General features: G+C 44.8%; 3 protein-coding genes and 1 pseudogene across 14 annotated transcripts; 3 read left to right on the forward strand and 1 right to left on the reverse strand.

Moving 5' to 3' along the window:
• Positions 1-23,199: 23,199 nt before the first annotated feature.
• On the forward strand, positions 23,200-38,294 carry TMEM183A (transmembrane protein 183A). 11 transcript variants are annotated; one of them, XR_012330534.1, is made up of 8 exons: positions 23,200-23,398; positions 23,593-23,682; positions 24,498-24,665; positions 29,473-29,632; positions 30,515-30,695; positions 33,128-33,188; positions 34,452-34,621; positions 34,794-34,929. XR_012330534.1 is itself a non-coding variant. In XM_019918407.3 (8 exons), the coding sequence occupies exons 1-8, from the start codon at positions 23,290-23,292 to the stop codon at positions 36,390-36,392; spliced, it is 1,032 nt and encodes a 343-aa protein (XP_019773966.1). In that variant the 5' UTR covers positions 23,200-23,289. The 11 variants fall into 11 exon arrangements, 10 of the variants coding, with proteins under 10 accessions (XP_019773966.1, XP_019773967.1, XP_073658013.1 ...); XM_019918407.3 differs by lacking the exon at positions 34,452-34,621 and adding an exon at positions 36,298-36,392 and having other exon boundaries at positions 33,108-33,188; positions 34,802-34,949; XM_019918408.3 differs by lacking the exon at positions 34,452-34,621 and adding an exon at positions 36,298-36,392 and having other exon boundaries at positions 29,476-29,632; positions 33,108-33,188; positions 34,802-34,949.
• A 12,697-nt stretch (positions 38,295-50,991) lies between these two features.
• PPFIA4 (PTPRF interacting protein alpha 4) lies at positions 50,992-88,059 on the forward strand. Of its 2 annotated transcripts, none has more exons than XM_073801919.1 (27): positions 50,992-51,747; positions 53,791-53,892; positions 54,286-54,450; positions 54,765-54,839; positions 55,071-55,160; positions 55,736-55,927; positions 56,227-56,373; positions 56,643-56,777; positions 58,657-58,740; positions 59,037-59,168; positions 60,273-60,364; positions 62,463-62,571; positions 64,128-64,336; positions 65,871-66,111; positions 66,574-66,609; positions 66,827-66,960; positions 67,258-67,424; positions 69,289-69,382; positions 69,870-69,951; positions 70,484-70,684; positions 71,388-71,450; positions 73,803-73,978; positions 77,454-77,551; positions 78,303-78,478; positions 80,973-81,041; positions 84,542-84,719; positions 84,957-88,059. In XM_073801919.1, exons 1-27 carry the CDS (start codon positions 51,514-51,516, stop codon positions 85,013-85,015), a joined length of 3,540 nt encoding a protein of 1,179 aa, XP_073658020.1. In that variant the 5' UTR covers positions 50,992-51,513; the 3' UTR covers positions 85,016-88,059. The 2 variants fall into 2 exon arrangements, with proteins under 2 accessions (XP_073658020.1, XP_019774307.2); XM_019918748.3 differs by lacking the exon at positions 84,957-88,059 and adding an exon at positions 59,522-59,584 and having other exon boundaries at positions 84,542-84,904.
• A 4,560-nt stretch (positions 88,060-92,619) lies between these two features.
• MYOG (myogenin) lies at positions 92,620-95,295 on the reverse strand. The gene is made up of 3 exons (XM_004328418.2): positions 94,795-95,295; positions 93,938-94,019; positions 92,620-93,324 (listed from the first exon to the last, which is right to left on the reverse strand). Exons 1-3 carry the CDS (start codon positions 95,263-95,265, stop codon positions 93,203-93,205), a joined length of 675 nt encoding a protein of 224 aa, XP_004328466.1. The 5' UTR covers positions 95,266-95,295; the 3' UTR covers positions 92,620-93,202.
• A 41,118-nt stretch (positions 95,296-136,413) lies between these two features.
• Positions 136,414-137,342, forward strand: LOC101327143 (annexin A2-like; annotated as a pseudogene).
• The last annotated feature ends 5,658 nt before the right edge of the window (positions 137,343-143,000 follow it).

Genomic DNA, 143,000 nt, shown 5'->3' on the forward strand with positions numbered 1-143,000 from the left:
ATACATAATGGACAAGTCATCAGATGACCATATTTCATGCTATCTAACACGCGTTTCTTCCCCCTTTTCTACACTGGGTATTCATTCTCCCACTTCAGGAAATCGAGTGACGCTAAGAATAACTTGCCCTGGAAGGATGGTCCGTGGGGGCGAACCGAGACCCAAGTCGGTGCCCGCCCTCTCCTTCCCCGATTCACACACACGCACCCAAGAGAGAAGACAGCGAGCTTCTCTGCAATCCCCTGGTTCAGAGTTTTCAGAAGTTTTATTCCGTTTTCTGACATTACCCACTCCTCCCTGCATGAAGCATGTTCAGCGAAGTCATTTGTCCTGCAACTTTACAGGTGTTAAGAGCCCGCAGCAGTGAGATACCCATTTCCTCCCGGAGAATGAGGACTCCCCCTGAGGGAGGTTAATGCTCAGGACAGGAGCATCCCTGGAGCTGGTGACAGCCAAGGGGCTGTGACTCAGGACTGTCCCAGGCAGGCCATCAACTCTCTGGGAGAGCCTCAAGGATGTACTTAGCCTCCGTTTACAGGAGGTGAGGAGGGCAGAGTGCTGCAGACGGGGAGCGGGGCGCCACTCCCAGACTAGACCCTAGCCGGCACCCTGCAAGAGACAGAAAACCTCTCCCCTCAGGTCCCATCAGCCCTGCTCTCCCCTTCTGTGCACCCTCTCCAAATGCCGTTTTCTGCTTTGCCCCCTCCCATTCAATCTGTTCTAGGTACAGCGGTCACGGTGATCCTGGTAAGTCCCAAGTCACATCGTGTCACTCGGAGCTCAAAACCCTTCAGAGGCTCCCATCTGGATTCGAATAAAAGCAGTCTTCTCCCTCTCTCCCCTCCCCATCCCTATCTCTCTCTGTCTCTGTCTGTCTCTCTGTCTCTCTCTGTCTCTCTCTCTCACACACACACACACAACACACACCACACACACACACACACCGTCCCTCCCCTTCCCTCAAGCCCTTCCAGACACACTGGCACGCTGTCCCTGGCTGTTCCTAGCAGCTCCCTCCCCATAGCCTCTTGCACTTACTATTCTCTCTGCCTAGAATGTTCTTTCTCTCCGTATCTACAGGGGCTGCTCCCTCGGATCTGTCCACATGTACCCTTCTAATTAGGGTAGCCCTCTTTCCCTTTGATGCTTTATTGTTCCCGTAACCTGCATCATCTGGTAACACGCTAAAAACTTCCATGCTTTTATCTGGGGGTCCTTCCCTACCCCACCTCTCACTCCCAGATTGCAAGGATCTTTGTATAATTTTTTCACAGCTGTCTATCTCGAGGACAAAGTACAGTGCCCAGCTCCAGCAAGCACTCAGATATTCATTGAAGAAATTAGGAAATGGACCAGTCTACTTAGCTTCAGAAGCTCTTTCATGGAAGTTCCCATCCCCTCTGTAACAGTTCTCAGCTAGTTGACTGAAGACTAGCACCCTGACAATGAGGCAGCACTAAACCGTGAACGACAAAAATATTTACTGTCTCTCCGAGGGGCACTTGTGTTTGGTGTTTTTTTTTTTTAAATAATTTTTAAAATTAATTTTTAAATTTATTTATTTATTTATTTATTTATTTTTGGCTGCGTTGGGTCTTCGTTGCTGCGCGCGGGCTATCTCTAGTTGCGGCGAGCGGGGGCTACTCCTAGTTGCGGTGCGCGGGCTTCTCACTGTGGTGGCTTCTCTTGTTCCGGAGCACGGGCTCTAGGTGCATGCACTTCAGTAGTTGTGGCACACGGGCTTCAGTAGCTGTGGCTCGCAGGCTCTAGAGCACAGGCTCAGTAGTTGTGGTGCACGGGCTTAGTTGCTCCGCGGCATGTGGGAACTTCCCGGACCAGGGCTCGAACCCGTGTCCCCTGCATTGGCAGGCGGATTCTTAACCACTGTGCCACCAGGGAAGTCCATGTTTGATGTTTAATTGTAGTGAAATGCACATAAAATTGTATCATCATATCACTTATGAGTGTAGAGTTTAGAAACGTTCAGGAGATTCACGTTGGGCGGCAGCCAATCTCCAGAACTCTTTTCTTCTGGAAAAACTGGAACTCTCTGCCCTCCAGCAACCCCTACCCCCAGACCCTGGCGCCCACCATTCGACTTTCTGTGTGTATGAACTTGACCACTCTAGGTGCATCATACAAGTGGAATTGACAGCATTTGTCTTTCTGTGACTGGCAGGTTAGCATCATGTCCTCAAGATTCATCCATGTTGTAGCCTGTATCAGAACTTCCTCTTTAAGGCTGAATAATATTCTGTTGTGTATACACCCCGTTTTGCTTATCTATTCATCTGTCAGTGGGCAGTTGGGTTGCTTCCACAGTTTAGTTATTGTGAACAATGCTGCTATGAACATAGGTATACAAAGTATCTTGGAAAACCTGCTTTCAGTTACGTTGGGTATATACCCAGAAGTGGAACTGGACCATATGGTAATCCTACTTTTAATTTTGAGGAGCCACCATGATATTTTGCACAATGGCTGTACCGTTTTACATTCTCACCAGTAGTGCACAGGGTTCCAATATCCTACATCCTCATCAGCCCTTGTTATTTTTTGTTTTCATAGTAGCCACCCTAATGTGTGTAAGGTGGTGTCTCACTGTAGTCTTGACTTGTAGTTTCCTAATGATCAGTGATGCTGAGCATCTTTTGAGGTGTTTATGGGCCATTTATGTATCTTCTTAGCAGAAATGTCTAATCAAGTCCTTTGCCCATTTTTTAACCAGGTTGTTTGCTTTGTGGTTGAGTTTTAGGAGTTCTGTGTACACTCTAGATATTAATCCCTTATCAGATATATGATTTCCAAACATCTCCTCTCATTCTGTGATTGCCCTTTTCCTCTGTTGATAGTGTCTTTATGCACAGATTTTCATGAAGTCCAATTTCTCTATTTCAAAAATTTTCATGAAGTCCAATTTCTCTGTTTTCCTTTCGTTGCCTGTGCCTTCGGTGTCATATTCAAGAAATCATTGCCAAAATCTAATGCCATTAAACTTTGGGACACTTGTGCTTTTTCAAAGGAACTTTTAATGACAAGTTCCCCAGTTTGGGGAGTTCAGAACCCTGAAACCTAACTATAAGGTTCCCAATGCAGAAAGTACTTAAGAACCAGAGTGCTTAATCAACATTTTTGTTGGCAAGCGAGGTTCCAAGGAGCGTGTGGAAGCACACCAGAAGTAACATGGAGGACTTTTAGGAAAGCCCTCTGCCACCTTTGTTTCCTCCCTCTTTCTCCATATATCCCTCCCATTTTTCCTTCCTTCCTTCCTTTCAGATAACATGTCTGGGGCAGGATATGGTGAAGAAAATACTTTTACCTCACTCCCCTATAACAACACTGACCGCCCCATGAGCCTTGGAGAAACAATTTGCCTAATTTGGAGAGAAAAACTCCATTCAAACCCTGCTGGGATTCAAGTTCAAATCTGTGTGACCACAAAACCCACATTCATGGACCCACTTGCCTCTATTGCTTTTTTAAGCTATAGGAATGCTGGATGAGGAATGTTGTCTGTTATTAACTAGAAAAACATGATCCTCCTTTGAGCCTTCATGCCGTTACCTATAAGATGAAAATGGACAAGCACAGCACGTTTCCAGTGTTACTTTTGAAATTTTCAGTGCGATCTTACATGAAAATAACATGAAGACACACAAGCAAACCTGCCTGATTCCCCCTTATGCCTTGACTTCTTGGCCTGTAGAGAGGTCTCCAAGACCCTCCTTGGAAGATCCAGGTTTCCACCCAGCACTGAGCTAGATGACCACGGGCTCCCTTCCAGCCCAGTGAGTCTTTGCATGACTGTTTTGGGTTTCTTTTTCCTAGACCCCATTTCTTAGAAGTTTAAAAGGAGAGCCAATCACAGACCTCCATTTCACCCGAGAGCTGGCATGCCATGAGGTCACCAATATTTGTTTTATGTACTGCTAAGAGATTAAGTGGCAGTATAATTTCAGAGAAAAGTTAGGTTCCCTGGAAATCAGGAACCCCAGCATCCTGCCCTTAAACACTCGAATGACCTTGAGCAATGAAAGGTCTCCAGACCTTCATTTTCATCTTCAAATGAGAAGACAAATTGGACTACATCACTGTTTCCTAAAGTGTGGTGTGTACACCGCTGTGGAAAGTAAGCAATAGGTAGAAAAAAGTTAGGTGCTTTTATCTTATGTATATATCTATATATACTTAAATAGCCTCTCAGCTCTACAGTATCTTAGCTATTATTGCTACAGCAAGGCTGAAGTCGGTGACACACACACAAGCAACACCCAATGCTAGTATACGTGGTGAAGGTATCGCACCTTCAGGAATTGTCCTTTCCACCCAAACTGTCCAGAAATATTGACACCGATGAAATGGATCGCTAGTGTGGATCCTCATATACCAAATTCCCATGAGCTTTGCTGAGAAGACCTCAGCAGTGCATCAAAGCATCCCTTTGATGCAATGTGAATAAGGTTTTAAAAAGTTATTAATGTGGTTAGTGACTGACTGCAGTTTGGGCAATCCCACGCTTGATTTCTTCGTTTCTTCCACGTCTAGCTGTCTTTGACGTGTGACGTGCTTAGAAGAAAGTCAGTGTGCTCTCTTCAGGTCAGTCTTAATCTATAACCTGTGTTATACATGTGCCTCATTAAGGACAAACTTTCTAGTTCCAGATGGGGAATTTGGAGCAGGCTCTTTTTTCTCTAAATGAATGGGGCTCTACTCCAAGAACACAGACTTCACATATATGGGTATAAACACATACATACACCAAAGTCAAGTCACTTCCTATCCCTCTATTCACTGTTTAGGCCCTGAAGGTATTGTTTACAGCCCGACACTTGGCCTGCAGGGAAGAATCTCATCCACCTGAGATCTTAGGAACAGTGCCTCCAATCCCCTCCTCTCTTTCTGTTAAATTTCTGCAAAGGCAGGAAGTACCAGAGTGATGCAGAGGTTGGCTGGAAGGTTGAGAAGAGGCCCCAAAGATGTAAGGCTTAGGATGACCCTGAAGAACAGATGGGGTTTGGGCAGTCGGCATGGAAACTAGAGAAAATTCCAACTGGGCAAGGAAGGAGTGGGCACTATAAACGGGGGACAGGGAAAAGACTGGAACACAGGGTTTGGACTGGGAAGCAAAGAGGATGCTATAAGGCAGGTTCAAGGGGTGGGTTAGAGAGAGCATGATGGCCCGCTAAATCTTTTAAGCTCCACTCTGTGCCACTCACGTGCTACAAAAGGATTTATTTCAGTGTGAGGTGAGATGTGCTACTTTAAGAATTTAACGGAACCAAAATGACCTGGGGACCAGGATGCTAGTCTACTGTTATAGGTACTGTTCTCCTGGGGCAAAAAACCAACATAAAATGGTGCATTAGTCTGCTTGGGCTGCCATAGTAAAATACTAGAGACTGGAGGCTTAAACAACAGAAATTTACTTTCTCGCGGTTCTGGAATTCTGCAGTCTAAAATCAAGGTGCCAGCAGAGTTGCTTTCTTCTGAGGCCTCTCTTCCTGGCTTGCAGACAGCTGCCTTCTCACTGAGTCCTCACATAGTCTTACCTGTGTGTGTGCACGGACAGAGAGAGGCCGCTGATGTCTCTATCTTCTTATAAGGACACTAGTCCAATCTGATTAGGGCCTCACCATTATGACCTTATTTAACCTTAATTACCTCCTTAAAGACCCTATTTCCTAATACAGTCACATTAGAGGTGAGGGCTTTAACACAGGAATTGGCGGGGGCGGGGGGATACAGTTCAGTTCCCAATAAAAGGTGTGAACTTGGACCAAAGCACGTGATCACAATGGAAGTGCAAGGACAGGACAAGAGGGACTTTGGAAGGATGAAGAGAAGATATTTGTGAAGGGTAGACAGGACTCAAAGACAGCACTAATGTTACCAACCCAAGCACATGGGGGCTGGAGACGCCTTCCGGAAGAGCCCGTCGCATGGCTTTATATGCCATTACCCTCCTCCCCATCACTCTCTCCTGCAGGGTGACTCATGCATTTTCCAATGTAAGAGCAGCCTGTCTTGTATCAAACGAGAATCGTTAGGACCAAGTATAAAGAGTTTTTAGGATGGTACAATAGACTATAACTAAGGAAAATGGGATGGTATTAAATGAAGGGGATTTAGACCTCAGCAAAAAAAAAAAAAAAAAAAGACCATAATATTGAGCTCTGTTAGACAGGATAATATTCAGTTTCCCAAAGGAAGAGCTGACACATTCATTCAGCGATCCAAAGCCAGTTTCAAAATTGCACTCAAGTGCGTTCGGCAAACCACTGTCAGAAGCTGTGAAGTCTCTTCCCTTTTTCATCTACCTCCCAAGGTACCTGAGATCCAATGTCACCGTCCAGACCATCGTAACGTCCCATCTGACTAGCAGTCGTGCTACCTCTTAATCATTTACATCAAATGTTTGTGCCATCAGAAACCTGAAGATCGTTCACAAGCTGGCTTTGATTGCACTCCCCAGAAGCAGACCCTGAGACGAGGATTCATGCACATGTTCCCAGGGAGACTGGCAAACGGAGGGGGGAAGCAGAACAGAGACGAGATGAAGCCACGCAAAGACACACACCCAGCAGGTCCTGCAGAGGGTAGTTTCACCACTCTGAAGTGCAAATGGTGCCTCAGAGCTGAGGCCAAGGAGCTGGGCTTTCCTACCCCCTCATCTACCCATCACTGGCTAAGGGCTACACCAGAGTGATTTCCAGGCACCACAGTCAACCTTCAGGCACTTCAGTTTCTCCAGGTGTTCGGACAAACTCCAGTAGCCCAAGTGCAGTTTTCCCAAAAAGAGTCCCAGGTACCTACTGTGGCAGTGAAAGCACATCAAAGCCAGTGGGAACATAAAAACTGTAAAAAGGAATTCAAGGGAATCTGGCCAAACACACACCCCCTAATTGCACAATTCTACTAAAATATAGGCAAAGGAAAAAGTCATGGATGGGCACAAAGATTTAACTGGGTATGTTTGTTGCAGTGCTGTTTTAAATGGATGTGTCAACTAGGATGCTTTTGGTTTCAAGTAACAGGAACCTCAGCTCAAACTGGGCTCAGTAAAACAGGGAGTCTGCCTGTTCACCCACTGAAAGTTTCAGTAGTAGTTCGAGTTTCCACCATGGTTCTACCTGGGCTTCTCTGCCAGTTCTCCCAGCTCTGCCTTCCTCCATGTGCAGACTTTGTTCTTAACTTGGCTTCCACGTGACTTTTTTTTTTTTAAGGGCTGCAGCTGTTAGAGGAGAGGAATTTTTTCCCCTTTTCCTAGCCACAGAACACATAGAACATAGTACTGAGCTTCATTCCAGCGGAATTAACTGCAGTTCCGTGCTTGCTCCCGAACCAGTCCCTGTGGCAAAAGGGCATGGGGCCACCTTGGGTTAGTTTACACCAAGCAGGGCTGATTTGGGGTGGGGAGGGAGAAGGGAAATCCTACCCTGACCACGCAGCTGACATGCAGCAGACAAGGGGAAGTTCTAAATAGCCACTAGAGCCAGGCAAACTGAAGATAACCTAAAATATCCGTAAACTGGACACTGGTTTTACCATTTATCTTCATTCGGTGGAATACCACACATCCATTTAAAACACATAACAAAACAAAAAGATGTTGAAAATATATATAGAAAGAGTAGAGTATAAAACTCTTGGAAAGACATACACCCATTCATTAACAGCCATTATCTCTATGTGGTGGCATTCTGTTTGGTTTTAAGATTTTCATGTTGAAGTTTTACTTACCCATATTCATATTTTCCAAAATTTTATAATAAAATATTTTTCTTTGTAACAAGAAAAATATCCATTCCACTACCTTCATGCTTTTTAAGGGGCTGCATTTTTCTTATCTGCTTTTCCCATTAAACTTCCAAAGTAGTGTAGCATTTATTCTTTTTTTAATAAAAGAAATAGGTCCAACAAAATTACGTGACATGCCCAAGTTCTCACAGCAAGTTATTATAGGAGTTGATGTTAAAAATCAAGGAATCTCGGTTTCTATGGCAATTCTGTTCCAGTTCTCCATGTTCAGTGATTCCTTTCCCTGAGCTGATAAGGATATTCACACTCTTGACACCTTTACTCCAAACGAAATCAGCGCTGACAAAGGGACTTCTCCACTCGGCACCAAAAAGGTTCAACATTTCCAAGAAATGCCAGTTCCTTTCGTGTCACCCCAAAAGCAGTCTAGTGGACCCAGCCCTGATGAACAGGATTATTAGTGACACACAGTGAATGAGATTCTCCAGCCAGCCCCCATTAGTGGCGCATGGCTAACTGCTGACTGCTGGGGCCAGTCCTGTTGGAATGGGAAACCTGACTCTACATCCATGGCTTATTTTGTACTTTGTTAACTGTCAGTGCTGGTGTGACAGAGGATTGATCCAACCATCGGGGCACAGGGACTTCTCCCACTTCACAGGCCCAAAGGTGCACTGGGCTGTCTTTCCAACCTCTCCATGAATAGCAGTGCCAAGCCCTCCCTTGGGAAAATAACGCCAAGGGAAAGATCAAAATACCAGATCCATGTCCTTAGTGAACGACACCACGTGGGATTTAGATAAATAATCGTCACACCCACACCCTCATTACCAGCACCAAATCTCTCAGAACCACTACAAATCATCTCATTTTACGCTTCATGTATTTTTTTTTTTTTTTTTTTTTTTTTTTTTTGCGGTACGTGGGCCTCTCACTGTTGTGGCCTCTGCCGTTGCGGAGCACAGGCCCCGGACGCGCAGGCTCAGCGGCCATGGCTCACGGGCCCAGCCGCTCTGCGGCATGTGGGATCTTCCTAGACCGGGGCACGAACCAGCGTCCCCTGCATCGGCAGGTGGACTGTCAATCACTGCGCCACCCGGGAAGCCCCTTCATGTATTTTCTATGAAATATCAGCCTTATTCTAAATTTGGGCCATTATTTTAGACTACCCAGGCCATCCGGAACCCTCAATTCTGAGGACAAATGAAAAACATAAGGTCTCTTTAAGCCCTAATGTAAAACTTCAAACTTCTGTGGCTCCAACATCAGCCAACTTTCCGGAGGACATTTGCCTGGTATACGGCTGCACTGTGTACTGTGACATTTTCTTTATCTATGGCAACATCGAGTGCGGGGCTCATCCCCTTCTGGGCACATGGGAAGATTACATCTTTGCTTCTTTTAACTTTGGGTCCCATGACTAGTTCTGGCCAATTGGTTCTAAGGGGCAGTGATATGTGTCATTTCTGGGCCAAAGCACTTGACAGACAGTGAGACCCTCCACTCGCCTCCACCTACATCATCGATCACAGAAGTATGTGTTGAGATGGAGGGGCCACGAGGTTGAAGCGGCCTTTACCATTGAGCCAACCCTTGGAAGAGTCTCCCAGACCCACAGCCAACATCAGGTGAATGAAAAATAAACGTGTGTGTTTTAAAGATACTTAAATCCTATGTTGATTGTTACAATAACACAACTAGACTACCTTGGCTAATACTCATGCTTACTATGGGGTCAGTCACAGTGCTGGGCACTTCACATGCATTATCTCACTTACTGTTCAAAAGTAAGATTGATTCTATTAGGATTCCACTTCACTGATGGAGAAACAGAAAGGTTAAGTAACTTATCCAAGATCACACAGCAACAAAGTGATGCAACTGGATTAGACTCCTAAACGTACATTCATAACCACCACATTGCTAAAGAAGCCAAAGGTGAGCTCATAATAATGAGCTGAGTCAGAAGAAGGAGAGAAGCAGGGAGCAAGAGAGCCTTAAGGGCTAGGATTGAGAAAAATTTGAGGATTAGGGGAAAAGCAGGCACCTTAGAGAAAGGCCTAAGGCATCAACTCCCAAAATAATGTTTGGCAATTTAACTACATCAGAATTATTACAGGTTAAAAACTACAAATATATAAATAAACTAACAGTTAACTAAATTACATTTGTGTAAATGGAACATGTCATAATTAAGATGAGTATAGAAAAGTTTCACCTTTTTTTTTTTTTTGCGATACGCGGGCCTCTCACTGTTGTGGCCTCTCCCGTTGTGGAGCACAGGCTCCGGACGCACAGGCTTAGCTGGCCATGGCTCAAGGGCCCAGCTGCTCCGCAGCATGTGGGATCTTCCCGGACTGGGGCACGAACCCACGTCCCCTCCATCGGCAGGCGGACTCTCAACCACTGCGCCACCAGGGAAGCCTAAGTTTCACCTATTTTAAATGCTGAAAACAATTGCCTGTTTTCCTATCAGGTGGAACACTGAGCCATTTTTCCTTACAAAATACTTTACTTCCAATGACTACTCAGATGCCAGTCTTCATATAAACCCAACAAAAATTTTAGGAGAATAAATTCTATTGACCATTCATTTGTTTAGAATATAACCAGACTTGGCATTCCATTGGACAGTAAATCAAAGAACCCAAAGCAATAACATTGAACCAGAGTCATTGTGGCGTGCCTTAGATGCAGACACATATATTGCCACTTTTTAACAATTTTCAAGATGTGATTATAGACATCTCCAGACGTTAGAAAAAAAAATGTAAATTCAAAATTTCAAGCAATAAGCATGAAAGATGATTCTTCAGTAAATTAAAATTCATTTTCTAACAATGTTGGAAAACATCTACATATATATACATATTTATGCATATAACATTTTATTATGCTTTAAGGAAAGCAAATTGGAAGAATCAATATAAATGTATCATGTCTTAATATTCCCAAAGTTTAACTCCACCTAAATACTGACAATGAAAATATCAATTTTAATTTAACCCGTAACTATAGATTTACTTTAGAATCTATGGAACTGTTTTAATTTCTTAACTTGTCTGAATCCACTTGCCCTCCACTCCTGCATTTAGTTCCTGTTTCAATTTCCATCCTTTTCTGCCCTGTAGTCTTCATGTTTTTTCAGTTAGACTGGACTAAATATCAGCAGAGGACAGAGTCACCCCCCACATCTCAACTAGAAGAGAGGAGATACCATTTACATTCTTTATTGAGATGTGCCTATAAACTCATAAAAAATATCCAAGGAATAAACAAAAACTGAAAGTAGGTTGTCACCCGATGAGACCTTCTCCTAAGATCGTGTCCACTGAGCACAAGGACTCTAAAATGCTTCCAACCTTCACGTTTCACATATTGTTGCCTTTTTAAAGCAATTTCAAGCCCCCCCAAAAGATGTTTTAGAATGGGAGGAAATACAGGAGATACAGGAAAGAACAACTAACTACCCATCTCCCCGCTGTCCCACCTCTCCCCCGCACACAATTGCCACTCCAGTTTGACTTCTCAGGGATTCCCAGCACAGCACGCCAGCACTTATTCTCACCCTTTGGTAAATGCCCTTCCCAGATTCTTTTTCCTACCAGAACCTGCATATCCATCCTTCAGAGCCCAGTTCAAGTGCCACTTCCACCATGAAGCCCCCATGAAAGTTCAACCCACTGCAATCTTTTCTAAATTTCTATTGTTCCAATCTTCTTTTATCACACACTCAGGATGGGGTTGTTTTGGTCAACATTTCCATGTGATTAGTCTTCTTCCCCCACCTAGACAGTAGCCTTCACACATTTTTATTTTCCAGGGTATCTAGCATGACATTGATCATTAGCAGAGGCTGAGTTTCAATGTGTTGTTTAGATAACTAAACAACATTATTATGTATAATAATGAAATATTGAAAATGGGATGACAAAAAGTCAGACTTAAGGATTACAATCCAGTTTCCTCAATATAAGTAAACATCAGTCTTAATGTGGCAAACCCAACCCCAATGACCTAATTCATCATTTAAGAACCCATAAATAATTACTTTTTAAATACCCTTTGCTTCTAGGAGGGAACAAAAGGTTACAGCCTTGAGCTTTGACACTAACCCCACTAACACATTCTGTAGAACAATGTGACCTGAGAAAGGCAGCTCAAAAATCATGCCGCAACTGAATTTCATTATGGCGAGACTAGATGGAAGGCAAGGGCTTCACAGTTGTAGTAATATTGATTTTGGGGAAAACTTGGTTTCAGTAGTACTAGCTTTTGTCCATTAAGCAGCAACCACTGCTGAGCACGTCAGACAAAACTTCTGAGAACAAAACTTCCGCGCCCGCCGCCCCCGCTCCCCAGCAGGGCGCCCCCGCCCCCGCCCTGCTTGATTTTAAACCCGCAGCAGACGGAACTCGACTTAAAATAACTATTTTGACAGTTCAGATGTAAATATGTGAGCGATGCGTGGGGCTGTTTTTCCTTCACACCTCCCCTCACCCCTCGCTCCCTACAGCAGCCCCAACTCTGTTGAGGCGGAAATGATGGGAGAGCGCCGCCTGCAGGATGCTCCCCAAAACGTGGCCAGGGAAGTGACTCGTCCTAGACCTCTCAGCCCCGGGGGGGACGGGGAGAATCAGAAGTTAGAGGAACCCTTGCTGACTTTCACCACACCACACTACTGTGCTAGAGTCAGTACGATATGTGAGATATGCAAAATCCCCTGCCACTTTTAATTCTTTCAACTAACCCCTTCACTTAACTCACTGAACTCCTGCTTTGTGCCAGGCACTAAGTAAGCATTTTAGCACATGCTGTCTTATTTGATCCTCAAAAAACATGGGGCGAGCATTATTATCTGTATTTTGCATATGGCAAACAGAGGTTTGGGGAGATTGAGTTCTCTAGGCTGCCATAGCTAGCGAAGAGAATTGAGATCAGAACCCATGTCCTGTGCTCTTCCCCACCATAGCCAGTTGAGAGGAAGGAAGGTGGAGGCAGAGATCCACCCATTCTATAAGGAGGGAAACCAGAGTTTAGACAGTCGAAGTCACACGTCTTTCTGGCCACTAACAAGCATCTTAGCTGGGGCAGATCCAGGACAGAAACACAGCATCTTTAGGACAGCCAGCCCATGCCTCTCTCCCCAGTCTGGACCCAGGCTGTGTGCTGGGACATGATGGGACATCCTTTGGAAAGAGGGTAGGAGAAAATGTACTTGGAGAAAGAAAAGAGGAGGAAGGGAAAAGGAGGGAGGAGGTCTAGAGAGTGAAGGAGCTTAAGTAGGCATAGACTGCATAGCCTGGCCAGGCAGAGCTGTGGCGTAGGGGAAGTTCATTGTCAGAGCTCCCAGCTACCCCTTTCTTTGCCCCCTTTTCCCCACCAGGTGCCCTCTCCCCCCACCAACCCATGCCGCCCTGGGGCCAGATGCCCACTGATACTCCCATGCTTTTCTCCCATCCTAATGAAACCTGCTCCGGGAGGGAATCCAATGTATTCTTTGATGCTGTGGGGCAAATGCCTGATAACTGCCCAGTGTTCACCATCCTCCTGGATGACAAGCCCCAGGGAATCAAATCCTGAAGTAAAAGAAAGGAAGCACTACTGAAATGTCAGACTCCTGGAGAGAAAAGGAATTTGGGAGCAATAGGGCCCACCTGTGACAGGAGAGGCTATGTATAGCACCTGTTTGCAAGGTGACTGCTGGGTTTGCATGTGCATACAGCTATGGGCAAATGTCGTAGAGGTTAGCAAGGTAGAGAGAGGGGTCCTGGGATCTGTGCTTTGAACATGCCTTCTGCTTCATCCTTCAAGTCTCAGCTCAAATTCCACTTCACTGTGAAACCTTCCCTGATCCCTCCCCACTCTCCAAACACTTTGCTTGTACTCTACACCTTGCATGTCACATCCTTCAAGCCTTTACATGTTGCTTTTTATTAAATCGTGAGTTCCTCAAGGGGCAGGAATGTCTGATTTCCCTGTGTTTCTCCTACAGCTCTTCCCAGAGGGCTTTGCACAGTCAGGACTCAATATTGATGGGACGGATTGAATTGACAGGCGTGCACAGCACACATTTCCCCACACAAGGGGTAAGGACTGGGATACTGACAGCAGAAGGGCCAGGGGCAGGCACCCCAGCTGACTCCTGGAGACTGAAAGGTGTGGGGCACTTATTTGTCCCAGACCATCAGCGACCACTATTGAGTGCTTATGTACTAGCACTGTGGTGGCTGCTCCGGGAGAAGGGGCAGCCCCTCCCAGGAGCAGCCAATCCACCCTCTAAACTACGGAGCAGCATGTGACACTTCAGCCTCATCCTGCCCCGGCTACTCCATGCCTTACAGGATGCTGGCTCTGGGGTTAAACCTGATGGCTCTAGCTCTCTGGCCCCCTCAGAGCCTCTTGCTTCAGTGATAATTTGGATTTGCTGGCCCTCCAGTCAAAGTGGAGTTATGATATAATAATTCTTTTAAAAGATAGTTTTTAGGGGTAAGACAGGAATAAAGACACAGACCTACTGGAGAACGGACTTGAGGATATGGGGAGGGGGAAGGGAGAGCTGTGACAGGGCGAGAGAGAGTCATGGACATGTACACACTAACAAACGTAAGGTAGATAGCTAGTGGGAAGCAGCTGCATGGCACAGGGATATCAGCTCGGTGCTTTGTGACCACCTGGAGGGGTGGGATAGGGAGGGTGGGAGGGAGGGAGATGCAAGAGGGAAGAGATATGGGAACATATGTATATGTATAACTGATTCACTTTGTTATAAGGCAGAAACTAACACACCATTGTAAAGCAATTATACCCCAATAAAGATGTTAAAAAAAAAAAGATGCTCAACAACGCTAATCATCAGGGAAATGATGCAAATCAAAACCACAATGAGATATCAACTCACACCTGTTAGAATGGCTATCACCAAAAAGAACACAAATAACACATGTTGGCAAGGATGTGGAGAAAAAGGAACCCTCGAACACTGGGTTCCACTGTTGGTGGGAATGTAAATTTGTGCAGCCACTGTGGAAAACAGTATGGCAGTTTCTCAAAAAACTAAAAATAGAACTACCACATGATCCAGCAATTCAACTCCTGAGTATATATCGAAGAAAAAAAAAATGAAAACACAAATTCAAAAAGATATATGCACACCAATGTTCATAGCAGCATCATTTGTGATAGCCAAAATACGGAAGCAACCTAAATGTCCATCAATAGATGAATGGATAAGAAGATGTGGTATGTGTGTATGTATACACACACACACACACACACACACAATGGAATATTACTCAGCCATAAAAAGAAATGAAATTTTGCCATTTGTAGCTACATGGATGGACTTAGAGGATATTATGCTAAGAGAAGTAAGTCAGACACAGAAAGACAAATACTGTATGATATCACTTATATGTGGAATCTAAAAAATACAAGAAACTAACGAATATAAGGAAAAAGAAGCAGACTCACAGATATAGAGAACAAACTAGTGGTTACCAGTGGGGAGAGAGAAGGGGGAGGGACAATATAAGGGTAGAGGATTAAGCAGTACAAACTATTAGATATAAAATAAATTACAAGGATATATTGTACAATGCAGGGAATATAGCCAATATTTTATAAGTATAAACGGAGTATAACCTTTAAAAATTGTGAATCATGGGCTTCCTGGATGGCGCAGTGGTTAAGAATCTGCCTGCCAATGCAGGCGACACATGCCATGGAGCAACTAAGCCTGTGCGCCACAACTACTGAGCCTGCACTCTAGAGCCTACGCACCACAACTACTGAAGCCTGCATGCCTAGAGCGCGTGCTCTGCAACAACAGAAGCAACCGCAATGAGAAGCCCGTGCACCACAGTGAAGAGTAGCCTCCGCTGGCTGCAACTACAGAAAGCCCCTACGCAGAAACGAAGACCCAACACAGCCAAAAATACATAAATTTATTTTTTAAAAATTGTGAATCACTATATTGTACACCTGTAGACTTATATAATATTATACATCAATTATACTTTAATAAATATATGTATATATGATCTGATTAAAAAAAGAAGAGGGCTTTCCTGGTGGCGCAGTGGTTGAGAGTCCGCCTGCCGATGCAGGGGACGTGGGTTTGTGCCCCGGTCCGGGAGGATCCCACATGCCGTGGAGTGGCTAGGACCGTGAGCCATGGCCGCTGGGCCTGCGCGTCCGGAGCCTGTGCTCTGCGATGGGAGAGGCCACAACAGTGAGATGCCCGCGTACGGCAAAAAAAAGAAGAAGAAGAAGAAGAAATGATAGGTATTGCAAATTAAATAAAAAGAAATAATTTCATTAAATAAAGAAATAAAAACGGCTCCTTGGACTTGAATCAAGATGGCAGATGCAGAACTCATCTGCACCTGTGAACACATCAACAATGTATCTATATGTGGAACAACTCTCACTGAAAACTAACTGGAGACTAGCAGGACTCCTGCACAACCAAGGCTTTAAGAAAGATCACACAGAATTGGGTAGCAAGGGAAGAAAAGCAATCAGGTCAGGATCCGTGCCCCTGGGAGAGGACTCAGAGTAAAAGAGAGACTACACAGGTGGAGACCCTCCCTAAAGAGTGAGTGTTTTGAGCCACACACTGGGTGCCCCAACACTCAAATCCAACAAAAGGATGATGAGCCCCTTGGCTGACTGGAGGACCAGTGAGACTAACAGGAGGGCTGTGGGAAGCCTGGACTCTGCTGCAGAGGAGTACATAAACACTTGCTTGCTTCCAAAGCAGGGCAGAGAGGGCAGACTGAAACTGCTTGAGTGACTGGTGTCTTGTGACCACCCTGGTACCTGCCCCAGCCTGAGCTGATTGAACCCTCCCGCACCACTTACCTGGCGTTGCAGCTCCACACTGGAGCAAGGGCTGCCATGACTAAGGAAAAGGCTTGGCTGTGAGATGCCGAAGTAGTTCAAACCATAAGCAGCATCTGAGCAGGGAGGGGGCAGCCATTACAGATGATTGCAAAAGGCAGCCTATCAGAGGCAGTCTGGATTTCTGATAGCAGCCAGACAGCAACACACCATGCTTGACCCTCACCAGATACCCACACCAACCCCTCATGCTCCAGTACTGCTCTCCTCTGGGGCGAGGGTTTCAGTGCTGGGAGGGGGAAGAGCACGCACTTAAAGGGAACTGACTCAGCTTGGAACTGACCCTCAGGGATTCTGCTCCAGTAGCTTGGGACCTGACCCCACCCCCAGTAGGGCAGTGACAGCCACTAAGCAGAGAGGAAGTCCCGCCTCACAGCCAACTCTGGCTCTAGCCCTTCTATTTTCAGCCCCACTTCTTACCAAGGTGATAGCTGCCAGCACATCCTGAGGAAAGACAGGACTTGTGTTCATGTCAAATACAACTCTCCCACCAAAGCCACTGGACACACACAGACTATAGGGAAGCTCCTACATAAGGACACTCCTTCAAGACTGCTATAGGAAACTGTTTCACCTAATTTCATAGAGACAGAGAAATATAAGCAAAATGAGAAGACAGAGGAATTTGACTCATTTGAAGAGCCAGAGAAAAACCCTGGAAAAAACCAATGGACAGAAATAACCAATTTACCAGATAAACAATTCAAAGCATTAGTGATAAGAATGCTAATGGAATTGGGAAAAAGAATAGATGGACATAGTGAGAATTTTACTTAGGAACTATAAAATATAAAAAAAAAACCAGTCAGAACAGATGAATACTATAACTGAAATGAAAACACATTAGAAGAAATGAACAGCAGTCTTGGTAATACAAAATAATGTGCAAGTGATCTAGAAGATAGAATAATGGAAATCACCCAATTAGAACAGCAAAAAGAAAAAACATTCTCCAGGATACAGCACATGCTAGGCCACAGAATAAGTCCCAGCAAGTTTAAGAAGATAAAAATTATATCAAGTATTTTTTCCAACCACAATGGTATGAAAATAGAAATCAATTACAGGAAGAAAAATGGGAAAAGAACAAACATGTGGAGATTAAACAACATGCTACTAAAAAACCAATGGGTCAATGAAGAAATCAAAAGGGAAATCAGAAAATACCTCAAGACAAATGAAAATGGAAACAACTTTCCAAAATCTATGGAATGCAGCAAAAGCAGTTTTAAGAAGGAAGTTTACAAAAATATGGGCCTATCACAAGAAATAAGAAAAATTTCAAATAAACAACCTCAACTTCCATATAAAGGAATTAGATAAAGAAAAACAAACAAAGCCCAAAGTCAGCAGGAGGGAGGTAACAATAAATATCAGCAGATAAAACAGCAGATAAAAGAGACTAAAAAACCCAGAAAATATCAAAGAAACCAAGAGCTGGATCATTGAAAAGCCAAACGAAATTAATAAACCTTAGCCAGGCTCACCAAGAAGGAAAGAGAGAGGACCTAAACAAACAAGATGAGAAATAACAACCAATACCACACAGATACAAAACATCATGAGAATACTATGAACAGTTATATGCCAACAAATTGGACAATCTAGAAAAAAATGGACAAATTTCTAGAAACATACAACCTTTCAAGACTGAATCAGGAAGAAATAGACAATCTGACGAGACTAATCACTAGGAGTAAAATTGAATCAGTAAAAACAAACAAACAAAAACAAAACAAAACAACAAAACCTAGCAAACAAAAGTCCAGGATCCAACAGCTTTACAGATAAACTCTACCAAACATATAAAGAAGAACTAATACCTATAATTTTTAGACTATTCCAAAAATGAAGAAGATAGAACACTTCCAAATTCATTCTATAAGGCCACCATTACCCTGATACCAAAACTAGATAAAGACACTACAAAATAAAAGAAAATTACAGGCCAATATCTCTGATGCAAAAAAATCTCTACAATTATCAGCAAATCAAACTCAATAATCTATAAAAAGTGTCATGCACCAACGATCAAGTGGTATTTATTCCAGGGAACCAGGAATGATTCAATAATCGCAGGCTTCCCTGGTGGCGCAGTGGTTAAGAATCTGCCTGCTAATGCAGGGGACATGGGTTCGAGCCCTGGTCCGGGGAGATCCCACATGCTGCGGAGCAACTAAGCCCGTGTGCCACAACTACTGAGACTGTGCTCTAGAGCCTGAGAGGCACAACTACTGAGCCCACGTGCCACAACTACTGAAGCCCATGTGCCTAGAGCCTGTGTTCCACAACAAGAGAAGCCACCGGAGTGGCCCGTGCACTGCAACGAAGAGTAGCCCCTGCTCGCTGCAACTAGAAAAAGCCCGCGCACAGAAACCAAGACCCAACACAGCCAAAATAAGTAAATAAAATAAATTTTAAAAACATAAAATGATTCAATAATCACAAATCAATGTGATTTACCATATTAACAAAATGAAGGATAAAAGTCACATGATCATCTCAACAGGTACAGAAAAAGCATTTGACGAAATTTAACATCCATTCATTGTAAAAACTCTCATCGAAGTTGGTATACAGGGAACATATCTCAACATAATAAAAGCTATTTATGACAAACCCACAGCTAACATCATACTCAATGGTGAAAAGCCAAAAGCTTTCCCTCTAAAATCAGGAATAAGAAAAGGATGCCCACTCCTGCCACTTCTACTTAACATAGTATTGGAAGTCCTAGCCATGGCAATCAGACAAGAAAAAGAAATAAAAGGCATCCAGATTGGAAAGGAATTCTTAAAACTGTCACTATCTGCAGATGAAATGATACCATATATAGAAAACCCTAAAGTCTCTACCAAAAATGCACTAGAACTAACAAACAAATTCAGTAAAGTTGCAGGATACAAGATTAATAGACAGAAATCTGTTGCGTTTCTGTATACTAATAATTTCTCAGAAAGAGAAATTAAGAAAATAATTCCATTCACAATCACATCAGAAAGAATAAATACCTTGGAATAAACTTAACCAAGGAATGAAATACCTATACTCTGAAAACTGTAAATTATTGATGAAGGAATTTGAAAATTATAGAAAGAAATGGAAAGATATCCTGTGTTCTTGGATTGGAAGAAATAATGTTGTTAAAATGTCCATACAACCCAAAGCAATCTAGAGATTTAATGCAATCCCTATCAAAATACCCATGACATTTTTCACAGAACTAGAACAAATAATCCTAAAATTTATATGGAACCACAAAAGATACCGAATTGCCAAAGCAATCTTGAAGAAAACAAGAACAAAGCTGGGGGTATCACACTCCCTGACTCAGTTCATACTACAAAGCTACAGTAATAAAAACAGCACAGTACTGGCACAAAAACAGACACATATATCAGTGGAATAGAAAAGAGATTCCAGAAATAACCCCACACACTTATGGTCAATCAATCTACAACAAAGGAGGCAGGAATATACAATGGAAAAAAGACAGTCTCCTCAGTAAATAGTGCTGAAGAAACTGGACAGCTACATGTAAAACAATGAGATTAGAACATTTCCTCACACCATATACAAAAATAAACTCAAAATGGATTAAAGACCTAAATGTAAGACTAGAAACCATAAAACTCGTACAAGAGGACATAGGCAGAACACCCTTTGACATAAATTGTAGCAATATTTTTTGGATCTGTCTCCTAAGGCAAAAGAAATAAAAGCAAAATAAACAAATGGGACCTAATTAAACTTAAAAGCTTTTGCACACCGTAGGAAATTGTTGACTAAACAAAAAGACAACCTACTGAATGGGAGAAAATATATTCAAATGATATGATTGATAAAAGATTAATATCCAAAAAATATAAACAGCTCATACAACTCAATATCAAAAAAGCAAAGAACCCAATGAAAAAATGAGCAGAAGACTGGAACAGACATTTTTCCAAAGAAGATATACAGATGACCAACAGGCACATGAAAAAATGCTCAACAGTGCTAATTATCAGAGAAATATCAATCAAAACCATGAGATATCACCTCACACCTGTCAAAATGGCTATCATCAAAAAGACCATAAATAACAAATGCTGGCAAGGATGTGGGGAAAAGGGAACGCTAGTACGCTAGTGGTGGGATTTTAAATTGGTGCAGCCACTCTGGAAAACAGTAGGGAGGTTTCTCAGAAACCTAAAAATCAAACTACCATATAATCCAGCAATTCCACTGCTGGATATCTGAAGAAAACGAAAACACTAATTTGAAAAGATACATGCACGCTAATTATCACAGCAGCATTATTTACAATAGCCAAGATATGGAAGCTACCCAAATGTCCATCAAAAGATGTATGGATAAAGAAGATGTGTACACACACATACACACAATGGAATAGTGCTTGACCATAAAAAAAAAAGAAATTCTGCCATTTGCGGTAATGTGGATGGACCTAGAGATTATGCCTAGTGAAATAAGTCAGATAAAGACTAATACTGTATGTTATCACTTATATATGGAATCTAAAAAATAAAACGAATGTAATAACAAAACAGAAACAGACTCACAGATACAGAGAACAAACTAGTGGCTACCAATGGGGAGAGGGAAGAAGGAGGGGCAAGATAGGGGTATGAGATTAAGAGACACAAACTACTATGTATAAAATAAGCAAGCAACAAGGATATATTGTACAGTACAGGGAAATATAGCCATTACTTTGTAAATGGAGTATAATATATAAAGATATTGAATTACTATGTTGTACATCTGAAACTAATATAATATTGTAAATCAACTATACTTCAATAAAAAGATAACTAAAACATTGACAAGAATAAACAATAAGTTTGTGTAAAAAAAAATTAAGAGACATAAAAGAGGATGTTATTAAATGGAGATGCATACCAAGTTCCTGAGCGGAAAGACTCAAGAGTATATAGATGTCAATTCATTCCCAAATCAAGTCTATAAGCTGAAGGAAATTTAAAAAAAATTTTTCAATAAAATTCTTTCTGGAACTTGAAAAAACATAACAGCTCTTTTAGTAACTTTTACAACTTGTCTCTCTAGAAAGAATGTGTATCTTTGAGTTTGGAATTTAGCAGTGTCATTAATTAAAAATTGCTGCTTTTTAGTAAAAGGTGAAATAAAAGATTTACATGTGTTCGGTTCCATTAATGTGGCCAAAGGACTTAAGAGGAGCTTTGCTTTAGATCTTCATATTCTTGAAATTTGAAAGATAAACAGTTTTGGGGTTAGCACTTCTTTCATTCCAATGAATTAAAATAGTAATTATATGGTTGAAAATGAATGTTTCAGTTAAAACCTTTAAGTCTCCAATAGTGACGGCATAAAAATAGGCTTTATTTCTTTTGCACATTTGATTTCCTCCAGAGTCTCAATGTCTCGGTGTTTTCAACAGGGTATCACATTAGCAGAAATATACTTGCATGTGGGCGTTATGAACTTTTTATTAATGTTGTGAAATGAGAAGGCTTGGTGCTTTACCAGCTGTGTTTTGACTACAAACATCAATCATGGAAAAATTATTTGAAACAATTTTCTTTTAGTTCAGTCTATTAGACCCTTGTTCATGTTATAACTTTAGATAAATTTGAATAGTTCACGACTACAACCAATTACTCAGTTTCAATTACAATTCCTAATTGATTCAACCCTATTAGCACCATCTCTAGCGATAGTCTGTTACACGATGTTAGTAAAAGGCCAGTGGTTTGCGCCTAATGAATGTCTATGTATTGAGTAATTAAAAACAGAAGTCTGCTTCTAAATATGTTAGGGTGGCACTGTCTGGTGGGTCCAACAGTTTGGATTCCTGGTCCCTAAGTACCATGCTTCTCAAGCCAGGGATTAGCACATTTTGGGAGCTGCAAAGAACTTAGAAGGACAAAGAACCTAACTTAGGACACACAATAACTTATTCGTACTGGTGATACTAGACCAGGATCCTGCTCCCTCACAGTTCTGTAACCTTCGCTCGGTTTTTTCTCAATACAAAGGAAAGACACCATTCTTTCCTCATTGATCCTTCTAGTATTAAGTTTGGAGTATGGTGGTAAATTAATAAACTTTTAAGAACCCCTCCCCCAACTTTGAGAATTCAGAAATTTACAGCTTTTGTATAAGAAATTAGAGTTAAGACTCTTTTAGACCCATGTTGGACTATGTCTACGTGGCCTGAGAGATGGAGCACGAAGATGACAATAGATGTGCTTTTGGGATACTGAAGAGAACCTGGAGTGTGGACAGAGGCAGTAGCAGAAAAATCGGGGAGACCATAATGTAAACTCAGCTCTAATCAACGGGGTTGTGGGTTTCGGGTCTGAGACACCAAATCACCTTACAAGACGTATGATAAAAAACCCACACTGCCCAGAACGGGCAGCTACCCTTAGGGAACCAGATGCAGGTTGATCCTTAGGCGCTGGGTGATGACGTACTGCCTTAGACCAGGTGGTGATTGGTTTCTGAAGAGGGGGGTTGGCCGCCAGTGCGACGCGGAGCCCTGTCCTAAGCCTCGCGAGAGCTGCGGTCCTGGAGCGGGATGGCCGCGGAGCCGGGCAGAGCTGGCCTTTGGCTCCTGCTTCCCGCTCTCTGGCCTGAAACATGGCCCGGGGTCCTGGCCCGCTAACCCGGCCTCGCCCCGGCACAGTCGCCATGCCCAAGAGAGGAAAGCGACTCAAGTTCCGGGCCCAAGACGCCTGCTCTGGGCGAGGTGGGCGAGGGCGGGGGCGTTGAAAGGCTTGGGGCTGGAAGCAGGGAGGGGGCTGGACAGCACCGAGGCGAGTGCTCGCCTGCCTGCGACGGGAGGGCGGCTGGACTGGGTACTTGGAGTGAGCAGGAAATCTTGGTGGGGAGGAAGCTGAGGAGAGAAGGCCTCCTCCTTTGAGGTTTGGTGCTGTGTTTCAGTGACTGTGGCGGATTATGCCAACTCGGATCCGGCCGTCGTGAGGTCTGGAAGGGTCAAGAAAGCCGTCGCCAATGCTGTTCAGCAGGAAGGTAGGCTTCCGACGAGTCTTTTCAGACTCAGTGAAGAGAGAACTAGGTGCTTTATTTTCCTGGGATTCTGCCTCAGTGTTTTTCTTGCAATCCTTTAGGCATCTTCCTGTAAACATGTTTGCTCTCCTCGATGGTTACTCATATATTCAGGGGAGGGGAAGCATTAGTCAAGAGCAGTAGCAGTTTCTGTAGCAGAAATATTTTATTTCTGTCTTCCCATAAAAAAACAAACAAAAAAAAACCTTTGTGTACTTTTCTTTGGTTTCCACAGCTTTCTTCCTGGTTATTAATCTTATTCCTGTTGTTCACATATATTCTCCACTTAGCTCTGCTGTTTGCTTCTTTGTGTAATAACCTTGAAGTATTCTTTTCCTTTTCTCATGCTTCTCTTACTTTCAAGCTTCTTACTCAGGGGTCCGTGAAGCTTGTGTTTTCATGATATGTACTGTCTCCAGCCCAGGAATAAGGTTAAATTGGGTTTAATTCCTCTCAAACACTGCTCCTCAGAATTTATGCAAATGAAAATAGCATTCACCTTTTGCTTTTACCCTGAAGGGTTTATAGTGGAGAATAATTCACTCCCTTTTTCTTCAGGTCTTAAGCAGTTTCTGCAACTTTGGAGTCAGTTTGCTCATTACTTTCCAATTTTTTGTGTTTAAAATGCTATTTTTTTTTTTTTTAAGATTCTCAGCTTCCTTTAGCAGACTCTCACACAGCTTTTGCTTTTTTTTTCTTTTTTCTTTTCCTTATGGATGCTGATATCCTGCCTAAGCCATGGTACTCTGCCATCTCATTCTCTTCTTATTTTCTTCTAGTAAAATCTCTTTGTGGCTTGGAAGCCTCCCAGGTTCCTGCAGTAGAAGCTTTCTCTGGGGCTGGTGAGCCCTGTGACATCATTGACAGCAGTGATGAGATTGATGCCCAGGAGGAAAGCATCCATGAGAGAACTGCCTCCAGAAAAAAGAAAAGCAAGAGGCACAAAGGTACAGGGCTCGCTCTCTTTTGGATTATTAGTCCTATGTGTGGTGATAACTTGAAGCTGTCACTTTGTCAGTAGCACAAGAGGTGATACCAGTGGAGAACCAGAGTTTGGATCTTTCTAGTGGGACAGGACTTCAATATACCAGGGCTTTCTACTTATATCTAAAGTTGAGAGGAAAGGAGATTGGTAACAGTAGTAGCCATTCATTGAGAACATATCATTATCAGGTAAAATCCATGTAGCAACAGGAAAACAAAAAGCCTTTGCATTTCTGGATTTCTGAATGTGTAAGGAAGCAGAGTTGTGACAAAAATGTTCTCTCTCCCAAATATGTGGATTGTATATAACCAATTTCACTTCAGCGAAAGTTAGATTATTATCGTGGACTTTTAAGTGCTCTGCAATTGTTAATGCCTGCTTTGTGTCTAGTAGGTACTGTAGGAAATAGAGAAATGTGTGATGTTTATGTATTAGTGGCAATAAAACTTACACAAATGAAACAAAGAAAGGTAAACTAATGGTATACAATGTGCCAATGCATCATTCACTGGTTTGCTCCAGACTTAAGGAATCAGACTCTTGGGGTAGAGCCCAGAATTCTTAAAGCTAAAGTGGTTCTGATGATCAGCTAGAGTTAGGAGGAAACTAATGTAATAAATGATATGTGTATTTTTGGTCTCAGATCTCTGAGAACTTTCACCTATACTTGAGAATCAGATGACAGACTTTTGCATATGTTAAAATATATTGAAATAATCAATAAATTAATGAGCTGACTTTGCTTTGAAGTTATACCAATTATTGTCAGTGATACCACTCTTTTCCGGAACCAAGAATGTTAATAGACATTCCTCACACTTCTTTGTTCCTTAATTTCTTGCTTTAAATCCCTGCTCATCATCATCATTGTATTAGATATTTCTCTTGATTTTCCTTTTTGGTGTTGAGCACATTCCACAGAAGAGCTTACAGACTTTAAAAACATCTTTATTGAGATAAAATTCATCTCTTTAAAGTGTACAATGCAGTAGTTTTAGTATGTTCTCAGAGTTTTTTTTTTTTTAACATCTTTATTGGAGTATAATTGCTTTACAATGGTGTGTTAGTTTCTGCTTTATAACAAAGTGAATCAGTTATACATATGTTCCCATATCTCTTCCCTCTTGCGTCTCCCTCCCTCCCACCCTCCCTATCCCACCCCTCTAGGTGGTCACAAAGCACCCGAGCTGATCTCCCTGTGCTATGCGGCTGCTTCCCACTAGCTATCTGTTTTACGTTTGCTAGTGTATATATGTCCATGCCACTCTCTCACTTTGTCACAGCTTACCCTTCCCCCTCCCCACATCCTCAAGTCCATTCTCTAGTAGGTCTGTGTCTTTATTCCCGTCTTACCCCTAGGTTCTTCATGACATCTTTTTTCCCCTTAGATTCCATATATGTTAGCATACAGTATTTGTCTTTCTCTTTCTGACTTACTTCACTCTGAATGACAGACTCTAGGTCCATCCACCTCACTACAAATAACTCAGTTTCGTTACTTTTTATGGCTGAGTAATATTCCATTGTATATATGTGCCACATCATCTTTATCCATTCATCCAATGATGGACACTTAGGTTGCTTCCATCTCCTGGCTATTGTAAATAGAGCTGCAATGAACATTTTGGTACATGACTCTTTTTGAATTATGGTTTTCTCAGGGTATATGCCCAGTAGTGGGATTGCTGGGTCATATGGTAGTTCTATTTGTAGTTTTTTAAGGAATCTCCATACTGTTCTCCATAGTGGCTGTACCAATTCACATTCCCACCAGCAGTGCAAGAGAGTTGTGTAGCCATCAACATGATCTAAGTTTAGAACATTTCTATCAACTCAAATCTATTAGTATCATTCCTCATTCCCTCCCAACACTCTCTCCCACCCATCCCTTCTCCCAGGCAACCACCAATCTACTTTCTGTCCTTATAGATTTGCCTATTCCGGACATTTCATATAAACAAAATCATATAATATGTGGTCTTTTGCATCTGGCTTCTTTGACTTAACATAATGCTTTCAAGGTTCATCCATATTGTAGCATATATCAGTACTTTATTCCTTTTTATTGCTTTTTCTTTGACTGTCATAAATAATGCTACTATGAACACTCATGGACAAGTTTTTGTGTGAACATATATTTTCATTTTTGTCAGGTAGGAGTGAAATTGCTGGATCACATGGTAACTATGTTTAACTTTTTGCGGAACTGCCAAGTTTTTTATGAAGTTTCCATTTTATATTCCCACCAGCAGTGAATGAGAGTTACAGTTTCTCCACATCCTCCTCAACACTTGTTATTGTCTAACTTTTTAAACTATAGGCATTCTAGTTGATGTGAAGTGGTATCTCATGGTTTTGATTTGCATGCTAATGATGTTGAGCATCTTTTATGTGCTTATTGGCCTTTCGTGTATCTTCTTTGGAGAAATGTCTATTCAAATTCTTCACTCATTTTTACATTAGGTTATCTTTATATTACTGAGTTGTAAGAATTCTTATGTATTCAGGAGACCAGTCACTTATCAGATACATGATTTGTGGTTTACAAACTCTTAGCTATAATTCATCTTTTACTTCCTTGCTGCACTTTACCCCCATTAGGGTCCTTCATTCTCATCAAACTGGTCTTTTTTTTCCCCCTCTTTTTTCATTTAGCTTTTTAAAAATGAAACATATACAAAAGAAGAGAGAATAGTGTAATGAATCCAATGTGGCTATTACATAGCTTCAGTTATCAACTCATGGTCACTTTTGTTTCAGCCACTACCCCCTCACCCCCACCTCAACACACACACACCATACACACTTGATTATTTTGAAACAATTTCCAGATATTCCATTTTTATGTCTGTAAATATTCTGGTAGTTATCACCAAAAGATAAATGCTCTTAAAAAAATTATCACATCTAAAAAAGTTAGTAATTTCCTTTTTTTTTAAAAACTACTTTATTATTATTTTTTAAATTTATTTATTTATTTTTGGCTGTGTTGGGTCTTCGTTGCTGCGCGTGGGCTTTCTCTAGTTGCAGCAAGTGGGGGCTATACTTCATTGAGGTGCGCAGGCTTCTCACTGTGGTGGCTTCTCTTGTTGAGGAGCATGGGCTCTAGGCGTGCCAGCTTCAGTAGTTGTGGCACGCGGGTTCGGTAGCTGTGGCTTGTAGGCTGTAGAGCACAGGCTCAGTAGTTGTGGCACACGTGCTTAGTTGCTCTGCGGCATGTGGGATCTTCCCGGACCAGGGCTCAAACCCGTGTGGCCTGTATTGGCAGGTGGATTCTTAACCACTGTGCCACCAAGGAAGCCCAACAATAATTTCTTAATATCATCAAAATCTTGTTAGACTTGTCTCTTTATTGCCCTCACATGTGTTTTGTTTTTTTAAATATCCAGGCTTCATGTTAACTGTTTATTTCACTTGGAATACTTTTCCCCTTAACCTATGAATATCAAATTTTTTGTCCTTCATAACTTATCTCCATGAAGCTTTCCTTTACTGATTCCATTTCCTACGTTTTGAAATTTCTTAATAATTGTGTGTAAAACATTGGCAATTTTTATAATTACTGAGTTTTGTCCCTAAAAACAGAAAAATTTTAATAGTACTCTGCTTTGTGAAAGTCCTCATGGGTCTCAGTGGAGGAAATTCTGATAGTTGTTTGCCTTCTCTTTTAGAGAGAGATTTAATGTGGGAGAAGGGGGCCCCAAATGTGGTAGGCTGAGCCTTAAATGGTTACTGGAGATATCAAGAAGCATAAGAACCAAAAAAGATGATGTTGTTTTAGAAGCATTGGTCTCTGTTATGAAGAACCTAATGCAAGAACCTGATTGAGTCATAGGGCTGCAGGAAGCAGCTAGAAAAGCAGAGGCAGCTTCAGGGAGATAGTTGTAGGGGCTTTTTGCTCAGGAAACAGAAAGAAAAAAGCTGTGTTTTGGATAGCTATATAACTAAGTCTCAATTAAAGATTATGGTTAGCCCAGATTCTGGTATCTCTGTGGAGTGTGAATTTTTATTTGAACCTGACATGTATAGTGGACCTCAGGGTCAAGAGAATTAACCCTAATGAGGTCTGAAGGAGGAAGAGGTGGGGATACATCATCACAGGGTATCCTTGAACACTGGATGCTTGTGGCCAGAATTGTAGATCAAGCTGACAATGAAACAAGAAGAAACCAGAAGACACATATCTAAGGCAATTACTGAGTAATGAAAATACACTGTAACTTACTTGTTTTTTTTAATTTAGTTTGTACTTTGAGGTTTCCTCATACCATCTTAAAATCAGTTTTATTTTTTAAGTGACTGAATTGAAGAAAATGTTTGGTGGATGGGGACTGCAAGGGAAATCAAGGGCAGAATTTATAGTGAAAAGCTGGACTTTGGAGAAAACTGGGTTCTGTTTACCTTGAATATGTGCAACGTTCTGTTTTCTTATAGTAAAATGGACACAATAATATTTTCCTTATTTCCACTGAAAAATTATTATAGTTGAATGATATAATGTATGCAAAGGTACTTTGAAAACTTCAAAATAGTATGTAAATAGTGGTTAAATAAAGGCCTTAAGAACAAGACCTATTCACTTGGGCAACAGGAAACAAAAGTTTTCAGCAGCTAGAATAAGCAGGAAATGATGAGTTTGAGAGGCTTCCTTGGACCTATTTAAACCATTTTCTTAACTGTGCAAGCCCTGGGAGAATTGAAATGATTGGGGATCTTTATATGTGCATATGATAGAAGATCAAAAGTTATAGTTCTTTTTTCTGTTTCAGAAGATCTGGATGGGGCTGGAGGAGAAGAGTATCCCATGGATATTTGGCTCTTACTGGCCTCCTATATCCGTCCTGAGGACATTGTGAATTTTTCCCTGATTTGTAAGAATGCCTGGACTGTCACTTGCACTGCTGCCTTTTGGACCAGGTTGTACCGAAGGTGCGACCACAGAGAGCTCACTGTGTTATCTGTGTAGCTTATTTCTTGTTGTTTTTGATTTGGAGCTACTCTCTGGATGGTGACCTCTTTTCACTTTCTCTACTGCATGCCTGGGCATGAACCTAGCTTTGAATTCCTTGAGCTCCTCTTTAATTTAAAATTGATATTATTAATTCATCTGGTAATTGTCTTCCCTATGGTTACCCACTTTTCTTCAGCGGTTTATCTTAGCTAGAATTTTCAAAAGTTATAGATGCCCATCTGTTTATCTTTGCAACTGGATTTGTTGTTTCTTAGATTTGCTAGTCATCTTGAAGTATCATATAGTCTTTGTAGTTATGCTGCTCTGTGTATAGTTGTAGTGGTGAAGAGGGAGTGAATGATGTGATTAGTAAGAGGGCTGACTTTTGATGCAGGGTTAGAAGTGTAGTGAAGATTGTAAATCGTCAGTAAGAATGTGGTGGAAGGGGATGGTGAGGTATCAGGGAGTAGAGAACTTTCTGAGACATGTGACAAGAGAACTTGGTGGATCTTCCCCAGTGCAGGTTCTTTTTGAGCAGCTGAAGTATATTGTACTGGTATAAAGTCAGAGACTTGCCCCTTTTTTAAAGTGAAATAGTGAGGATTTAAAATTTTTAAATGAATAGAGGAGTGCAGGATTACAAGGTATATTGGGTTTTGCATAGAAGAGACGCAAAAGTAGCTAAGAAGTGAAGGAGATAGCGATTTGTGTGTGTGTATGTGAGAGCACTAGGGACAAACTAACTACTGGCCAGTGGAATAGTATAGTAAAATTTGTACTGAGCCCAGGAGTCCTAGGAGACTGGCCTAGAGCAGAAGAGAGAGGTCACTTATTGGTAGGAGTAATGTGTCATGTTTTAGGCACTACACGCTGGATGCCTCTCTGCCTTTGCGCCTGCGACCAGAGTCAATGGAGAAGCTGCGCTGTCTCCGGGCATGTGTGATCCGATCTCTGTACCATATGTATGAGCCATTTGCTGCTCGAATCTCCAAGAATCCAGCCATTCCAGAAAGCACTCCTAGCACATTAAAGAATTCCAAAGTAAGTGACAATTAGTGTTGGGGTTTAACAAATGGACTCTTGTATAATGGGCCTGTTATCATGGCTTGTTTCCAGCTTCCTTGATGGGGTGGTCTAGGGCCATAAGTACCAGGCTGCTAAGGGGCTAATGTAAACTTTCAGGGCTTATGGGTATCTCTTCTCCAAGACATTCCTGCTGTGCTGGGTTGGCTCATGTTATCTTTACCTTAAAGCTTTCTTGTGCTTTTAGCATATTCCTTATTCTCTTTATTTTAATTTATTTTCATGCCTTATACACTGGGCCACTTTAGATGGTTTAGATGGTTTGATGGTTTGGGCTAGGAAGAACACAACTCAAATGGTAGATGTAAACTATAATTCTTAAAAGGTGCTTTAAATCATGATACAAAGATATAAAACGACTTACTAATTTTCTTTTTCTAATGTGACCTTGACATCTGGATTTCCACTTTCTTGTTAACCTTAAAAGATTCTGGTGTGGACTTCTTCAGCATTTGCAAAGTGCCCACTATTGCCAGGCTCAGGGGTGGGTTGTTTCAGAGACTATAAGGTACTTCCACTCATAGACTTTAGCCCTGTAAAATTCTTACTGTGTTCTAGGCCATTCCTTATATCTTGGAATTTCCCCAGTAGTTTATATTTGTACATTGTATTCAAGGTTCTGGCATACTTCTGATTTGTAAGTAGGTCTATAAGCCTTTGGTCCATTCTCTCCTTTTTTCTGCCATAATGAAATATCTAGTGAACACATCTTTGCCAAGCTAGACTAGTATAGCATATATGATTATTTAGGCAAGTTGATGTCTCGGCCTTTTTCTCATTTAACTAATACTATTGTCTAAATTTTGTATCTTTTGCGTTTGTTAATAATTTTTATTACTCTGTTCCTACCCAAAGTCTGGTGTTCTATAGCACTTCCTATTCTCTTCTGTTTTGTTTTTATGCTTTGGATGTTACATAATGATTCTTTTCCCCTAGTTCAGCTCTAGTGTGATAACATTCTACCTGATACATATTGATTAAAAGGGTACTGTTGATTCAAGATCATCATGGTTCCCCCCAGGGTTGCAAACTGAGGTGGTCAGGGCCATTGGCTGAGCCAATTTAATGTCACACTAGCTGATGGATTTAGGGCAGGATTAGAATGCTGGGTGAGTAGAATTTCATTCCTTCTCCTTGTAATATGAATGGACAGTGTATCATTTCACATTTATAGTTTTTCTCCCCCAAAAAACATTTGATCTTGTCAGGTGAGGTGGGGATCATCCCAAAGCTAACCATGCTAGGGGTGAATCAATTGTTGGGAGCAGAGCAGCATTGGGCAAACTCCTCATGCTTGACACATCCTCGCGGCTCCAGTGCACAATGCAAGTGCTACTGCCTAAATCTAAAATACCCATGTCTTCATATTCTTATAATTGTATATTAAGTTTTTTAAGTGGACTAAAAAAGTGACTTTTAAGTGGCTAAAAGTCAAGGTGGTGATAACTAAGGTCTTAATCCAGACAGGAAGGCTAGGCCACCTGTCTGCTGCTTTTGTACCTGTTGTTAGAGATCTTCTGAAGAGGATGTGGGACCTGCAGTGGCAGGTGTCCCATGCATGGCCTTGCTAGTATAACCACATCGCATGGCATTCAGGAAGTTGCCAGCATGCCTAAGGGAAGTTGTCCCATGTTCCTGGACTCCACCTTTTCGTATTTGATTCTCCCTCTCTCTCTTTTCAGTAGCATAGCTTGTGTGGGACACTGGAGCCGTTGTGTTGGCAGCAGAAGTGTTTGCCCCTTAAAGCCAAGCCCATTATTTTTGATGGAACAGCAGGACCTACAGGGCATGTCTGAAGGGCAGGACAGCTGGCACGGCGGACGACCCACCCCTTATCCCCTGGGAGGTACTTAACTTCTTGTGTTAACCCTAGCTGTAGCCTGACTTTCCTTGAGGGGCTTACTCTAGACTGAATTCAGCTCACCTCTGTAGTTTCCATACCGGCTGTCTGCTCCCAGAAGGTCCTGAGTGGTTTGCTCCTATTACGTACAGGGCTGGCTGTCTCTGCCTGCCTTATGGCTTTGTTATCATCTTGTCTGGTGGCTACTGGCTGCCCTTATATTTTAATATAGAGGAGTGGCCTGCTGAATCAGATAATGCCCCAGTCTCTAGAGACCATGTTTCTGTCTTTAAAGATGAGAACAATAGGGGTTGACCTCAATAGCATCTGAGGTTGACTTATATTGGTACCTCTTCTCTTTACTGAATAGCCTTGGGATTGTCTCTTTTCATGTTGCACCAGTGTCAAATTGTAGTGGTGGTGCGGGGGAGGTGGGGGTTTCTATCCGTGCCAAAGTAAAAATCTCAGCATTGGGACCGTGGCTGGCTTTAGAGCTAGCAAATAGAAAGGTTATTTTTATTTTCTTACAGTGCTTACTTTTCTGGTGCAGAAAGATTGTTGGGAACAGACAGGAGCCAATGTGGGAATTCAACTTCAAGTTCAAAAAGCAGGTGTGTGCTTTTATCATCTCTTTGCTTTTCAGGTAATATATTACTCTAATTTTACTAGACATAAAATTGCCTCATTAAAATCAGATAATACACATTAAAACATATAATGTCATAAAAATAAAAGAAAACTGTTTTCTATGAAAGAGGCACAAAGATTTAATAGCTTAATGCAAAGAGTAAACCTTGAGTGGATCCTGGATTAATGAACAAAGAGCAATAAAAGACATTTTTGGTACAATTAAAGAAATTTGAGTATGCCCTGGATATTAGATTATATGAAATTATTGTTAATTTTCTTAGGTGTGATAATGTTACTGAGGTTATATATGTATCTTTATTCATGTTGAATAAGGGTGGAATGCCAGTGTTACTTTCAAATGGCTTTGCCTCCCCTACCCCAAGAGTTCATGTGTTTTTTTCTTAATATGTGAATATATATAAAATGAGAGGTGAGGGAGAGAGAAAACAAACGTGGCAAAATATCCAGTGGTAAAGGGTATACAGGAGTTTATTGCATGGTTTTGTTAACTTTTCTATATATTTGAAGACTTTAAAAGTGGGGAAAGGGAAAAACTTGTTATAACAATGTACTGAGGTTATTTGACTAAGAATTTTTTTGTTTTTCAAAGCAAATGTATTTGTAAACAACAATACTTCATATGGTTTTATATCTGAGGCAGTTTGGGCAAGCCATGGGGAGAGGGACTGCCAAGAGTCTATTTATAAGAAGAGTAGATACTATTGCACCTTTATCTCTGCCTTTTTCTTGGACTGTACCTGAGATCTTGGCTACAGTGAGGATCTGTTCTGCATGTCTTTACTTCTTGTCCTCAGCAGCCTCATTTCCTCCATCTGTCTCCCATACTTAGTATCTCACTGAGGTGACACATTACAAATAGAATTACAGTTATCCCTCACTTGATGACAAGTGTGTTCCAGATAAGTTTGTATTTAAAGTAAATCATATTTTTACATTGATTTTTCAAAAACACGGTTCTAGGGATGAATTTTGGCTCTGATCATTTGCTTTTAATAAGATGTCCACAATCTATGATATCCATTAGATGTTGGTAGAAAGTCCACCATAGCACCTTTTTGGGAGGGAACTGAGGGGCAATCTTTACAGTGTATACAAGCTAAGACCAGAGCTGCTGCAGGAAAGTGAATGCTAAGATTTCCTCTAGCTCTGAGAGTTGTGACTCTTGTTTTATGATGCCTGGAATTAGATGACCACTTCTGCTTCCATCCCTTTTTGTGCAGCAGATGTTCTTTGGAGTCTGACAAGTCACAAGGAATTTGTGATCTCTCAAACATTGGAGGGCCTCTGATAGAGCTATAAGTTTCCATGTCTTGCCAGATGGTAGGAAACACCATCTAAATGAAGCACCCACTATCACATTTCTCATCCAAATGTGTTTCCATGTCTTTCAAAGGTCAGATTTTCCTTGATCTGTATAGAAACTGATAATGTATATTAAAGAGAGAAGAGATAACAGAAAAATGGATCTCAGCAGCTTTAGTTAAGCCATACCATTTTCATTGGTGGAGTCTTAGAGCCATAAACATTTCCTCTAACCCATTAGAGTAATTCTTAATTCTCTTCAGTCCCCTAGATTAAAGAGCAAGTGTATGGGAGGATTGCAGCCTCCCATTCAGTACGAAGATGTTCATACCAACCCAGACCAGGACTGCTGCCTACTGCAGGTCACCACCCTCAATTTCATCTTTATTCCAATTGTCATGGGAATGATATTTACCCTGGTAAGTGGAGACAGGATGTCATCCTCAGCTCTTTCATAGACTCACTATACTTAGGGTTTGAAAGAAATTTGTAAATTTAACCATTGAGGAAGAAATCTTTCAAGAATAATTTTAAACAAAATCTGAAAGCAGACTTGTATACTAGGAATAGACATATTTGTGAAGTTAATTATGTCTGAGAATATTTTACTTCTGTTTCCTTCTCTATAGTGAACAGAATGTTTTTGCATCTCCTGTGTAGTGTTCATTAATGTTTGAGAAACATTATCCTGTTAAGGTTAACGATGAAGCTTATACATGAACACTGTATGTCAGGACCTGAGGCATGCATGTGGTATCATATATGGAATATTAAAATGTAGGGTTACCAGCTCTGTCTTTTGTGTGATGCTCTGACTATTCAAGGTTTAGCTAAGAATTAGATTTTAGCTAAGAATTAGATTAGTAAACAACAAATATGCTTCTGGTGTATTTTCCATGTTTTTAACATTTTTAACTGGATTGGCAACTGGAGAGTTCATGTAATTTATCTTCTCTGTATTTTAAGCTTATGTTCAGAGATGTTTCCCCCTCCACATTGAAAATAGCTTTATTCTTTTTTTAATGGTAAAATAAATAATTCATACTTCATGTGAAGAATTTAAATAATACATAAACACATTGAGAACAGTGAAGGTGACTTAGACTTCCACTATCCTATAACTGCAGTTAACTTTTGGGGAACTGTTCTTTAATGTATCTGTTAATATATATTCAATACATGTATACACCCACTCTCTTAAATAATTTTGTATAATTGAGATTATGTCATATATCTGTTTTTATTGTAGGCATCTCTCATTAAGCCACATTAATGACTTATTTATATACTTATTATACTCCATATACTTCCTACTCTTAGAATTCTATACAGATTTACGTATACATAAACATTTAGAGATTTTGTGGTTTATTTTCCAAAACAGTGTGATCAGATCAGTTTCATGCATCTTGCTTAATTTGCTCAATAATATCTCATCAGAATCCCTTCAAGTCATCTCTTATAGCTCTAATCCAATTTTTTTAAATTGTCATTAAGGTAGTCTATGTGCATGTGTCCTAATTTGTTCAGCCATTGGAGAGGCTTTCTTTAGCACAGTTTAAATATATGAAGCTAAGAAAAACTTATAAAAATCACCCTTAATTTTTAATATCTTTGCAAAAAAAGATAGTATAGTGCTGTTGGTATAACTTAGAGATTATTTTGTGGCCTAGTTCATGTCAGTTTTCTAGATTGTCTCATTTTAGAGTGAGTCATAGGAAAACAAGGTTGTTTAATTTGAGTACTGAATTTATTTTTCCCTCCCAGTTTACTATCAATGTGAGCACGGACATGCGGCATCACCGAGTGAGACTGGTGTTCCAAGATTCTCCTGTCCATGGAGGTCGGAAACTGCGCAGTGAACAGGGTGTGCAAGTCATCCTGGACCCAGTGCACAGCATTCGACTTTTTGACTGGTGGCATCCTCAGTATCCATTCTCCCTGAGAGCATAGATACTGCTTCCCATCACTGAGGGCAGCCCTGAGTTAGGCCAGTCCATTTGTAATCAGATTCCATTTTGGAAGGGGCAGCTGATTGTATATCTGGTCAGTAAGGCACATGCTCTTCAGGTTTCTGGGGCTCCTTCTAGGGGAAGGAGAAGGATTGAATCAGGAGTAAAAACATTATGATTTATAAACATATTTTAATGTAAAATTTTGCATTTGAAAGGTGAAACCTGGCCCTATTTTCTGTGTTAAACCCCATTTGGTGCTACTGAGTTTGTTCTTTATTCTTTTATCCCAGCCAGAGTGGATGATCTCGCTTTAGGGGAAAATTAAACTCTTAAATCTCCAAACAAGGAAATTTCAGCATTCCCTTATGGATCAGAGTAACCTTAGAGGCTTAAAATTGTTGCTACTGTTGCTTCCAATTTAGCTGCCCCTCAAATTCAAGTGAATATTTCCTCTTCTCCCTTTACCCCTCTCTAGAAATAAAGCAGGTGACAGGGTTTTCATAAACTTATGAGATTGACTTGTGTATCTTTCTTTAAAAATATTTGTCGCATAAATATTTTTTTGCCAGTTTTGGATTTTAGGTATTTTTTTTTTGCATGAAGCTGATAGTAATGATAATGATTTTGTGCTACACTAGGAACTTTTCGTATCTCTAGTTCTCACAATCCTGCAAGGTAGGTGATACTATTCCCATTCTCTGGCTGAAAAAGCTGAATCAGTGACTTAAACAAGGCCATACTATCCAATAAGTGGCAGAGCCAGAATTCTGACCCAGGTCCTTTTGCTGTGCCACAATTAAAAAGGTCAGTCTCAGTATTCTTGTGGTAGATGGTGGCACAGGGGAGTAGGCAGAGTGTACATAGATAGAAAGAGTAAAAGGGTGAGTAAAAAGTTGATTGTGGTATACCTTATCCCTAATCAGCCTAAAAGTTATATAAGATTGATGAAAGAATCTTTTAAATATGTGTTTCCAAGTAAAATGTAAAACAAATCAAGACAGTTATTGCAGGAAGTATAGTGATATTTTCATTGAATTGTTAGAAGGGCATTTATTATGAAGGTTCATTAAAAAATTGCATTCTCATATTAAAACCAGACTCCTGCACTATAAGAATTTAGTGACTCCTTTGCTCTGCTCTGCCCTGTGCTGCCTATGAGAGCTTGGCCTTTTATCCCTGCAGAAATGCTCATGTCCTCTTGGTGAGAGGACTTGGTATAGCTTGTGTACTCTGAGAAGAGGATCATGTTTTTGTTTTGTTTCTGCTAACAAGATAAGTTTGCTGCTTGTCTCCTCCCACCTGCCCCCCACCCAAATTAGCTAGGGAGCTGGATATTAGCTACAGGTGGCATTACGACCATATTCTTTAAACATGAAAATCTCATGGGGGTAGTTATTATCATGAGCTTGACTGCTAAATTAGTGTGTTGTTTTTTCCTTACCATTCCCTACCCCCTGCTATTTAAAGAATATTCTTAGGAAGCCCCTGCTTAATACAGCTGCTAACAGCTAACCTTACCCTGCACTGAGGGTGGTACTAAAGCTGTTCACACAGAAAGTGAGCCTGGGTCAGTGAAAACCAGAATTTGGGCAGTTAAATGATAAAAACAAAAAACCCCTGAACAATATGCACCATCTCTACATTCAGAAGTTGCCTCTTTGAGGCAAGAGGAGAGAAGCACACAGTCCCTAGTTCCCTGAATTAAAGATGCCATGGAGCAGAAGGGAGTTGTCCTGGTGGATTTTGTGTCCCCCATTTAGGAGTTAACTTTTAGAAGGGGAGTGAAATAAATTTGGCTTAATAATTGTGTTCTGACTGATCTTCCTAGTTTTTGTATGAAACTCCATGGTATGATGATATTGCCTCAGCTGTTCTCTTAGTATAATATTGACAAACACTTGGTAAAGTATGTTATCAAAGGTTGTCATGGCTTCAGCCTTCCCTCTGCACTGACTGAGTTGCCTTTTCTAGGATGATTCCTGATTCATTAGTGAAAGGATATGAAGTGTCTCAGGGATTTCCTTTTGATGAGAACCTGAAACTACCTGGAGAAGAGTTGGAACTTTCTGAACTGCTTTTGTAAAAACTGCTTTGTACTTGTCACTTCCTTAAATATGTACCTTGATTTTGCTCTAAGGGTCAGACAAACAAAATACTTAGCTTCATTTCTTACCCCTCAAATAAATCGGAATTACTCAGATTTTCCTGCCTTCTACCAAAGATACAAGGAAACTAAGCCAAAAGGTGGATATATTGCGGGAAAGAAAAATATTAATTAATTAATGGTTATATGTGCCACTGATCTCAACTACAGCATTTGTTGCTGATATAGAACATGTGTGTGTATAAGTCTGTACACATGGCATGTATATAAAAATCTCTCACACTTGGAGCAGTGTGTACTGGGTATTGTAAAGGATTGAGTAGGCACTGTGATGATACTTCACAAACCAGATGGGAAAGATGCATTAATAGCCACCGGTGACAGGGTAAGGAGCAATTCAAGAAAATGTACAGATTTAACCAAAATTTGTCAGGAATTTTGGCATTGAGACTGTCTTCATACTATGTATATATAATAGACAAACATTTCATTTTATAGTAAGTGTTAGCACAGCCAAATACCTGAATTCAGGCAAGCGACACAATTCACTGAAGTGCACCCTAGGGAAATGTATCTGGATTAGGTTTCTCCACTTAAAAAATGGGTACAACCAGAGTAAAAGTAGTAGATGGGCGCAAGAGAAAGGTGACGAACCATTGGCAAACAATCACAAGGCCAGTACTGAGGCCAATTTAGAGAGCAGGTGGTTAGAGACAAAGGTAAGTTCAAAGGGATATGTGCTGCACCTCACTGGGAAGGAGGCAGGACTCCGCTGGGCTCTGAAACTTTACTGGCGTTGGGTAAAAACCTCAGCTCTCCGCCACCTTGTAAGGGACTCTCCAGGCAGCACCAAGATGGCGCGCAGCATCAAAGAGGCTCCTGTGTCACGTGTGAGGGAGCGCCGGGGCGGAGACGTGGCCTCGAGGGAGTCGGTCAGGCCCCGCCCTTGAGGTGGGGCCAGGGACTGTCAGCAGAAGGAGGGGGTAGGACCTTGAGGAGGGGCGCCACGGCGCTGGTGGAGGCTGCAGCTACGTTCGCGCCTGCTCGGCTCCCTAGGACGCGTCGGGCTCCCGGGGTCCGGGGTGGCTTCTTGCTCGGATACGAGCTGCCCGGCCTTCAGTGATTGCAGGCAGGTGAGCGTCCAGAGCCCGGGTTGGGGAAGGATGCCTCTTTTTCCCACTTTCAGCTCCCCTCACAGTTTGGGGAGGGCGTCTCAGTGTAGCGGTTCTGGGGAAACAGCACCTTTTTACTCAAATGTGTCGTCTCCTTTAGACTTCGCTACTGCTTCTTCTGCCGCCCCTCACCAGCCTTTGTAGTGCCCTGTGCCCTTGGAGGTGAGAATGGGGGGACGATGCCCGATCTGCGGGGAGGGCATGGAGTTCGCCTTCAGCTCCATCAGCTTGGGGCGGGGGGGCTGAGTTGGCAACTCTCCCGGTGGAAACTGGATGGACTGCGCCCCCATTTCCCCTCCAGGAGAGTCAGAGAAGAAGAGCCTGGGCCATCTCCGCTCCTTTGGCACAAGAGGTACTGAGGTCTTCGCTCTTCCCGGGGGTCTTATTCCTTCCCACGTTGCTCATATCACCCGTTCTTAATATTGCTAGCTCTCCATTCCTCGAACTGCCAGTCTCAGGCTGTGCCAGAGATGCCCCCATCTCTGCAGTGCCAGGGCGGTGGGGTGGAAGGAGCGGCCAATCCGAGGTCTGGTGAAGGTGGGGTTGAGTGTGGGCGCAACCATAAAAGAGTGCTGGAATACAGATTCCTGAGCTGGGAGGGTGGGAGTGGGGAACTGACTTTCGACCACGCAGTAGGGATGTTTTCCCCGTACAGTTTGGTGGTGGGTGGGAAGAGAGAGGTCCGGTTGAAAGACTTGGAAACGAGGTGTGGCTGGGTTTTTTGTTTTGAGGAGGAGGGATTGAGGACAAGGTGCCACCAGGTGCTAAAGTCACCTTTGAGGAGAGGTATGCTGGTAGAGGGGTGGGGGAATTGGGGCTGCTGTCCTATGTGGTGAGCAAGTGGTTAAGGAGGAGACTCTGCTTAGCATGGAGATCCCCTCCTGGCGGGAGCTTAAGGGGCTCCTCCAGTAGCCACGTTTCAGGTTCTTCCCCCAGTCTTCCCCGTTGGAACTGGTACCTAGTACTTTGTTTGACATCCAACAAATGTTAATTGGGCACCTACTATAATGCCAGACACCATCCTAGGTGCTAAGTCTTCTGAAGGCAATTTAGGGCTATGGAGCACCTGAAAGGTACACACAGTAGACACTGTTAACAGCTCTGCACACCGCCAGCCCCCGCTCCCCGCCCTCCACCAGCCCCAATTTTGTTACATTGCTATTGGATAAGAAAAAGCCAGAGCCCTGTCCACATCCTTTCAAATAACTGTCTGAACTGGATTCCAACCTATCCGCCCCCTACCACTATTAATTAGCAGGGAGTCCCAAGGAAAACTACCTTAGCAAAAGGAACAGTTTGAATGATTTCCTTTGGCTGTTTTCTAGGACTTTGTCCTGAGGTGTGAGGAGGCTGCCTGGGATAAAAGGTATCTCAAGATAAAAATGAAGCAATGAATGGCACAATGGTTATCGGGGGCCAAGAATGCACTAGACACCCAGCACAATGGGAGACACCATCTCTGGAAGATAGAAGAGTAGGGGTGGGGGGATGTGAAAGGGAAATCTCGTGCAGTGGTATCTGGGCATGTGCAGCTGAGCACGTCATGATGCCGGAACTGTGGCATGTATAAGGAAGGTCTGGCAGCTGGGTGCTAAGGAGAGATTGGAGGGGCAGGGCAGGGCAGGCAGACAGGCTGCTGGGTCTCCTTTCTAGGAGATTGCTGAAATCTTAGAGCTGAAAGAGCTGTCAGGGATTGCTTGTGGATCCTTTCAGAGAGAGCCTCTGAGGATAGCAGGGTGAGAGCTAGGGAGAGGAGCAGGGCCAGGGAGGTGGGGGCCAATGGGACTTTAGGATATGGGGGAGATAGCTGAGGTCTTTCTATGCCAGGGATACTCTACTCTGGGGCTTTAGGCCCTTGGATGGGTTGACATAGAAACAACGTGTGGTTTCTGAGTGGTATGGAGTTGTGTGTGGTGTGTGTGTACTGGAGAGGAGGAGTTGGTATGGAGCATGGAGGACTGAGTGAAAGCTGCCTCAGAGTCTAAGTCCCAGGTAGGGAATTGGGAGAAATGGAGGGGAGGGAGTGGGGTCAGAGGGAGGGGTGAGTGTGTACTGCAGCCACATGAAGTCACCATACATCCCCCCCCTGGCCTGCTTGCTCACTGAGCTATAATTAGCTCTGGAGGGCGTGTGGTGCTGGCTCACAGGAGTGTGGCACTTGGGATGGCCAGCAGAGTAAAGAGTACTCAGAGGTGCTGGTGCTGGGCGAACTCTGAGAGGGGGTGTTTCTAGGGGACCTTTTCTGAATTGGGAGTGGCCTGTTAGGACCTGAGAATGTCATGGGGAAATAGCAGTGGGGGAAGGAGCTCTAAGCCAGGATGGTATGAAACTCCAGGGCTGGCAGAGCCTGAGGACTCCCCTCTTATCTCTTGGCCGCTGGCTCACCAGTCACGCAAGAAGCATGATTGCTGCCCAGCTCATTGCTCTGCTTTCGGAGAGCATTGGGAGCTGCAGCCCCCCGCCTCCCTCGAGTGTCTTCTGTTCCCCCAGGTGAAGTCAGTTCTAATCCAGAGCCACTTCTTGCCTGTCAGTCAGGGGCTGAGAGGCCTTGGCTGGGGTTGCTTCATCCTCAAAGAGCTGGAGGAGAAACTATCACCAGTTAATTCAGTTGGTCATACTCCAAGTGGTGCTCAGTGCTGACCCCCAGGCTGTGCCAGAGACTGAATCTTTGATCACATGCTACTCCGTATTGCTCCCAAATGATTACTTGTATATCTTAAGTTCTTTCAGGTAGACTGTGAACTTGTTAAGGGTAAAGACTGTATCTTACTTGCCTTTTGTATCCATAACAATTCCTAGCTAAGTAAGTAATCTACTACAGCATAGGAAGTCTACTGACAGTAATCATTGGATTGAATTAAAGAGATCTGTCTTCAGATCCTCTGGGTTCAATGAAACCTCCTTGCAACTACAAATATTTAACCAGGAGCAGAGGATCCTCTGGGGACCCAATACAGTGGTATTACATCAGTGGGGGAATTAGATTCTATAGGCAGTGAAGTGAAAATTCCTAAATCTCCCATAAAGCCATGGTATGTGGTTTAGGTTTATAACTCTGAATAATAATACTAATGTACAGATATAGTATATATTATATAGTAATTATAAAAATACATAATGTATACAATGATTTAAAAGAGTATTTAAGTACAAGTATAATTTTGTAGTTAAGTGTCAGATGAAATAGCTGGTTTGCATTTAGAGGCCTTTATTGCTCACTTTGCCCAGTCAGTGGAATTTTATTTATTCTCATAAATTAAATGCATGTCTGATGTGACTTCATGGCCACTGTCTTCAGATAGATAACTGTCATTTTAAAGGAGAGATAGGTTTCCATTTAATTTAAGAAAAACTTCCTTAGGACAATGAGGGATTCCTCATTTAGCTGTGAGCTCCTTATTCCTGAAGGATAATCAAGTAAAGACTGAACTGTCAGGGATGTTGTGGAAGGAGCTCCCTCCCAGGGTGGGAGGTTGGCCTGCATGACTTCAGAAAACCTTTCAAGCCGGAATCTGCAGTTCCAAGTATGGGCAGGGGTGGGGGTCGGCACTGGATGATAGAGGTTCTTGACAGCTACTACAAAAGAGGATTTTCCTGTGTTTGGCTTAGAGCAGGGGTCCCCAACCCCCAGGCCGCAGACAGGTACCAGGCCAAGGCCTGTTAGGAACTAGGCAGCACAGCAGGAGGTGAGTGGCGGGCCAGCGAGCGAATCTTCATCTGCCGCTTCCCATCGCTCCCCATCTCTCACATTACCACCTGAACAATGCCCCCGCCAACTCCGTCCGTGGAAAAATTGTCTTCTACGAAACCAGTCCCTGGTGCCAAAAAGGTTGTGGACCGCTGGCTTAGAGGATAGCTGCTGAGAGGAGGGCCTGGGAAGTGCAGCCAGGTCAGGAGCTTGACGTTGACTGTTCCATGAAGAGTGAGCATTCTGGGAGACTTAGGGGGTGACCACTGCCATCTCTAATGCACACGGAGCCCTGGGCTCGGGAGATTGGGCAGTAGAGCTCTGATGGATGGTGGTAAGTAGAAGGGTGGGCTCGGCCCAGTTCCTTGACCTCAGCTCACACTAGGCCAGTTGTGGAGTACCCCAAAATTTTGGCCCTTGTTTGGGACAGAGCACATGGAACAAGTGGAATTTTCATTCCTTCATTATTATCCTCATCCTTCCCTCCTTTCCCTCTCATACATTCCCACAGAAATTCAAGACCACATATACACTTACACTCTTTCATGACCAGTGATACGCTTTCATGATCATGCACACACACAAAGCTCTCACGGCACCCATGAGCTCTTATGAACATACATGATTTCATGACTCCCAGATGCATTCTTATGACTGCACACACACATGCATTCTCACGACCACAGTCGTATACCATCATGAGCCCTGTCATACACTTATGACCACACACATCCACACACAATCTCACCGTTATACATACTCATGCTCTCTCATGCACATGCGCTCAGGACCCCATTCTCATGACCATACTGTTACACACACACACACACACACACACACACACACACACACACACATGCTTCTCTTTCATGATTACACATTTATGCCACAAATTCTCATGACTATGCACTTACACACTCTGTTGTGTGAATATACATGCCTTCCCCCACGTTCTCTCTGTGTCATAACCACATATAGCCCCCATACTTTTGTGATCACATACACATACACACTTTTTGTGGTGCCTATATGTCTCTGGGTAGTTCTGTGTACTCTAGACCTTTCACACCCCAGCACCTGGCAGCACTCCCTTCTGGTGTTCCTGATTACCCCTGAGCAGTTCTGTTTTCTGCTATGTGACAGCTCTCTAATCTGATGGGCTGACCTACAAACACAGAAACCTCTGAGCAGTTTTTTGTGAACACCAGAGGACCCAGATTTGTCCCACACAGACCTCTAGTTTGAAAGATTTTTATCCTCCAAATAAATGACATTTATTACTTTGTTTCTTCTTTTGCAAACATTATTTGAGGACATCTATAAGTGTTAATCAATGGCTCTGATTAGCAGAAGATGGTTAGGGTTACTGTACTTAATGATGTAAGTTCAGCGAAAGCCAGGTCCTGCCTATCTTAGCTTTTGTAAATAAATTATCTCTACTAGACATTTAGAATGTGGGCCCCCAGTGTCACCTGTGTAGCCTTCCCAGGTTTTTTTCTCTGTTGCATTGATGTGCTGCCTCTCTGAGAGAACATGTATCTATTTTAGCAGAGGTCTCTGTAGACAATACTTACCAGGGATCTTCTAACCTCTTTTAGGCCTGGAACCCTTTTATACAAATGAAACCTTAATCACATGTCCAGTAAAATTGACAGACTTGGAGTTGATGAGATTAAAGAAAGGAAAGAGAGTTCAGAGCCCTTTGTGTCTGTCTCACCTCTTTCCCCTTTTTTCGTCCCGGGCTGCCCCAAAGGTACTCTATCATAAAGCCCAGTTTGCAAATCCCTGGCTTAATTTAAAGATGTAGTTGTGATGGCTGTAATTTTGAAGCGGAACTATTTTGGAGGTGCACAGAGACTTGCAGTCCTCCTTTCCCCACTAGCCTTTGACATTAGTCCTCCTGGGGTGGTGAGAATGAGAGTAACCATACGGCTAGGCATGCCCGGGGCAGCTGCAGTTTATATCTGTGCCCTGGTGTGGTTGTTAACAGTGCTTCCATTCACTATCCTGGTTTGGACAGAAAGTTGTTTGCTTACTCAAATGATAGGCCATGTCTTAGCAAGAGGTGGTTCATAACTAACTCCTGGGGAGCAGCTGGAGGGATGGGCTTCACAGATACGGGCCCAGAGGAACCTGTCAGATAGAGAGGCCTCTTCCTGAATCAACAGAATGCACCGATGTTCGGAAGTTGAGTATCTGGGCTGGCAGTCAGTGCTAACCTGTGCTTGGGTAGCATTTTATACTTTTCAGAACAGTTTCATGTCTCTTAACTCCTTTGACCCTCATGACACCCTGTAAGATCACTGTATCGTGTTGTGTGTTACAACCTTCATTTTCCAGATTTAGGAACCTGATGCCCAGAGAAAGTCTAACTGCTGGCCTTTTAGGGGCCCAGGGAACTGGATGATTTAGAAGTGATTTGTGGCCAGCAGTGAGAAACTGTCAATAAAGCTTTTCCAAGAGTGTTTTTCTCTTGGAAGGCTTCCTGTAGCTAATATAGATTTTTAGTTTTCTTATTGTAATTGGAGTGGGCCCAGCCTTGAGGTGCTTCAGGAGCCTGGGGTGCTAAGAGTTAACACTTACTGAATGTTTGCTGGACATGGATGTCAACACTTTGCATATGTTAACTCTAGTAATCCTCACATCAGCTATGTGAGGTGAATATTATTGTCATCTCCATTTCACAGATGAAGAACGGAGGCTCAGAGAGATTAGGTGTCTTTCCAGAGTCACATGTCAGTGGAGGAGCCAGCCCATCAACCTGCTCCAGAGTCTTCCTTTCGAGGCAGGAGTGGCCTCCATCTTGCTGTAAAGAAGCTTTAATTTTTCAGAGGGGAAGACAAATGAACCTATTCCCAGGCCTTGAGTCAGTTTTTTCTATTTTAGAGTTCCCCTTCTTTAAAGTTGGTCAGAGATGCACTTCGCAGAATGACTCTGTCACATGTATCCATTCAGCTCCTTGTATGTCAGGACCGTGGTAAGTGTTGGAGCATCCAAAGATAATTAGGTTATGGTTCTTACCTTAGAGTCTTCAGATGAGTCTATGTTGCACAAACAGAGGGAAAGGCTGTGCTGGGTCAGTGGAACAGCCAATCTTATGTATGGGGGGGAATCAGAAAAGGCTCCTTGGAGAAAGTGGTATTTAAGATGAGCTTAGAAGGGTGATCAGGAGTTCCTTAGACTAACATGGAAAGGAAGACTGAGGCAGGCCAGGTGAGGTGCTAGAAGCTCATGAGCAATAGGTGGGCTCTGAGAGCATGACAGTGGGCAGAGCTAGGGAGTAGCAGGGGAGAGAGGGCTTGACTGGGCTTTGGAGAAGAGGATGAGTGAGGGCAAATCTTCTTGGGATGTTGAGCTGGATAGGGAGAGGAACAAGGGAGGAGGAGAAGCTTCTCGATTAGAGGAAAAGAGAGGTGGGGAGTGAGACTTCATGCTACTGGGAGGATGGTATCTGAAAACGCCACAGGGTGAGTGGGGCTGAGGGCTCAGAAGAATGTGTTTCTGTAGCTCCTGTGGGAATGTGGTATGGTATGGGGAACTCAGGCAGTCTCCTTACAACTCAGTATGGAGCCAGCTAGGCGGTAGAGGGAGAGAATTGGGTAGGTGGTAGATGAGGCTTTGGAGACAGGTCACTTCCAGTGGGGAAGTGACTGCCTCATGACCATGATGCCTGCTACACAGAGGCCTTCGCTCAAGCTAGAGGAGGATCAGTGGAGGAGGCCCGAGGTGAGCTATCCCTAGGCTGCCATCTCCCTGGATGAAGGCGACAAGGGCCAGGGCCCAAGTGCCTTGGCCTCTTGGAAGAAACACGATGCCAGAAGGAGTCATGTCCACTCCCTCTTCCTCCATTCCCTACCCCTCTTTGGAGTCAGACAGACTGGACTTGAATCCTAGCTCTTCCTCTTACTAGCTGTAATAGACTTGATTACATGACTTAAGTCCCAATTCTCACATCTGTGAAATGAGAAGAAGAATTGTGTCTTCCTTGCAAGGACTTGTGAGGATTAAAGTAAGTTAATATATGTCCACTGACAACACAGTGTCTGGCACATGGTAAATATTGAATAAATCATAGTTGCTATTATAATTGTTATTATTTTCCTAGATGACCACTTCCCTCCCCATTTCCTCAGGTCTTCACCCTTTTGGGTGGGTATCTGACCTTCCTCTCTTACCTCTTTACCTTGAAGCGCCCTCTTTGTGTGGCTCATGGCCCACTTAGACTTGAGCACAGCTCCTGGAAGCTTTGCCCTGGCCCTTTGGCTTCTATGGGAGCTGGTAGCTTTGCCTTTGCTGAGCTGTCTCACCATGGTGGGGCCTGCCATCTGGCAGGGCAGTGGGGAGCCAGCCTGTCTGTGTGTGCATGTGGCCAGCTAGAGCATCAGACCCAAGTGCCCATCCCTCCTGTTTGTTAGGAAAAGATGGGGGTGATTTGGGGGGAGCCAAAGAGGCCTCAGAGTCTGCTTCTTCTGTGTTTAAAAGCCCAGAGGCCTGGCTTTCATCTGACCCCTCCCTCCTCACACACACATCAGCTCAGTCTGGAGCCCTTCTCTGTTGTGTCACAGCCTGCCCACACTCCTCACTTGGCAAAACCCCTCACATATGTTTGCTTTGGGGGCTGGTAGCTTTCGTCTCTGAATCAGGACTTGTGAGTGTTACTTAGAAATTATGCAGGAGTTGAGGAGGCTTGTGTTAGGCTGAGATGATAATTGCGCTATTTAAAGATGGCCATGGAACCAGGAAAAGCCAGGCGTCCTGATGTGGCTGTCTTCAAGCTCCCTTCTGCTCACCATGCTTGTGCAGTTTGTGGGGACAGGGAGAGGAAGTCCTGGACAGTCATCTCAGGGGCATCTGTCTGGCATACATCTCTGGGCTCATCTTCAACCTGCTCTACATGATGCCAGTTCACTAGGGTAAGTGGAGTCGCTACCTGGCTCTCGGTTTGGAAGGAGGCTGGGAAAGGGCTGATGGCACTGAAGCCAGCTTCTCAGTTACCAGAATGACTAGGAGGATTTGAGGAGGCCAAGTCAGTCCAAATGGCCAGCACATCACTGTGGGCAGCCTGAGGTCCTATGTTTCCTTCCTGAGAACTTCCCAACCCCTTTCCCATAAGGAGTCATTAAAAACCCACCCACAGGGCTTCCCTGGTGGCGCAGTGGTTGAGAGTCCGCCTGCCGATGCAGGGGACATGGGTTCTTGCCCCGGTCCGGGAAGATCCCACATGCTGTGGAGCAGCTGGGCCCGTGAGCCATGGCCGCTGAGCCTGAGCGTCCAGAGCCTGTGCTCTGCAACGGGAGAGGCCACAACAGTGAGAGGCAAAACCCACCCACAGGCCCGCCTTTGCCCACTACTAAGGTAATTCATACTCCCCTACAATTGTGGGGTGCTTCTCCAAACTCTTTATCCATGATCTCATCCCTCTGAGGTGGACTAAATAAGGGCTGTGGGTTCTTACAGTAGAGGCCTTAGTAGGTCATGACAAGCCCAAGATCACTCAGCTGGTCTGGCAGAACTGCAGCTCAGGTCTCCAGAGTCCCCGCTCTGGGCTCCTTCCTCTATATTACACTGCAGGCTGCCTGGAGATCTGTTGGACTGAGTCCCTGAGCTCCTGAGCACACTATACTCTTCTCCAAAAGACAGCCTCTGCCATAGGGGGCCCCTTCCCCAGACTGGCCTTCTTTTCTGCTTCTCATTTCTTCTTGGGATGGGGGTAGGGGAGTGGGAAGGGATGAGGGCCTGGCTGTTGATGAGCTTGGAGAGGTATGGGGGGCCAGTGTGGCCTTTAAACCTCACAGATTGAAGCTTTAGGGTGAAGTGGGTTGGAGAATCAGAGGACTTGCTGTTATTAGCATTAGTGAGATGGCACCTCTGGCAAGACTGGGGTAGCAGCCCCTCCTACCTGCTCCCAGCTGCTCTGTGGGGCAGCGATATTGGTGTAAGGTAGGGTGCAGACCAAGGTGCTACTTTTCACCTCTTGGAACCCTGCCCTTTATGGTGGCTGTCCGGCTTGGGGAATGGATCCCTGGATCAGAGTGTGTATCCAGTTTTTGTGTCTGGGAACATGTGTATGTCCTAAGTCTCCAAGTTCCTGTGTCTCCCTGTGTGCCTGTGTGGGCACGCCCACATGCTGCCTGAACTACTGGGCCCTCTGGGAATGGCTGTGGGTATGAGCTTGGGAGTTCTCAAGCTGGCACTCTAACTTTTCTCTTATCCATGCCCAAGTTCCTCCCCAGCCTCACCTTGGCTATCCCCCGTTTCTGGGGGAGGGGATAAGGGGATGACAGGGGGGTTCAGGTAGAAGAGACACGGCCCGTTTTTGGTTCCCCTGCTAGGTTCAATCCTGCCACAGGCCAGAGGTTCCCTGTGTCTGACTTTTCACCTCATACTGGGTCCAAATGCCGCCTGTCCTCTCCCTGACCCTCCCAGTCTGCCTATTCCCCAGTCTGCTACCTGAGGGGTGAACAGGAAGCTGACTCTGTGTCTCCCAAATGGGGATGGGGTAGGGAAGGAAGGAAAGCAGCATTTACGGGGCTTCTCTGAGTGCCCATTACTGTGCTGGGTGTCTCACATCCCATCTCTCATAAAACAGGAGCTCTGAAGACAGCTCCCTCTGAAAACTGATTAAGGTGGTGGCCTTCCAGCAGTGAGCAGGGAGGTTGGAAGCTGATGGCAGGCAGAAATCCCTAGCTGCATGCTGCCTTCCTCGGTTCACCTTCCTTTGCTCTGACCACTGCGCTTCCCTGTGCCAGGCTCAAGGCGTTACTGCCAGGCTGTCAACATGCTAACCACCCTAGCTGGTGACTTTCTGACAGTGCCAGTATTGGGAAGTTACATGGAGGGAGAAGATTCCCAGACACGAGCAGGGGCCCCACATGGAAGCCCTGCCCTAGGAGAGTAACATCTCCCCCACCTACCAACATGAATCCTTTACACCATTCTGTCTCTGCTCCAACCCAGAGGTGGTAGGCCATGAGTTTAGAATGGAAGCCTGCTGTCTGCCAGGTTTCAGGAGTAGGGGATGACTTGAGCCAGAGCCTCCTCCCTGAATGATGGGCATGGAGCAGGTCAGGGCTGTCTGCCTGCCCCAGTGTCCAGCCTGTGCCTTTTCAAGGAGCCATGTTGTGCCAGTGGTCAGGGTAGGAGGTACTCTGTCCCTGTTTCCTATGAGCCCAGTAGTCCATCCTGTATGGGACTCACACCCACTAAGAGCCCTTTAACCTGTTCTGTGCTTGCCTTGGCCTGAATGTGGGGGAGAAACCTATGGGGTGGGGCAGGGACCCTATTTCCTCTCCTCCCACTCTCACAGCCCCAGGTCTCGGGAGGACTCTGGGCAGCCTTCCGGCTGCTCCCTTGCCGCTTACTGAATTATTTCTATATTTGGCCAGCAAGCCACGTGGGAGGGGGAACCACTCCACTGCGGCTGCACTTCTGACAGCTGTGGGTGGGGGAAGCTGGTGACAGAGGCTACAGCAGTGGGCATGTGCATTTCTTGGGAGAACTAAGGAAGGCACCATCTGAGTGAGTAAGCCCGGAGAAGGGGCATGCGCCAACTCTTCACCCTCTTTCCCCACGTTCTGGTCCACGTTCCTGCCTCCTCTCCCCTCACCCACCTCCTGGATGCCCTTCTCTGCTCAGCTGTTTCTCACAGCAGTCTCTTCTCCAACAGATCACTGCCCTCTGGAAACGATGGTTGTTGCTGGACCCAGCTGGGACTCTGCCAGGCTCCAGTGCTCAGTCTAAGGAAAGGGCCCTCTTCCAGCCCTGCTCTCCCTGCCTGTCATGGCCACACTCAGCTGCTGCCTGCTTGCCTGGGGACATAGGGCACCCAGCCCCAGCGCTGAGAGGTTAAACCAGGCCCTCTCACTCCATTTCACAGGGGCACTCTGGGCACCAGTCCCCTTTCAGACCGAGAGCAACTGATGCCATGGGAGAAGCCCCTGCCCATCTGTTCACTCACCTGGTACTGCCTGCTCTGAGACCCCTACACGGGTCGCCCTGGAGGTGCCAACCCTGTGAAACCCTCCCCTGTGCCCTGACACTGAGAAGGCCCTGCCCACCCCCACCATGTGTGAAGTGATGCCCACAATCAACGAGGGGGACCCCCTGGGGTCTCCCCATGGAACGGATGCTGACGCCAACTTTGAGCAGCTGATGGTGAACATGCTGGATGAGCGGGAGAAGTTGCTAGAGTCCCTTCGGGAGAATCAGGAGACTTTGGCGGCGACACAGAGCCGGCTCCAGGATGCCCTGCATGAGCGAGACCAGCTCCAGTGCCACCTTAACTCTGCCCTTCCCCAGGTAAGGCCCGATAGTCTTGCATCTCCCTCATCCCCTTCCCCTCACCCAGCCTTTCAGAGCCCTCAGCTTCTGGGCCCTCAGCTCTCTTCGTCTATTAGCATCTCAACAAATGGAATTCACAGAGCATTTACTCTCCTTCGCCTTGCTTCATAATACTTTTCCCTGTTACTCCCAAGCTCCTCAGGCTGAAATTGGCTCCACCTGGAGAAAAGGATGGACTTTGATGCAGGAAGAAAACCCAGCCTTAGTTGCCAACTGCAGTGAACCCATGCAGCCAGAAGGTGGCAGGCTATACTGGAAAGACACCTCCACCATGGAGGCTCCTCACCAGGGTCCTATTCTTGGAAGTGGTGGGTGGCGAACCACAGAGAATGGAGATGGGAGAAGCCTTAGAGGTTATCTAGTCCACCTCTCATTGCACAGATGAAAAAAACAAGAGGCATCACATGGAATATTATAGGCAGAGCTGTGATACCCCTCTTATTCTCCTCAATCAACATGACTACTAGCAATAATGGTCACCATTTATTGTGTTTTCTGTGTGCTAAGCACTTTGACTGGAATTTCCTTCACTAAATTCCACAGTGCTGAAGTTAGTGCTATTATCACCATCATCTCTATTTTACAAATGATGAAGCTGAAACTTGAGGAGATTGGTTAACTGCTCATGGCCACCCTGCCTGTGGGGGTGCTGCAAGGGTTAGGGAGGCAGCCCTGAGGGGCCACACAGCTCAGGACTCAGCTCCAGGCCCTCTCCCCACGTGTGGGGAGAAGAACCAGAGTGGCTGAGTTTCCTACCCAGGGTCCAGAAGCGTTCGGGGGGCAGAGTCTTGTGATGCTCTGTAGATAGGAATATGGAGCCCTGGTGAGGAGTTGGGGTGGGAGATGGGCCCATCCTATCCCACTGTGTTTGGAGCCCTGAACAAGCCCCCCCAGGATGAAGGAGCCAGTCCCTGCCCCCAGGGAGCTCGAACACTAGAAAGGAGATAGACAAGAGCCCAAATGATAGGAAGAAAATGTGGAGGAAGAGAAGAGGGGCCCCCAAAGGATTGTTAAAACAGTGTCAACACCTAAAATAGCTTCCAGATAATTGATCCTCAGAGCAACACTTGAGGGAGGATTGTCTTTCGGATTAGAGGTTCAAAGGGGTTAGGTATCTTGTCCAAGGTCACCAACGGGCAGACCTGAGATTTGATCTCAACCCCTCACTGGGAGCTTCATGAGGGCAGGGATTATGTCTTTTCTGTTACTGTGTTTCCAGTGACCAGCACAGGAGCTGGTACATGGTAGGTGCTCAGAGTGCCTGTGTTCGTAACAGTTTTCAGAGGAGGGAGAAAGCCTTCCACTGGGAAGTCTGGAAAGGTCCCAAGGAGGTGTGTCCTTTGAGATGGACTTTGAAAGATCAGGTGTTGACAGAAGATTGGGCTTTCAGGGGTCGGGGGAGCCCACTGAGCAAAGGTGTGGAATTAAGAAGTTTACTAGTGACTGTAAACAGCGGTTACCCAGGTTGACCAGGTCTTAGGGTGTATGGAAAGGAACTGTGCGAGAGAAGCTGGAAACCAGGATAATAAGTTTGTATTTAACGGTGTAAACAACACTGTGCTTTGGGAGATTACCCTGGCAGCAGTGTGTCAGAGGGGTTAGAGTTGGGGAGGGACGTTACTAATGCCAAACCAGAAGTGAAACTCCCCTCCATCCACTTCTAAAGGGAAATGTCACTGGATTGTTGGAGAAACAGAAGTACAAAATGGGAGGGAGGACATAATCAGGTTATATTGGTGGCTGGAGGGGGAAGGGGCGCAGAGCAGACCTGGTGGCTTTCTCACTCTTCTATGCAACTGTATTCCATTGCACCCTACCACACCCTTGGAATGCTTCCCCTCTGGAGAAGCACATGCTAGTAGTATGGATGGATAGGGATATTTCTGGGGACAGTTGGTGGAAGTAAGGGACAAGTGAGAGGATCCCACCACTGACTCGGGCGTGCAGGATACTGCTTAGGTGGTGGATCCCCAAGCACTGAGGGGCCTTGGGGGTTTTCAGGAATTTGCCACCTTAACCCGGGAGCTGAGTATGTGTCGGGAGCAGCTTCTAGAGAGGGAGGAAGAGATATCAGAGCTGAAAGCAGAGCGGAATAACACGAGGGTAAGTGGGGTGACCTGGCGTGTGTTTGTGCTTTGGGGGTGGGGGGTATGACCAAGGGAGCAGGCATGGCCAGGGCCAGCACATCCCCAGCCCTATCCTAACCTCCTCCTGCCTTATATCACCCTGGGGTGATAGTCAGTTTGTTCAACCATCAGTGCTAGGCTTTTCACCTCTAGTTCGGGGTCAAGGGAAAGGTCGGGGTCTTGGGAGAGAGGCTAGGGCAGGTATTCAGTTGGGGCAGCAGCTGTTTACCCACATAGAAGTATTTCACCATTCTGACAATGGTACACATGGCAGTACTCGTGTCTGCTGGGTGTTCGTGTGGACCCTGCTTATAGCCCCTGGGGCATAGGCTCACAGCCCTTCCTCTTGCCCTCCCCTTCTCTCTGCCAGTTGCTTCTGGAACATCTGGAGTGCCTAGTGTCCCGTCATGAGCGGTCACTGAGGATGACTGTGGTGAAGCGTCAGGCTCAGTCACCTTCAGGGGTTTCCAGTGAGGTGGAGGTGCTGAAGGCTCTCAAGTCACTGTTTGTGCACCACAAGGCCCTGGATGAGAAGGTACCTAGGCTGGCCCACAGCCTGCCTCCACCCCCAATCCAGCCAGCCTTCCCCAGAGCCTCCGTGCATCCCTCCTCTGAGATTTCTGAATCCTGTGTTTAGGGAAAACTGCCTTCTAGCTTCATAACTGGCTCCCTCCTACCATTAATCCAATTTCCATGTCATCCTATTAGGTTCCCTCTCAGAAATTTGCCCCTTGGCAGGTCCTTCTCTTTGCCTTATGCTCAGTGGTGGTAGACCAAGCCCAGGCTTCTCCAACTTGAGTCCAGTGGGGTCCCTGTTTCTTTCTTCATCTCCCCTTTTATCTTGGACAGGTGCGAGAGCGGCTCCGGGTGGCCCTGGAGAGAGTGACCACCTTGGAAGAGCAGTTGGCAGGTGCCCACCAGCAGGTAAGCTGCTTGCCCTCCCTCCATCTGTAGACTACAGCTCCTGGAAGCCAAGGCTGGTTTACCCCTTTTCCCCACTCTGTTCCTCATCAGATTTCTCCCGTCTGTCTCAACTGGAGACTGTTAGCCAACAGGAGACATCTCTCTCTAGGAGGTGGGAGACTTGGAAGGGTCTGGAATATATAGGAGGTTCTCTTCTCTTTGACTCATTGCCCTGGGGACTGTGCCCTACAGGTGTCTGCCCTACAGCAGGAGGCAGGGGTTCAGGATGGAGTGGCAGAAGAGGAGGGGACTGTGGAACAGGGACCGAAATGCCTGTGGAAGGTGGGTCATGGGGAGCTGCATAGAGGGGACATGTTTTACCCCAGACAGGAGGTGGGGCCCCTGCCCTGCCTTAGTGCAGTAGAGCAACTGCTTGAATTAAATTTGGAGCTTTCTCCAATGGTACCATCTCTCTTTCCTTCTTCCCCCTACCCCATCTGCAAAGAACTCTACAGATTTTTGTTTTAGTGCCCAGTACACACACTGCTAAGCATATAATGTGTTTGTTCACTTGCATTGTTAGGTGCCATGTACCTAAGAGATCACTTCTCTTTCTGAGCCTCTGTTCCCCTAGTCGTGCCCCTTCCTAGGTTACAAGAGGCTGAAATAGCAGGTAAAACTAGGCATGATTATTTTTCAAGAGATACACAGGAGAGTGAGAGTGTTTGGTCATTGTCTGGAATGAGCTTCTGGAGGCCAGAGGAAGAAGGGTGTACCTGGAGGTGTGCTCTAAAATTGGGGGCAGAGCTGTGATCTGCTCTGGTTGTGCTGTCCCTCTTCCCACCTCCCCAGGGCAGGGCAGGGGAATGGGATGCTCAAGGCTCTGATGACTGACTGATAGTTCACTGTCTCTGGAGCATGACGCGGGCCAGGTAGAAGAGCTGCAGGAGCTCCTGGAGAAGCAGAACTTTGAGTTGAGCCAGGCCCGGGAGCGACTGGTCACCCTGACAGCAACCGTGGCCGAACTTGAGGAGGACCTGGGCACGGCCCGCCGGGACCTTATCAAGTCGGAGGAGCTGAGCAGCAAACATCAGCGGGACCTCCGGGAAGTGAGCAAGGGCCTGGGCCCGACCGTATCTTTCTGGGTGCAGGTATTTGGCACTCAGGAAGGTAGCTGCTGGATGTCCTGGGTGTAGAGGGAGAGCCAGGCAAGGGCTGAGGTGTGTAAGACTGAACACTTGGTAGGGTCCAATGTGGGGACGAGTGGTAGGAGGGATGGGTCAAGGTCAGAAACTGATAGGGTAATGTGGATGAGATATAGCCAGCCAGATTTGGTGGGGAGGTGCGGACACGATTAGGGCAGGAAAAAGCTGATGACCTTCATCTCATCCTCTCCTGTACTGCTCAGGCTCTAGCCCAGAAGGAGGACGTGGAGAAGCGAATAACCACACTGGAGAAGCGCTACCTGGCTGCTCAGCGTGAGGCCACATCGATTCATGACCTCAACGACAAACTGGAGAATGAGCTGGCCAATAAGGAGTCCCTGCACCACCAGGTAACTCCTGCAGATGGGGTTGGGGGACACTGTACTTGACCCTGGAGGTCCTAATGATCATGCTGGAACCTCCCCTTGGTGGCCCAGGAGACCCTGAGGTGCTGGCCGCCTTGGGAAAGGGAAAGTCAGGTATCTCTGGGTAGCCAAGAATCAAGATTGCTCCCTGCGGCTTCTGACCTATCACTTGCTCTCTACTGAGGATGGGCCAGGGGGTGGGGGAAGCTTCAGTACTCCCTCTTGACTCTTCTCCCCACCCCCTACTTTGCTAGTGTGAGGAGAAAGCCCAGCATCTGCAGGAGCTACTGGAGGTAGCAGAGCAGAAACTGCAGCAGACGATGCGCAAGGCTGAGACGCTGCCAGAGGTGGAGGCTGAGCTGGCCCAGAGAATTGCAGCCCTCACCAAGGCAAGCGGGCCAAGGGCCTGGGAATCTTCCTCTGTTCCCTGCTTCCTGAGCTCTTATGTAGCCAGGCAGTGAATGGAGAGAGTGGGAGGCACGTTGGGCTGGGGGCCAGGAAACTGCTTCTCATTGCATGACTCCAGGAAACACACTTTGTTGTTGTGTCTGTCACATGGAAGAGTAATCCCTGCCCTCATCACCCCACAGGGATGTGACAGTCCCATAAGAAGGGATGTAAGAGTACTTTAATAAGTAGAAGAAACTGTGCTGATGCAAAATATTTTTATTATCATTTACACCATTGTAGTTAATACTTCCTTTGGGGGGGGGGTCTGAAGTGGAAAAAATAGGACTTTCATTTCTGGAAAGGTGAAATCTGAGAGGAAATATGATCAAAGTTTATACATCTCTGAATGGGGTGGGAGTTTAGGCTGAGCATATCTTTTTTTTTTTTTTTGTCAAATTGAAGCATTCTAGATCTAGGGACCATCCCTAGCTGTTTGAAGGCTTCAGCTTTTGGACAAATAAAAGGGAATATAATTTTACCCAATGGATAGCTAACTTTATGGAGGTATGCAGGCTGAAAATATCCTAGGTCTGGAAGAGCTATGTAAATGCATGGACATCTACATGTGGTGGCTTAATCAAGAGAATTTAGGAGTGTTTACAGCGGGTCGGAGGCTTTCAGGGGTGCCTCATGTGGGATCACCATAGCTACCCACCCAAGCAATGGAGAGAAGAAAACCAATATTTAATAAGCATCAGACCCCAGAGCCTCTGGAGGATAGAGGCTGGCCATTGTGCCAGTGTGGCAGCTTGGGGGCTCTGGGGATGGAACCTGCAGCCTGGCTGTACCTCGGTAGACCCAGGACCACGTTTGCTTCTGCCACTGACTTGCTCTGTGACCTGGGAAAAGTCACTCCCTCCCTAATTGGGCGTCTGTGTCATTATCTCTGTGATGATGTCATCATCTCTATAATGATGGGGTTGAATTTGGTCGTCTCTAAGGCCTTTCAGGCCCCTAGGAATGAAGGGCAGAGTTTAAAGTGCAGCAGAAGACATTATGTGTGGGATGCTGAGCAGTCAGTTTTAGTAACTCTCAAAACTGACAAGAAGGGATGGACTGAAGTGATTAATATGTTCAAGGGAGTCATAGTAGAAGGGCCTTAAGGAGGGATTTCCTGACTGCAAGATGTGTGATAGTCTGGAATACCTTGTCAGAAGAGGCAGTGGGGTCTCCATCTCTGAAGATGCATGAACGAAGGGGAGACCACTCCACCCAGGCTGCTTTAATAACAAAGGTAATCACCATGGCTACCATTTGTTGAGTGCTCATTGTGTCCTAAGTGTTTGCCATGGATTATCTCCTTTAGTCCTTGCCATGGGCATAGGTGCTGTTATTACAACTGAGGAGATAAAGGCTCAATAGAGGTTCAGTAACTTGCCCAAGGTCACACAGCTGGGAAGGGAGGGAGCCAGGATTTGAACCAGTCTGGTTTGAGTCCATGCTCTTAAGGGCAGTTCCATCTATCTGGAGGCATAGAGATTTATGGTCGCTCATACTTTCAAGTGGGGTTTCTTTCTGGAAGCATAGGGAGAATTTAGCCTCTTGAGCTGCCAGCTCTGGGATGTTTCAAGGCTATAGCCCTGAGCAGGAAGGAGAGGGTATGGGGCGGGGGGGGAAAGCGGCAGGGTTGGGGTACTTGGGAAGAAAGGCAACGGTGGTGGCAATTATGCTCCAAGATGGTAAGTGGAGAGCTTGGCTTCCTTGGTCCCTGAGGCCCTGATTCCCAAGGGCCGCTCTGGCACCTGGGTGCATGGGATACAAGGTCTGAGCAGGAAGGCAGATGATCTTCGGGCTGCACTGATCCATTCCTCCCTGCAGGCTGAAGAGCGGCATGGCAGCACTGAGGAGCACCTGCGGCAGCTGGAGGGACAGCTGCAGGAAAAGAACCAAGAGCTGGCAAGGGTGAGCTTACCGGGCCAGACTCTCGAGCCTCCTCTCAACCCCAGGGCGGCATCCCAGGATGGTCTGTGGGTAGGGAAAGGAGGAAGAGTGAGAGCTAGGGAAGGACCTGGCTAGGGACAGAGACAGAGCCACAGAGGGGTGGGAGGAGGTGGTCAGGAAAGCTGCAGACAGGGGCCCCCGGAGGATAAGAAGGGGACAGGTGAGTGGGCTGGAACCACAGCAGGAATGAGTGGCTCCCTGGGATTGCAGTGAGATGGCCCTGGGGTGGCTTGGTGCAAGGTGGTCTGGTTATGCAGGTGCGCCAGCGGGAGAAGATGAACGAGGACCACGGCAAGCGACTGTCAGACACCGTGGACCGACTGCTTAGCGAGTCGAATGAGCGCCTGCAGCTCCACCTCAAGGAGCGCATGGCGGCCCTAGAGGAGAAGGTGCTGTGGGTGGCGGGCCTGGATGGGCAGTGCTGCCCGGAAGGACGGCGCTGGCGGAAAGGGGCGGGGTGGGTGGAGCCGGGCGAGCAGGAATGGTTGGGATGTGAGAGCTTAGTCGGGAGCGGGCGGGGCTGGGGGGCTGGGCGAGGCGGGGAGTGCGGAGGGCTGTGGAGTGGAGTTAGGCTGAAGAGGAGCAGCCTGGGCTGGGGGTGGGGCGGTCTGGCAAGGAGAGGTAGGGCTGGGAGAGCAGACCGGAAGGCAGATCTTGCTGGAAGGGGAAGGCCTGAGCCGGAGTAGAGGAGCCGGGGTGGAGGGGAAGGGGGGCATCTCGGCTCACAGCTGTTCTCCCCCAGAACACACTGATCCAAGAGCTGGAGAGCTCCCAGCGGCAGATTGAAGAGCGGCAGCATGACAAGGTACCCAGCTGCTGGCCAGCCCTGCCAGCCCGGGAGGGCTGAGCTTGCTGTGAGGAAGGAACACGCCTGTGTTTCAAGCAGCTGCCCTAAAACCCAGCACTGTGCCAGCCAGTTTGTTAGTCCATGTACACACATTATTTCACTAATCCTCCCTAAAGCCTATCGTAGTAGATGCATCACCCACCCACCTGTAAAGAAGAAACTTAGCCGTAAGCATAGGGCAGAGAGTGGGTAGCAGAGAGGCAGGACGCTGTGAAGGACTCGACAGAAGGATTTGGTGGGGCCGCAAACCTGGTGAAGCTCTTGCTTTCTGGTGATTTGGGGCAGATTAGCCACTATCCCTATGCTAGCAATGTCTGTGAGGTCTGGGAGTTCACTGAGGGCCCCTCTGCTGCCCAGCCTTATTTGTCATGCATTTGCTTGTTAGTGAGGGCTCAGCAGGCCTGTTCTGGTAGAGTCCTTCCAGACAGACCTTCCTTCTGGCCCTGCCCCTGCCAACCCTTCTACTCACTCTCCAGTTGGACCTCTTCTCTTTTGGTGTCATCTGTGGGCTTGGCCTTGGGTCCCTGGCTTTGGACTTTGCAGTGCTTTCTTCTGCTTCTCCCCATCTCTGCTGTTCTCTTGGTCCTTCTCTCCTCGCTCTTCCCCTCCCTCGCCCCTACCCCCACCATGGCTCTGCCTGGCACAGGGCCGCCTGTCTGAAGAGATTGAGAAGCTGCGCCAAGAGGTGGACCAGCTGAAGGGTCGAGGAGGGCCATTTGTGGATGGCATCCACTCCAGGTACTGGAGCTCAGGAGGCTTAGTGTGCTGTGATGGAGTCCTGGACAGACCTAGATGGGCCCTGGGGGAGGAGACTTCCTCCCACCAAAACACTGCCCAGGATCTCAGGGTCCTGCTCACATTCAGGGTGGGACACTGAGGCTTAGAGAACTTTGTAAAGTCACCCAGCTCACTTGGGCAGTTTAGAAGGGAGCACCTGTCCTCTGAGGGATGCTGAGAGGCAACTAAAGCACAGGATGATCCTTCGACACTGCCATGAGACACAGGGCATGATTCCTGCTTCCTCGACAGAGGGCACGCCCTTGAGAGGGGTCTGCTGAGTTACATGCTCACCTACGTCCCACAGGGCCTGCTCACAGGGAGTATCTGGTTCACTCTAGTTACTTTTTTTTTTTTTTTTTTTGCATTACGTGGGCCTCTCACTGTTGTGGCCTCTCCCGTTGGGGAGCACAGGCTCCGGACATGCAGGCTCAGCGGCCATGGCTCACGGGCCCAGCCGCTCCGCGGCATGTGGGATCCTCCCGGACCGGGGCACGAACCCATGTCCCCTGCATCGGCAGGCGGACTCTCAACCACTGCACCACCAGGGAAGTCCCACTCTAGTTACTTTGAGACACCTTATTTACGGCTCTGAACCTAATGCTTAAATTAGGCCCATGTTTTAGGGAACTTCTGGATTTTTCTTCATATTTTGTGAAGCATTTGGCAGTGAACTCAGACCTCAAACCTGCGCTCAGTTCTTTGCCCAGAGAGGCAGGCTGACGATCGAGGAGACTGAAGTGGATGATGCCACTCAAGGTTCATGGCTCCTGGATATTTTCTGTCCAAACCAAAGTCTCTTAGATCAGAACACATAAGGTTCCCTATGGTCATGCTCTCGTTATATCAGGGAAATAGGGATCAGCTTCTTTGAAGAGAGGTTAAAGGAAAATTGTACATGTATATGTGCAGAGGGGTAGGGCTTAAATTAGGGAAAGAGATGTTGAACGTGAAGAAGAGAAGCCTGTGGGTTTCTGGGGTGTTAGAGACTTGGGTATCAATTTCAAGTTTGTTAGGAATATTTGTATAGGAGTGTGGAGAGAAGCAGGGAATAGAGACAGAAAATGGTAGTTGGAATTCCTCCTACTTCTCCCTTCCTGTAGGTTGCTCAGAAGAGACCAACCCCCTACGCCAACTAAGAAGGCACAGCCCAGAGCACACCAAGCTATTTAGCACTGCTTGCTTTCCTTAGTGGTTGGGAGTTCTTGGCTTTGACTGTAGAAGCACTGGCCCCATCATGGAATTGGGACTGAGTTGCAGGGAAAAGGGGGGAATAAGCAGAAACTCCCCCATCCCTCCAGATAGCTTGTGTAACCTGTTGTAGGCTCACCCTGTCCCTTTGCTCTGGGCTCCCTCAAGTTCTAAACTGGGAAGGCATAGGGAAGAGATGTCAGTAGGGGAGGCTCCAGATATTCCAGAGGATCATTACTGTGATCCTAAAATTTCAGGGTTGGGATAGACCCTTGGGGCAGTCAAAATGCTTTCTCTAGCCCATGTCTCTGATACAGTGTCAGGGCCTCCTGAAGCTTCCTGGGGACAGGGAGTATGCCTGGCTTGAATTTTGGCCAGGGATTTAGTCCAGAGGAAGACCAGAGGTAGTTGCTAGGGAGAAGACCAAGAAACAAAGACGCTCAGAATTCAAAGGACTTTTAGAGCTCATTCCTTCCAACTTCTCTTGGTGCCATGATCCCTCCCACACATTCTTGTCAGGTGGCCAGAGGGTCTCCACCTGAATACCTCTCTGAGGGGAGTGCAGCTTTTTTAAAGCTACCAGTTGCATCATAAGCCAGCTCTTGCTATTTGAAGGTGCCTCTTGTGTTAAGTGAAAAGCTGCCTCCCTAGAACTTTCTCCCCTGGATCATACTGATCCCTGGAGCACCAGAGAATAAACCTAATCTCTTGCTTACGTGGCAGCCCTTAAGGCATTAACAGAAGCTCATGTCCTGCTAAGACTTCTCTTTTCCCAGCTGAAGATCCCTTAACTCTTTGGGCCCAGTGGGTGTAACCTGGGGCTGTCAGTCCTCAGGGCTCGTCTTCTCTCCCCCATCCGCCACTCAAGGGCGCACATAGGCAGTGCAGCAGATGTGCGGTTCTCCCTGAGCGCAACCGCCCACGCACCTCAAGGTCTGCATCGTTCCTACTCAGCGCTGCGGGAAGAGTCTGCCAAGGTGAGGGGGTGGAGGGGTGAGTGTGGATGGGTCTACCCTGGGGAGTTTGGGGTCAGTTCAGCCACGCGCCTTGCTCCAGTTTCACAGACGGCTGGTGTGATGCAAATCCTCCCCCTACCCTCCCCCGTGTCAACGACAGCTGCAGCCTTGGGGTTGGGGCCATCACTGCAACAGCTGTGTCTCGCCTCGACCTCCTGGTGGGCAAGAGGTAGAGGCTGGTGGGTGGTCAGCTAGTCCCTGAGGCCCCACTGAAGCCTGTGCATGTGTACCTGGGTGTGCAGGCACGTATTTCTAGTGGTTGGGCTGGGGGATGCAGGGGCAAGATGGAATTGGCAAGCTTTCTGGAACAAAAGCTGTGGTTTATGGGTAGGTGAGAGAGGATGACAGGTTAACTGGCCATGGGACGGCACCTGAAGTTTTCTGAGAAGCATGTAGCTCATGTGGAGTCTGCCTAGGGAGATTTAGAGGGAACAGGAAAGATTAGGGGCAGAAAAGGACTGACTTCGATCTTTTGGGGAAGTCTGATTCCTTCCTAGCCCCATAATTGTTAACCGTGCTCTGTCTCGAGCCCAGATCCTCTACATGCTCTAGGGCACTAGAAGATATAGGTGGAGAAGGAGGGAACTCCTAGTCTGATGGCGGAAGATTCATCTCTGCCATTAGGAAACCCCTAGTGTGAGGGGGGAGTTGACATCGGAAGTCATCTCTTTTCTCTCTCCCCTCTCTCCCTTTCCTCTGTTTATAAGAGCACAGCAGCTACCCAGGACCTCAGTCTAAAGGCTGCAGGAGTGGGAAAAGAGCCCTAAGGGGATCTTGGGGGTCTGGGTCATACAGGATGGGGTTAGAGATTACCTCTTTCCTTTTCTTCCGCTGCTCTTCTCACACTCCCAGCCCAGTTCTGTGCTCTTTCTGCTTCTGGACCTTTGTCTACCGAAGGGGTTTGTAGAATGATTTCTGAGAAGCTACCTCCTCTGAGGGTTGATCGGAGGGTCCTGTAATGTGCTGAAACTCTGAGACACAAGACAGTCATGCCTGCTTGGCTTTTTCTCGTTCCCTATATCTAGTCACCTTTTGTGTGAGTAGAAACAGATTGCCTTTACATAATGCTGACTTGGTGCCAGACCCTGTGCTAAGTGCCTTACATGCATTTCCTAATTTAATCCTCAGAGCTACCTATGAAGTAGGTACTATTACCATTCCCACTTTACAGATGAAGAAACTGAGGCACAGAGAGGTGAAACAACTCTCTTGTAGCTTGTATTGGGTGGAGCCAGGATTCAAAGCAAGGCAGTCTCTGGAATCTGTTCCTAACCATTCTGCTATCTGGCTCCTTGAGTTTGCGTAGTATTTCTTAGACTTTAACATACAAGTAAGTTACCCGGGATTTTGTTAAAATGCAGATTCTGAATTAGTGGGTCTGGGATGGGGCCAGAGATTTAGCTTATCTGACAAGCTCCTAGGAGATGCCAATGCTGCTGGTATAGGTTGGGAGGGTCCTGCTCCTTAGTCATCTGGTGTGTCTTATTACTACTCCTCTACCCTCCTTCTCTGCTAAGGACTGGGAGCCATCTCCACTGCCTGGGGTGCTGGTCCCCACAGCCACCCCTGCCTTTGACAGTGACCCTGAGATCTCTGATGTGGATGAGGATGAGCCAGGGGGTCTGGTGGGCTCCATGGACGTTGTCTCCCCCAGCAGCCACTCAGATGCCCAGACCCTGGCCATGATGCTGCAGGAGCAGCTGGATGCTATCAACGAGGAGATCAGGTTAGGGCAGGGGTGGAGGGCCTGGGAGGTTCCTTGAAGGACAGAGGCTCTTTGTGTTTGGTCACTGCAGGAGAGATTCTACATGTGTTTGCTTGTCTCTTACAGCTGGACCTTAGAGTGCCACAGTTTAGGGACCCTGTGTGGAGCATCAGGCAAGGTTCTGGCCCAGTGCTGGACAGAGAGGGGTAGGACCTCAGGTTGACTTCTTAGGCTTCATTTTCTCTCCCAGGTCTATGGAGACTGTGTTCCTGAAGCTCCTGAAGCTAAACATAACCATTATGAGTGTAGTTCCCACATACTGAGGCCAACTCAGGGTGAGAGCTTTGGTCAGTCTAATCACAGTCACTGGAGGAGACAGCATTATCTCCATTTTATAGACAAGGAAACAAACCAGAGAGATTAAGTGATTTGCCCAAAGCGATGCAGTAAGTGGCAGAGCCAGGATTCAACCTCGGGTCTAAACTCAGTGCACTGTGTCATGCCTCTGGTCTCTAATGAGGCATCAAACAGAAACCATTGGCAGGGAATGTTATGAAGACCTGCACTTCACCCTACCTTTGTAGAGAGTTTATTAATGTTTGTGACAAACAGCAAGAGAAAATCCAAACCAGAGAATGTCAGAGCTTTACAGGGCTGTAGGGGTCATCTGGTTCAATGGTTCCCACACTTTTGGATTTCACAGACCAGCTAAGAAGAAAACACTGGACGCACACACACACACACACACAAAGAGAAGGGTACTAACACAGGACTGCCAACTTTCATTCTGCAGAATGAAACATTAAAGATAATTACCATTTCCTATCACAACCATTCTACAAAAGAAAGGATATTTTAACATCCCTAAAGTTGGAAAGACATGCTCTGAGAATAAAGATAGGTCCTGTTCCTAAAGGATAGTTGGCATGTTTACATTAGTTGTGTGTGTGTGTGTGTGTGTGTGTGTGTGTGTGTGAGAGAGAGAGAGAGAGAGAGAGAGAGAGAGAGAGAGAGTGTGTGTGTGTGTGTGAGTGTGCACACACACATTCCTCTCTGAGTGCCCCCTTCATACACATAACATTATCACTATTATTCTAATTTTTCCCTGGAACAGGAAAGGCTCCATCAGGGATCAGTATCAATTAAAGGTCCTGTGTTTGAGAAATACTGGCCTAGACCATTCCTGACATTGGGTATATTGGGAAACCGAGGCCCTATAGATAGTGGTAGGTCAAGAATTCTGACTTCCATGAAGGTTTATATTCCACTGACTAAATTGCCTTCTTTCCCAGCAACTGCTTTTGTTAAATTAGGGAGTTTTGTTACATTAGGCCAGTTAACAAGAAAGAGAGAAAATTGTCTAAGCTGCAGTGGGATAGAACCAACTCTGCCCACAGGGCCTTGTATGTCCCTGCAATGCCGAAAACAATGGGGCACACCTGGCCTTGCCTTCTACCTGGGGTCACTGGGTGGTGACTGCAGGCAGTGCCCACATCTGCCTCCTGCTCGTCCTCTCTGGGGCTAATCATGAGATCTGGTTTTGCCTGCCTCCCAGGATGATCCAGGAAGAGAAGGAGTCCACAGAGCTCCGTGCTGAGGAGATTGAGACACGAGTGACTAGTGGCAGCATGGAGGCCCTAAATCTGACCCAGCTGCGCAAACGTGGTTCCATCCCCACCTCTCTGACTGCCCTGTCCCTGGCCAGCGCATCCCCTCCGTTCAGCGGCCGCTCCACACCTAAGCTTACTTCCCGCAGTGCTACCCAGGACCTGGACCGAATGGGGGTCATGACCTTGGTGAGAGTCTTGGGGCAGTTGATGAACAACCTTGTCATCACTGGGCTTGGCCGAGGGGAGTTGAGAAGGCACAGCAGGGCTCACTCTCTCTCATTTGGGCCCCAGCATCTTCTTCTCATGATGTGTGCAGACCCTGGCATACCAGGTCACCAGCATGTCCTTCTGGGTCTGGAAAGGGCTATGTAGTATCTTCCTTACCCTCTCCCTTGGGTAATGCTTAAGAAACTCACCCAATGCCCATACCTCTTTCTCTCTTCCAGAGGTAGCCCTGATTTATTTTTTCAAGCCAGTTTTTTGTTGTTGTTGTTGTTGCTTTGTTTTGTTTTGCTGTGATATTCTCTTCAGGCCTGTGTGAGGCACTGAATCCTATCTTCTCATCCTAAGACCACTGGGCTCCCCTTGGGGTAGACTTTCAAGCAACCAAAGGGTGAGTCCAAGCTCACCCTTCACTCTCTCTTCCAGCCCAGTGACTTAAGAAAGCATAGGAGGAAGCTGCTGGTGAGTGCTGCATGATGACGCAGGTACTAATAGGTTAATTCTCCCAGGCCTTTCCCTTTTGGCTTCTCCCCACTGGGCCCTTGAATCTGAGTCTGAACTCTGAGAGGCCCCTAGGGCCTCCCCTCTGCTTTTCCCCATGCTCTTCTGCCTGTCTGGGCTGGGTAGGCAGGCCCCAGATCTCTCCCTCTATCCCCTGACGGCTTCACTGTCTGTTCAGTCACCAGTGTCTCGGGAAGAGAACCGAGAGGATAAAGCCACCATAAAATGTGAGACTTCTCCTCCTTCCTCACCCAGGACGCTGCAGCTAGAGAAGCTTGGCCACCCAGCCCTGAACCAGGAAGAAGGCAAGAGGTAAATGGAGCAGACCCCATATCGAGCCTCTCCATTCCCAAGTTTATCTCGTCCCTCTCTCTGCCTCTGAACAGGCTGCATCTCACTTGTCCCAGGTGTCTGAACATCTCACTTGTCACACCATCGGGGAAGGACAGTTCCATGTCTCCTTTGGTCACATGCTCTGATCATACCCCCTTAACCCTCCCAACTCTGACACTTACTGTAAGTTCTTCCTGAAGTCTAACTTCCATCTCTCATGCTGTAATTTAAGTATGTTTCTTCTCATTCCACCCGCTCCTGGCTGTCATCCTGTAGTGCTTTGGAGGATCCAGGCAGCAACCCCAGCAGCAGCAACAGCAGCCAGGACTCCTTGCACAAGGGCACCAAGCGCAAGGGCATCAAATCATCCATCGGCCGCCTGTTTGGGAAGAAGGAGAAAGGCAGGCTGATCCAGCTGAGCCAGGACGGAGCCACGGGCCATGGTCTCTGTCTCCTAGTAAATGGGTGCGAGTAGAGGGCAGAAGCAGGAGGGTATCCTTGGATCCAGTCTTCTCTGCCTGCCTCCCAGGGACCAGTGGGCAGAAGCCACAGACACAGAGATTCAGCTCCGGAGAAGAAGTTTTCTGTTAGAGCTATTTCACAGCGGGAAGGGCTACCTCATGAGGTGGTAGCTCCTGCCACGAGAAGTGTCAGGCATCAGTGTCAGGCTGTTTATTTGATATACTGTAGAAGGGGTTCCTGTATTCAGTGTGAGGTTGGACCTCTGAGGTTTCTTCCAATCTGGAGGTTTTCTGAGGTACTGTGCTCAGGACCTTCAGGAGAAATTTCTTAGTTCTTTCTCTAAGAGAGTCAGTTCTTAATTCCTAGTATATCTTGCCTTCAGGACTCAAAATATCACAATGCCTAATCATGACTTTGTAGACATTATAGTCAAGTAAGTGCTTGGGCAAGGGTAGCATTATTAACACCTCTATGACGATATAAAGTTCCAGTGTGTGCTTGGTGTGTGGTAGGTACACAATGAACGTTAGCTGTCTTCCTCTCCCTTCCCCTATTCCTTCTTTCCTTTCTTCCTTTCCCTCCCTTCCTTCTTCTCTTTCCCTCATCTATTCAGTTATTTGTTCAATAGACACGTATTGAGTAACTACTGTAAACAAGGCTTAGTATTAGGTATCAGAGCAATAGTGCATTCCTTCAAGGAGCTCAGTTTCTAATGAAAAGGAAAAAATAAAGAGATGATTCTAAAACAATATTAAGATAGCAATAGGCTCTGGGTGCTTCTGGAACTCAGAGGTCAGCCATGGAGTGGTGGGGGCGACAGGAGAAGCTTTCTCTGCTGGCAACACCTGGGCAGAAGCTTGAAGGCTAAGTGGGAATTAGCCAAGCCAAGAAGAGGTGTGTGTGTGGGGGGGGGGGAAGAGGAGGGGGGTAGGGGGGGTCTGAGAAAGGCAAAGATTCATGGGTGTGAGAGTTTTGTAAGCAGTTGAGTCTATTCAGAGTGGGGAGGGAAGAGGGTGGGGGGAGCAGAAGAGGTGAGTTTAGACCCTAGGCTGGGGCCAGCTCATAAGGGCCTTGCAAAATATATTGTGGAGCCAGCCACACATGGGAGGGGGCAGGACTGAGAAGGTCTGGTCAGTGGACGAGGGATCTCGTGTTGAAGCCTTATGATTTCCTATGTTCCCCACACCACATTGGCACCTAAACCTAAGACAGCATCCCAGATTGGCTTCTGGATTACCAACACCCTCGGTCCTCTGTGCACTTGTGAGGAGTGACCAGGGCTTAAATGAATTGTAAAATGCTGCCCCTGCCATGAACTCTAGCATCAGTTCAGGAGATCCTTAACAGAAGAGGACAGAGCTATGCATGTTCCCTTTTGAGATTTGTGCAAGTGAGTGGCCCTGAGAAAGAGGCCCAGACACACATCTCTGAACGTGCCTCTTTCCCCACCCTCAACCCAGGTCAGGATAATTCTGTCTGAGCCTCGAAGCCCACTCTGGCTCTCTGGGTTTCCTTTTTCCCTTGGTTTGGAGGAGGGACAAGTTCTGTCTAGGATTCTGCTGCCGTTAGGGTGGAACGACTTCCATCCGTCTGGCTGAAAAACACCTCCAGGGCTGAGGCTTCCAGGGGAAGGCTCTCTGGGCTTGGGGTGACCCACTCGATGCCACTGTGGGACTGCCTGGTTGTAGGGATGTCATGTGGAGGCTCCAGGAATAATGGGTTGTCCCATCAGACCCTCGGGTTGTCACATGTTGAGGTCTTGCTGGTTTGCTCCCCGGTCCTGGCCCAGGCCAAGGGAGGAGAAGCAGAGAGGGCCTCGCTGATATGCCATCTCTTCCCTTCTAGTTCTGCTAATAGACTCTGAGCTCGGTCTGCAGGAGCCCATGGTACCTACCAAGCTGGGTACCCAGGCAGAAAAGGACCGGCGGCTGAAGAAGAAGTAAGAGCCACTGACCAGTCTCTGCCAGGGTGGGGTCCAACCCCTCACACACTCTTTTCCCTGGACTGCCATGGGACTGAGCTCAGGCAGCCAGAGCCCAGCAAGGCCCTTTCTGGACTGAGTTGGTCTGGTCTACGTGGGCACAGCAGGGTTTGGGAGGTTGTTCTTAGGATGACCTGAGTGAGAAGGAGACAAGGGTGCTGTGGGAGAGTGACCCAGCATCTGGGGATCTCTGGCAGAGCAGAGTAGAATGTGTTTCAGGCCATGTGCAAACAAAGCGAGAGCCCTCACCTCTGGGAATGGAGAGGTGTTGCTGCTTCATGTCTTGGTGTCACACTGCTTCAGGAATAGAGCAGGGGTGGCAGTCCAATGGTGGGGAGAAGGGGTAGTGGGAGTCCAACTCTTGGCACAGCCCATGGTCCCTGGGAGTAAGCTTGTTTGAGAAAGAAGGAAGGACTAGTGAGTCTGTTGTTCCTCTTCCTGAAAGACACCAGCTGCTTGAAGATGCCCGCAGAAAAGGAATGCCCTTTGCCCAGTGGGACGGCCCTACTGTGGTCTCCTGGCTAGAGGTAAACCTGGGCAAAGGGAGTCTAAGTCTACTCAGGGGTCTGGTGGGAAGGATGTGTGGACTGGGACAAGGACTCCTTGGGCAAAGGGGTGGTATTTCTAGAATTTTCCCAGCATGTTTCTCCCGTGCCAAGTGCACAGTGCCATACCTAGCACTTAGCCAGAATCGATGCTATATACTCATGCCTCTCAAGTAGCTAAGTCTGGATAAGGGCAATTAATCTTCACTGACCCATTAAGACTTTCACAGGTGGTTTCATTCTTCCTATAGGTGCCCCCAGGAGCTAATCACCCATGCAATGTTGGTAAAGTCCCTTCACCTTCCCAGGCCTCAGATTTTTCATCTGTAAAATGGGAAAAAGAGGCATTTGATGATGGTCATCTCCACATTTCTAAATTCCTCTGCTCTTCATTTGCTGTTCTGAGGCCATGGATGAGGCCTGGCCCTTGCCTCTCAGTATTGCCAGACTTTTGCAGTGGAGCCCAGATCTCGGGAAAGGGGCTGAATTTACCCTCTGTGCCCCATATCTGCAGCTCTGGGTGGGGATGCCTGCTTGGTATGTGGCAGCCTGCCGGGCCAACGTCAAGAGTGGGGCCATCATGTCAGCCCTCTCGGACACAGAGATCCAGCGGGAAATTGGCATCAGCAATGCCCTGCACCGGCTCAAGCTCCGGCTGGCTATCCAGGAGATGGTGTCGCTGACCAGCCCCTCTGCCCCGCCCACCTCCAGGACTGTGAGTGGCCTCTCCCTCACCCAGGACATTTTCAGAAGCCCCAAAATAGTGTTTACAAAGTTTCATATTGGTCATTGGGAAGATGGTAGCATTTGAGTCCTGCCCCTTACTTCCCATCCCCACAAAGGGTTCCACCGGGTCTCCAAGAGGAGGTAACACTGTTGCTAGCAGAATCCCAGCAGGCCTAGTTCCCTGCTTCCCACGTACCACTCATGAGCTCCATCTCCCCATACCTACCCTGCCGGTAACTTTAGATCTTTGGGCAGAGTTTCCAAAGACAGGACTTCTGGGTTCTGTGTTTTTGCCAGATTGGGGTAGCAGAGGGAGTAGGGCATTTGTAAATTCTGGTCCTCTAAGCTCTCCACAAGAATGTAAACCTCTCCATGGACCCCCCAGGGTAAAATCTTTCACTGTAGTCCATCTCTGTGATTGGGGTCAGCCCTTATTCCAGATTCACACCATTTATTCATATTCATTCAGGAAACATTTGTTGGGTACTTCTATGTGCCAGGCACTGTGCTAAGCAGTGCAGATACGGTAATAAAAGAGAGTTGCTCAGAGCTAGACGATGTGCAGAATTCTGGGCTGGGCCTGTGGGAGGACTCAGGGGAAGGGAGCTATGTCTTGTCCTTAGGGCTCCCAGCCTGATGGGGAGCCTAGGAGCTCACACGCAGGACCAGCTAGGTCTCCTCTCTGCTTACAGTCTTCTGGGAATGTCTGGGTCACCCATGAAGAGATGGAAACTCTGGCAACATCCACTAAAACAGTGAGTCTGGCCCTGGGCCCTGGGCCTGGGGTTAGGGCTGATGACTTGCATGAGGATGAGGGAAAGGTTGTGGGAAGTCAAAGGGGCTTGTAGCTGATCTAATACGAGATTGGTATCCCTGATGTGTGATGGAGTTCTGTTCTCAGGGTGGTGGGTGGGTGGGAAAGAAGTGAGAATGGAAACAGTTTGTGTGTGTGGGGGGGTGGTCTATTCCAGGGGGTCACAGTTCACCCTGGGCTACTGGTATACTCCAGTGAAGAAGAGCAGGGCTTGGGAGCGTTTTGCCCTGCTATTGTCATGAAGCCACAGAGTCCTTAACCCTTGTGCTTGAACCTTGGTGGAGGAACAGGGAGGGTTGGGAGGACCTGGCACCTCGCCTAACTGTGTTTCTGCCACACGCACATTTGATCCCCTCTCACTGCAAACACAGGCGCGTGCACCAGCCTTCTGTGCTCTCTTAACCTTCCCAACAAGCTTTCCCTAGTCACCCATTCAGCTACTGGGGTGTCTGCTCCTCCTTCTTGATGGGACCTTGGGTGGAGGCTGCTAGGTTTCTTGACTTTGCCTGTTTCCCCTGACATGCTGCACTCATTCCTAGGACAGTGAGGAGGGCAGCTGGGCTCAGGTAAGACCCCCTCCTCTTGTCCAGAACCAACTCTCAGCAGTTTGGGGTAGTGTTCTCCCAGCAGGTTCGCTCCCCTGCAGGACTCTCTGAGCCCCAGTCTTTTAGGTCCCTCTTCACACAAAGAGTCCTGGGCACAGGTTCTCTCCTCCGCTGAAGCCACCCACCTCCATCCTTCCTCATTCCCCTTTAGCTACTTCTGGTTTTTCACCATGGCAGGTGAGGGGCCTTGGAGGGCTGTGCCCCCAGCATGCCTGCCTCTTCCCCTCAGTTCGACCCTCTTTCCAGGAGTAATGAGACTTAGATTAGTATGAATCCTCTTCCTCTTCCTGTCCCTCTCAGGGGTACCCCTGGTGAGCTGAGCAAAGGGCTTTCATTCATTCACTTGGTGAGCAAGGATTTATTGAGCAGCTACTAGGTGTTAGGCCTTCCTATGCCCTCTGGATACAGAAGTGAGCAAACTTAGTCCTCATGGGGCTTATATTCTAGGGGAGAAACAGACAGTAAACAAACAAATAAATGGATAATATATCAGATAGATGTAAGTGCCATGAATAAAAATGAAGCACGTTGCACTGTTCATACTTGTTGGGCAACCCCATCAACAGGAGACTGGACAGATCAGTTACAGTATGTTCTCACAGTAAAACACTATTTAGCAAAGGGAATGGATGACTCAGACATATAGTGTAAAGTGAAAAGTGTAAGTCCCCAAAGATTTTCTATTAAAACTCAAAAACAAGCAAATTTAAACATATTATTTAGAGAAATATACCTTGGTGACTATAAGAACATTTTTTCAAGCAGGGGCATCATGGACAGAAAACTCAGCATGGTGGTTACCTCTAGGGGGGCAGTAGGGCATAAGATGGGGAAAAAGAGCATAAGGATGGATGCAACAGTGTGGATAACATGGATGGTGTCCAAGGATGTCAACTTCGTTTTTATGCTTAGTAATGAACATACGCTACATATGTTTTATATGTATCAATCGTTTTATTTTAAAAGATAACAAAATAAAATGTTCAATTCTAAAAAAATCAAGGTGGGTAAGGAAAGAGAGTGATGGAGGGTTACCATTAAAATTCGTTCTAAGGATAGATGGTTAAGGAGGTCCCTGCCCTCAAGGCAGGAGGCAACGACTAAGTGGAGCAGGCCTCTCAGAACCAGACTGGGTGGGCGGTGGGGCGCACAGTGTATGGTGGGGTGGGGAGGCGGCACACGAAGGACCTAGAGAATCTCTGGAGAGACAACCAAGCCTTAGAGAAGAGCGCTGGCAGGCGCAGTTCACCTTACTTCATTTTTTTATATCTTTAGCCAAACGTAACTCCCTGTGGACCGTGTGAGGCCAGTTTCCCAAGTGAGACTGGCTTTCTTTGTCACTCTGCAGGCCCTCTGTAATGCAGCCTATCCGCTGGGCTCAGCAGGCTTGAGGCTGACTGAAAATCAGGAAGGCGAGTCTGCCTTACAGCACCACAGATGCATTTCAGAGTCGATGGGAAGGATTTCCTATGACTTGCTGCCTAGGTGGCTGCTTCTGTTCATTAGTGTAGATAATTGATAAGTGAGTGGGAATATATCATTCCAGGATCTTAAAAAGCTCCATTTAAAATCCTCACCTCCCGCCTCTACCAGCCCCTCAGTGAAAGTAAGCTGAATTTTTTTTGAACTGCTAGCTGCAACCTGCCTGCGCTGCCTTTGCCCCCAGCCTCCTCCATCTTGTTCTCCAGACCCTGGCCTATGGGGACATGAACCACGAGTGGATTGGGAACCAGTGGCTGCCCAGCCTGGGGCTCCCCCAGTACCGCAGCTACTTCATGGAGTGCCTTGTGGACGCTCGCATGCTGGATCACCTCACCAAGAAGGACCTGCGGGTCCACCTGAAGATGGTGGACAGCTTCCATCGGTGAGCCAGGCTGGAACCCGGGGCCACCTCCCTACACAGGTCTCCCCCAACTCTGGGGGTCTGTCTCCAGGAATAGAGGTGCTTCCATCTCTTTCTTTGCCTGTTCTGGGTGGTAACAGGTCTCCCTTTGGGGAAAGCCAAATCTTTGTCTCCCCTGCAGTTTGAGGGTTTAGTCCTCTCACCTTCAACCCTTAAGACACAGTCATTTCTCTTTAGCTTCACTTGGAAAATTTCCCCCCTAGATATGAATTTTATTTCTTGTCATTGAGCTTGCTGAATTCTCTACATTTACCCTGAGAAGACTCACACTGAACCCAGCATCTATTTTAGGTGTCTAATTCCTTTCAAGATGAGAGGAAAGTTCTTTCTGGATGCTTGCCCTGCCAACATCCCAGATCTGAGCCTCTCAGTTTTAAACACACATCCTTTTGTACAGGAAGTCATCCAGTGTTCTCCTCCTCTTTGTTGAAAAGGTCTTCTGTGCAAAAGTATCTGCAGTGGAGGTCACAAACTGGTAGCCTGAGGGCAGAATTTGGCTCACACATGTAATTTGTTTGGCTTACATTGTATTTTTAAAACTGTGACCTTAGCTGCCAATATTTAAACACTAGGAAATGTTAAACAAAATTCTGGATGTCTGGCTTCTCTTGAAAAAGAGAAAGCTCTATGGGCACATCCCAGCATGGAAACAACCAGCTGGAGCTAGGGAGGCAGCCCTCCTAAGACATAGGTTTTTGGTAATGGTTCCAGGAGTTGATAGGTTTTAGGAAGTCCTTTTTAACATCCAACTTCAAATCACACAGGCTGCTATTTGAGCCAGGTCTTTTATCTTGAGTAGTTAATGTGACAAAGGGTGGAGCTGGGAGTGTGGCTTTTCAAGGTTCTTTTAGGGCTCTGCAGGTGTCCCTTGGTCTCTCCAACTCACAAACAACAGAAAGTTATATTTGGAAGGGATCTAGTTAGCCTCCATATTTTATGGGTGAGGAAACTGAGGCATGGGAAGGAGCAACGGCCCGAGGTCACGCAGGGATGCTACCAAAATGCAAGTCTCCTGACTGAAACCCAGTTCTCTTGCCACCACATTGCAGAGCCACCTATGCTGGAACCCCCATCTGTGTCTGCCCTGAGCACCACCCCTCCCTCACCACCCGGGCTGAAAGAGAATCTTTTGTTTCTGTCAATCTGGGAGGCTGCCAGGCCTAGCTGCACCTGTTCCCTCCTCAGTGATTGATAGGGCTGGGGAGAGAAGGGCCATTCCCCACCAAGCTGAGATGTGGCTCGGCTGCTAGAGGATCAGGCAGCCCAACCCTATACAGCATTATGGAAGTCCTTCCCCGACCCTTTGCCCATGAGAGACTCTCAGCCTATATACACGGTTCCAGATTTAGCTCTAAATCTTGGGTACTTCACAGTTTCTAAAACATTTCCACATTTCTTACCTCAATTAGGTATATAACTGCTTTTTTTCCACTTAATATTTCATAAGCATGTTCTTATATCTTTAAAAATTCTTTTAAATCATACTTTTTTAACGATGAGAAAGAGTTATTTAAAAACTCTCCGTTCACAGATGGGGAAAACAAGTCCAATAGAGATTGAGTGTCACCAGGTCACTCAGCCAAGTGGTTACAGAATGGGGCCGGCATCCTTCTTTCTTGACACCCAACTCAGAGCTCTTTTCCTTAGACCATAGTGTTCTATTGAGCAGGTTTCCATGAGAATCTCCTATTTTGATAGGAGAAAAAGCACACACAATAATTAGTAATGTCCTCCCAAAAGTGGTACCATTACTGAATGCCTCTGATGTTCAGGGGCTGGTCTAAGCCCTTTCATACAGGATCACCTTTAATGCTCACAGTAACTCTGCAGGAGAGTTATGACCCCCATCTCACATATGCTGAGTGCCACTCAACTGGGAAGTGGCACAGCTGGCATTCAGATCCAGGTTGATCTGACTTTAAGGCCTTTATATTTTTGCTAAGATGTGCAACAGCTTTGAAAGTCATAGGAACTGAACTGAAAATTATAGTAAGTGAGATTGAAATTAGAGGCATTTCCAGTTAGGAGGTATGTGTGCATCTGCCCCCTCCAGGGGACCAAGGATTAAACCAGTGGCCTTGAGCAGGATTCCTTAGAAGTGGTGTCTCTGAGATATAAGGGTTTGTTCTAGGCAGATGGGCTACCTGGGTAGAACTGAGGGGAGAGAAGTAGGGAGAAATCAAGCATAATTTAATCTCACAAAGCAATGGCCTCAATGATAGAGTCAAAAGTATTTGGAATTGGGAGAGTCCTATTTTATTCCTCCACTTTGTAGATGACAAAACCCAGAGAGGCTGAATGACAGAGTAGTGTTCAAGTTTAAAGAAGAACACTACAGGGAAAGCTGCCCAAGATGGAATGAGCTGCATCAAGAGGTAGTGAGTTCCCTGTCACCAGAGGTATTTAGGCACAGGTGTTCATAATACTCAGAAGGCTGTTACAGAGGTGACTCCTGCATTAGGTGGGGAGCTTGGACTGATAGTGTGTGGGGTCCCTTCTAACCTACGGATTCTTTGATTCGTGGCCTGGCTTAGTAATTATTTATTGAGTGCTTACTATGCACCTGGTACAGTTTAAAGTACTTTTAGTACTTCATGTGAATTATTTCACATCATTCGTTTAGCATTTATGGTGTTTACATTTGTGGAATGTGTCAGGCACCATCCTAGGTGTTTGAGATACATCAGTGAACAAAACAAACCTCCTTGCCCTCATGGAGCTTACATTGTAACTGGGAGAGACAGACAAGGAATTATAAATATATAGAATGTTAATAGATAAAAGGTGGTAGAAAAAAAAATTAGACCAGAGTAAGGGGGATTGGTGGTGCTGGTGATGTTGCAGTTTTAAATCAGGTGGACAAGGTAACTACTGAATTTAAAATATAACATTTGAGCAAAAACTTAAAGGAGACAAGGGGGTAAGCCATGTAGCAGACTGGGGGGCAGGGAGGGGGTGTGTTCCAGGCAGAAGGAGCAGCCACTGCAAAGGCCCCAAAGCACATAGGCCAAGCGTTCCTGCCATGTTTGAGGAACAGCAGGGCTCTCAGTATAGGGGCAGATCATGTATCACATTGTAGGCCATTGTAAGGACTCTGAGTGAAATGGGGACACAAAAGAATATCTGTAGGGTTCTTTGTCATTCCAGTGCCTGGAGAGGGAGGGATATGTTGCTATCATTCAAAGAACTTTCCTTTGTCAAGCAGGCCCACACCCTGGCTGAGAGGGAGGGCTTGGGGTAGGCAGAGAGAGGGAAGTGGCCTTGTGATGGATTATGTCTAAGCCCTGGGGGAAGGAGGAGAAGGAGTGGGCTGTGATGCTCTTTGTGCTGGAGCATATAGGTCTTGATGGGCTGTGGTTGGTGCTGGATATGGGGCAGATGTGGTAGAAACGTGGCCCCACTGAGGCTCTGGCTCAGGGGGACTGTGTGCCTGCAGAACCAGTCTTCAGTATGGCATCATGTGTCTGAAGAGGCTGAACTATGACCGGAAGGAGCTGGAGAAGAGGCAGGAAGAAAGCCAGCATGAGATCAAGGGTAAGCTTGTCAGGCTCAATAGAGCCTCCTCTGAAAGTTGTGGTGGGAGCGGCCTTGGGGGAGCAGGGACCTGCCTCACTGATCCCTGCCTTGGGCTGAGTGAAGGGAGAAGAGGCATTCTGTGCCACAGGGAAGCTCCAAATCTAAGAGGGAAGACACAGCCCTTAGGGAGCAGGGAGCTCCCAGTCTGATGAGGGAGACACAATCCATGCCCAAAGGATGCTGCCATCTGGTGGAGGAAAAATAGCCCCTGCCCAATCAGCTGCAACATCCCCCTCCCCAACACATTAGACGATGGCCACCAACGAGACAAATGCAGTGATCCCCTTGGGTTAGTGCTACAGACTGGTGTGAGAAAGTGCTCGTGGAACTTGGTGATCTGGGTGGGGCTGGACAGGAAAGAAAGGCAAGTCTTAGGAGAGACCTTGAAGGTAGAAAGAATAAGAAGAGGGCCATTCCCGCCTGGGGGCAGTGGATGACTGGTACAGGGGCTCTGGGGAGAAAGCCTATTAGCCTGACCCTGAGTCTTGCAGGCTGGCAAGAATGGAGTGGTGTGGGGCTGGTTCTCCAAGAGCCCATGTGCCAGGGAGGACAGAAAGAAGATGTGGAAAGTTGAGGGGGGTAGGGGTGGCTAGGAGCCAAGAGAACAGGGTGGACTGGGGCTCTGGGTCTAGGAACCTCTATTTCTGTCCCTGGAGGGGCCTTGGCCAAACCTGTCTCTTTCTGCTCCTTTTCTTCCCCTGCCCTCCAGATGTGCTGGTCTGGACCAACGACCAGGTGGTTCATTGGGTCCAGTCTATTGGGCTCCGGGACTATGCAGGAAACCTGCATGAGAGTGGTGTGCATGGTGCTCTGCTGGCCCTGGACGAGAACTTCGACCACAACACGTTGGCCCTGGTCCTCCAGATACCCACGCAGAATACCCAGGTAGGCTGTAAGTCTCAATCAGTCTGATCTTGGTCATCAGTCTCAATCTTGGTCTCTCCCTTTCCTCCACTCTCTTGCTCTCTCTCCCTCTGATATGCGCAAGTTTATGGATTGGTGGGAGGGCTTTCTGGAGGCCTGTTCTAGAGGGGATCACAAATGTCCTCAAACCTCCAAGTGGTCCCTGTGCATAACCAAGCCCCCCTAGGAAACAAGTGCCCTTCACATACAGAGCACGTTCAGCACAGGCCTGGAATACTGTGTTAATCCCCACACTGCAGTGAGCACCCCCATCTCCTCCCAGCCCCATCTTTACGGCTGAGACTTTTCCTCTACTTGGTTCTCTGACCTGACTATTCATAGAAGAAAACTAGCGCTGGGGCCCACAAGGACCAGAGAACCCATATCCCCTTTGTTCCCCCCCCCACCCCCCGCCCCAGGGATCTGTTCCTGGGTCCCTAGGCTTTAGAAAGTTAAATATACCAAATAACACAGCCCAGAGCTTCTCCTTGCCAGGGCTTTGCCTCCCTGTCAACAGCTCAAAAGATTAGACATCTCCTTCCATTACATTTGATAATTATTATGGAGCTGTCATCTAAGAATATACCTAAATTCTCTTGAACCTATTTATATGTTTGGCTTTTTTAACTTCCTGTGGGTAATGGACTCTAGAATTACTACCTGTTGTGTAAAGTACTACCTAATTTTATTTGTCCTAAATGTACCCACAGTCGGCTCCCCCGGGGAAGAGAATTGCCGCATCCTAATTGTCTACGATTTAGTACGGGTATTTGTATTTGACTAGCTCTCACCTTCTGTGATTTCATAAACTCTGATTGTGTTGCCTCTGGGTCCAAGCTTTTGTTTCTTCAGACAGAGTGGTCTTAATTCTTTTAGCCTTTCCTCATAAAGACTTGTCTCCATGCCCTGATCATTTTAGCTGCCCTTGTCTGGACTGTTTGCAGCTGTCAGATCTCTTGAAATTCAGCCACCAGAGCTGCACAAGCTATTCTGGGAGCAGACGAGTTTTCGCTTGTGTGAGGATAGGGCTGAGTTGTCTTGTAATTTTGGGTGGAGTGTTGGCCTTTTAGGGGTGATGGCAGCACACAGGGCCAGGGCATCCTACAGTCTCTCTGCAATGACCCATCCCAACCAGTCAGAATGGATAGCACAGATTCCCCTCGCTCTCTAGGAAGAGCTGAGATTTCCCCCAAGCTGCAATTTTTCTTATTTTAATCAAGGAGTCATTTAAAAATTTTATTTATTTATTTATATATGGCTGCATGGCACGCGGGCACAGTAGTTGTGGCTCGTGGGCTCCAGAGTGCAGGCTCAGTAGTTGTGGCACATGGGCTTAGTTGCTCCACGGCATGTGAGATCTTCCCGGACCAGGGATTGAACCCATGTCCCCTGAGTTGGCAGGCAGATTCTTAACAACTGCGCCACCAGGGAAATCCCAATGCAATTTTTCTATGCTTGCCCATTTCCAACCCCATCAGCTGCTTTCTTGCCCACTCATACAACTTTGTGAAATGTTTCTGAAGTTTGTAAATGTCATAGTCACCTTTCATTACCCAGAGGAACAGTGTCACCTGGATACTTGAAAATTAACTATGCTTCTCCTTTCTGATCACTTAAAAAAATATTATGTTCCCAATACCAACAAAGACTGTCCCCACAGAATTCTATGGTTAATATTATCTACCCAGAAATGGGCTTGTTTTTCTCTCATTTCCTATCTCTAAATACATCCAGTTTTTGTGGACAGCAGTACATCTGTAAAGAGTAGCAGGGCTACTCTCTGTTGCTCTCTAACCGTTCTTATTATTCTGACCCGTTCATTTAGCTTAGCTATTAGGGGAAGTAGGATCTGACCCAATATGGAATCCTTCATTAAAAATGGTTCAGAATATCTGGTGGTAATTTTGAAAATTTTCTTGTTTCTGGCATTTCTCAAATCTCCTAGCGAGAAATTGCTGGGAGGCCTATAGAGAAGGCCTTTATGCCCCACTCAGCCCAAGGGCCACCAATATCCATGACTGAGCAGTTTTCCTAAGTTTAATTTTTGATGTGGAACTTTATAAAATACATTTATATAATCTAAATAAGTTAAATCTTCATTATCCATGGTCTACATGCTTAATTTACCCCTCCAGAAAGATAGTATGGCATGATATTCCCTTACAGAGACAAACTGTGGGGGGGGTTTTCCCCAGTAGGTGAAGTCTGTCCATCCACGTGTTCTATGATCCTACTTTTTAAAAAAATTATAGTTTTCTAATTTGCTCCATATGAAAAAAATTGTAAGGTTAACATTTTGACTTCTCAGAGGACACCGAGGTTAGCTCAAAGGAGCGGCATCAAGGGCTAATGGGTTAAATGCACTGAAAACCCCATCTCTGCCCTTGGACCCCCTAGGAAACAGGTGAAAGATGGCATTAGAGGTCACTAACTATAGCCCCTCCCTTCTCTCCCCCTTTCACCCTGTGGACTCCAGGCACGCCAGGTGATGGAGAGAGAGTTCAACAACCTGTTGGCCTTAGGCACAGAGCGAAAACTGGATGATGTGAGTACCTGGCTGTGAACTGGTCACTGTTGGTTTGTTGGAGTTCATGGGTTCTGCTTTCCTCGGGCTAATGACTGGTGGGGTGGCCTAAGGGAGGAGAGTCATAGAGGATGGGCATGATATCAGGGGGTTGGGGAGGCAGGGACAGGCCTAGCAATAGGCCTGGAGAAGTCTCTATGAAACTCCTTCTGGGTACCTCTAGCCTCTTCCAACTCTGTGCCCTAAACCTCCTAACCACACAGGATCAGAGGTTTTCCCCAAAGGTCATCTCTTTGGGATCATACCTTTTTCTTTATCTTTTAGAGCCCCTCTCTTCAGGGCTGTGAGCACAGCATATCTCCAGCCTGCTAAGTTTCCCACCCATCCAATAGTGTGGTTGTTTGGAGGTAGACATTATTCTGAGGTCATTAAATGACAGGTTTGCTCACATGTCCCTCAGTGCAGTTTGACACAGCTAAACACATGGCTCAGGCCTCTATCATCCCAGCTTCCTTTCTAGTTTTACTCTTATGCCCCAGGTCACTGAAGAAACAGTCCCTTCCAACTGAGTTTCATCAGGCCTTCTCCTTGAGTTCAGGTTGGACTATGTCTTGGAAGACTCCGAAGTTCTAGCCATAATGCTCCTGTTAGAGATGCTCCTAATCTAGCATTAGGATGCTAGATTGATGCTCCTAGCACAATGCTCCTCCTAAAACATACGTGTTTCCTGAGGGCACAGCCCCCTCCCCAGCCCTGGCCTCCTCTCCCCTCCCTCCTCCCTCCTCCCTTTCTTACCATTAACCTTGCCTGCCTTCCCTGTCAGGTCTGCCTTAGCTGCCTTGGTTCCAAACAAGTTAAAAAAGAGCCCAGACTGTTTATTTTTAGCTTCTCCATCTTCAATCAGAACTCTTTCTGATCCCCATTTTCTCTGCAGCACCCCTACCTCTACCAATGCCTCTGTTTAGACTTCTGGGCCTCCTTGTGGGACACCATTAGTGTTATCTGCTTATCAGTTAGTCTCTTCTTAGTTGGGTTTAACAGGGCTAAACCCCACCTTTGTGGAATGACTACTGCACCTCGGTAGATAGGACAGACTCAGAAACATACAGAATTTGTGGAGGGGTGTTTTCTTCACAGAGGTGCCTTGAAATTTGGAGTGTGTTATTTACACACACACATATTACATATGTATGTGTGTGTATTCCACTCAAGGAGAGAAACTGCCAGACCCCACCAGATGTCCCCACTGTGAGATCTGAATCTTCCCAATGCCCCTGCAAGGTGGACCCTCCTACTTATTCCCCACCCACTAGGTTCTAAGCTTTCTTTGATACAGCTTTCCCATATATCTTTAAATGGTGCTTTCTAATTTAGAAAACTCTTTACCCCTTCAATCCTAACAAAAATATTCTCTGAATGCCTACTCTGGGCCAGGCATTGGGCAAGGCATGGCGGTGCAGTGATGACAGACATCTTATTTTATGCTAACAATCATCATGTGAGACAGGTTATTATGCCATCTTACAGATGAGGAATTGAAGCTCAAAGAGGTAACTTACTTGCTGTCACAGATAACTTACCTGCAGTCACAGGCTGACATGTGGCAGAGCCAGACTGGAGCAAAAGTGTATCTGATTCCTGTGTTCTTTTTCCTACCTCCTGCTGCCTCCTAAAAGTGGAGACAGCTGTCCTATCAGGCTTCAGGCATTGGGGTGGTTACTGAGTAGGTGACATCATCTTGGCAATGTAGTGGGCTTTCTGGGATGCAGCTAGGTGTGGCGCTGGAGGGAACTGATTCTTTAAAAGGAAGCTTAAGTAGAAGGCCAGGTCCTAGGAATAAGGTGAGATTTGGGGGTGGGGGGAGTGGCAGGTGGGAGGGTGGAGATCCAAGAGACTGCCTGCTGTCCAGCCATCCAGCACACCATCAGCAACCTTGAGCTATCTCTTTCAACTGTTTCCTTTGACAATTCTGGTTCTCAGTCTCCCCTCTCAAGCTTCAAGGCCCTGGAGGGCTATATCCAGTTCTCCCATGCATGGATGTCAGGACTCAAGGGAAATGAGGAGATGAGGAACACAAAGAACATCTGACTATTAGGGGACAGGGGAGAAAAACAGAAACTAGTCCTTAGGGTTGGCTGAAGATAGAAATGGAGAGAGAGAGAGCGTGCAGAAGAGAAGGGTCTCTAGATTAGGTTAAAGATAGGATCATGGCGAAGACAGAAATGACGAGGAAAGTTCCTGATAAACTCAGGGATGGGATGCCTGCCTAGGGAGCCAGCTGCCATTTAGCAAATATTTATCGAGGGCCTATGGTGTTCCCAGGCACTACTCAGGTCTGCGGATATATTGGTTGGAACAAAAAAGATCATAATCTCTGTCCCATGAAGCATAGAATTTGAAAGGGTGGGGTGGGGGGAGGAAGAGAGGGAGAGAAAGGAATTGATGAAATAATCTCATAAGTACATTTAAAAATGCTATGATGAATGCTATGACAGAGATACATGGTGCTAAGAACTGATGGGGGCATTTGGCCTACTCAGAGCACAAACAACAAACCCTAATGGGGTTGGGAGAGGTTGTGTAGGTGAGAACTGGTGGGTTAGTGTCTCTTATTCCTGCTGCTAGCGGTCTACCTGCACCAGTTCCAAGAACATAAGCATTGAGGGGGATTAGGCATGGCTGCCAAGCAGGATGGATGTGGGCTCTGAAGGGTGGGGTGGGTGCTTGTGCAGAGGGACATCCTGTAGAGTTATGGCTCTGGGTGCCCTCTGGCAGAGATAGTTATTTTGGAGACTTGGCTGGCATGGGTGAGAGGGCAGACAGCAGGAGCCTTTGGAGGAACCTGCCTCTGATTGGCCATCTGCCTGACCCATCACTATCAATGGGTCAATGTTCTCCCCTGATCCCCTCAGGGATAGGCAGCCTGAGAAATAGGTAGGGCAGATGCTGTTATTCCTATTTCACATTTACAGATAAGGAAACTGAAGCTCAGAGAGGTTACTTGCTCAGGGTCACATAGCTAGTTTTGATAAAATGGAAGCCAGGTCTCCTGACTCCTGACCCAGCGCTCTTTCAGCACACCGGTGCTGCAGCCATACTGAGGCCCCAGAAAGGCAGGGAGGAGTGAATGGAGGCTGGCTGGTGACTACTTCCCATGGATGAGCCTGAGAGGAGGAATACTTTAAAGGTCAATGGGCACCCCAAGCCCAGTTTGAGATGATTGGGGTGGGCAGAGAAACAGAGTTCAATTGCAGGATGCCACATCCGAACAGGGGGACCCCACCCCGCGAGCCAAGAGACAGGGAACTTCAGAGTCACAAGGGCTCCCCGGAGTCATCCACTTGCCCCATTCACTTTACACAAGGAAAAGCTGAGGGCCTAAAAGCGGACGTGACCTTGCTTGCTTCTTTCCGAAGAGAAAGGTACCCCTAGAACCAGCCATTGACTGTCCTACCCCAGGCAGGGAGTGAGGGTGGCAGTTCCAAGGTAGCCCTGGTCCTTTGCGTGTCCCCACGGTGCAGGGGGAGGACAAGGTGTTCCGCCGCGCACCCTCCTGGAGGAAACGCTTCCGGCCGCGGGACCATCATGGCAGCGCCATGCTCAGCGCCTCTGCCGAAACGCTCCCGGTAGGCTTCCGCGTGTCCACCCTGGGGCCATTGCAGCCTCCACCGGCCCCGCCAAAGAAGATCATGCCTGAAGGTGAGTGGCAGGCTGGCTGGGCATGGCCGCGGCCCAGCAGGACTTAGGTGCCCGGGCGGCGGAGTGGGACGGGCGCTGGCGCTCAGGCGAGGCCGAGGCGGGTGCACAGCTCCCGCGCCGGCGCTGCACTAACTAACGGCCGCCGCGGGCAGGCGCGGCCGGGAAGGCCCCACGGGCGAGCTGTGCGCGCACTAACCCGCCGCTCTGTGTTCTCCCGCGGCTGCCGACTCCTCCCAGCCGGGACGGCGGGGGCGCAGAGACTGGAGACCTCCACGGTTCGGACCTACTCCTGCTGACCCCGCCTCCCGCCCCGGGTCTGACGGGGCTGTGCCCGTGGCTCGGGGTAAGTGGGCCAGGCCCTGGGCACGGGCGCTCTTTGGCCCGCCCTCCGCCCGCACAAGGCCTCCCCGCACCTGTCCCTGGCCTCCGGCCGGCAGTGCCGCTCCCGCCCTGCTCGCGCCCAGTGCCCGGCTTACCCCTTCTGCATTCTTTGGCCTTGGGCGCTTGGAGCTTGCGAGCACGCCGCAGATACCTTGCAACCCGTCTCTCAGGGACTCACTGCCAGCTCACCGCGCAACGCCTGTCTCTTTCTCTCTCTTTTAGCACACTCTCACTATCTCTACGGACACATGCTCTCCGCCTTCCGGGACTAGCTACAGCCCCCAAGGCCAGCTTCCTTCTGCTTGGTTTCACAGGCTCGGAGAGCCCTTAACCCTCCTGCTCGGTCCCCTTACTCCCACGGCTCCTAGTCTCATATCTCAGAATATACTGTCTACCCCCTAGCCATCCCTCTACCCCAGGTCCAACGTGTGTCCCTTGTAAGGCTCTCCGGGATGTGGCTGGGTTTCCTGGTGTTGTGGAGGCAACCAGGTTGTCCATGCTTGTGGGTCTGCGGGAGGGAGAGGAAGGCAGCCCAAGATGGATGGACTCCACCTTCCCTCTTCTGCATCTAGCTGGTCTGGACTGCAAACTCCACCAGAGACCAGGACACAGCGTCAAGGGCTGGGGATGGCCCTTTCGAGAAAACGGCACTCCAGACTGCCTTGCTTGGGTTATTGGGCTTTCTGGTTTCTGTCCGCCTCTTGGTTGTACTAGATGGTCTACATCTGCTCTTGGCACCTTCACCATTATCCCTCCCCCAACTCATCTGCATAGCTGCAGCTCCTGCCTCACCTCCAGGACCTCCTTGGGGGCTGGGAAGGGCTGTAGAAGGCCCCATTCTTCCTCAGGATGATGAACCTGGGAAGAGGGAAGGCTAAGGTGGAGATTCTAGGCCCTGGTTTAAGTTGAATCCCGAACACCAAACATAAGGATTGGGAAACTCAGCCCTCCTGCCCAGTGAGAGGTGCAGGCAGGTCAGCTAGAGGGAGAGCCAATGGCCTGTGGCAGCCTTAAGCCCAGATGGCAGCGGGAATGCCTCCTGCCCCAGCTGTAGGGTAGAGCTGCTGCTGGGCTGCGGGGAGAGAGAACTGTGTGGATCTTGGCTGTGGATCAAGCTAACCTTGCACTGCCAGCTATGCTCCCAGTATTCCTTCCCTTTCTGTCCCCCTCTGCCCCACTTCTTTGATAATTCCAGCCCCGTAAGAATATACCTAATGGGTGGATTGAGTATATACATTGACCTTAAAGTCTGGTTTGGGAAAAAGGTAATCTGAGGCTTCCTTCCTCTGATCTCCCAGGAAGAAAATAAAGATTCCCCTGTAGTGAATCATGTCCTAGGTCCAGGAAATCCAGTGTTGGTGAAGACTGTCATTCTCTTGCTTGTCCCCACACCACTACCCCCTTGTTCAGGGCTCTTTTGGTGTGCAGGGACTGCTTCGTCCAGAAATTCCTGAGACCTGCCCAGTTTCAGTTGCTTTCCCCAGTAGCACGGCAGCATCCAGGGCTGAGGGATACAGGTCCTGCTTTGGTAGGAATGTTATTTCCAAGAAATCCCTCTTCTTAACCCATGTACTCATCCTGCCAAGGTGCCTGGAAGTGTCTGGGACCCAAGTTCAGGGTGAGCTGATGGAACCTAAGGTTTCATCCAAGTGAAAGGAGAGGAAAAGTGCCTGAAGCATGTTTCCTGGAGAGGAACCAGTGAAGCGCTACCCTGCAGGTGGCTGAGCAGCTGGTTTGCAAGCTGATGACTTGGATTCTGAGTGGTGGCTAGGCTAGCAGGTGGGATGATGGGTCAGAGCACCCTGTCCAGAAGGAGTGCTGGAGCCTGGGGCAGTACCAGGCTTACAGGTTTCTGCTGCTTTTCAGTAGAGGAGAGGTCTACCAGTGGTGGGGCTGGGTGGGCTCCCATGGGTATGGGCAAGGCATCCAACTTCCCTTGCTCTCCCTCATTGTTCCCTGCCCTTCCTGTCTGTCAGGCCACTGGGAATGGAGCTGGAGGAGTTCTTGAGCAGAAAATAAGTTGGATGGAGAGAAAGAGCTCCTATCCCTGGGTAATGGATGTTAAGATTATGGAGAAACCCCAGATTCCTAAGATTGGTGAAGTTGGAGACCACAAGGCCATCTGACTCCTTCAGGGAACTCTGATAGGCTAGCATAGTGGGAAATTCAGCCCCAGCCTCTCCTCTACAACTCAACCCTATCTTAATTAGTCATGTCATAAGGCAGCTGCTGGCAGGACCCAGGTCTGTTCGGGGCATCTTGGGATTATTGCAGGGAGGTGATGCGTACAGTGATGGAAGGCTCTTGTCTTGGTGTATCCCTTGCCTCACAGTCAATATACTTTTTATTTGGGGAGTCACTTGTGACCCATACCCCCTCACCAGCTTCCTGTATCTTTTCAGGTTCCTTCTCAGTACCGTACTGCCGACACAGTGCATCAGGAATGGGTGTATGGGTCTGTATGAGTGTGAGTGTGTGTGTGTGTGTGTGTGTGTGTGTGTACATACCAATAAATAACCTGGTTTTGAGACAACATACATATGGCTTTGGTCTTTTTTTTTTTTTAACTTTGAGCTTACCTGATACATCTAGCTTATTCCACAGTCCTAAGGGCTGCTGTAATCTGGAAAGTAAATATCAGAGTTTTTTAAACTTGTAGTCAATAACCTTCTGTTTACTTACATAACCATGGGTTGATAGATTAGTGTTTGAGCTACTTGTGCCAAGGGAGTATAGGAAAAGGAGTGAGGAGTCCTGACTGCTGGGATTGATTTATTTCTTTTTCTTCCTCTGTACACACCTGCTTCACTATCCTCATAGACTTTCCTACTGATGCAAGAGTTACTGAAGCTAAATACCCATTAGTCATATCACGCTGCTGTTCGCTTTTGTAGCAGCTCCCCAACACTGAGGTCCAACTCCTCGGTGTAGGACAAGAGGCCATCATAACTTCTTCCAGTGCCCTCTCCTCCCAACAGTCTTGAGTCCACCTAACTCAGAAATGTTGCGTCTACCCAGGCCCATCACCAGAAGGCAGCACAGAATACTTCTTCCCTTGCCTTTGCAGCTGTGAACCTTCCAGACCCACTTCAAGCATCACCTGGGAGGCATTGCCTGCCTCTCCTCAGAAGAATTAGATAACCAGCAACCTTTTGCGCCCCTGGCACTCTGTGCACACGGTGATGCTGCCCAGCCATTGTCCTCTCTTTGTCTGTTTCCCACTGGGCTGTGGGGAAGCTCCTTTAGGGTTAGGTATATACTTGAATGAATAAATGAACCAACCTTATCTCAGAGGGTTTTTATAAGGATTATTATTAAATAAAGCTAAAAATTATTGAGAACTATTGTGTGCCAGGCACTGTTCTAAGCATGCTAAATGTATTGGCCCATTAAATCCTCCCAACCCTGTGATGTATCCTCATCACCATTTTGCAGAACAGGAAATTCTAAAGCTGAGACCGTGCAGCTGGTGAGATAGATGTGCAGATGTTTGTTAAAACTTCTGGCCTGGTACCAGGAGTGCTTAACAGATATTACTTGCTTCTCTTTTAAGTGAGCCCAAGACCTTACGCTGAAGTTAAGCCTCTCGCAGCTCCCTTTCTCAAACTCTTACATCTGTACCACTCATGCGGTACTTGGCTCCTGTGATTTTCATGGAGGCTTGTTTCTTCTGTTCATCTGAATGGTGAACTCCCTGAGGGCAGCATAATCCACCATCCAGCCTTATATCCTCTCCAAGGCTAACTGACCCGCTGATGATACAGGATGGCAGAGTCCGTGGGCACAGATGGCAGGATGGGAGTAAGACAAGGCAACTTGTGACTCAGGGAGGCCAAACAGGCAAGGGAAGATGCTGGCCTAGTGCCTACAAGCCTCTGGGGGTCCCCTCCCACACTCTCAATGATCAAAGGTAGAGTTGACCAGCCTTGGTGACCAGCTGGCTACAGGAGTGAGATCTGAAGGAATCCAGGAAAACTACAGTTTCCCAGAGTTGCCATCTACTGGGCTGGGGAATGTAGAGGGAACAGGCTCATGTGAAAATGTGAGCTTGATATTGGACATGCTGCATTTGAGATGAGACCCCAACATCATGTTTCTGTCAGCATTTGTAAAAAAGAAAGAAGACTCTAGGTTTCTTTCCTAGAACACCTTCCTTTGCCTTCCTTAGGAATGGTCCCAGCAGAGTGAGAGGCAGAGAATCTGGATCAGGTGGTTGCCTGTGGCTGAGCAGTGAGGGACAGCTAGAATCGCTGTGGGGTTTGGGGATCCCATTTGGGCCTAGGTGGTGCCTCCTTAGCCAAGATCCTAGCCCAATTCACAGCCTTCAGTTCTTCCTGAGCTTTAGCTCACCTCCAGGCATCTCTGCCCTAGCCTGGAGTCCGGAAACCAGGAATTCAGACAAGTCCAGGGGACGTGACATGGTGGGTCTTATCCAAGAAACAGATACCCTTGCTGAGGGGGCTCCTCTTCTCTCACCCTCCATTTTACCCCCTTTACCTCCGTCTCCAGTTGGTCCAACCTCCTACTACTATACCTGCAGCACTTAAAAAGGTTTTTCAGTCTGCCAAATAGGTTACTTTGAGAAGTTAGATACCTAAGGATGTTTATTGGAGTGTAGCAAATAGTACTTTAAGCATTCTGCAATTCACACTATCTAAACACTCCAAGAAGTTCCTCTGTCCACACTGACAATTGGTATGTCAATTTCAAATCTTATCTTTTTATTCTAGCAGATTCCCTAAAGTCCGTTATTAGGCAACATTTGTTTAACTTTGATTTATTGCATGTGCTTCCACGGGAGACCAGATGTAAGCTAATTTCCCCAAAGAACTATCACTCATTACTCGTTAATTGGAGTCTTATCTGTAATTCAGTTGGGCAGGTCAAACATTTGTTAATTTAAGAAAGTCCCTGTGCTTTGATGACAAATGTTTCTTCTGTGAAAATAATGAGTGAGGCTGGGCTCCAGTTTGGCAAAGTTTGCCATTCACACATGTGAAGTTCCAGCAAATTGTTTCTTCCTGGTGGGAGGCTTAAGGACTTAAAGACTGAAAAAGAAATAAGCAGACAATGACTACACCTGACAATGGTCAGGATCAATCGACCTTAATAGCCATTGCTTAGAACTGTTCATTCGTAACAGATTATGAATATGAACCTCAGATTCCAATTGACATGATAACTGAAGAGGAATAAACTTAAAAAATATATCTGGCAACCCGAGAGCCTATCAGTTCCTTAGGAGAGATGAGTGCCTTTCTCTTGGCCAGACCGAGCCCACAGTAAGAAGGAGGGCAACTGAAGGCAGCAGGCTTGTATCTACCCTAGGAGCTTGGGAGGTACCAGGGGCAGAGGAAATGAACCCGAGGGGAGAAGATCCCCCTTGAATGGGTAGTTCAGTATTATTGGTGCATAATAAGGGAGTGAGTATAGATTGGAGAGCCAAGGTGTTGCCATCCACACATGTTACTCTCCTCATCTCCAAGGGCAGGGAGCCAGGGAGAGCTAAGAGTTGTGGCAGTGACCTAGGTATTCCTCTCCAGCCTTTCCAAGAAGGTAGAACTGTGCCAACTGAAGAAAAACACACAACCTAAAAGTTGCAAGGTATGTTTTACTCAGGGAACTTACTGAGGACTATAGCCCAGGAGACAGCCTCTCAGATAGCTCTGAGGAACTGTTCTGAAGAGTTAAGGGAGGAGCCAGGATATATGGGAGTTTTTGCTGAAAAAAAAAAATGTAGTCAGATGTCAAAGATTACTGCTAATCACAAAAAACAGGCATATCAAATTAATGATTTTAGTGCTTTTCTATGTATGGGAAGATGCAAGAGTCCAGGCTCACTGAAATTATTCCTTAGGTGTGCATCTTAACAATCTAGGGCCAGTATCCGAAGCACAGAATGCTTCCTGTTTTTTCTCCATCCTGGATTCCCCTCAGGGAGTACCTTGCCACTACAGTGGATGATAGTTTGATGGCAGGCAACGTTTGTTGTTTCTTGGGATGGCAGGCAACATTCCCTGTCCACAGCTGTAAACACAATGACATAAACCCAAGAAGAAAATCCCACAAACGGGGACAGATTAGGCCAGTTTATGATTCCCAACAGGCCCAGCCCTGACTGGTGGTTTGGGATGAGCATGCCCCGGGGGGGACCCTCCCTTCTGCACCCTCACCTGAGTTCTGTGAGCCTACTTCACCTTTTGCTTAAATGGAGTTTCTGGAGAAACCTCTGGGAGCAGTGTGTTGACTCCCCTCTCCAGGAACAAATCAAGAGGACAGGTGTGGTAGAGACGGCCCAGCTGAGCCCAGAGCAAGTGCAGAATGGGTAAGAGGGCCTGGTTGATAAAACTGGGTTAAGTGTTTTATAAAGGGCCCTGAGGAATTGAATGCAGGATGGAATGTACCACACTCTGAATCCCCTGACTTCTGTAATGATTCTGAAACTTAAAAGTTGCAATAAATCAGATCACACTTAGCGTGAAGCAGTTGGAATTAATAAAGGTTTTAGTCCATTCAAATTCTAGCTCCTGATGCCTTCTCAGTTAATATTATGCGATCTCTATCCAAATTCTTTCTCCCCAATTCTTCACCCACCTTCTCCCCCTCAGGAAGCCAGTCTTTGGAAGATAGCATCCCACATGAAGAGAGCCCCAGCTTTGTTTCCTTTGTAAGCCCCTTCCCCTACCCCCAGCGGAATTGCCTTCATTCTCTGAGCTGTAGACAGGGACCAGAATCTCTTGCAGCCTGGAGGAATGGAAGGGTGTGGTAAGGGGACATGCTAGTTGGCCTGGAAGAAAGTGATAGTGTCTGACCCTAGTCACCCTGATCGAATTACCTCCCACTTCCTCACAGGACTCCTGCTAATGTGGCACCAGAGGAGAGGCAGGGATTAGAGAGGGGAAACCCACAAATTCCAGCTCTACACCCCTGTCTGCTGGCTGTGGTCTAAGTGCTAGGCATATGAGCATGCTCAATTAACTGGAAGGGAATGGACCTATTGGGATATAAGATGGAGTGTAGTAGACTGTGAACAGTGTCTATGAATTAGAGTGCAACAGAATGCTCAACAGAATTTCCTGCATGTCCCACAAGGATTTCTGTAGAATCTTGTCTTCGCCCGGCCAATGGACCAGACCTGGCTTCCTTTGTAATGGTAAAAAGAGCAGGGATCCCAGCGCCTAGTGACCACCAGCAACATGGTGCCTCTGACGCTTTTGGAGCCCCATCTGCTCCACAAGCCCTGGCCCTGCCACGTGTCTGGACCACTGAGGTGGGAGAGGCTATAGCATTAGTCATCTCCTCCCTCTATATCATCACAGACACTCTTCTAGCACCCAGTCTTTATTCATTTTTTAAAAAAGAAATCCAAATAAGTTAGCAAAAAAAAGAAAAAAAAATATACAAAACAATGGCAAAACCACACGATGCTTAGTTAACAAAATAAATCACCCCAGGAGTCCCTGCCCACCCCCCACCCCCACCTGTCTCTGGCAACGTCAGCACAGAGACCTTGGTCAGATGGCAGCTTTACAAACAACACACAAAACAAAACAAAACATAAAACCATTGGAAGGTTCCCAGCATTCACTGCAAAAGCTTGGCCCCCCCAGTGACTTGGGAACAGAGGATTGTTCCTCTCCCTTCTCTCAATTCAGGGCAGGCCCAGCCTAACCCTGGCATAGGAAGAGACAACAACAGGAGATGTACATAGTCTGTCCAGGTCAGGACACTGTCTTCGTCTCTCAAAGTGTATCTTTTCAGGGGGTGGAATTGGAGGCTGCATTATGATCAAAGGGAAGCTCCTGAGTTGCCCCCTGAGCCAGGGGGCTTACACAAGGGGGCACTCCGGTCCCCTGCTTTATTTCCCTGGAAACAGAACTGCTCTCTGCTCTAAGGAGTTAGCTAAATGAGAGCATCCATTCCCTCTCTGGGTGGTGGGTTAACCTACATGGATGAGGAGGGCGATAGTCTGGCATTTGGCAGCCCCAAGGCTGGCTTCCTGGCATCAGGACAGCCTGGCTTAGGAGAGCCCTACTGCAGAAGTGGTGGCATCTGTGGCCAGCTTGGGGGGCTCTCATGGTTGCCCATTTTGGCAGACAATCTCAGTTGGGCATGGTTTCATCTGGGAAGGCCACGGCGACATCCTCCACGGTGATGCTGTCCACGATGGAGGTGAGGGAGTGCAGATTGTGGACATCCGTAGGGTCAGCTGTGAGCAGATGATCTGTAAGGAGAAGGTAGGAAGATGTTACCTGGGTGATAAAAGTGTGTTAAGACCCAAGACAGGGGCTGAGCCCTTTGGAGTGGCACAGGTTTTCCCGGAAAGATGGGTGAGAAAAGCTCAGGGTCCTACTCCCCAGCCCATGCCTTTCCTAGTGCTATGTGCACATGTGTGTGCAGATGTGTGTGTGAACGTCAGTGTGTCCTCTCTGATATCCCCTGGTGGGGTTAGAATTCGGAAGCAGTTATTCTGAAGTGGAGCCAGAATGGTGTATCCTGGGAGACTAGAACTGCCCTTTGCTGGCCCAGTTTTGCAGCACTGACTCAGCAATTCCCAGGGACCCTTGGGGCAGGGACATTGTCCTCTCCGTGGGGAAGGTCATCTACCAGGCACCAACTGGGGAGTTGCAGGAGGCCTAGACAACTCCTTAGCTGGTCAAGGCTTCATGGAGACACATGGCCTTCTAGCCCACCATTTGGGGCCCTGGGTTCAAAAGGTCCCTAGAGAGGCCAAGGGACGAGGACTAGAGCAGGGAGTAAGATAAGAGGGGAGAACTGGGCTTAGAGATAGCCTGTGGGGTTTGAGTCAAAGTAACCAGGGTCCTGGTCTCACTTACCCCCTGGGTTGGGACCAAACTCCAGTGCACTGCCCCACTCTGGACTGCAGGAGGCACTATGGGAGCTGCATTCACTGGGCACCTGCAAGACAGGGCAAAGGCCCAAGGTCAGGGCACTGCCATTCCTGGTGGTGTCTCTTCGTCCAGTCCCAATGGGCAGAAGTACCTGTGGTGGGGTTGGAGGGTGGGCCACAAGCTGCAGCCCTCCAGCCTGGCCCACCCCCTGTTCCAGAATCTTCAAAATCACCTCCCTTCATGCCTTTCTCTGGCCACAGAGCCCCTGCTTCAGGGCCATTCCTAGCATCCATTCTGCGTGGTGATTCTGCCCTCATAGGACACCCAGCCTAAGGGGGTCTGTGGTTTTCTTGACCTTGGGATAAGGGTGAAGGAGGCAGAATGTCTGGCCCAACCAGGGCCGCTTTTGTGCAGGCCTGTTGGGGTTCCATGAGAGAGACTGAGTGGGTTTGCTCTCTGCTCAGCCATACCCAGGAGGGGGTCGGGTGAGGGGCAAAGCAGTCTTCTCAGGTACACTTGGCCTTGACTTTTAGGCCCTGTCTTCCCCCTCATCCAGCTGACTTTGGACTTGCTCCTGGATCCCTCCGTCAGTCCCGTTCCACCCCCCTCCACATGCTTCTTCTCCCCACTGCCTTTATCTTGTCTGGAAAGGACACAGAGACACAGGAGGTCAGCTGGGCAGCCTAGCTCTAACAAAGGAAGGCATGCTGCAGCCTCCTAAGACCCTGTCTGGCTCCTGCTCTAGCCATCTGACTGAGCCCCACCGCGGGGTCCTCCAAGGTTATCCAGGTGCCTGCTGCCCCCCCTCCCCCCTGGGGCAGGTGGGTGGGGTGGCCACTTACCCCTGGTTGGGGTCCGCCCCCGCCTCGGTAGCGGAGATCGCGCTCCTCCTGGTTGAGGGAGCTGAGCAGGGCCTGCAGGCGCTCGATATACTGGATGGCACTGCGCAGGATCTCCACCTTGGGCAGCCGCTGGTTGGGGTTGAGCAGGGTGCTCCTCTTCAGGGCCTCAAAGGCCTCATTCACCTTCTTGAGCCTGCGCTTCTCCCTCAGCGTGGCCGCCCGCCGCCGGTCCACAGACACCGACTTCCTCTTGCACACCTTACACGCCCACGGCAGGCACTGGCCTGGGCAGTGCTCGGGGGTCCCTAGCCCCTTGTCTTCGAGGGGCACTCGGGCCTCGGGGCTCAGGCTGAGCTCAGTCCGCTCATAGCCCGGTGGCTCGAAGCCCTGGAGGTGGACGGGCAGGTAGTTTTCCCCGTCATAGAAGTGGGGTTCCTGGTAGAAGTAGGGGGATGTCTCATACAGCTCCATGGGGTCAGAAAAGACTTGTTCCTGCCACCAGCCCCCAAGCTCCTGCAGCCCCTCGCGCCAACTGCTGGGTGCCATTTAAACCCTCCCCGCTGGCATGGAACCAGAGATAAATATAGCCAACGCCACAGAAACCTGAGCCCCCTCTAAGCTGTTGCTGCACATCAAGACGTTTACAGTGGATTAGATGTGATTCCCCTTCCCTCTCCCCCTGTGCGCCCCCACCCCTGCCCCCAGCCAGCCTACCCCCATCCGGCTCTTGTGCACGGGTAGGGAGGCCATAGGGTGTAATTTGACTAGTTTTCATTTCTCAACAGCCTCCATGGGGGCTGGGGAGGTGGGGGAGGACACACATTCTCCTCTCATCTGCTCCTTTCAATTACTCCTAGCTGGGCGGCCTGCCTGCTTCTAGTCCCAAAGAGGCGGGATGGGGGTGGAGGGAGGAGTAAGGAAGGGGTAGGTTTAGGCTGGAAGGGGCCTTAAGAAGTCAACTTATTCATCCCCCTGCTTCCTCACAGCACCTTACCCAGACTATATCAGTCAGATGAAACTCTGAGAAAGATTCCCCTCCCAGAGGGTGAGAGTGCTTTAAATTTGGGGCATGTATTGATACTCAGTGTCCGAGGTAACAAGGATTGGCAGATGGATTCAACTTCTGGGTTTTCAAAGAAGCCTTGACATCATATGTCACTTAAGTCTCATGTGATTGGGGATAAATTGAGGCAAAAGGAATTTTTTGGTCTTATTTTTCTTTTTTGGTATGTGTCAGTGGAAGTTTTCTCTTTAATACAGCTGGCCGGGGTCAGAGCAGAGATTAGAACTTAGCAGTCTACACATCTCCACCTTCCCCACAGAGGCAAGGTCAAGATCTACTCAGCCCTCTGTCTCCTCCCTTTCTCACTCTGAATCATTTATCTGTCCTCCCATGGCACCTCTTCAGCTCTGTTTCCTGCCCCATTTAGACACCAGGATTTTCCTGGCTCCTCACTGTGGGTGGGGTAGAAAGGAGAGAAAGCAGAGACCTTCAAACTCAGTTTAAATATGCCCGCTCCTTGACCACTTGGCTTGGTTGTTCTGGTCTTCCCTTCTGAGCCATCAGCTTTACATATATCATGCAGATCTCAAATATCAGGTGGAGGAGGGACTACTTAATCTTCGGGCTTCTTCGTCCACGGCCATCTCTCAGCAGAAGATTTGGGGTCTGAGAGGACAGTGGTCCCAATATAGTAGGGGGGCCTCAGAAATCAGCAGTGAACAAGGCTCAATCTTGGGACTGAAGGATTACAGCGATGCTCAAGGCAGGGTCTCTACCCTTGAGGACCTTACCATCTAGTAGACCCTGCTGGTCACCTGGTTCTACCCAACCCCTGATGTCCGAATCCCCTTCCCAGGTGGCCATTGTCCGACATCTGTTGTGCTCACAAGGCAGCCCATTCCACTGATGTGCAGGGAGACCTTCTGGGTTTTGAACTGCAGTCTGCTCCCTCTACTATCTTCTGTCCTGTGGTCCCAGTTTTTTTCCCTAGGACACTCTGGACTAAGTCTGATTCCTCTTCCTAAGACAGGTGAGGCTGATGTTATAAGTTCCAAGCAGTGGCAAGGATAACAAGAAGAAGAGGAACTGTGCTAGGGACTCAGGGAAGACTTCACAGAGAAGGTGAGATCTGAATGGAGCTTGAAAAACCCAGCTTTCCTCCGTCTCATTGTCTGTGGTGAGGAGCCAGGAAAATGCCGATGTCCTTTTGGGGTAAGGAACAGAGATGAGGAGGGGACATAACTAGACAGTTTTTTTTGGTTTTTAAACCCAAGCATTTTGAGGGGGAGCAGCAAGGTCTTCATTTGGTTTTTGGCCTTACCACTGTGATACAGAGTGGCAGCCTGGGGGCTGTGGGTTGTAAACCTTGCTTTGACTCAGACCAGATAGGCTGAAGAAGAATCTCTATTTCTAACATACATCCCATCAAGAAAAGAAAAAATAAAAGAAAACCCTTGTCTCAGTTTACACTCTAATCCTCTGAGCGCTGAGAAAAAAAGTGATGTTGAAGTTACTATAGAAACCCAGAAATTGCATTATTTTGTCCTTTTGGGATCCAGTCTGCCTCGCCCCTAAACAATGTGCCCACATCCTCTAAAAATGGAAGCAGGAGAACTGGGCTTGTTCTGTGATTATTTCTAGGATCTTACTCTCTAGTTGATGAGTGTGGACACTGTGTGAATGTTAAATTACAATGCAAGAGAGAGCTATTTTAATTCAGCAGTAAACATGGGGGCCACGACCAATTGTAAATGAGTGGGTTCATCAAATGAGTGTTGAAGTTTACAGAAAATCAAAATCACCGAAGGCTGGAAGGGGAGGAGAGCCCTGGGCTGGGTCTTGGAGAAAAGGTAGGATTTGGATGAGAAGAGGAGAGGAGGGTGAAGGGAGCATTGGGTAGATGGGTTTGTATGGAGCTTAGGGTTCAGGTAAGTGGATGATTGGACAAGCCTGCAAAAGACGAGAGGAGGCCCACCTAGGCAGAATGGAGGGACTTGAAAATCTGAGGCAAGGAGATGGCATAGAAGACCATGACAATGACCCTGGAGTGAAGCGCTGAAGACCTGAACAAGCCACTCAGAGGCAAGGGGATGGATTCAGCTGGGAGAGGATGTATGTTTCAGCTGGTAAAGGGATGGTACATGTGTATTATAGGGGAGTGGTTGTTGTATTGATGAAAGGGCACCTGGCACATGGAAACACCTCCAAAACATTAGTCCCCTTACTTGCTTTGTCCTCTTCTCCACTCCTGGCCTCTCCCTCAGGCTATTTCCCTAGCTGTCTTCATTGCTTCTAGGGGACCAAAACAGCAGGGAAAACCTGGCCCCACCCCACGTGTGTATATATTTATTCATTCACTCTTTCATTCAAGGAACAGGTATTGTGCACCTTGTGCTGAGTGTGAGAGTCACTGATGTGAATAAGATGTGGTCTTTCTGCCTGCCAGGTACTCACAGTTGAGTGAGGAAGATGATTATACAAAGTAGGTGATAATAGAGTAGGCTAGAAAAATGCTACTATAATCCAGAGAAGGAATTTATTCATTTACTCCTTTCTCTGCTCAACTCAATTTCCTGAGAGCCCACTCTCTATTATTCCCCAGGCATGACTGGACATAGGCAAGAGCAGCAAATAAGATCAGTCCCTGCCCTCAGTCTGGGTGTGAGTTTGGCCTTAGATCTGTGTGACCTTTGCCTCTGACCAAATGTGAGGGCAGGACTGGGAGGTTAGGGGTGACCTTGTGTGTCTAGGTTTCAATGAATCCCTCCCTGTCTGTGGATGTGTTTGTGTATGTCTGTCTAAGTGAGTGGCTTGGGGACTATGTTAAGTCCCAGCTGTGAGGCACAGACCCTTCCAGGACTGAGAAGATAGGGTGGCCCAGGTGTCTCTCACCTCAGAACCCTAATGGAGCGATTGACCCTTTTCTCTCCTTGTTCCTCTCTTAGAACTGAGCTGAGGAAAAGCTGCCCCTAGAGGCTCCCCCTGCATATTCCTCCACCCCATGAAAACTGCCCTCTGATGGATGGGAACACATTGGTGCCAAGCACAGAACAGCCTTTGTGCTCTGCCACCAGTGGTGATCCATCAGCTCTAACTTGACAGCAGGGCGTCAGGCCTTAATCCTCACCCCTGCTGGTTTGGGCACTCAGGGCCCCCTGCTCTGACTGTAGCCTCCTCCTCCAGCAGTCCTGCTCCCTCCAGAGGAAGCCCTTATCCCTGGCTCGGGCTCCAGGGCCAGGTTGTTTGTGCCCCCACCCTGACTGTCTCAACTGGACTCTGTCTATTTGCATGCTGGGCTGATCTCATTTGCATGGTAGTGCTTGGATTTCAAAATGCTCAGCGATCCCCTTCACCTGCTCCTGACTCTATCCTTCCACATCTGCTGCATACCCAGTCCCAACCTTCCGACTCCCAGCATCTTCCAGTCCCTACTGACCTCACAGGGGGGCTGACCTGGGCTGCTAGTTTACTTGACTCGCATCAAAGCAAGTTTCCCATCCCAGAGTCTCACGTGCCTAGGTATAGAGGATCAAGGAGAAGGTTCTGGAAGAATGGGAGCCTCTGGCTTCTCCAAACAGGCCCCACATTTTGTTTGCCTAGGCTAGTTCTCTGGTATTATGGATGAGGACCAGGCGGGAGGTGGGTGGCGGAAATGCATGTAAATTTCAATAGGACCTAGATGCAAGAACAGGTCATGCAAATCAGCATTATTTGTGGGGCTTTGTAGCAGGGTGAGAACAGATCACAGAATCATAGAATGTCAGAGGTGTAAGGTAGTCTAAGGATCAGCTAGTGCACCTTCTTCCTTCTACATACTGGGTGCACAGAGCACCAATGTCAGAAGTGTGAACGCGAGTGTTGGCTCTTGGACTACCTAAAGCTCTTGGACTGCCTCTTAGGCCTCGGGGCTGAATGAAGGTGCCTCCTCTCCCTCTCTGAGGCTGACAGGTGAAGAAGGGTGCTTCAGGTGAGTACATGCTTTCCAGGTGAGCCTGAGGCCACAGGTGGGAGGCAGTGAGGGAACTGGAGGTGCTCTAGGTTTCAAATGGAGCGTTGAGAGAGACATCAGGAGAGGTAGTGATGGAGAGATGAAAAGAAGACACAAGAGAAGGGTGAGAGACAATAGGCTGGGGAGACCAGGGGGAATCCTGAGGGCTTGAGACAGGAGGAGAGGTTTGGAGGCAGATGGGAGCCAGGGTGGAGAGATGAGGGGGAGGGGAGGGCTCCAGGCCTCCAGAGGCCACACATTGTTTCCATTGAGAACTGCGCATCAAATAACCGCTGGGAAATCCGTCCCTGCCTGGAATCTGGAGCTCAGAGCCAGGCTCATTCATCAAGAATCTCTGGCCTTGGGGTGGGGAAGTGCAGGTCTGGAGGTGGAAGGGGATAGGTCCTCGGGAAGTTAGGGTCATGGAGAGGTGATTGGTAGACACAAAGCACAGAACTAGTTTTTTAAATAACCAGACCAGAGCTTAGGAGAGTGTGTGGCAGTGTGAACCTGAGGGCCTTTGGAAATATAGGTGAGGATTTCTTATGAAATCCCTATGAGGGCTGGAACTTCAGCTCCTGGTTGAGACAAATACTGTGAGAAAGTTCAGGGAAAGAGGAAGAAGAAACCCTGGATAAGGAGTCAGGGCATATTACTGTCATTTCTCCTCTCTGGTTCTCAACTCCCCTGTTTGTAAATCCAGATACTGGATTGAATGATTCAAACGGCCCTTTGAGAGGTGACATTCTTTTTCTGACTCAGCATGTGGGGCTGGAGGAAATGCTCCTGGGGTCGGGGGTAGGAGGGCTGTTTTGAGTGTTGTTTGAATCAGACCTAGCTCTGAAGGTGAGCTCATAGGATCAGAGAGGGCAGGTTTCCTTGGATATTTTGTCCCTTCCCATCTCCACTTCTGCTCCCATATTTAATCTCACTGAAAGGCAACTGGAATGTTCTCTGGACCCATTTCAGCCTACCTAGAACTGCCTGGCATGTATTTGTCATACTCATCTCTGAACCGCAGCCCCTCTCCTGTCTCCCTTCCCTTCCAGCCTCTCAATTCTGCCCTCCTTGTGGGCCGAGAGCCCTAGCATGCCACCCCACCCCCCTTCTACTCCCTGGACAGCTTCTATTTCTGCCTCTTTGACAAGTTGTGACATATTTGGGAGCAGCTGCTGACTGGGTGGAGGTGCCTTTGCTTTTCTCCCAGCTCTGTCTTCTCCTCCCCAATACCTCTCCCAATAGCCACCTCTTCCCAGAATGTGCTAGAAGACCCTCCCTGCATTCCTCTTTCTGGAACTCAGGCACCCAGCTTTTCCTAGGTTCCTGCAGGGGTGCGCAAGGCTCTAGACTGATATGGAGGGAACCTTGTGGGATAGGAAGTCAGGTGGCCGGGTGTACGGGATAGGATCTCTTCTGCCATGTCCCAGGCTGTATGGTTTGAGGCAAATCTCTTCCCCTTTGGGATTCATTTTTCTATCTTTAAAATGGGGATGATGAGTACTGTCTTCCTTGCCAACCATAGTGGTTTTGCCACCTATTTACTGTAGATGACTAATGCCACCACCCAGTAGTTCCTCTCTATCTCTTATCCTTCCAAATCCAATTAGTCAAAAGCCCCTCAACCTCTGTTCCCCTCTGTATCTTAACAATTCCTAGCTTCACATAAAGCCAGGAATTGTTTGAACTTCCACTAGTTTTAGCAAGAACCTCACAAAACAGTCACACCTTAGTAGTAAAATGAAGTAAAAGGTACTCTAGATCTGCTTTTAAAAAGTTTAAAAATAAGCCTCAAGCAAAGGGTCGAGCTAACTTAACTTCCTGCCAGAACAAAGTCCAACACTCTTCAAAGGAATATGATAAAATTCAACACTCAGTTATATAAAATTCACAATGTCAGTTATTCAGTCAAAAGTTAGTAGGCAGCAAAGAAGCAGAAAAAAATGTGACTTACAATCAGGAGAAAAACTAGTAAATTGAAATAGTCAGTTGACCCAGAAATGATAGAGATGATAGAATTAGCAGATAGGGACATTAAAAGAGCTATTATAAATATGCTCAATACGCTTAAGGATTTAAAGAAAAACATGAGCATAATGAAGAGAGAAATAGAAGATATAAAAAGAAATCAAAATTTCACTGGATAGGATTATGTATTAGTCTGCTTTGGCTGCTATAACAAAATACCGTAGACTGGATGGCTTAAACAGAATTTTATTTTCTCACAGCTCTGGAGGCTAGAAGTCTGTAATCAGGGTACCAGCATGGTTGGGTTCTGGTGAGAGCTCTCTTCCTGATTTGCAGATGGTTGCCTTCATGCTGTGTGCTCACATGACCTTTCCCTGGTGCACAGAAAGAGAGATCAAGCTCTCTGGTGTTTCTTCTTATAAGGGTAATAATCCCATGAGATGAGGCCCCCACCCTCATGACCTAATTAACTCTCCAAAGCCCCATCTTCAAATATCAATACAATTACGTTGATTATATTGAGGGATTAGGGTTTCAACATATGAATTGGGAGGGGGGGTGAATATAAACATTCAGTTCATAACAGATTAATAGCAGATGAGACATTGCAGGGAAAGAGTTCATTGAATCTGTATACAAAGCAATAGGAAAAATAAAAAATGAAACACAGAGAAAAATTATTTAAAAAAGAGCTTCACTGACATGTGGGACAATATCAAGTGGACTAACAGACACGTAATTGAAGTCCCAGAAAGGGACAGAAAAATATTAGAAGAAATAAGGACTAAAATTTTTACAGATTTAATGGAAACTATGAACTCACAAATCTAAGTCACTTAATGAACCCCAGAAAGGATAAAAAGAAAGAAAACCACACCAAGGAACATCATAATCAAACTTCTGAAAATCAGTGATAAAGAGAAAATTTTTAAAGCAGTCAGAGAAAAAGAGGCACATTATGTCTAGAAGAACAAAGATTTTTTAAAGCTGCTGATTTATCATCAGATACTATGAGGGACAGAAGATAGTAGAACAATATCTTTAAAGTGCTGAAAGAAAAGAAAATCTATCAAACAAGAATTCTGTACCCAACAAAAAATATCTTTCAAGAATGAAGGTGAAATAAAGACTTTTTTTCAAATAAAGATAAGCTGGCAGAATTTATCATCAGGAGATACTCACTATAATAAACGTTAAAGGAAGTTCTTTAGGCAGAAGGAAAATGATACAAAATTGAAACTTGCATCTACATAAAGGAATGAAGAGCATCAGAAGTGGTAAACGTGGGTAAATATAAAAAGAATTTCCCCCCCTCATTAAAAAAATTTTTTAAAAGATAGTTGTCTATTTAAAGCAAAAATAATAACAATGTACTGTAGGGTTTATAACATAAAAATAAAATATATGACAACAATAGCACAGAGAATGGGAGGTGGGAAAAGAAGTATACTGTTGTTGTAGGGTTCTTACTTATATGTGAAGTGGTGTAACATTACCTGAAAGTAGCAGGTAATGCTACTTATATGTGAAGTGGTGTAACATTACCTGTAATAAGTTAAAGAAGAATATTGTCAAAACTAGAGCAACTACTAAAAAATAAAACATAGAGCTATAGCTAATAAGTCAATACTGGAGATAAATTGGAATATTAAATACTCAGTTAATCTGGAAGAAGACAGGAAAAGAGGCAAAAAGGAATGAAGAGTAATAGGATAAATTGAAAACAATTAGCAAGAGGGTAGATTTATACCCAACCATATCTATAATTGCATTAAATATAAATCAGCTAGATTAAAAAAAATAAGATCCAAATATAGGCTGTCTAGAAGAAACTAATGACACAAATACACAGATAGGTTGAGATAGAAAAATGATAGAAAAATATATACCATGAGAACACTAATCATAAGAAACCTGGAGCGGCTGTATTAATATCAGAAAAAGTAGGTTTCAGAACAAAATATTACTTGGCATAAAGGGATACATTATATAATGATAAAGGGCTCAATTTATCAGTAAAACATGTTAGTCTTAAATGTATATGTACCTAATAACAGACCTTCAAAATACATAAAGCAAAAATTAATGCATAAAGCAAAATACATAAGGACAAAACTGAAGGGAGAAAGAGACAAATCCAAAATTTTAGCTAGAGATTTCAAAAATCCTCTCTCAGTAATTCATAGAACAAGTAGATAAAATCAACATGGAAATAGAAGACTTAAACGACTTTATCAATCAATTTTGCCAATTGATATTAGTAGGATATTCCACCCAACAACAGCTGCACAAGGTTGAGATATGCTGGACCACAAAACAAGTCTCAATAAATTTAAAAATATTGATAATAGAGAGCATGTGCTCTGACCGCAATGTGATTAAATTAGAAATCAACAACAGAAATTTCTAGAAAACCCCCAAAATATTTGGAAATTAAACTTTTAAATAACTCATGGGTCATTACCTATTGAGCCCTTTCTTCCAGGCCCTATGTTAAGTGCTAGATAACCTGTAATTCATTTAATCCTCGCAATAATTCCTTAAAGTTACTATTACCACCATTTTGCAGATGAGGACCCAGAATTCAGAGAGGGTAGGCAGCTGGTGAGTCGTAAAGCTAGGACCAGAAACTCATATCTCTCTAATGCCAATGCCCAGCTCATGATCAGTATGTTATTTAGCAGTCAACTAGTTAGAGCATTTGAGATGGGTGCCTCAGAGAGAGGGCTTGTCGGGCTTGGGGTTAGGGGAGTATGTGGCTCAGCTGTTGACGTGCTGTTGTCTCCTTATCAACTCCCCATCCCCAATATTACTTTCAGGCTTGGTGCTCAAGAGCCTTCCCTATGGAAAATCTCCCATTGGATGTTTCCTTGTGTTCTCCCCAACCCTAATTCCTCTCTGTTCTGGGGCTCCTCTGTCCCTAGCCAGCTCTCTCCATGGCAGGCTCATGGGCCTTTCTCAGGTGCTCTATCTAAACTTTTCACAAGACTACCTGGTCTTCCTCCTCTAGGAAGGAGGAGGAAGTTTCCACTGCCCTCGCTTCTGGCTTGCTAATCTCAGCAGCCCTGCTTTCTGCCCCAGGCCTGCTTTCTGACCCTTATCCCTGGGCCCTGAGCTCCAAACAAGCCTTAAGACTGCCCATGCTCCTGAGGCAGCCTTCTTGGACCAGAACCACTGTTGCTGGTCACCTGGAATCACCAGTAGTTAGAGTATCCCCAGACTGTCCAGCACTGCCTAGGGGCTTGCTTTTTCTTTCTCTTTTATTTTAGAGACCCTTGAGCCAGACTGCCTGGGTTTTAATCCTAGCATTATCACTTTCTAGCTGTGTAAGTGGCTTGACCTCTCTGTACCTCCATTTCTTCATCTGTTTAACAAGGATAAAAATAAGACCTCTCTCATAAAGTTCTTGTTTGGATTAAATGAGTTCATATTTATATGAATGCTTTTTCATGTAGTATGTACTCAGTAAGCTTTAGCTCCATGATTGTTATTGAACGTACCTTTGTCTGTGTGTCCCCCATCAGACTGGGAGCTCTCTAAGAGCACAAGTAGTGTTTATTCTATTCCTGGGAGCTCTCTGGGGAAAGGGGCTGAATCTCCCTAAAGAGTGAGAGCTACCTGATATCTCTCCCTTCACACAGGAACTGTGTCTATGCCTGAATTTCCTTCTTTGCCTGCCCCTAATCACTCTGGGTGTGAATATGTCAGTCCCAGTGGAGCTCCTGGGCAGCGAGGTTGTCTTGGAGAGTGGTCCTGGGAGATGTCTTATCCTGGTTGAGAAAGCCATGGGATTCTAGACAGAGATTCCTACCCAGGGCAGGGTGGCCCCCACAGCAAGCTCACAGCTCCAGGGACAAGGTCACAAGGCAGCCTCCAAGGACTACTTCTGCTCTTAGGAAGGGGCAAGCCGGGTGTTCTCCCTAGACCTTCTGTCCATGCACACCATTCTGAGGATGTCAGCCCCAGACACAATCTTACTCCTTTCTCTCTGTCAGAAGACAGGAGATGCAATGTGGTGCAGGGCAAAGATCAGATCGAGTTGGCATTGAATCCTAGTCCTGACACTTGCCAGCTGTATGGCCTTTTATTCATTTAATATCTTGGAACTTTCATTTCCTCATAGGCAAAATGGTAACTAGAAACCCTGTTTCTCTGAGCATATCATGTACTCAATAAATGTTTGTTGAATGAATGATTGCATATTCATTTCCTTCCTTTTGGGGGGTTTAGAGAACAGTATAACCAGCCCTGCCTCTGGTAAGTTGATTCCTGCATCTGTGAGCCAAACAGGTCATCAAGATGACATTTAGTTCACTCGCAGCCTTTAATCCATTCCAAGCACACACTTAAATAAGTTCCCAAAATGGAACCTTTGGTAATACATTCCCATTCTTTGGTCATGAGAAAATCCCTTCTAACATCGCTTTATCCCCTCCCTACCCCATCTCTAACGGCACATCACAGGCATGTTTTGTCTTCGACACTCTTCTGTAGCTGGATGGTAGAATGTGTAACTCATTGGGTCAAGAGTCAGGACATCTATACTCTAGTCCTAGGTCCGCTGATAACCCCAATGTGACCTTGAGAAACAGAAGCTAATATTTACTGAGTCTCTACTGTGAGTTGGCCACTATGCTAAGTGGTCTACATACATTACCTCACTCACTTCTTACAAGTGACACAGTCCCTTTACGAAGAAGAAATCTAAGACTCAGAGAAGTTAAGAAATTTGTACTAAATCACACAGCTTTTAAGCGGTTAGTTCATGTTTCCCTGACTCCACAGCCTCTTTCAATTGTGCTATGCTGACTTCTCTAGGGGCCTTAGTTTCCCGATCTGTAAAATGAAAGAATTAGATTCGGTGTTCTGGAAGGTCCCATCCAGTTTGACCTTTTGTCACTACCTGCTCAAGGCCTCTGGAAGGATCCTAGGAAACTTCAGCACAGCTTCCTGGCTTTCCCTTTCCTGACCTTTTCTTTTGTTAGTCTGTCTCCAGGCCCTCCTCACAATCCTCTACAGTGAGTCAGTGTGACAAGGACCCAAATGTTTCCCCAAGTCAGGGCAGTTCCATCTGCTACGTTCCCTGCATAGCGAGCTGTGGGAACACTGCATTCCACTCTCCAGATCCTGGTGCCTGGAGTATTTTCCCTGAGCCATATTGCCTCTCTGCATTCCCCTCTTTGTGGGAGCTTGGGCCAGCCCAAAGCAGGACCCATTTGCTTTTCTGCCTCTGAAAGCATGTGGCCTCCTGGAAGTAAGTGTGTAGTTGGGTTAAACTTGCTTCCTGGGTCCAGGGACTTTTCCTCAGCAGGCTGTTTCCATTCCTAAAGTTCCAAGCCTCACTCTCAGACCACCCATGGAATTCACACATCAAAACATTCACCAGCTCGTATGTTCCATGTCCCCACCCCATCTTGGCTCCATAATGATGGAGACATAGCCCTGACTTCAAATTTCTAGCCATAGCCACTTCAGCCTATAGTTTGCTTTTCTTTTCTGCATTTATAGATGGGGAAGTCGAGGTCTTGGGAGGTGGGTCAGGGGACTAGACTGGGATAGGATCTCAGGCACCTGCCCTTCCCTCACCCTGTTCCTTCATCCCCGTTCTCTTAGTAGGGCTGCTTTCACAAACCTGTGTCTGGCTTCCGAAGTCTCCAGTTGTCTTTCTCATCTTTCTTGACTGTATCCAGATTTCTGAAAGTGACAGTTTCCTTTGTTTGCTAGTGAAGGTCTCACGCTTCCTGGTCCAGGAGTGAGGGGAAATGTTTTCTTGTATTCCTGAACCCATAGCCAGCTGCATTCTCCATCTAGTATCACCCAGTGGGTGTTGGATAGTCAGGGAAGTACCCTGGGCCTGAAGTAGGATTGACTCAGGGGGGACAATGTGACCATCATCACCATGTCATCATCAACAGCTACATCATCATTTAGGACTTTCCTGTTTGCCAGGCACTATTTTGTCCCTACAATGATTCTATGAAGCAGGTATCTTACAATATTCAGTCTGCGAGTTCTAGTTAAGAAATTTTCTAATGGTACTGACTGAGGATAGATGCAGGATTAGAACCCAGCCTGACCAACCTCAAATTCAGTGGACAGTCTTTTCCATTATGGTCTGCTACCTCAGACTCAGGCCTTGGATGACCTTGGTAACCAACTCCTCTTCAGATTGGGTATATAGTAGGTACCCAGCAAGTGCACATGGTGGCTGCACACTACATGCTTACTAATTAGCTGAGCTAAACAATGAAACCCATCAAAGCAAGTCCCTTCTATGGCACAGAGTGAGAGTTCAGGGTCACTTCTCCTCTGGGTTGACCTGAACATCATGGCCCACGTGCTTTGTGACCTGGGGTGAATTCCTGGCCCTTTGGATGTTACTGATACCCTTTGGGGAATAAAAACGAAGATGTGACTCAGAGGGACATAGAATTGTAGACTAATAGAGGCAAGAAGCCCGACACCTTGACCTTAAAAAGGATTGTTGCATTCTGAGGAGTAGATGAGCTGCATCAAGTTGCCTTGGCGCTTTGTTTATTCTGAGACAGCCAGCCTCGCTCCTGGAGTCATGAATTTGGGAGCATTCTATCCACCAATTGGCGGGCATGCCTGGCACCAGCGCATAGCCCTGGGAGTGGATGTTGGCATGATCAGTGGTGCTCATGGCACCTCACTCCCTGCCACACAGAACAGATGGCGCCTCCTGACTTGTCTTCCTTTCGCTTTGCTCTTGCTGGCTGTTCTTGCCAAGGCTTGGTTCTTGGCCTTGGAGGTTGATAGCCAAGATCTTGACTTTTGACCTCCGATATCCCCAACACTCCTCTTCCCCACATTTGCTAACTACAGTGAAATCATAGATGCATAGATAATCAGAGCTGGGAAGAACCTTAGACCAACTGTCTTGTTTTAAAGAGGAAAGACTGAGAACTAGAGAGGAGGAAGTGGCCTGCCTGAGGTGACAGATGGCAGAATGGAATAAGCCATATTGGGCTTCAACCCCTGCCTGCCTTGTCCTCAAGAGCCAGGATTTATTTATTTAATAAGCATTTAATGTCTTCTACTTATAATCACACTGCCTTTATCTGGGTGATCACCTGGATATACACACACACGTGCATTGTTCAGAGCTGCCCTTTTGCGCATCTCCTGGGTCTGCTAGTTCCCTGGCCCCTTCCCCACCCCCATCAACGTTCCTGGTCCAGATTTCTATCCCTGTGATCTTGCCTCTTTAGGTTGCTAAGGGCTGATGTGACAGGGGAAGATATCTAGACCCTTTGCCTCTCCCCCCTCCCACACAAGCCAGGGTGCCAGACAGAGAACTTCACTACTTACAGCTATGAGGTCTTAGGATGGTTACTTACCCTCGCTAAGCCTCAGTTTTCTCATTTTACAAATAAATGCACTTACCTTAGTGCCTGGCACCCAGTCAGCTAATAACATGTTAGTTATTATTATTAGTGGGACTATTATTATTCCTAAAAGCAACGATTCTTGGGAGGGCTTCCCACCTAACCTGGAGGATGGAGCTCAGGCTCCCTAACCTTTCCATGGTGGAACACCCCCTCGCCAAATACACCAAAACCCACATTCTAGGAGTCCTTGTGGAGGTCTCAGTCCTTACCCTGGCTTCATCCATTGTCAGCCAAGCCACTGGCATTTCACGGATCTCAGCTCTGCCTGTTATAAGTTATAAATAACCCCCAGCCATCTGTTCTCTGAAACCCCAATACTGAGACCAAAAGCAGAAGCTTCCCTATCCTTCCCCATCTTATTCTGCTTCTGGCAGGATTTTAATTTTCTCTGCTTTGGAATTTAAATCTCTTCCCTTTTGTGCCTTCTTCCCCAACCCCAAGCCTGTGTGTGGACTTTCTGTCATTGCAAATATTGAGGAAATCTCTGGGGAACAGTTCTCTTAAGAAGGAAGTGCCCGTTTAAGGAAATTGCATGGAAACAGTGTACTCCCTCCTCAACCCTTGGCCGGGCAGGACCAGCAGCTGCAAGGCAGATGGAATGTGCACAGAAAATGTGAGGGGACTGTGAGACAGGTATCACCCAAGGCAAAGGGACTCAGAAGCAATGGCTTTCTAAGTCCCTAGAGCTAAGCAAGCCCTCAGCCTTGTTGGAGGGAATAAGGTGAGAGACCTTGAGATCTTTCTTCACTCTCATTCCCTACCCCTAAAAACACATATTCTGCATAAGGCCTCTGCGCCTCAGCTCCTCTCAACCTGCCAAAGTGATAATTAGCTAATCTGGGTGACCGTATGTTATGGACTGAATGTTTTGTCCCCACCAAGTTCATATGTGAATGATATGATAATGTGATGATATTTGGAGATGGGGCCTTTGGGAGGAAATGTTAGATGAGGTCATGAGGGTGGGACCCTCATGAGTGGATTAGTGCCCTTATAAGAAGAGGTACCAGAGAACTTGCTTTCTCTCTACCTGCACTGAAAAAAGGCCGTATGACCAGAGCAAGAAGGCAGATGTCTGCAAGCCAGGAAGAGAGTCTTCACCAGAATCTGAACATGCTGGCACCCTAATCTTGGACTTCCAGCTTCCAGAACTGTGAGAAAATAAATTTCTGCTATTTAAGCCACCCAGTCTATGGTATTTTGTTATGGCAGCCTGAGCCAGTGTTATATTCTATATAAACAGAATGGTTAGAACATTCCCTCTTCTTAGGAAGAGCATTTCAACAGGGCCTTCCTGGAGACAATGTCAACAATTGTGGTCTGCTCCTTAGTGAAACCTGATACAGAGGCAGCCATGTTTTTTCCATCATGAGCCACATGATGAGAAATCTGTATTAAAGATTTATATTTTATATATATTTATATGTAAATATATAATTTACATATATTCACATAAAAGACAAAGTTTTAATTGTATCAAAATTTACTAATTATAAATTATTATTTATTTATAAGGTATACAGTATAAAAACAATTTAACAAACACTTGTATTCCCACCATCCAGTTTAAAAAAGAAAACATGACAGCATTGCCTTTGAATGCCTCCCTGATCTCATCCATTCCCTCCTTAATCTGAGGTAACCCTCATCATTAATTTTGTGCTTATAATTCTTTTGGTTTTCTTTACAGTTTTATCATGTTTTTAATCCCTAACTGGCATAATGTTTGATTTTATGTGTTTCTGAATACTTTATCAGTGGAGTCAAAGTGTACATCTTCTCTTGTGACTAACTTCTTTCATCTGTGTTATGTGTACTGCAATTCATTTTCTTTTCTTTGTAGTGCAGAATTCCATTGTGTGAATACAGCACAACTAACTTCTCAATTCTATTGCTGATAGAAACTAATTGTTTCCCAGTTTGAGAGTACTGAATACTATGCTACAACGAATATTCTTCTTCATGTCTGCTGATGCATATGTGGAAGAGTTGCTCTAGGCTATATACATAGAAATAGAATTGCTGGCTCGCAGAGTATATGCATCTTAAACCTTGATAGATAATGTAAAAACTGTTTTCCAAGGTATTTGCACCAATTTATACTTCCACTAATGATGATATTTTCCGACTTAATTTTTGTTTGTTTGTTTGTTTATCTGGAGGGAACAAAATGGCATCTCTTGTGGTTAAAATCTGCATATCCCTGATGACTAATGAATATTTTTTGAGATTTTTCTTTGGCTATTCAGATTTCTTCATTTGTGAAATTCCTCTTCAAGTATTTTGCCCATGTTTCCATTGGATTGTTTGTCATTTTCTTATTGATTGTAGGTGTTTAAGGGCTCCTCATATATTCTCAGTAGGAGTCCTTTGTCAGATATATGTATTACAAATATCTTTTCCCACTCTGGTTTGCCTTTTCACTCTCTTAAGATGCCTTTCCACTTCTTTTCCTTTAGAGTTAATGCTTTTAGTTCCTATTTAAGAAATATTTGCCTACTGCAAGGTCATGAAAGTACTCTTTTCTGTTTTCTTCCAGAAATTTTATTGTTTAACCTTTACATTAGGTCTCTTTGTCTGGAACTGAGTTTTGTGTGTGATGTGAAGCTGTTGGTTACCTCAGTGATGAAAGCTGTCCATGTCTTCTGTGGAGCAGGCCTCTGAGATCTGTGACAATGGACACTACAGGGTCCTCTGTTGTGAAAGTTGTGGGGAGCCTGCAGCTGTCATGGGAGCTGTTGAGGTCCTTAGTGACAAAGTCTTCCAGAGTTCTCCACAGAGCAGGCCACTGGGAACTGTGATGACACTGATACTTATAGCTCCTTCCCTTCTCCTTTATTCCTAGTCATCTCCAGACATCTCAGTCAAGCCAATCTCCCTAATAATCTCCCTAATAATCTGGTGTGGAAGATTATCTTTGTTTTTTGTTCCATGGTGTTGCTGTAGTTCTTAACTGGACTCTTGGGCCCTCCCAGAGCTATTTTTGTTTGTAGATAGCTGTCTGTTATTTGTTGGGAGAAAAGTGCTGCTATCTCTTACTCTGCCATCTTGCTGATGTCACTCCAAGGTTATTTTTGCTGTTTGTAAAATGCTACATATGGTTATTTGTTTTCCACACTTTAAAGATGTCATTCCATTGTCATCTGGCTTTCATTGTTTCTCTTGAAAAGTTCACTAATTGTACTATAGTTGCTCCTTTGCAACAATGTTTGTTTTTACTCTGCCTCCTTTTAACATATTCTCTTTGGTTTTGTTTTCTCTAGTTTACTATGATATATTTAGATTTGGGGGGGAGGGTGGTTTTATGGATGTTCTTCAGTTTGTGGTTTCATTTTGAAATATTCTAAGATTTGGAATACTTCTATGTGAAGTATCTCTTCATATACTGCATCTGTCTTATTCTTTTCCCTTTCCTCTGGCACTCCAATTACATGTTATGTTGGGATTTTAACTATGTACTATATGTCTCGCACATTTTCCACCCTTTTGGGGGTATGTATTTTAATCTGAATATTTTCTATTGCTTCATCTTCCAATTTACCAATACTCTCTTTTGCTTTGTCTAATCTGCTGTTAAACTCATCAAATTAATTCTTAATTTATGGTATTGTATTTTTCAGTCCCAGAACTTCCATTCAATTCAAATTATTTTCTTAAATACATTAATCATAATTATTTTAAAGTCTGTATCTGGTAAATAAAAAATCTGAATCACCTATGTGTCTGTGTTTTCTTTTGGAGGGAGGGGTCTTTTTCTTGGATTTTAATCTTTCTTATTTTGTCAGTTTTCAATTATTTGCTGGATATTGTTTTTCTCATAAACTGTAGAAGCACTCAATGATGTTAACTTCCTCCAAGTAAGGCTTTAATTGTCTTGTGGTAGGTTATGATCAGATTAACTTGATCCAATTGAGACTTATCTGTTTCCATGTTATCCTTAATTCTAGGCTATCTGGTGGCTAAACTGAAAGCCTGGGGCCCTGAACTCTAATTTTGTCTCCCCTGATCCACAAGCATTACCAAAAGTTTCTACTTGCTTTCTTTTTTTTTTTTTTTTTGCTTTTTATTTTATTTTATTTTTAACATCTTTATTGGAGTATAATTGCTTTACAATGGTGTGTTAGTTTCTGCTGTATAACAAAGTGAATCAGCTATACATATACATATATCCCCATATCTCTTCCCTCTTGCATCTCCCTCCCTCCTACCCTCCCTATCCCACCCCTCTAGGTGGTCACCGAGCTGATCTCCCTGTGCTATGTGGCTGCTTCCCACTAGCTATCTATTTTACATTTGGGAGTGTATATATGTACACGCCACTCTCTCACTTTGTCCCTTCTGCCTCCCCGTATCCTCAAGACCATTCTCTAGTAGGTCTGCGTCTTTATTCCCATCTTGCCCCTAGGTTCTTCATGACCTTTTATTTTTTAGATTCCATATATATGTGTTAGCATATGGTATTTGTTTTTCTCTTTCTGACTTACTTCACTCTGTATGACAGACTCTAGGTCCATCCACCTCACTACAAATTACTCAGTTTCATTTCTTTTTATGGCTGAGTAATATTCCATTGTATATATGTGCCACATCTTCTTTATCCATTCATCTGTCAATGGACACTTAGGTTGGTTCTACCTCCTGGCTATTGTAAATAGAGCTGCAATGAACATTGTGGTACATGACTCTTTTTGAATTATGGTTTTCTCAGGGTATATGACTAGTAGTGGGATTGCTGGGTCGTATGGTAGTTCTATTTTTAGTTTTTTAAGGAACCTCCATACTGTTCTCCATAGTGGCTGTATCAATTTACATTCCTACCAACAGTGCAAGAGGGTTCCCTTTTATCCACACCCTCTCCAGCATTTATTGTTTTCTACTTGCTTTCTTGAAGCTTTTCCTCACATGTGTGCAACTTAGGCACATTTGTCTTGATAGAAAATTGTCTTTAGAGTGTTGGGCTCAAAGGAGCACATTTCCCTTTGCTTTGGACCTTGGCTCTTCAAGTCATGGCTGCCAGCTTTGTGCCTTCAAACACTTTAATCCAGCTTTTAAAGTTCTCAGTGTGAGGAGTAATCTGATGCCAGTTATTTTTCCAGAGGTAGACATATATTCCCTCTTAGATGAAAAACTCAATGAGAGCAAGTACCTTGTCTATCTTGTTCATCACTGTATCCTAGTGTCTAGAGCAGTGACTAGAATATAGTAGGTGCTTAATAAATGGGACAGCCCAGTCCTTGGCTTCTACATGGGTCACAGCAGTTATCTGATTTGCCCCCTGCACTGCAGGTGAACTTCAAAACCTTGTTGGATGCTGCACCTGAACCACAATGGCATCTCTTGGAATTTTTATTGGAATTGCATTGAAACTATAAAATAATTTTGAGGAGAATTTGGCATCCTTATAATTTTGAGGAGAACTGATATATTTATATTTTGTGTATTCTAAACCATAAATAGGATGTCTCTCTCCATTTATTTTTTTATTTTTTTCACCAAGAAAGACAACCTAATACAAGATTCTATAGCCAAGCTGCTTTGGTTCAAATCCTACCTCTGTCACTCAGTGGATTTGTAACTTTGTGATATTTTCTAGTTTCCTTAACTGTAAATGGGATGATTATAATAAAAGTCCCTTTCTCATAGGAGTGGTTATGAGGATTTATTAGGTTAATAATTGTAAAGCATTAGAATTACTTGACATGCAGTGGGTTCTGCACAAGTGTTTGTTACATGAAATAATAATTTTCCTTTAATGTTTTTTCAATAAAGTTTTAAATATTTCTTCATAAAAATCTTGCAGTCTTTTGTTAGATTTATTCCTAGTTACTTATATTTTGATGTTATTTTAAATGGCTATAGTTTTAAAGGTTACATTCTTTATCTGTTTTTGCTGGTTCATGGAAATAAAATTAAGTGAAATTGATCTTCGTATATTGATTTTTTTGGCCAGTAACCTGGCAAAACGCTTGTATTTATACTAATCATTTACCTGTGGATTTCTTAGGATTTGCCAATAGATGATCTTATCACCTGTGAAAAATAACAATTTTGGTTCCTCCTTATTAATTCTTATAACTTTCCTCTCTCTCTTCCTTTTCTCCTTTCCCTCCTCTGTGTCTTGCTTAAAACTTCTAGGTCAGTGGGGTGATAATGTACATTCTCCTCTTGTTCCTGGTCTAGTAGAGAAGATTTCAAGTATTTACCATTAAGAGTAATGTTCACTGTGAGGTTTTTTTTTTTTTTTTTTTGCGGTACGCGGGCCTCTCACTGTTGTGGCCTCTCCCGTTGCGGAGCACAGGCTCCGGACGCGCAGGCTCAGCGGCCATGGCTCATGGGCCCAGCCGCTCCGCAGCATGTGGGAGCTTCCCGGACCGGGACACGAACCCATTGTCCCCTGCATCGGCAGGCGGACTCTCAACCACTGCGCCACCAGGGAAGCCCCACTGTGAGTTTTAAAAAGCTATCTTTTATCAATTTCCTTCTACTTCTAGTTTGCTGAGAGTTTTTATCATGAATGGAGAATCAATCAAATGCTTTTTTCAGCAGCACGTAAGATGATTTTTCTCCTTTAGTCTGTTAATATGGTGAATTGTATTAATTATTTTTTTAAAACAATTATAAGGCAACTTTTATTTCTAGGATTAACCTATCTCTGTCAAGATGTAGTACATTTTTACATGTTGCTCTATCTGGTTGCTAATATTTTGTTTAGATTTTGCATGTGTGTTAATAAACAAAATGGCCTAAAATTCTGTTCTCATGCTTTTTTAAAATCTAGATTTGGTATTAAGATTATTCTAGGTTCATAAAATGAGTTCACAATTTTTCATTGTTTATATTTCTGGAAGAGTTTTTGTAAGATTGGAATTACTTAATTCTTGAATTTTTGGTAGAACTGACTCAATTTCTTTACTGGCTAAAAGACTATTCAGAGTTTTTTCTTCTTGAGTTAGTTTTGGTAAGTTTTTTTTTTTTTTTAGAAAATTTTCCGTTTCAACTAAATTTTCAAATATTTGGCACAAAATTTTTCTTAATATTATCTTCTTAAAGCCCTTGTAGCCTATGTAAATTTGTGTCCTCCCTTTATATTCCTGATATTTTTGAGTTGTGTCTTCTTTTTTTCACTTGATCATTCTTGCCAGAGTTTCAGCAGTTTTATTAGACTTTTCAAGAAACAAAATTTGATATTATTGATCTGCTATATTGTTTTCTATTTTATTAATTCTGGTTCTTATCATTTTCTTCCTTCAATTTCTTTGAGTTTATTTTCTATTTTATTAATTCTGGTTCTTATCATTTTCTTCCTTCAATTTCTTTGGGTTTAATCTATTGTTCTTTCTTGAATTTCTTTTATTTATTTTTTAATTATAGTTGATTTACAATATTATATTAGTTTTGGGTGTACAGCATAGTGATTAAATATTTTTATAATTTATACTCCATTTAAAGTTATTGTAAAAATTTGCTGTATTCCCTGTACTGTACACTGTGTCCTTGTATCTTATTTGTTTTATACATAGTAGTTTGTACCTCTTAATCCCTTACCCCTCTCTTGCCCCTCCCCCTTTCTTCCCCCCACCGGTAACCACTAGTTTGTTCTCTATATCTGTGAGTCTATTTCTGTTTTGTTATATTCATTCGTTGTTTCATTTTTTAGATCCTGCATATAAGTGATAACATAGAGTATTTGTCTTTTTCTGACTTATTTGCTTAGGAATAATATCCTCCAGGACCATTCATGTTGTTGCAAATGGCAAAATTTTCATTCTTTTTTATGGATGAGTAATATTCCATTGTATATATATACGACATATTTTTTATCCATTCATCTGCTGATGGACAGTTAAGTTGCTTCCATATCTTGGCTATTGTAAATAATGCTGCTGTGAACTTTGGAGTACATACATCTTTTCAGATTTGTTTTCTTTGTTTGTTTGTTTTCTCCTGACACATACCCAGAGTAGAATTGCTGAATAATATGATAGTTCTGTTTTTAGTTTTTTGAGGAGCCTCTATACTGTTTTACATAGTGGCAGCAAAAATTTACGTTCCCACTAACAGTATTCTAGGTTCCCTTTTCTCCACATCCTCGCCAGTATTTGTTATCTGTGGTCATTCTGACGATAGCCACTCTGACAGGTATGAGTGTGAGGTGATTTGAATTTCTTAAGTTCAAAGGTTAAAACATCGATTTTCAGTCTGTTTTCTTTTTTTTTTATTGAAGTGTAGTTGATTTACAATGTTGTGTTAATTTCTGCTGTACAGCAGTGACTAATGTATACATATATAGGTTCTTTTTTATATTCTTTTCCATTATGGTTTATCCAAGGACATTGAACATAGTTCCCTGTGCTATATGGTAGGAACTTGTTGTCCATCTATTCTATATGTAATTGTTTACATCTACTAACCCCAAGCTCCCAGTCCAGCCCTCCTCCATCCCACCCCCTTGGCAACCACAGGTCTGTTGTCTATGTCTGTGAATCTGATTCTGCTTTGGAGATAAGTTCATTTATGTCATATTTTAGATTCCACATATAAGTGATATCATATGGTATTTGTCTTTCTCTTTTTGACTTACTTCACTTAGTATGATAACCTCTATTTGCATCCATGTTACTGCAAATGGCATTATTTCATTCTTTTTCATGGCTGAGTAGTATTCACTCATATACATGTACCACATCTTCATTATCCATTCATCTATTGATGGACATTTAGGTTGTTTCCATGTCTTGGCTATTGTGAATAGTGCATGTATCTTTTCAAATTATAGGTTCGTCTGGATATATATCCAGGAGTGGGATTGCTGGATCATATAGTGAATCTATTTTTAGTTTTCTGAGGAACTCCCATACTGTTTTCCATAGTGGCTGTACCAACTTACATTGCCACCAATGGTGTAGGTGGCAATACTACTACTTATCTCCACACCCTCTCTAGCATTTGTTATTTGTAGACTTTTTAATAATGGCCATTTTGACTGGTATGAGGTGATACCTCATTGTAGTTTTGATTTGCGTTTCTCTAATCATTAGCAATGTTGAGCATCTTTTCATGTGCCTGTTGGCCACCTGTATGTCTTGTTTGGAGAAATGTCTATTTAGGTCTTCTGCTCATAGTTCAATTAGGTTGTTTGTTTTTTTGTTTTTGTTGAGTTGTATGAGCTGTCTGTATATTTTGGAAATTAAGCCCTTGTCAATTACATTGTTTGCAAATGTTTTCTCTCATTCCATACCTCGTCTTTTTGTTTTGTTTATAGTTTCCTTTGCTGTGCAAAAGCTTGTAAATTTGATTAGGTCCCATTTGTTTATTTTTGTTTTTATTTCTATTGCCTTGGCAGACTGACCTAAGAAAACATTTGTACAATTTATATAAGAGAATGTTTTGCCTAAGTTCTCTTCTAGGAGTTTTATGGTGTCTTATCTTATGTTTAAGTCTTTAAGCCATTTTGTGTATGGTGTGAGGGTGTATTCTCACTTCATTAATTTACATGCAACTGTCCAGCTTTCCCAGCATGACTTGCTGAAGGTACTGTCTTTTCCTTATTGTATATTCTTGCCTATTTTGTCAAAGATTAATTATCCATAGGTGTGGGTTTATTTCTAAGCTCTCTATCCTGTTCTATTGATCTGTATACCTGTTTTAGTGCCAATACCACACTGTTTTGATTACTGTAACTTTGTAGCATTGTCTGAAGTCTGGGAGGGTTATGCTTTGTTCTTTTTCCTCAGGATTGCTTTAGTAGTTCTGGGTCTCCTGTGGTTCCATATAAATTTCAGGATTATTTTTTCTAGTTCTGTGAAAAATGTCATGGGTAATTTGATAGGGATCACATTAAATCTGTATAATGCTTTGGCTAGTATGGCCATTTTAACAATATTAATTTTTCCAATCCAAGAGCACGGAATATCTTTCCATTTCTTTGAATCATCTTTAGTTTCCTTTATTAATGTTTTACAGTTCTCAGCATATAACTCTTTCACCTCCTTGGTCAGGTTTATTCCTAAGTATTTTTTTTAGTGCAATCTTAAAAGGTTTTTTTTTTTTTTAACGTTCTCTTTCTGATATTTCACTGTTACTGTAAAAAAATGGAACTGATTTCTGCATGTTAATCTTGTATCCTGCTACCTTCCTGAATTCATTGATCAATTCTAGTAGTTTATGTGTGGAATCTTTAGGGTTTTCTATATATAGTATCATGTCACCTGCATATAATGACAATTTTACCTCTTTCCTTCCAATTTGGATACATTTTATTTCTTTTTCTTGTCTGTTGGCTGTGTCTAGGACTTCCAATACTACGTTGAAAATAAGTGGTGAGAGTGGGCATCACTGTCTTGTTCTAGATTTTAGCAGGAGGGCTTTCAGGTTTTTACTGTTGAGTATGATATTGGCTGTGGGTTTGTCATAAATAGCTTTTATTTTATTTTATTTTGATTTTTTATTGGAGTATAGTTGATTTACAATGTTGTGTTAGTTTCTGCTGTGCAGCAAAGTGAATCAGATGTACGTATACGTATCTCCACTCTTTTTTAGATTTCCTTCCATTCCGGTCACCACAGGGCATTGAGTAGAATTCCTTGTACTATACAGTAGATTCTCATTAGTTATCTATTTTACATCGATATATATGTCAATCCCCATCTGTCTATACGTCCCACCCCCTTTCCCTGCCTTGGTAACCATAAGTTGTTCTCTACATCTGTGACTCTACTTGTGATTTGAAAATAAGTTCATCTGTACCATTTTTCTAGATTCCACATATAAGCGATATTATGCAATATTTATTTTTCCCTTTCGGCTTACTTCACTCTGTATGACAGTCTCTGGGTCCATCCATGTCTCTGCAAATGGCACTATTTTGTTCCTTTTTATGGCTGAGTAATATTGCATTGTATATATGTACCACATTTCTTTATCCATTCCTCTGTCGATGGGCATTTTTGTTGCTTTCATGTCTAGGCTATTGTGAATAGTTCTGCAATGAACATCAAGGTGCATGCATCCTTTCAAATTATGTTTCTTTATGGATATATGCCTAGGAGTAGGATTGCTGGGTCATATGGCAGTTCTAGTTTTAGTTTTGTAAGGAACCTCCATACTGTTCTCCATAGTGGCTCTACCAATTTACATTTACACCAACAGTGTAAGAAAGTTCCTTTTTCTCCACACCCTCTCTAGCATTTATTGTTTGTAGATTTATGATGATGGCCATTCTGACTGGTGTGAGGTGATACCTTTTGTAGTTTTGATTGGCATTTCTCTAATAACTAGTGATGTTAAGCATCTTTTCATGTGCCTGTTGGCCATCTGTATGTCTTCTTTGGTGAAATGTCTATTTAGGTTTTCCACCCATTTTTTATTGGGTTGTTCGGTTTTTTTGACACTGAGCTGCATAAACTGTTTGTATGTATTGGAAATTAATCCCTTGTCAATTGCTTCATTTGCATATACTGTCTCCCATTCTGAGGGCTGTCTTTTCATTTTGTTTATGGTTTTCTTGGCTGTGCAAAAGCTCTTAAGTTTAATTAGATCCCTTTTCTTTATTTTTGTTTTTATTTTCATTACTCTAGTGGTGGATTGAAAAAGATCTTCCTGTGATTTATGTCAAAGAGTGTTCTGCCTATATTTTCCTCTAAGAGTTTTACAGTATCCAGCCTTACATTTAGGTCTTTAATACGTTTTGAGTTTATTTTTGTGTATGGTGTTAGGGAGTGTTCTAATTTTATTCTTTTACATGCAGAAGTCCAGTTTGCCCAGCACCACTTATTGAAGAGGCTGTCTTTGCTCCATTGTATATTCTTGCCTCCTTTGTCATATACTAGGTGGCCATAGGTGCATGGGTTTATCTCTGAACTTTCTATCCCGTTCCATTGATCTATATTTCTATTTTTGTGCCAGTAGCATACTGTTTTGGTTACTATAGCTCTGTAGTGTAGTCTGAAGTGAGGGAGCCTGATTTCTCCAGCTTCATTCTTCTTTCTCAAGATTACTTTCACTATTCGGGGTCTTTTGTGTTTCCATATAAAAGGTAAAATTTTTTTGTTCTAATTCTGTGAAAAATGCCCTTGGCAATTTGATAGAGATTGCATTGAATCTGTAGATTGCTTTGGGAAGTATAGTTATTGTCATAATATTGATTCTTCCAGTCCGAGAATGTGGTATATCTCTCCCTCTATTTGTGTCATCTTTGCTTTCTTTCATCAGTACCTTACAGTTTTCTGAGTACAGGTCTTTTGCCTCCTTAGGTAGGTTTATTCCTAAGTATTTTGTTCTTTTTGATGCGATGGTAAATGGGATTGTTTCCTTAATCTCTTTCTGATCTTTCGTTGTTAGTGTATAGGAATGCAAGAGATTTCTATGAATCAATTTTGTATCCTGAGATTTACCAAATTCATTGATGAGCTCTAGTAGTTTTCTGGTAACATCTTTGTTTGTTGTTGTTTGTTATTTTTCACATCTTTATTGGAGTATAATTGCTTTACAATGGTGTGTTAGTTTCTGCTTTATAAGAAAGTGAATCAGTTACACATATACCTATGTTCCCATACCTCTTCCCTCTTGCATCCCCCTCCCTCCCACCCTCCCTATCCCACGCCTCTAGGTGGTCACAAAGCACCGAGCCGATCTCCCTGTTCTATGTGGCTGCTTCCCACTAGCTATCTATTTTACGTTTGGAAGTGTATATATGTCCGAGCCACTCTCTCACTTTATTACAGCTTACCCTTCCCCTTCCCCATATCCTCAAGTCCATTCTCTACTAGGTCTGTGTCTTTATTCCCATCTTGCCCCTAGGTACTTCATGACCATTTTTTTCCTTAGATTCCATGTATATCTGTTAGCATATGGTATTTGTTTTTCTCTTTCTGACTTACTTCACTCTGTATGACAGACTCTAGATCCATCCACGTCACTACAAATAACTCAATTTTGTTTCTTTTTATGGCTGAGTAATAGTCCATTGTATATATGTGCCACATTTCCTTTATCCATTCATCTGTTGATGGACACTTACGTTGGTTCCACGTCCTGGCTATTGTAAATACAGCTGCAATGAACATTTTGGTACATGACTCTTTTTTTTTTTTTTTTTTTTCTTGCTGTACGTGGGCCTCTCACTGCTGTGGCCTCTCCCGCTGCGGAGCACAGACTCTGGACGCACAGGCCCAGTGGCCACGGCTCACGGGCCCAGTTGCTCCGTGGCACGTGGGATCCTCCTGGACTGGGGAACGAACCCGCGTCCCCTGCATTGGCAGGCGGACTCTCAACCACGGCGCCACCAGGGAAGCCCCACATGACTCTTTTTGAATTATGGTTTTCTCAGGGTATATGCCCAGTAGTGGAATTGCTGGGTCGTATGGTAGTTCTATTTTTAGTTTTTAAAGGAACCTCCATACTGTTCTCCATAGTGGCTGTATCAATTTACATTCCCACCAACAGTGCAAGAGTGTTCCCCTTTCTCCACACTCTCTCCAGCACTTATTGTTTCTAGATTTTTTGATGATGGCCATTCTGACTGGTGTGAGATGATATCTCATTGTAGTTTTGATTTGCATTTTTCTGCTGATTAATGATGTTGAGCATTCTTTCATATGTTTGTTGGTAATCTGTATATCTTCTTTGGAGCAATGTCTATTTAGGTCTTCTGCCCATTTTTGGATTGGGTTGTTTGTTTTTTTAATATTGAGCTGCATGAGCTATTTACATATTTTGGACATTAATCCTTTGTCAGTTGCTTCATTTGCAAATATTTTCTCCCATTCTGAGGGTTGTCTTTTGGTCTTGTTTATGGTTTCCTTTGTTGTGCAAAAGCTTTGAAATTTCATTAGGTCCCATTTGTTTATTTTTATTTCCATTTCTCTAGGAGGTGGGTCAAAAAGGATCTTGCTGTGATTTATGTCATAGAGTGTTCTGCCTATGTTTTCCTCTAAGAGTTTGATAGTGTCTGGTCTTACATTTAGGTCATTAATCCATTTTGAGTTTATTTTTGTGTATGGTGTTAGGGAGTGTTCTAATTTCATACTTTTACATGTACCTGTCCAGTTTTCCCAGCACCACTTATTGAAGAGGCTGCCTTTTCTCCACTGTATATTCTTGCCTCCTTTATCAAAGATAAGGTGACCATATGTGTGTGGGTTTATCTCTGGGCCGTCTATCCTGTTCCATTGATCTATATTTCTGTTTTTGTGCCAGTACCATACTGTCTTGATTACTGTAGCTTTGTAGTATATTCTAAAGGCAGGGAGCCTGATTCCTCCTGCTCCGTTTTTTGTTTTTGTTTTTGTTTTTTTTGTGGTATGCGGGCCTCTCACTGTTGTGGCCTCTCCTGTTGCGGAGCACAGGCTACAGACCCACAGGCTCAGCGGCCATGGCTCACGGGCCCAGCCTCTCCACGGCATGTGGGATCTTCCCGGACCGGGGCATGAACCCACGTCCCCTGCATCGGCAGGTGGACTCTCAACCACTGCGCCACCTGGGAAGCCCTCCTGCTCCGTTTTTCTTTCTCAAGATTGGTTTGGCTATTCAGGGTCTTTTGTGTCTCCATACAAATTGTGAAATTTTTTGTTCTAGTTCTGTGAAAAATTCCAGGGCTAGTTTGATCTGGTAACAACTTTAGAAATTTTATGTACAGTATCATATCGTCTGCAAACAGTGACAGTTTTATTTCTTCTTTTCCAATTTGGATATATTTTATTACTTTTTCTTCACTTATAGCCGTAGCTAGGACTTCCAAAATTGTGTTGAATAAAAGTGGCAAGATTGGACATCCTTGTCTTGTTCCTGATCTTAGAGGAAATGCTTTCAGTTTTTCACCATTGAGAATGATGTTGGCTGTGGGTTTGTCATATATGGCCTTTATTATGTTGAGGTAGGTTCCCTCTATGCCCACTTTCTGGAGAGTTTTTTATCATAAATTGGTGTTGAATTTTGTCAAACACTTTTTCTGCATCTATTGAGATGATCATATGGATTTTATTCAATTTGTTAATATCATGTATCACATTGATTGATTTGCATATATTGAGGAATCCTTGCATCTCTGGGATTAATCCCACTTGACTTTGGTGTATGATCCTTTTAATGTGTTGTTGGATTTGGTTTGCTAACATTTTGTTGAGGATTTTTCCGTCTATGTTCATCAGTGATATTGGCCTGTGATTTTCTTTTTTTGTAATATCTTTGTCTGGTTTTGGTATCAGGGTGATGGTGGCCTCCTAGAATGAGTTTGGGAGTGTTCCTCCCTCTGCAATTATTTGGAGGAGTTTGAGAAGGATAGGTATTAGCTCTTCTCTGAATGTTTGATAGAATTTGCCTGTGAAGCCGTCTGGCCCTGGACTGTTGTTTGGTGGAAGATTTTTAATCACAGTTTCAATTTCATTACTTGTGATTGGTCTGTTCATATTTTCTATTTTTTTCTTGTTCAGTCTTGGAAGGTTGTACCTTTCTAAGAATTTTTCCATTTCTTCTAGGTTGTTCATTTTATTGGCCTATAGTTGCTTGTAGTAATCTCTTATTACCCTTTGCATTTCTATGGTGTCCATTGTAACTTCTCCTTTTTCATTTCTCAATTTTATTGATATGAATCCTCTCCCTCTTTTTCTTGATGAGTCTGGCTAAAGGTTTTTCAATTTTTTGTTTAGCCTCTCAAAGAAACAGCTTTTAGTTTGATCTTTTCTATCATTTTCTTCATTTCTATTTCATTTATTTCTGCTCTGATCTTTATGATTTCTTTCCTTCTACTAATGTTGGGTTTTGTTTGTTCTTCCTCTTGTTGCTTAGGCATAAGGTTAGGTTGTTTATTTGAGATTTTTCTTGTTTCTTGAGGTAGGATTGTATTGCTATAAATTTCCCTGTTAGAACTGCTTTTGCTGCATCCCATAGGTTTTGGGTCATCGTGTTTTCATTGTCATTTGTTTCTAGGTATTTTTTATTTCCTCTTTGATTTCTTCAGTGATCTCTTGGTTATTTAGTATCATATTGTTCAGCCTCCATGTTTTGTGTTTTTTACAGTTTTTTCCCCCTGTAATTGATTTCTAATCTCATAGCATCATGGTTGGAAAATATGCTTGATATGATTTCAATTTTCTTAAATTTACCAAGGGTTGATTTGTGACCCAAGATGTGATCTACCCTGCAGAATGTTGTGTGTGCACTTGAGAAGAAAGTGTATTCTTCTGCTTTCATATGGAATGTCCTGTAAATATCTAATAAGTCTATCTGGTCTAATATGTCACTTAAGGCTTCTGTTTCCTTATTAATTTTCTGTCTGGATGATCTATCCATTGGTGTAAGTGGAGTGTTAAATTCCCCACTATTATTGTGTTACTGTCAATTTCTCCTTTTATGGCTGTTAGCATTTGCCTTATGTGCTCCTATGTTGGGTGCATAAATATTTACAATTGTTATACCTTCTTCTTGGGTTGATCCCTTTATCATTATGTAGTGTCCTTCCTTATCTCTTGTGACAGTCTTTATTTTAAAGTCTATTTTGTCTGATATGAGTATTGCTATTACAGCTTTCTTCTGATTTCCATTTGCATGGAATATCTTTTTCCATCCCCTCACTTTCAGTCTGTATGTGTCCCTAGGTCTGAAGTTGGTCTCTTGTAGACAACACACATATGGGTCTTGTTTTTGTGTCCATTCAGCCAGACTGTGTCTTTCGGTTGGCGCATTTAATCCATTTACATTTAAGGCAATTATCAATATGTATGTTCCTATTACCATTTTCTTAATTGCTTTGGGTTTGTTTTTGTAGGTCTTTTTCTTCTCTTCTGTTTCCTGCCTAGAAAAATTCCTTTAGCATTTGTTGCAAAGCTGTTCTGGTTGTGCTGAATTCTGTTAGCTTTTGCTTGTCTGTAAAGCTTTTGATTTCTCAGTCAAATCTGAATGAGAACCTTGCTGGATAGAGTAATCTTGGTTGTAGGTTTTTCCCTTTCATCACTTTAAACGTATCCTGCCACTCCCTTGTGGCCTGCACAATTTCTGCGAAAAGATCAGCTGATAAGCTTATGGGGATTCCCTTGTATGTTATTTGTTGATTTTCTCTTGCTGCTTTTAATATTTTTTCTTTGAATTTAATTTTTGTTAGTTTGATTAATATGTGTCTCAGCATGTTTCTCCTTGCATTTATCCTATATGGGATTCTCTGTGCCTCTTTGATTTGACTGACTATTTCTTTTCCCATGTAAGGGAAGTTTTCAACTATAATCTCTTCAAATATTTTCTCAGACCCTTCTATTCTCTTCTTCTGGGACACCTATAATTCGAATGTTGGTGTGTTTAATGTTGTCCCAGAGGTTTCTGAGACTGTCCTCAATTCTTTTAATTCCTTTTCTTTATTCTTCTCTGTGGCTGCTATTTCCAACATTCTATCTTCCAGCTCACTTATCTGTTCTTCTGTCTCAGCTATTCTGAGATCAATTCCTTCTAGTGTATTTTTAATTTCAGTTATTGTGTTGTTCATCACTGTTTGTTTTTTTCTTTAGTTCTTCTAGATCCTTGTAAACGTTTCTTGTATTTTCTCCATTCTGTTTCCGAGATTTTGGATCATCTTCGCTATCATTACTCTGTATTCTTTTTCAGGTAGATTGCCTATTTCCTCTTCATTTTTTTGACCTTGTGGGTTTTTACCTTGCTCCTTCGTCTGCAACATATTTCTCTGTCTTCTCATTTTGTCTAAAATACTGTGTTTGAGGTCTCCTTTCCACAGGCTGCAGGGTCATAGTTACGCTTTTTTAAATTTTATTTAATTTATTTTTTTATACAGCAGGTTCTTATTAGTCATCAATTTTATACACATCAGTGTATACATGTCAATCCCAATCACCCAATTCATCACACCACCACTCCCATCCCCCCATGGTTTTCCACCATGGTGTCCATACGTTTGTTCTCTACATCTGTGTCTCAATTTCTGCCCTGCAAACCGGTTCATCTGTACCATTTTTCTAGGTTCCACATATATGCATCAATATACAATATTTGTTTTTCTCTTTCTGACGTACTTCACTCTGTATGACAGTCTCTAGATCCCTCCACGTCTCAACAAATGACCCAATTTCGTTCCTTTTTCTGGCTGAATAATATTCCATTGTATATATGTACCACATCTTCTTTATCCCTTCATCTGTCGATGGGCATTTAGGTTGCTTCCATGATCCGGCTATTGTAAATAGTGCTGCAATGAACATTGGGGTGCATGTGTCTTTTTGAATTATTGTTTTCTCTGGCTTTATGCCCAGTAGTGGGATTGCTGGATCATATGGTAGTTCTATTTTTAGTTTTTTAAGGAACCTCCATACTCATACTGTTTTCCATAGTGGCTGTATCGACTTACATTCCCACTAACAGTGCAAGAGGGTTCCCTTTTCTCCACACCGCCTCCAGCATTTGTTGTTTGTAGATTTTCTGATGATGCCCATTCTAACTGGTGTGAGGTGATACTTCATTGCAGTTTTGATTTGCATTTCTCTAATAATTAGTGATGTTGAGCAGCTTTTCATGTGCTTCTTGGCCATCTGTATGTCTTCTTTTGAGAAATGTCTATTTAGGTCTTCTGCCCATTTTTGGATTGGGTTGTTTGTTTTTTAAATATTGAGCTGAATGAGCTGTTTACATATTTTGGACATTAATCCTTTGTCCGTTGATTCGTTTGCAAACATTTTCTCCTATTCTGAGGGTTGTCTTTTCTCTTGTTTTTGGTTTCCTTTGCTGTGCAAAAGATTTGAATTTTCATAAGGTCCCATTTGTTTATTTTTGTTTTCATTTCCATTACTCTAGGAGGTGGATCAAAAAAGATCTTGCTGTGATTTATATCAAAGGGTTTTCTTCCTATGTTTTCCTCTAAGAGTTATATAGTGTCTCGTCTCACATTTAGGTCTCTAATCCATGTTGAGTTTATTTTTGTGTATGGTGTTAGGGAGTATTCTAATTTCATTCATTTACATGTAGCTGTCCAGTTTTCCCAGCACCACTTATTGAAGAGACTGTCTTTTCTCCATTGTATATCCTTGCCTCCTTTTTCATAGATTAGTTGACCATAGGTGCATGGGTTTATCTCTGGGCTTTCTATCTTGTTCCTTTGATCTATGTTTCTGTTTTGTGCCAGTACCATATAGTCTTGATTACTGTAGCTTTCTAGTATAGTCTGAAGTCAGGGAGTCTGATTCCTCCAGCTCCGTTTTTTTTCCCTCAAGACTGCTTTGACTATTTGGGGTCTTTTGTGTCTCCATACAAATTTTAAGATTTTTTGTTCTAGTTCCATAAAAAATGCCATTGGTAATTTGATAGGGATTGCATTGAATCTGTAGACTGCTTTGGGCAGTATAGTCATTTTCACAATATTGATTCTTCCAATCCAAGAACATGGAATATCTCTCTATCTGTTGGTATCATCTGTAATTTCTTTCATCTGTGTCTTATAGTTTTATGCAAACAGGTCTTTTGTCTTCCTAGGTAGGTTTATTCCTAGGTGTTTTATTCTTTGTGTTGCAATGGTAAATGGGAGTGTTTCCTTAATTTCTCTTTCAGATTTTTCATCATTAATGTATAGGAATGAAAGATTTCTGTGCATCAATTTTGTATCCTGCAACTTTACCAAATTCATTGATTAGCTCTAGTAGTTTTCTGTTGGCATCTTTAGGAGTCTCTATGTATAGTATCATGTCATCTGCAAACAGTGACAGTTTTACTTCTTCACTGCCAATTTGTATTCCTTTTATTTCTTTTACTTTGCTGATTGCCGTGGCTAGGACTTCCAAAACTACGTTGAATAATAGTGGTGAGAGTGGACATCCTTGTCTGTTCCTGATCTTAGAGGAAATGCTTTCAATTTTTCACCATTGAGAATGATGTTTGCTGTGGGTTTGTCGTATATGGCCTTTATTATGTTGAGGTAGGTTCCCTCTATGCCCACTTTCTGGAGAGTTTTTATCACAAATGTGTGTTGAATTTTGTCAAAAGCTTTTGCTGCATCTATTGAGATGATCGTATGGTTTTTATCCTTCAATTTGTTAATATGGTGTATCACATTGACTGATTTGCATATATTGAAGAATACTTGCACCTCTGGGATAAATCCCAATTGATCATGGTGTATGATCCTTTTAATGTTTTGTTGGATTCTCTTTGCTAGAATTTTGTTGAGGATTTTTGCATCTATATTCATCAGTGATATTGGTGTGTAATTTTCTTTTTTTGTAGTATCTTTGTCTGGTTTTGGTATCAGGGTGATGGTGACCTCCTAGAATGAGTTTGGGAGTGTTCCTTCCCCCACAATTTTTTGGAAAGAGTTTGAGAAGGATGGGTGTTAGCTCTTCTCTAAATGTTTGATAGAAGTCACCTGTGAAGCCATCTGGTCCTGGACCTTTGTTTGTTGGAGTATTTTGAATCACAGTTTCAATTTCATTGCTTGTGTTTGGTCTGTTCATATTTTCTGTTTCTTCCTGGTTCAATCTTGAAAGGTTATACCTTTCTAAGCATTTGTCCATTTCTTCCAGGTTGTCCATTTTATTGGCATAGAGTTGCATGTAGTAGTCTCTTAGGATGCTTTGAATTTCTGCAGTGTCTGTTGTAAGTTCTCCTTTTTCATTTCTAATTTTATTGATTTGAGTTCTCTCCCTCTTTTTCTTGGTGAGTCTGGCTAATGATTTATCAATTTTTTGTTTATCTTCTCAAAGAACCAGCTTTTAGTTTTATTGATCTTTGCTATTGTTTTCTTTGTTTCTATTTCATTTATTTCTGCTCTTATCTTTATGATTTCTTTCCTTCTGCTAACTTTGGGTTTTGTTTGTTCTTCTTTCTCTAGTTCCTTTAGGTGTTAGGTTAGATTGTTTATTTGAGATTTTTCTTTTTTCTTGAGGTAGGCTTGTATAGCTATAAACTTCCCTCTTAGAACTGCTTTTGCTGCACCCCGTAGGTTTTGCATCATCGTGTTATCATTGTCATTTGTCTTTAGGTATTTTCTGATTTACTCTTTGATTTCTTCAGTGATCTCTTGGTTATTTAGTAACGTATTGTTTAGCCTCCATGTGTTTGTGTTTTTTACGTTTTTTTCCCTATAATTGATTTCTAATCTCATAGTGTTGTGGTCAGAAAAGATGCTTGATATGATTTCAATTCTCTTAACTTTACTGAGGCTTTATTTGTGACCCAAGATGTGATCTATCCTGGACAGTGTTCCATGCTCACTTGAGAAGAAAGTGTAATCTGCTGTTTTTGGATGGAGTCTCCTATAAATATCAATTAAGTCTATCTGGTCTATTGTGCCATTTAAAGCTTCTGTTTCCTAATTTATTTTCATTTTGCATGATCTGTCCATTGGTGTAAGTGAGGTGTTAAAGTCCCCCACTATTATTGTGTTACAGTCGATTTCCTCTTTTATAGCTGTTAGCAGTTGCCTTATGTATTGAGGTGCCCCTATTTTGGGTGCATATATATTTATAATTGTTATATCTTCTTCTTGGATTGATCCCTTGATCATTAGGTAGTGTCCTTCCTTGTCTCTTATAACATTCTTTATTTTAAAGTCTATTTTACCTGATATGAGTATTGCTACTCCAGCTTTCTTTTGATTTCCATTTATATGGAATATCTTTTTCCATCCCTTCACTTTCAGTCTGTATGTGTCCCTAGGTCTGAAGTTGGTCTCTTGTAGACAGCATATAGATGGGTCTTATTTTTGTATCCATTCAGCAAGCCTGTCTCTTGGTTGGAGCATTTAATCTATTTACGTTTAAGGTAATTATCGATATGTATGTTCCTATGACCATTTTCTTAATTGTTTTGGGTTTGTTTTTTCAGGTCCTTTTCTTCTCTTGTGTTTCCCTCTTAGAGAAGTTCCTTTAGCATTTGTTGTAGAGCTGTTCTGGTTGTGCTGAATTCTGTTAGCTTTTGCTTGTCTGTAAAGCTTTTGATTTCTCCATTGAATCATTGCTGGGTAGAGTAAGCTTGGTTGAAGGTTTTTCCCTGTCATCACTTTAAGTATATCATGCCACTCCCTTCTCGCTTGTAGAGTTTCTACTGAGAAATCACCTTAACCTTATGGGAGTTCCCTTTTATGTTATTTGTCATTTTTACCTTGCTACTTTCAATAATTTTTCTTTGTCTTTAATTTTTGCCAATTCATTTACTGTGTCTCCGAGTGTCTCTTCTTCTGTTTATCCTGTGTGGGACTTGCTGCACTTCCTGGACTTGGGTGCCTATTTCCTTTCTCATGTTATGGAAGTTTTCAAGTATAATCTCTTCAAATATTTTCTCTGGTCCTTTCTCTCTCTCTTCTCCTTCTGGGACCCCTATAATGCGAATGCTGCTGCATTTAATGTTGTCCCAGAGGTCTCTTAGGCTGTCTTCATTTCTTTTCATTCTTTTTTCTTTATTCTGTTCTGCAGCAGTGAATTCCACCATTCTGTCTTTCTGTTCTTCTGCCTCAGTTATTCTGCTATTGATTCCTTCTAGTGTAATTTTCATTTCAGTTATTGTATTGTTCATCTCTTTTTGTTCTTTCATTCTTCTAGGTCTTTGTTAAACATTTCTTGCATCTTCTCGATCTTTGCCTCCATTCTTCTTCCAAGGTCCTGGATCATCTTCACTATCATTATTCTGAATTCTTTTTCTGGAAGGTTGTGTATCTCCACTTCATTTAGTTGTTTTTCTGGGGTTTTATCTTGTTCTGTCATCTGGTACATAGCTCTCTGCCTTTTCATCTTGTTTATCTTTCTGTGAATGTGGTTTTTGTTCCACAAGCTACAGGATTGTAGTTCTTGCTTCTGCTGTCTGCCCTCTGGTGGATGAGGCTCGGGTCGTAGTTACTCTTGCTTCTGGTGTCTGACCCCAGTGGGTGTGGTTTGTCCAGTCGCTTGTGTAAGCTTCCTGGTGGGTGGGACTGGTGCCTGTCTTCTGGTGGGTGGAGTTGGAGCTTGTCCCTCCGATGGGCAGGCCCACATCAGGTGGTATGTTTTGGGGTGTCTGTGGGCTTTGTGTGCCTTTAGGCAGCCTGTCTGCTGTTGGGTGGTTTGTGTTCCTGTCTTGCTTGTTGTTTGGTGTAAGCGTTCAGCACAGGTGCCTGCAGGCAGTTGGGTGGAGCCAGGTCTCGGAGTTGAGATGGAGACCTCTGGGGTTCCCTGGGGCTGGGAATTCTCTGGATTTCCAGTTTCCTGGACTTGGCACTCCAACCCAAGGCTCAGGACTGACCCCCGGCCTGGGAACCAAAACCCTGCAAGCCACACATCTTGGTTAAAAAGGGGAAAAAAATAAAAGAAAAAAGAAGAGAAAAAGGTCAGGATGAAAACAAACAGACAAACAAAACCCAAGACAAATAGCAAAGCAAAACAAGCAAACAGCATCAACAATAATTAAAAACAAACTAACAAAACCCCAGATAAATGGTAAAAGCAAAACTGAACAAAAACAAAAAAAAACACACACATACAAAAAAGAAATATAAACAAAAACAGAGAAAACAAAAAACAAGAGAACAACCAGACAAACAAAAGGACCCCCAAATGAAATCAATTAAAAACAAAACATAAAAACAAAGAAAAGCAGAATGCAAACTGAAGGTAAAAGGAAAGAAAACAAAACTCTCAAAAATGATTAAAAAAGATAACACATAGAAGACGGGGAAAAAAGATAAAAACAAAATAGAACAAAGGAAAGAAAAAAACAAGGAAAAAACACAGAACAAAAAGTTAACATAGAAATAGAAATATAAAAAAATTTAAAAACTAAATAAAAACAAATAATAATTAAAAAAACAACAGCAGAACAGAACAAAGCATAAAAAAATAGTAAAAATTACATTTTTCTGGTGTTGCAGCTGTCCTTGACCCAACTGTGAGTCACTGCTAACTTCCACCTCCCCAGGAGGCCCTCAAAAACCTCTAGGTAGGTCTCTAGTCCCTCTGTGGGCACTATGGGTGCGTCTCAGACTCTGACGTGGCCCAACTTTCATGGGTACTAATCCCCAAAGTCCACAGCTGCTAGAGCTAGACCACTTTCAGTTGTGGGAACACTCATTGTCCATTCAGATATTCCATAGATGCAGGGTTTACCAAGCTGATTGTGGGGTTTTAAACTGCAGTTTGTGCAGTGTCACAGAAAGATTTTCATTCCTCTTCATTAGTTGCCCTGCCCCTGGGACTCAGCTGTGGTTTTAGCTCCACCTCTGCATGTGGGCCATACACAGGAGTCTGCTCCCAAGGCTGCCTGGAACACTCTGGTCTGCCCCGGTGAGGACAGGGCATGGAGATTGCATGACTGCCTGTGTCATAGGGTTCCTGGTGGCAGCAGGTATGCAGGAAAGCTGGCGGCCATGGATGTGAGAGATCCGGCCCTAGTGGAAGACTTTCCTATCACCTGGCAGCCAGCACGAGAAGGTCATCCCTGGTGGGGGCTTTTCCTAGTGCCTGGCAGCAAGTGAAAGAAGGCCAGCCCTAGTGGGAGCATTTCCTAGTGCCTGGTGGGGCAGGGGACTGACATGTGGGGAGAGAGAGGCTGCAATGGCAGCTCCACCCCCTGTGCATCACTCAACAGTGGTGCCTTGCTTCTATGGCAGTCTGGGTTTCTTCCACAAGCATTTCCAGTTGTAGATTTCCTCCCTCCCGTCCCCTCAGGCTGTCTCCTCACAGCCAACAGCTTTTCTCCCCTTGGGTTTTCTCTCTAGTCCCCATGTTCAAGCTCTCAGCCCCAGTGTGCACTGGTGGACACATGTCCCAGTCTGGGGCATGCAAGGCTGTGTCACAGACTGTCTGTGTAGGTCTCACTCTGTCCTGCCTGCCAGAGACTGTCCATTTCACCCTCCTCTGACAGCGACAGATATTCCCCTTCTGTCCCAACTGATTTCCCCATTGGTGAGGAGGTTTCCCTGAATTAGGGAACCTCTTCTCTGCCTCAGTTCCCCCCCAGGGGTACAAATCCCATCCCATTTCCTCTCCTCTTCTTTTTCCCTTCTTTCTTTTGTCCTACCCAGTTATGCGGGGATCTTTCTTGTCCTTTCCAGTGTCCAAGGTCTTCTGCTAGTGTTCAGCCGGTGTTCTGTGAGAATTGTTCCATCTGCAGATGTATTCTTGATGCATTTTTGGAGAGAGATGAACTCCACATTCTCCTACTCCTCCACCATCTTGGTGAAATCCAGCATAGTACTTTAGTGATTGATCTTCTCACTAAGGAAACCTAAAAATGCTGGACAAAATAATTAAAACCTATTTTTAAATGCATCAATAGACTGGGAAAAAATTACAGGTAAATTCAGAAGCCTTAACATCACATAAAAACAGAAATATAAGCCTGTACTAATTTCAGCATTTATAATGAGTTTCAATTTTCACAAATCTTGCAAGGCATGGAGGACTTGTCAAATGTAAAAAGTCTAACAGGAGTCCACACTCCCAGTATAATCCCATAAACCTGGAACCCAAAGGCTACAATTCATCATAAGGATGAATTAAAAATAAGTCTGTGCTCTACCAACCTGCCTTAAACCTGGCACTGAATAGAAGGGAGAAAAACATCTCTCTTGAGAATTAGTAACTACCAGCTAGCCCTTGTGCAGATTTGCTGCACAAAATTCACACTATCTTGATGGTTCAAAAAACCTACATCCAAATATTTATTTTTTGTGTGATCCTGAGCTGTCAGTGTCCTGAGGTGCCTGGCAGTAGCAAATGGAAAACAGTCCCAAAGGAAAACATTTCAATCTAGGCATCAGAGAATTCCCACAGATATAGGTTTAAGAAACATGAGCTTACCTAAAAAAAATCACAAAACACAAGGAAACAAGACACCATGAGTGAGGTCCCATAAGGGAAAAAGTAGAGGACATATAGTCGTTCACAAGCTGGGGCAATTTTGCCCTCCAGGAGACATTTTTGGTTGTCGCAATTGGGAGGGGAATGTGTGTGCTCTTGGCATCTAGTATGTAGAGGTCAGGGATGCTGTCAAACATCCTCTAATATGCAGGACATCCTCTTACAATAAAGACTTATCTGGCTCAAGATGTCAATAGTGCTAACGCTGAGAAACCCTGAGATATCAGAATCATGCCTGCAAAGCTTCTATTTTGGAATCATCTGAAAAAAACATACATAATAAGTATAAACTTAAGGAAAATGAAAGGAGAAATTTAAAATATGCATAAAGAGCAAGGGAATATATTATCAAGCAGATTTGAAGAATGCAATAAAATTTCTAAAAATGAATTAAGTAAAACAATTGAAATAAAAATTTCAGTGGAACAAACATTTTGAAAAATAGCTTGGAATTATCTAGTAAAATTAAAGGTATACATAACCTGTGACCCAAAAATTCCACTCCTAATACATAGCCTTAAGAAATTTATGCACATATGTTTCAATATACATATACAATGATGTTCATAGCAGCATTGTTGAAAATAGTCTCCACAAAAAGGGGAAAGAACTAATCCAAATATTCTTCAAAAATAGAATAAAAAATTGTAATATTCTCATGAACTATACTACTTCCCAGCAGGGAAAATTAGTGAACCACGGGTACAAACATGGATTAATTTTTAAATATTATGTTGAATAAAAGATGCAAGACCCATAATACAGAGTGTTACATTAAAACAAACAAAAATTGATATATAGCTGGTAAACTATAAAGAAAAGCAAAGAAATGATTACACTAAAGTCACAATGATGATTATCTCTGGTGGAAGCAGTGGTGGTTGGGGATCAGAAACAGAGACACAAGGGACTTCTGGACTACTGATAATGTTCCATTTATAGGGTGATTATTTGGTATTTGTTTCATAATTAATTGTTAAGCTATACATTTATATTTTTGCACTTTTCTGAATTGTGTTACATATTCTCAATGTAAAAAAAAAGTTTAAAAAATGAAGTGGACAGGTTTAACAGCAGCTTAGAAAAAGCTGAAGTGAGAATTACTGTATTGGAAGACAGATCTAAAGAAATTGTCCAGAATGCAGTTCAGAGAGATAAAGAGATAAAAAGTAGGCAAGAAAGATTGCATTGGAATTCTAAAAGACATGAGACAAAAAAGGAGCAGTATTTGAAGGGGTTGATGGCTAAAAATTTCTCAGAACTGAAGAATAGATAACTGACAAAATTGGGAAGCCCAAGTAATCACAAGCAGTTTAAATAAAAAGTAATCCACACCTATAACACATCATAGTGAAACTTTCAGAATGTCTAAAATTTTTTTAAGAAGTCCACATATGGGAATGCTCATAGCTCTTGGTACGTGGCCCAGCTTCTGTCAAAATGTCTACTGCTTATGAAATTTTGTACAAGCCTAACCTGAAGGGTGATTACATTACACCCTCAAGTACATACAGGTCAGTCAAAGCGTACAACTCTGATGCTGAGTAGAATGCTTTGAACATTGAAACAGCCATCAGGACCAAAGGTATAGATGAAGTTACCATCATCAACATCTTGACCAAATGCAGCAATGAACAGAGACAGGATATTGCCTACCAGAGAAAGACCAAAAAGGAACTTGCATCAACACTGAAGTCAGCCTTGTCCAGCCACCTGAAGATGGTGATTTGAGGCCCATTGAAAACACATGCTCAGTATTATGCTTCTGAACTGAAAGCCTCCATGTAGGGGCTGGGGTTTGATAAGGACTGCCTCATTGAGACCATTTGCTCAAGGACCAACCAGGGGCTACAGGAAATTAACAGTCTACAAGGAAGTGTATAAGATTGATCTGGAGAAGGACATTGTTTCTGACATATCTGGTGACTTCTGCAAGCGGACGGTTGCCCCTGCAAAGGGTAGAAGAGGAGAGGATGGCTCTGTCATTGATTTTGTATTGATTGACCAAGATGCCTTGGATCTCTACTGTACTAAAGAGAAGAGGGGAGGAACTGAGGTTCTCAAATGGATCAGCATCATGATCAAGTGTCACCTCCAGAAAGTATTTGAAAGGTACAAGAATTATGGACCTTATAACATGTTAAAGAGCATCAAGAAAGAGGTCAAAGGAGACCAGGAAAATGCTTTCCTGAACCTGGCCTAGTGTATTCATAATAAGCCCCTGCATTTTGCTCCATGAAAGGCAAGGGGACTCATTATAAGGTGTTGATTAGAATCATGGTCTCCAAATTGCTGTACTACTACATCCAGCAAGACACCAAGAGTGACTACCAGAAAGTGCTCTGTACCTGTGTGGTGGGGATGACTGAAGCCTGAGACTGTCTGAATGTCCAGAAGTAGTGCTTCTATGCTTCTAGCTAACAGTTCTAGAAAATCAGCTTGCTACTAACAGCCCCCTTGTGCCCATTCCCTGCGAGGATGATGTTAGTATTGCTCCCCTTGGCCCCAACCTTATTTTAGTTGCCTAAGCATTGCCTGCCTTTCCTGTCTAGTCTCTCTTTCAGCCAAAGAAATGAATATTCCAAGGAGTTGGAAGTGCAATCTATGATGTGAAACACTTTGCCTGTTGTGTACCTTGTCATAAATAGATGATAAACTAAATTTTTATTTTAAAAATTAAGAGAAAAGATATTAAAAGCAGTCAGAGAGAAAAGATATATAACCTTCAAGTAAATGACAATTACATTAACTCCTTTTTTCATCAATAGTGAAAGCTAGAGAACAGTACAACAATATTCCTAATGTGCTAAAGAAAAAATAACTCTATTCCTAGAATTATTAAACTTAGTGAAAATAACATCCGTGAAAGAAAGAGATCTAAAAACATTAAATAACTCATGGAGTAAAGAGTAATTGAAATTAAAAATATTTAGAAAGGCTTAGAGACAAAACACTACATGTCAAACTTGTGAAATACAATTAAAGTGGTACTTTAGAGAAAAATTATAATCTTAAATGCTTATATTAGAAAATAAAACAGAAGGGAGATCAATATGGTGGAGGAGTAGGTCGTGGAGCTCACCTCCTCCCACAAATACATCAAAAATACATCTCTGTGTGGAACAATTCTCATAGAATATCTACTGAACACAGGCAGAAGACCTCAGACTTCTGAAAGGGCAAGAAAAGCTCCATGTAACCAGGTATGACAAAAGAATAAAGAAAGAGAGAGAGAGAGAAAGGAATCGGAATAGGACCTGTGCCCCTGGGAAGGAGCCATGGAAGAAGAAATGTTACCACACCCTGGAAAGTCCCCTCACTGGCGGGGAGACAAGCCAGGATAGAGGGGGAACTTTGGAGCCTTGGAGGAGAGCATGACAACCAGTCTGTGGAAGGCAAAACAGAGAGAGACCTTCACAGATGGTCGATACCACCACTGTGCACTCCCCAGCCTGAGACGCTTGTCCCCGGTGTGGTCGGGGGCTGGGTGCTAAAGCGTGGGCTTCAGAGGTCAACTTGGGGAGAGAACTGGGATTGGCTGAGTGGAGACAGCCTGAAGGGGCTGGAGCAGGGTGTGGCTGCAACTGAGGGTATATGCAGAAGAAGCCTGAGCCAGCCAGAGTGGCAAGGCACCATTGTTGGGGGTGCTCAAGGAGAGGGGTGGGACCACATAGGAAATTCTTTCCCCATTCAGGTTGTCAGGTAACAGGACGGCCTATACAAGCTCTGGGGGTGGGCATGAGCCCCCTCTGCCATCATGGGCTTCGGAGGTGGGTGTGGGTCCCTGCCACTTCCGAGAGAATCGAGAGTGAGTGCCAATCACTGTCCCCACCCTGTCATGGGCCCAGGGAGTGTGCTCAGACTGCTGCCACTGCTGAGAGACCCATGAGCAAGAGTTGATTGCTGCCCCTGCTGTTGCAGCCCCTGGGAGTATGCATGAGCCACCACATCTGCACACCCCCATCAAGGGGCTAACAGCCAGGACATGCTGAGGAAGGAGGTGGAAGGCATCCAAACTAAAAGCAGCTCTCATGCCAAAAATATTAAACCCACACAAGTTACACAGGGATGCTCCCACATATATCTAGCCTTCCAAGACTACAGTAGATAACTGTTTCTCCTAAACTCATGGAGTAAGGGAAACGGAAGTAAAATGAAGAAGCAGAGAAACCACTACCACTTAAAATACCAAGAGAATTTCCCTGAAGGAACAAACAATGAAACAGACCTCTTCAGTCTAATAGACCCAGAGTCAAAAAGGGGTAATGAAAACACTGACGGAATTAATAAAGGCTATCAACAGAAATGCACAGTACTGTAAAAAGGAATGAGAAAATATAAGGAGGAGGCAAGAAAAATTAGAAAATTCATTTGCTGAGACAAAAGCTGAACTAAAGGCAATGAATAGCAGAATGAATAATGCAGAAGAATGAAGAAGTGATCTGGAAGACAGAATAATGGAAATCACCCAATCAAAACAGCAGACAGAAAGACAAATGAAGAAATATGAAAGCCATATATGAGACCTATGGGATAATATAACAAGCCAATCTACACATAATAGGGATTCCAGAAGGAGAAGAAAGAGAAAAGGGGATTGAAAATGTATTTGAAGAAATTATAGCTGAAAATTTCCCAAACCTAAAGAAGCAAACAGATATCCAGATACAAGAAGCACAGAGAATCCCAAACAAGATGAACCCAAAGAGACCTACACCAAGACACATTATACTCAAAATGACAAAAGTTAACAATCTTTGAAAGGGAATAATCTGCAACCTAGTATACTCTACCCAGCAAGATTATCATTTAGAATAGAAGGAGAGATAAAGAATTTCTCAGACAAGCAAAAACTAAAAGAATACAGCAATACTAAACCTATCCTACAAGAAATAGTGAAAGGTCTTCTCTAAACAGAAAAGAAGGAAGAAGAAATAGGAAATCACAATTGGAAGTAAATCACTTAAATAAGCCAGTATACAGATCAAAAAGGAAAAAAGAAATCCATCTGTGAAAACAATGATAAACACAAGGAACAGCAAAAGGATAAACATGAAGATGTAAAAAAGGACATCAAAATCATAAAGTGTGGGGGAGGAGAGTAAAAAATGTAGATTCTTATTATCTTTTTTTAGAATTTGTTTGAGCCTACATAACTATCAGTCTAAAGGAAGCAGATATAGGAAGGGGTTAACATACTTGAAAAAAGAGGTAATCACAAACATAAAATAGATGCACAAAAAACAGAAAGAAGAGAACACAAACATAAAATAAAAGGAAATCATCAAACTACAAAAAGAAAAAGAAAGGAACAAAGGAGAAACAGAATCAACAGGAAAACAGGTTTAAAATGGCAATAAAGAGAGGGGGAAGGGCTTCCCTGGTGGCACAGTGGTTGAGAGTCTGCCTGCCAATGCAGGGGACACGGGTTCGTGCCCTGGTCCGGGAAGATCCCACATGCCACGGAGCGACTGGGCCCGTGAGCCATGGCCGCTGAGCCTGCGCGTCTGGAGCCTGTGCTCCGCAACGGGAGAGGCCACAACAGTGAGAGGCCCGCATACCGCAAAAAAAAAGAGAGAGTGGGAAGATGGCTGAAGAGTAAGACACGGAGATCACCTTCCTCCCCACAGATACATCAGAAATACATCTACATGTGGAACAACTCCTACAGAACACCCACTGAACGCTGGCAGAAGACCTCAGACCTCCCAAAAGGCAACAAACTCCCCACATACCTGGGTAGGGCAAAAGAAAAAATAATAAACAGAGACAAAAGAATAGGGATGGGACCTGCACCAGTGGGAGGGAGCTGTGAAGGAGGAAAGGTTTCCACACACTAGGAAGCCCCTTCACGGGCGGAGACTGTGGGTGGTGGAGGGGGGAAGCTTTGGAGCCGCAGAGGAGAGCACAGCAACAGGGGTGCAGAGGGCTAAGTAGAGAGATTCCCGCACAGAGGATCGGTGCCAACCAGCACTCACCAGCCTGAGAGGCTTGTCTGCTCACCAGCCGCGACAGGCGGGGCTGGGAGCTGAGGCTCGGACTTTGGTCGGATCGCAGGGAGAGGACTGGCGGCGTGAACACAGCCTGAAGGGGCTAGTGCACCACGGCTAGCCGGGATGGAGTCCAGGAAAAAGTCTGAACCTGCCAAAGAGGCAAGAGACTTTTTCTTCCCTCTTTGTTTCCTGGTGCGCGAGGAGAGGGGATTAAAAGTGCTGTTTAAAGAGCTCCAAAGACGGGCGTGAGCCGCGACTATCAGCGCAGACTCCAGAGACAGGCCTGAGATGCTAAGGCCACTGCTGCTGCCACCAAGAAGCCTCTGTGTGAGCACAGGTCACTATCCACACCTCCCCTCCCAGGAGCCTGTGCAGCCTGCCACTGCCAGGGTCCTGTGATCCAGGGACAACTTCCCTGGGAGAACACATGGTGCGCCTGAGGCTGGTGCAACATCACACTGGCCTCTGCCTCTGCAGGCTCGCCCCACATCTCTACCCTCCCTTCCCCCGGCCTGAGTGAGCCAGAGCCCCCGAATCAGCTGCTCCTTTAACCCCGTCCTGTCTGAGCGAAGAACAGATGCCCTCCATGACCTACATGCAGAGGCGAGGCCAAATCCAAAGCTGAACCCCGGGAGCTGTGTGAACAAAGAAGAGAAAGGGAAATTTCTCCCAGTAGCCTCAGAAGTAGCGGATTAAAGCTCCACAATCAACTTGATGTACCCTGCATCAGTGGAATACCTGAATAGGCAATGAATCATCCCAAATTGAGGAGGTGGACTTTGAGAGTAAGATATATTATTTTTCCCCCTTTCCTCTTTTTGTGAGCATGCATATGTATGCTTCTGTGTGAGATTTTGTCTGTATAGCTTTGCTTTCACCATTTGTCCTAGGGTTCTGTCCATCTGTTTTTTGTTTGTTTGTTTTACTTAAAAATTTTTTTTTCTTTATAATTATTTTTTAATTATTTTATTTTATTTTATCTTACTTTATTTTATTTTATTTTATCCTTATTCTTTCTACTTTTTCTCCCTTTTATTCTGAGCCGTGTGGATGAAAGGCTCTTGGCGCTGCAGCCAGGAGTCAGTGCTGTGCCTCTGAGGTGGGAGAGCCAACTTCAGGACACTGGTCCACAAGAAACCTCCCAGCTCCACGTAATATCAAACAGCGAAAATCTCCCAGAGATCTCCATCTCAACACCAACACCCAGCTTCACTCAACAACCAGCAAGCTACAGTGCTGGACACCCTACACCAAACAACTAGCAAGACAGGAACACAATCTCATGCATTAGCAGAGAGGCTGCCTAAAATCATAATAAGGCCACAGACAACCCAAAACACCACCAGACGTGGACCTGCCCACCAGAAAGACAAGATCCAGCCTTATCCATCAGAACACAGGCACTACTTCCCCCCACCACGAAGCTTACACAGCCCAATGAACCAACTTTAGCCACTGGGGACAGACACCAAAAACAATGGGAACTACGAACCTGCAGCCTGCAAAAAGGAGGCCCCAAACACAGTAAGATAAGCAAAATGAGAAAACAGAAAAACACACAGCAGATGAAGGAGCAAGATCAAAACCCATCAGACCTAACAAATGAAGAGGAATAGGCAGTCTACCTGAAAAAGATTTCAGAATAATGATAATAAAGATGATCCAAAAGCTTGGAAATAGAATAGAGAAAATGCAAGAAACATTTAACAAGGACCTAGAAGAACTAAAGAGGAAACAAGCAATGATGAACAACACAATAAATGAAATTAAAATACTCTAGAAGGAATCAATAGCAGAATAACTGAGGCAGAAGAACAGATAAGTGACCTGGAAGATAAAATAGTGGAAATAACTACTGCAGAGCAGAATAAAGAAAAAAGAATGAAAAGAACTGAGGACAGCCTCAGAGACCTCTGGGACAACATTAAATGCACCAATATTCGAATTATAGGGGTCCCAGAAGAAGAAGAGAAAAAGAAAGGGAGTGAGAAAATATTTGAAGAGATTATAGTTGAAAACTTCCCTAATATGGGA

Source organism: Tursiops truncatus, chromosome 1 (assembly GCF_011762595.2).
Source record: "Tursiops truncatus isolate mTurTru1 chromosome 1, mTurTru1.mat.Y, whole genome shotgun sequence".
In the NCBI taxonomy this organism is placed as follows: Eukaryota; Metazoa; Chordata; class Mammalia; order Artiodactyla; family Delphinidae; genus Tursiops; species Tursiops truncatus.

Excerpts from the sequence above, each read along its gene's own strand:
- PPFIA4 (XM_019918748.3), top strand. The coding sequence starts at position 51,514 with ATGTGTGAAGTGATGCCCACAATCAACGAGGGGGACCCCCTGGGGTCT. Across the intron at positions 54,451-54,764 it reads ACAAGGCCCTGGATGAGAAG|GTGCGAGAGCGGCTCCGGGT; the intron begins GTACCTAGGCTG and ends TATCTTGGACAG. Across the intron at positions 81,042-84,541 it reads CAGAGCGAAAACTGGATGAT|GGGGAGGACAAGGTGTTCCG; the intron begins GTGAGTACCTGG and ends CCCACGGTGCAG.
- TMEM183A (XM_019918400.3), top strand. The coding sequence starts at position 23,290 with ATGGCCCGGGGTCCTGGCCCGCTAACCCGGCCTCGCCCCGGCACAGTC. Across the intron at positions 23,399-23,592 it reads AGACGCCTGCTCTGGGCGAG|TGACTGTGGCGGATTATGCC; the intron begins GTGGGCGAGGGC and ends GCTGTGTTTCAG. Across the intron at positions 34,950-36,297 it reads TGGGAATGATATTTACCCTG|TTTACTATCAATGTGAGCAC; the intron begins GTAAGTGGAGAC and ends TTTCCCTCCCAG.
- MYOG (XM_004328418.2), bottom strand. The coding sequence starts at position 95,265 with ATGGAGCTGTATGAGACATCCCCCTACTTCTACCAGGAACCCCACTTC. Across the intron at positions 94,020-94,794 it reads GGGGCGGACCCCAACCAGGG|GTGCCCAGTGAATGCAGCTC; the intron begins GTAAGTGGCCAC and ends CCTGTCTTGCAG. Across the intron at positions 93,325-93,937 it reads GTTTGGTCCCAACCCAGGGG|ATCATCTGCTCACAGCTGAC; the intron begins GTAAGTGAGACC and ends TTCTCCTTACAG.